This window comes from Larimichthys crocea, chromosome X (assembly GCF_000972845.2).
Source record: "Larimichthys crocea isolate SSNF chromosome X, L_crocea_2.0, whole genome shotgun sequence".
Lineage (NCBI taxonomy): Eukaryota > Metazoa > Chordata > Actinopteri > Sciaenidae > Larimichthys > Larimichthys crocea.
In genome coordinates, this window is record NC_040020.1 from 14,623,537 (window position 1) to 14,750,629 (window position 127,093).

General features: G+C 41.3%; 2 protein-coding genes across 9 annotated transcripts in view; both read left to right on the plus strand.

The window, feature by feature from the left end:
- The window catches only part of cdh24b (cadherin 24, type 2b), a 143,810-nt gene extending 128,767 nt beyond the window's left edge, over positions 1 to 15,043 (plus strand). The window contains exons 10-14 of the mRNA XM_027283347.1: positions 2,898 to 3,015; positions 6,300 to 6,629; positions 9,715 to 9,922; positions 11,317 to 11,806; positions 13,062 to 15,043. Coding sequence (XP_027139148.1) covers positions 2,898 to 3,015; positions 6,300 to 6,629; positions 9,715 to 9,922; positions 11,317 to 11,806; positions 13,062 to 14,057 — 2,142 coding nt within the window. The 3' untranslated portion in view covers positions 14,058 to 15,043. The remainder of the gene's footprint in view (positions 1 to 2,897; positions 3,016 to 6,299; positions 6,630 to 9,714; positions 9,923 to 11,316; positions 11,807 to 13,061) is intronic.
- Positions 15,044 to 45,461: 30,418 nt separating this feature from the next.
- carmil3 (capping protein regulator and myosin 1 linker 3) lies at positions 45,462 to 121,528 on the plus strand. Of its 8 annotated transcripts, none has more exons than XM_027283182.1 (42): positions 45,462 to 45,583; positions 46,855 to 47,113; positions 50,528 to 50,622; positions 60,995 to 61,045; positions 62,331 to 62,390; positions 62,478 to 62,599; positions 65,582 to 65,676; positions 66,066 to 66,136; positions 66,315 to 66,388; positions 71,260 to 71,335; positions 72,761 to 72,849; positions 74,509 to 74,603; positions 76,460 to 76,546; positions 79,229 to 79,338; positions 81,400 to 81,477; positions 86,089 to 86,165; positions 89,802 to 89,906; positions 94,446 to 94,515; positions 94,630 to 94,711; positions 96,455 to 96,551; positions 96,641 to 96,695; positions 97,938 to 98,110; positions 99,131 to 99,199; positions 99,612 to 99,705; positions 102,283 to 102,381; positions 102,495 to 102,614; positions 104,474 to 104,587; positions 105,278 to 105,453; positions 105,543 to 105,636; positions 107,547 to 107,672; positions 108,426 to 108,492; positions 109,083 to 109,270; positions 109,565 to 109,615; positions 110,047 to 110,126; positions 113,133 to 113,252; positions 114,268 to 114,436; positions 115,073 to 115,439; positions 117,773 to 117,876; positions 117,966 to 118,179; positions 118,325 to 118,384; positions 118,730 to 118,849; positions 120,733 to 121,528. In XM_027283182.1, the coding sequence occupies exons 2-42, from the start codon at positions 47,053 to 47,055 to the stop codon at positions 120,771 to 120,773; spliced, it is 4,296 nt and encodes a 1,431-aa protein (XP_027138983.1). In that variant the 5' UTR covers positions 45,462 to 45,583; positions 46,855 to 47,052; the 3' UTR covers positions 120,774 to 121,528. The 8 variants fall into 8 exon arrangements, with proteins under 8 accessions (XP_027138983.1, XP_027138985.1, XP_027138986.1 ...); XM_027283184.1 differs by having other exon boundaries at positions 114,271 to 114,436; XM_027283185.1 differs by having other exon boundaries at positions 105,543 to 105,630.
- The last annotated feature ends 5,565 nt before the right edge of the window (positions 121,529 to 127,093 follow it).

The window sequence follows — 127,093 nt, forward strand, 5'->3', positions numbered from 1 at the left end:
TTTTGTTTGTATGACAATGGGACAATCCCAGTGAAAATTGGTGCAGTCTATTAGTCCTTTTCCACTGCAGGAACATAACAAAACAATTTGACGTATAGCTATTGTCACAGGTTCTGCTTTTGTTTCCACGCTTCCCCGCCCACCTTTGGGACAAATTCCTGGAACAAAATTCTGGCACTGCTTATGCGGTGATACTAAAGCAAGCTCCAAGTACTTTAAAGGGCTTTGGCAATGCAGAAAATTGTAATTTGTACTAAATCCTCATAAGATTAAGTAAGAAACTCATTGCCGGAGACCCAAGGTGAAGTCTGTCATGTTCCTGCAATAAACAAGTGCTGTTAGTTTTAGACCATTCATGTCTGTTTCCCCTGTCTGATCCAGAGGAGTAGGGTTGGGATCAAGGTGCACTGTTGTCCATCAGACAAGATGGTGTCAAGATGTCCATCAGATGGTGCCAAAGAAAGAAATGTCCAAGTCCTACAAATCATGGGTTTGAATACATTTTTAATTAGTTAGTTTAGTTTTAGTTAGGCTAGTGGTGAGAGTGGTGAAATGTCTGTTAGTCGGTTTACCACTTTCATCTATGAACAAGTGCCGGACAGATTGTCATCATATTTTGTACATTCATAGTCCTCAGAGAGTGAACCCTACTTTTTCTCCAGCACCACTGCAATAATGATATTTGTAGTTTTCAGTGAAAATACTCTTATTTATTTATTTATTGATGAAATTTGTTTTACACATTCATGTCTCCCTAATGATGAACTGTAATAACTTTGGTGCGCCCTTCACTTTTCACTTAGCATCATCTGTATTTTGTATTTTTCCAGACCAAATACCTGAAAAACTACTGATATTACTAAAAGCCTCACTCATACTTCTTATTAATAATGATAATGAAAAACAAAACCCAATGTGGTAAACATTAAACAAGCTTGCTGTGACATGTTAGCTTACTGATGTTAGCATTTAGCTCAAAGCCTTATTCCTGCTTATGGAGCAGCTAGCATAGTGTTGCAGCTAGCCCGTCCATCTTCATTTCAGCAACTTTTAATAAAAGAAAAACTGTCTACACAAGCAACACAAGCACACATTTTATATACAACAACGCACGTCACTCGTCCTCTTAGAGAGACAGTATTTTTTTTCTAAAGGATGAGTTCAAACATTTGAAACATTCAAAATATGCAGACATTCAGGTAAATAATATTTTAACCTTGAAACAATAAAAATAATATAAATTAACTGTAACACATGGAGTAAATTACTTCCACTGGACACTGATATTGTAACATTAACAAATATGAAATTACTGTTCCAGTGTGCCACAATAGCTACAGACACTTTCTCTTGTTAATAAGCACTTATGTTGCTATACCATGCTAAAGAATGTATTTACTTTCAATATAAACCTTAAACCTGTAAATATAAACCTGTTTTTGTACATCTTGTATCCTCAGTGTTGTCTCTTTTATAGATTGTGGATATATTCTTTTGCATGTGGCTTATTAGTGTCCTAAAATACACATACATTGTACTTCTTGTTCTTGTACAAATCATAACTACAGTCTGTAAACACATTATTTTAGCCGAGTTCACTGCTGTCTCTCTATAAAAAAAAATAATAAGAAAAATACTGTACCTCCAAAGCTATTTCCATTGAAGTAAAGAAGCATATTAAACAGAGCCATGCCTATACAGGAGCATATACAGTACAGGAGAAGTCAGCTATATCTGTTCAGATATGGCAGCATACAGCTACAGTGTACCCATTCACCATTGTGGCAGGTGAATCCTCCATGGCCCGTTATCAGAACACAGCAGCTATTCACATTGTAATTAAACAAGAGTCTTCTCTCACACTGTCTCCCTCCTTCCTGCCATCCGTCTAGCTTTATTTGTGTTCACGTCTATTTTTCTACATCATGCTCTTCTTACTTGATCCTATCTCAATTATAGAAATCATCTCCGTGCTCCTCAATCTCTCCCTGGAAACCATCCTTTTGTTCTCTTTTTTCCCCCACTCTCTTTTACATCCTCAGTATTCCATGCTGGCTCCATCCTCATAATTTGGTGCCTTGGCCCATCTGTTGTTTTTGCTGGTGTTTTCATTGCTCTGCTTGTGTCTTTGTTGTTTCGCCGCTAAATCTGTGATTCTATGGCAACGACGTTGATTTTTTGTTTTCGCCTGTGATGTCCATGTTTGTGCTTGAGTGTACTGTTGTGTGAGCGAGTGGGAGACGGTTCAAGGAAGGAAAGATTATGATATCTACGAATGTGTTTGCACGTCTCTGTATGACAAGTCTTTAGCCAAAACATGTTGGAACATTCACACACAGCCACTGATAACGTTACACAACTACGCACAGCAAATCTTCCCGAGGCCTGACTAACTCAGAGAGCGTGCGGCACCCTTCATCCCTACATTCACTAACTAGCACTCGAAAGCATTTCTGAAAGGACGTCTTGCATAATGATGAGTGGAGTTTTTCATTAAAAAGAAATTACCCATCAGCATAGGCTGCAGGATTTTTTTTTTTCCTCTTAGATTAATTTTGTTACGATTGCCGCTATAGACTTGCAGATGATATTACTAAACTGAAAGCCGTGCCGCACTGTATTTGTGAAAGGCGATTTATGTCAGACACAGTTATTTATTCGGTGTGAGTATCAGACACAGTTCGCTTGTGTCTCTATACTAATTGTTTGGCTTGTTTTGATTCCCGCTGACGTCGCCTAATGGTTTGTAGCTAAAAGCACTCTCTGTGTAAGTGTCTCTCCCATTACCTTCTTTTCTCTTCTCTATACTCTGTGTGCTTTCCTCCCTCTAACACGCACACACATTCATACCCTCCTCTCATCCAATCTCCTCTCCTCTCTCTATCTCTGTGTTTCAGGTGGTGCAGGTGTTGCGGGCGATTGATAGAGATGAGGGAGGGAATGACAGCACTGTGTATTTCAGCATCCCTCCGGAGTCCAACGCTGCCCTCAACTTCAGCGTCAGGGACAGTGGTGGTAGGCACTCAATCTTTCCTTCTCTCTGTATATCTCTTAATTCCCTTTTTTTTTTTGTTCCCTAGGCAGGCACGCACTGTTTTTTTCCCCCCCACTTCCTTAAGGCTCTTAATCCCGCATTTTCTTCCCGCCTTTCTCTTCCATCTTTCTCTTACCCTCCCCTCAAACTCTCTGCCTCTTCATCATCTCGTCTCTCTACCTCTTCCCTTCCATTCTTTCCTGTCTCTGCCTCTCTCTTCTGCCATCCATCTTCCAACTCTGGTGGCCACATTGTTTTGCTTTGTTATCCTCCTCTTTTATTCGTCCCTCTTGTTTGCCTTCCTATATCTACAACCTGCCCCCACAACCCCCCTCTCCCCAAAGGCAACTATGTATACTGACTGTTCCAATGAAAAGCTTTTGAAGAAATCGGAGCTGCTTCATTTAATTCACTTCAACTCAATTGAATTTAGCTGCTTAGTATTTGTTTCTGGTACATTGTCTGTCTGTGCTGCCCGTTTTCCCGCACAGATATGCACACATACAGCAAAGCAGTGGCTCTCAACCTGGAAGACAAAACCCACAAAGGGGTCAAAAGATTATTATTTCATAATATAAAATAACACTGTGGCAAGCAGTAGGTAAAGAGAGGACCTTTAATGACAATGAACACAGGGAACAAGAACTCATAAACATGATATATTATAGACAATGTACCTATCCCTACTTTTACCCTTTATACATACGTTAACAGGCCCAGTTAGTTCAGTAATATGAGTAATATAGTTCCGCCTGTTATTGTTCTTTTAGGCTTAAACAGACATGTCGAGTTACTTCAATAAATCTGAAAGAACAAATTAAAACCAAGATCCAATTAGTTGTTCTGTCTGTGGGCAAAGCAATGATCCTCCTGTGTGAGTTTGTTAGCTTTCAAGTGTTATATTACAGTAATCCCTGAACAGCCTCAAGAAGACGTCTTCCACACAAAGGAGTGATGTATTACTTCTTATTATAACACTGAGATCAAATCATCGGTATTAAGGGTTATTTGCACCGAATAAAACAAAATAATTGGTTCACAAATATATTTTTGCAACCGTGCATCACCTGTGGAATTTCCTTGTAAATAAACACAGTGATGTTCGCAGCCAGTGTTTCACGACAAAACGCATTGTTTGTATCCTCGAGGCCCGACAAACACACTGAATAAAACATAGAACATTTGCAAAGTTGTCCGGATATTTTGAAATCTGCACTATTTACGTTACGTTAGTACATCTCTGATTAACTCAGCAGCAGGCTTCTTATTTTTTCACTTTTTGCTGTTTTGCCACAGACTGTCAGTCAGTGGAGTAGTAAGAGGTCCACATTTGCACTGCAGCCCTCTGCGGCCGCAAGAAATACATATTAAAACGTTGTGCTAACAGTGGTCAGAAAATAACTTATTCATTAAGTGCAATATAGTTGAATTCATCTGTCATGTTGCTGTAGCAGAGCAGAGATGTCAGTTGTCTATCAAGCTGTGGGAAGTAGATTGTTTCCACATATATTCACTGCTTCCTAGAAACTGAAGCAGTATTTGATTTGGGTAGGCCAAATCACTGTGACACTGTATCTCCTTAGAAAATATGGGGGAGAGACATTATTTGTATTAATATTATTTATCTAAAGTCTTTCCACCCACCTGATGAATGTCTAGTATTCACCTTTTCGGTCTCCACAACTAGACAACGGGATTGTTTTTAGATTTTTCAGCAGCTAAATACTGCTCAGCAGCTCGTTCCTGACTGTCTGTCTGCTGTTTGGTGCAGAGGAGATAGAGTTTATCAGAGATTTTTCACTAAAAACGGCCGTGATGCAGTCGAAAACACGGTTGATGGTGGTGACAGTGAACCCAACAATAAAGTTGCGCGGCATAAAACCAAAACAGTTGAAATACACCAAAACAGAGCTGAGGATAACTTTAGAGCTGACATAGTTATTTGACTCATAGTTAAAAGTATACAAGTGTAGAGTCTGGGAATTTTTTTAATTAAAAAAAATTAATTAATTCAAAAAAAATTCTGAATGATGAACAATTATTCTTACCGGTTCACACACTGTTATTTAAGAAATAGCAACTGTAGATATTCTTTCCTCTGGTATCTCACATCTGTTAGTACTGTCATATTCAACAGCACTATTTGCAATTCCAGTAGCCGCTGGGCTGAGTACTGGTTGGCTATCATACGCGCCATTACCCTGCTAATTGTTCCTAAACTTGGCAGAATTATGAGGAGCGAAAAAACCTGCTCTGGTTGGACTGTGGATCAGGAGGATAAACTCACTGACACTGGAATCAAAAGCCTCTTTGATGCGACATCCAACAGAAGAACAGAGAGAGAGAAGAACATGTTCTGTTCTCGTATGGACAGCTTGTCTGACAGAGGCGCACTACATTCTTTGTTTTGTGAAAACAGATATTGATTTGATGTGTGATTTGGATCAGAGAAGATTGTTTCGAGTCCTGTTGGTATGACTTTGCAGTGCCTTTCATGCTAATTAAATATTCTCCGCTCAAGAGTTATGTCCCCTCTTATCTGTGGCCTTATTTTCTTGCGGCCTTGTGCATTTAATTTAAACTATAAATATCTCCCACACAGACAGCTCTTTTGCCCAAAAGTAAGAGTCAGACCAATAGAGGCCATTAGGTCTTTTGTCATTGCTGATCTTTGTCCTAAATTGTTTTATATGAGCCTCATTATTGAAAAAAATTCCAAGATATGTGGCCTTATGATGAGTTCATGGTGCTTCACTGCCCAAGCTCTGCTCTACTTATACTGTATTGGCACTGTCAATTAAGATACGTGTGAGCTGACAGGTGTCTTTATATTGGACAGTTTTTTTAGGCAGTTGAATATAATGGCAGCAATTTAAAATTTAAAGGATATCACACACACACAAGTTTTTGTAGCCAATTGGGAGGCATTAATCATGAAGTGCAGCTGCACTGGAGAGGATGATACTCTAATTGAGACCCAGCACAGTAGATTCATCCTGTTTGCCCAAATTACTATCATTGTTATTCTGATGTAAGACACTGCAGCCTCTGTGGTGAAAAATGTTCTTATATTAAAGGAAGTCTGAAAAAAACATAAGGAAGCTGGACTCAGCAAAGTTTCGTCTTTGCTTGCCTCATTGAAATCACACATTTACAAACACGCACACTGATGTTTGGGAAGATGATGATGATTCATGACTGTTACGTCCTGCTGCCATCCAGCACACACATAACTTATCCTTCCTCTCTGTTTATCTTCCTCCAGGCCCCACAGCCAGCCTGGTTCTGCTGTCCCAGCTCCAGCCGCTGTCCCGCTCTGCATCCTCCATGCTGACGCTCTTCGTGCCATTGGTCCTAAGGGACGGTACGTCAGGCCTCACCAGCACCGGGACGGTCACCGTGTCCGTCTGTCCCTGCCTGAGAGGAGGGGCACGGGCCGGGGAGAAAGAGAAGGACAAGGCGGGGACACAGGCTGAGGGCGAGTTGGACTGGGAAAGAGAGGCAGTGTGTCTCCCTCAGCAGTCCACACTACCTTCCCCTGGGCTCAGTACAGCTGCCTTGCTGGCTATCCTGGCTTGTGTTGCTACACTACTGGGTAAATACTTTAATTCATTTAATTTTTGAAGATATGATGATGAAATCACCATGATAAATTAAAAAAAAGTGTGATATGATTTTGACCTTTCTTATATAACCTCCATACAGTGCGTAGCATTATTTATATAGTAGAGTTATATCATAAATCTTCCTATCTTTTCTACCTATAAAAGAGGTCAACGCTAATCCACACACAAAAAAGAAGAGTAAATAGTGTTGAGGGCTGTTTACCCTCGACATCCCTGGGTGCTTAATCTGCATATGAAAATAATGGAGGCAGCAGCGTAAATATTTCTCTTAGTCACAGCCGCTCAAAAGTGGGGTTTACTTTTCCTCACAATTTCGGTCCAGTTATCTCCTTTGGCAAGGTCAGCACTAATCACTGCTAAAACAACAATTCTGAGTGATTATCTGGGCCCTCTGGTTTTTGATAGCGGCATAACAAAATGTCAGTGCCACCTTTGCAGAAACTCGAACGCTCAATTGGATAATGTCTAGGTGCTGAGAAGGCTTTGGCATGTGGCCAGCATCATTGTCATTTCTATTCAGTCTATTGGATCACTACTCATGCCTTGTTGATAGGGGCATTATCATTCTGGAAGAGACCAGTTCAATCAAGAAAGAAATGCAACATGGCGTGAAGGTGATCATGCAGAGTGGCTTCTGATGGAGTTTAGAATTTAGTTCTCTCGTCTCTGACAAGGGCATAAACTATGCCCACGAATACGCACAGTGTTACGGCATTCATTTTAAGTTTGTAGTTTTAAACTAGAGCTACAAAGTTTTGCTTCAGTACAAGTGTGTTTGCTAATCCCCGCACTGGATAACTGGGTCCTCTTCTTACAGAAGCTTTGACAACAGCTCCATCAGGATCCCATCCAGTTATTAAAAAGGGAGGTGGCATAAACAAAGGGGTTATCAAGCCATGTGGTTACCACCTCGTGGATGGAGGCTCTTGTGAATAGAGAAATACATGTTTATCATGGCTTGAAGGTGATCCCACAAATTGTTATGAAAGATTACAATTTTCCCACTCCATTCAGGGATCATTAGATTAGTTCCACGGAAATCAAATAATGCAACCTCGAACAATATTAAGGCTGTAGATTTACTTACTGCAGCAGATTAAACACCTTCGGTACATCCATATAGAGACACAAGCACATTGATTATGTATGCACATATACCAGGACGTTTATAATATATGTCTTTCAAAACAGAGTAATCAACTGTTCAGTACACCCTTCCCATAAACAGTGATTGTCCAATCATAGCTTAGCTACCATAAGTAACAACAGTTTTGTAAAGGCTGCATGTTTGAAGTGACCCACTCGTCACCATACCTAATAGTCTTGTTAACCAGAGAGAGAGTGAAAGAGATTGTGTGTCTTTATTGCAAGCATATGTTGTTTTTATTGGCTACATAAAAATGACAATGCGGTTTATTTGAATAAATGCTTCTGATTCTTCTGCGGCGTTTACACTGCAGTTTGTTTCGAGGATGATCCATGAGATGCTACTTTTGCTAAAAAGAAAGTTAGAAAAGAGGCTCCTTCATAAAAAAAAAAGATGTATATCAAGTTATAACCAACCAGTCTGATTGTTTACACTGTGTGGCTATACTGTGGCAGCCTGCTGTTGTTTTCAAATGATCTAATAAAGGCAAACACAGTGAACGAATGTGAATTATGGCACTGCACACTGCCGCACTACTCATCAGAGGCTGTGGATTTATCAACATTTAACCTTTATTAAATCGTTGTTGTGCATACCATTATATTATATGTGAACAATCTTTATTTAAATAAAGTGCTATCATCATTTTTATATGGCCTATAAAAAGCAACATATACTTGCAATAATGACACAGAGTGAACAATCTCTTCCTCTATCTCTGGATAAGTGCGGCGTTGCGTGTGAGGTCATCTACATATGTGGTTCTATATGTAACGGGAAACAATTTGTTTGGTGCTGTGTTAGACACTGTTTAATAATGCAGCACACCTGGCCATTTAAATTGACTCAACACACCTGCTCCTACACATGACCATGTTCAATCTCTCTGTATTTGTGGCAGATGTGTGCATACGCTGCAGGTGTGGCACAGGTGATCATGTTTACTTGTTAATGATACACCTAAATAAAACACACGTCACCTAGGCCACATGTGCGCCTGTGTAACCATTGTAAGTGGAAATTGTATGTAACCTCAGAGGTTGGTCAGATCCAAGAGGTCTTTTCAGGCACTAGTGAGGTGTTTGAGGTGCTGGTGTGCATTATTAAATGATATATTCCACCCCCCATAGTTTATGTGCTATAATGGACACCACAAACATATCACTAACTAGCTTACTACCTCGTAATGTAATGTTACTTCCAAAGGCAAGGGGCAAGTCATCAACTAACTACATCATTTCATGAGGTTATAGGTGGCTTTAGAAGAACTGAAACATCCACCCAGTCGGAACCAAAGTGCTAACATAGTCATATGTAATATGATGAGTAATGATAGCACTGTGTCTTTTTTTGGTTCTTTTGGATCAGGTGCCTTTTAAAACAAATTCATTCAAGTGATATTTGGGAAGGTTTTCATGGGTGAGTCTTCACGTGAACTATATGCAAATATCATACTTTATACATAATAAACCTACTGAGTTAAACAAATCGTGCAGGACTAAAGCAAACCAAATCCATCTTTCTGGGTAAACTTATGACAGGTAACCTTGTTGGATGGTCAAAAAGCCACTGTGGCTTGGTTCTTTGCCCACTGACCAGAGTCAAAGCTGTCTGCTTTGGGAATATGAAATAAGAATCATCAAGTCATGGGAGAGTAAAACGTCCATTAGTCTGGCTGGCGTTCAGTCAGTTACACAGTGGAGGCATGCAGGCTGCAAGGCTTCTTCTGTATTTGTTTTGCCTCTGTGTCTCACCTCTTTGTCTGCCTGAGATTTTCTGCCTTGCTCACTCTACCTCCTTCCCTTTATTTCCCCTGTGACCTCTGCCCCTTTCCCCCTTGTTCATTATTCTTCCAATTTCTCTCCTATGCCTCAATATCATTTTTTCCCGCTGTCATCTCTGTTCAGCGGTGAGTGCCCTGTCATTGTCGTTGCGGCGTCAGAAGCGCGACTCCCTGTCACCGCTGGAGGAGGATGACGTACGTGAGAACATCATAACGTATGATGACGAGGGCGGGGGTGAGGCCGACACTGCCGCCTTTGACATTGCCGCCCTTCAGAGTGCCCCACACAGCTCACGCTCACGTGGCTATCGCACACTGGACAGCAGGAATGTGTAAGTAGACAGCTGGAACATGTTTCTTTACATGTGGTGATGCATTAATAACACATGTGTAATTACAAACTTCATGGCTGACCTCTTATTACACCCTTAAAGGAAGTCAGGACAGAAACAGATTTACCCCTTCAGAATAAAAGGTTTGTCTCAGTCTAGGACCTAATTGATCAACCTAAGTAACTGATGAGGCCGTAACTCCCAGATCATAGTAAGTCACCGATCAAAATACTGAGACAGAAGCCTATCAAGCCCTGCAGTCCTCAGAGACCACTTTGTTGTACTCATTTTGTTAAAGCTCGTTTATGTTCTGCCACATCAGAGAGCTTTTTGCACCCACTTTGATGTTTCTGTGAAACATTGTTATTGCCTTTGGACTAATAATTAGCTCAGATGAATTCACGCAAGCCATATGGGGAGGCCATAAACAACTACAAAGGCGGCTTTTAGTTTATCGAAAAAATTGCTTCTCGCAGTTTATGGAGGTGGACACCACAACATGAAAAATGGAATAAATCTAATGCAATCCGTAGCAACATCCCTGCAATGCATACTACCTTTGTGAAGTTTTTTAATGTTAGGTGACATTATGCCACAATTGAAGCTGTAATTTATGGTTCTGTTGTATTGCATTGGTAAGATCTTAAAACGCTCCATCAAATGTGCACATGAATTTTTGTTCACTGGTCATGGTGTGAAGTAGCAGTTTTAGAAGGACCTCTGCAGCTTTCTTGAATCTGTGAATGTATCTCCTGATAGTTATCATGGATTGGGCTTGGACATGATCAATTCTTAACTGAAATTTTGCGATGCCAATGGTAAATAGACTGTACTTACAGAGCGCCTTTCCAGTCTTCCGACCACACAAGGTGCATTTGTACTACATATCTCATTCACCTTTTCACACACATGTTCATACGCTGATGGCACTGGCTTCCAAGGCCAACTGCCCATTAGTTTTGGGAGCTGACCATTCGAATCTGCAAATTTAGGGTTCAGTCTCCTGATCAAGCACATGCAAACTGGAGGAGGCGATTGGCCTCTGCTGCATCTGTTTTGACTTTTGTTTTTTAAATTCTGTGTGCCGAAATCCTGCAACTTTATGCACGTAAAAACTAACTTTCTGAAGTACCCTATTAATGTCATTTTGCCCACCTTGGTATTTTTTCCATAGGTTAGCAAATGAAAAGAAATACCCCACAATGTGGATATAATGCTATACGGTATAACATCTCAAACCATTGTCTCAAAAATACTGAGCAGGCATAGTGTGTCCTGGTGGGTCAGCAAGTTAAGACTCCCAGCAGAGACCTTTATTTACTGTCACTCTATTGTTTGCTGTCAAATAAAAAAGTAAAAAAATAACCTGACTTATTGGCGATTTTGTCTTACAGACGTTACGCCCATCGTAGCCAAGACAAAGCTCGCACCTACAGCTGGGCTCAGAATCCGGGTGTGGATCACAACTACACAGGACCAGCTGGACCTCTCTATGGTCGCCTCTGTTACAGCAGCCACACGTTACCTGTTCTCCGCCGCACCCCAGGCGGAACGTTTGAACCAGGCCTAGCAGAGCTCGGATATCGTTTTCCTGGAGGACAGCCAGACCACTCTTTGGTAATCCAGAACCAGGGGGCCATGGTCGGGCCGATGGAGTCCGGTGCAGTGTACATAGCTCCCACAGACCTCAGCACAGGAAGCCGAACGGGGAGTCGCACTGGAAGCCGTGACGGGACTGCACCCCAAAGTGGTGTAAGCACGTCGGATGGGGGAACGCCGAGGACCAGTGGCAGCCAGGAGAGAGGAGGAGGGACAGGAACTGCAAGCAACTGTACAGAAGGGAGCAGTGAGGACAAAATGAACCACAATCAAGATGTGGACTGGGTAAGGATTACAGTGACACCGCTTTCACACCAAACGTGCAATTTGGGATCATAGTACAGATGTGATTTAATCACAGATATAGTGACCTGCATGTCCAGCGGCATTCTGGCATTGAGAGGAGGCAGAAATTCTGATCTGATTTTGCTGTAGAGAGAAACAAACGTTTATTTAGTGCACTCTAAATTCAAGAAGTTATATAATGCTACTCATCAATCTGGTCTGCCTGGTCCTCAGAGAGATGATGGGGGTGAACACCGGGTTATACTATGTATATTGTTACTGTTTACATACCAGTGATGTCTGTAGCATTAAAGTGAGCTTCTTTACAAGATGTGCTCTGATGCTTTAGGTAATAACGTCCTCTGATGCAGAGTTGTGCATTTGGTGTTAAACTGGCTTTTAGATTCAGTACTGCCACACAGTTTAATACATGGATGGATGGATGGATGGATGGATGGATGGATGGATGGATGGATGGATGGATGGATGGATAGATGGATGGATGGATGGATGTTTCAGGAAGCAGAAAAAGTGATACGTTTCATTGAATAATGAATAAAACACTTGATTAATGATAAATGGCTGCAATGAATAGAGCCTTAAAGATGAATGAATGACTTAATTATTCAATTAAATAAGTAAACGAATAAGTAAGAAAGTAATTAACTGAATATACTGAATAATTATTAAGTTTGCATTCAACCTCATGTACCTTATTATTGCAGTGATTGCAACACCCTGATATTTTTAATATGTGTACGGTAGCAGAAATGTCACGGACAATGCTGGGGGAAAACCTTGATTCAGACGTATCAGCACATTTATATCCTGCTGTTCATTATCTTTTCTATGTTTTGTTTTATTTATTAGGCCATTGCGAGGCTCTCTGTCCCTTCCTTTATTTAATTTTCAAATATTTTATCTCTCGATCACTTCCCTCTTCATCTCCCTCTCACAGTGCAGTGTTAGCTCATTTTAGCGTTCAATTAATATCTATGGCTTCTTCCAACTCTGTTTTTCTTCCACTCTGTTCTGCTCAATCTCTGCCTCTCATTCGTCTCAATCACTTTTTATCGTCACCATCTCCCGCTTTTCTTACATTGTGATTTGTCACCTACCATCTTTCTGCTTTTATTATCCCTCTTATTAAATGATCCTTCATCCCATTTTGTGTTACTCTAACCAAACCTAACAGTACCACACGCTTCCCCGACCCCAAACTGAAACCACTCGTGCTCGCCTACGTTCCCTCCAGGTGCAGTCGGAGACGTTACCCAGGGAGCATACCCTCGTCATGACCCGATCTGGCTCCATGATGGGCCAGGGTCACGGCGCAGGAGGCTGGGTGTGCGATTCAGCAACCCTTCCCATGGCGGGACGCAGGGCCTCCCGAGCCGGCTTGTCCCCAAAACGCACAAGCTCCGGCCAGGCTGAATCTGACTCCAGTGGAGGAGGAGGCGGGGGAGGGGGAACTGGAGGTGGAAATGGAAGTGGGGGAACCTCCACGGATGGACAACAGCAACCTGCCTGTGGACGCAACTATGCCACTGTCCTGCAGGGGGAGGTATCTGGACAGAGGGACTATCCTGGCAGCTTGGGGAGAGGAGGACTGGAGATGGGGAGCAACTTTGTGGTGGCAAGGCCAGACAGGGAGGGCGGAGGGATATCATCTGTCTACCCAGAATCAGCTGGCCTTATTGGGGACTGGCGTGATCGAGTGGGTCTGGGGGGGTATGTTTTGGGTCGGAGGGATATAACCCCCCAGCTTTTTCCCTTCCCGGGGCAGCCTCGGGCAGGATACGGCGGAGTGATGGGCTTTGGGGCTGGCTGGGTTCCAGGAATGGATGCTGCGAGAGGAGCACAAGGGCCTGGTGGTCCCTCCTTGGCACTGAGGGTGGGTGAGTTCCTACGTCTGCGTCTTGCCCAAGTCACTTTTGACCCATCACAGCCACCGTACGACTCTGTGCAGGTGTACGGCCTGGAGGGTACCGGGTCCCGGGCTGGATCCCTCAGCTCCCTTGAGAGCGAAGGAGAGAAGGATGCAGAGAAGGAGGAGTGGGGGGCAGGGCTGGATGAGTGGGGTCCCCAGTTCCAGAAATTAGCTCAACTCTTTAAAGATAGGGAGAAAGAAAGGGAAGATAAGGATAAAGGTGAGGAGGGTGCCAAAAAGGAGAAGGAAAAGAAAGACGAGCTGGAGAGGAAAGAGAAAAAAGAGGGAGGAGAGGTGGCTGGAGAAGAGAGGAAAGACTGAGGAAGGATAAAAATGAAACAAATAGGGGCAAAGGGGTAAGAGAGGAGTGGAGGGAATAGGAGGATGATGAAAAGGCAACCAGAGCTAGAATAATGTGAAGAGAAGTTAAAGGGGAGAAAGATGAAGAGGCAAAGTAATAAAAAGAGACAGAGAAAAATGAGCCTAGGGAGGATGGAGAATGCGAGGGCAGGGGAGGGAGTGATTGATGTAATTTAAAGCAATAAGTGTTGAAACGCTGATATGGTTGAGCACAGATACTGAGACAATGCAGAGGCTGCTTCTGCTCGGGGCAGCAACAATTTGTTAAACGCTTTGGACAAAGAAAAACAACCCAAACATCCAAGACTCGATTTAATTCAACTCTCACGTATGGAATGAGAAACAGCAGGAAACAAGAAGGAAGACGTTTCTTGTTGCGAGTGTTGGTCTGTTCTTTCTGTCTGCATGTGTGTTTGTGCGTGAGGAAAGTCTGTGAGGGGATGTGTGAGCAAAAGTGTGTATGCGCACTCGTACGTGCACAAACTCAGCAAAGATGGAACATGGAGAAACAACGATACCCAGAGATAATTTAAAGATGAGCCTAATGACTGATGATACATACGCTGCAAGATTAGTTTTCGGGACAACGTGCGAGAGTAAACATTTAATAGGGAAGTTTAGAAACTAGGATAAGACACAAGGGATAAAATATATATTTGAACACAATGTAAAGGGGACGGGATGGATGTATAGAGGAATGGTCAGGTAAGTGAGATGATTGTACAGAATCTTTTTACTCCATCTGCAGTGGCAGAAAAGTGAATTATTCAGCTCACTACTTCATTCCAAATGAAAATGATGAATCATTTAAATCCTGCAAAAGATTCTCCCTCCTCTCAGCCCACAAGGAAAATAGACATTGTAAAAAATTTAAATGATTTAGGGATGTGATACCCCGACCTCTCTCATCCCCGCAGCTTTCTGTAGTTGAGTGTTGTTTTTTTTGTTTTTTTTTACAAAGATTCGCACACAAACACACAGAGACACAGAGGAACTGATGAACACCATAAGGCTTTGATTGTACTATAGTAAATTATAAAAGCTAATCCACATCCACAAGTGTTCCATCTACTACACGGAGTAATGATGACTCCTATTGATCTCCTAAATGTTTTTATGGAAGAAGTCTCCTATTTTTTATGCCCCCCCCCCCCATCTGTAGTCTCACTCAACATGTGACGAATTATGCATGAGTTTTGAAAACAACAAAAAATCCTTAAAAAGGCAATCAATTCCACTTTGAACACTCGTCTGCCCACTCAACTGCCCAAATCAAAATTTCCATAGATCTGTAATGAAATTATCGGGGAACAACACCACAGAGATTCCCATGACAGGCTTTTTGTTCTTGTAAAAGGTCAGGATACAAATGAGCTAGAGTTTTCAGCTGGAATGCACTTTTTTACTATGTGATGTTCAATAATAGATAATGAATAATGTCAAAGATTACAGTTGTTTTATAAGATGTCAATTAAAGCTAAAAGATACAATGTTTGACTGTATGTAAAAGCATTTCAGATGTAAATACCATTGAATATTATTGCTAAAAGAGAGTATATAAAATGAAAAATGAATTAAAAAAAATGTAAAACAGATCTTACATGTTCAAATGGATCAAATGTCAGGACTATCTGTATGTACTGTAGAATAGAAATGGATTAACTGAGCTGGATTTAACAGCTTCCTTGACTGAAAACAACATCATGTATTCAACATCTGTGTAGTCAATGAACAGGTTTTGTGGTAGCTCTCGTCTGAGATGGACAAGCCAAGGATTCAATTATACATGTGGCCTCTGGCAGAAGTTTGTTGTGCAAAACATTAGTTAGAGGAAGCCTCAAAACTTGCCTGTCCCAGTGAGGATCCAATTTGATGAAAATCCAATGGAGTGAAGAGAAATTCCCCTAACAGGCATACAACAAAAATTCTGCATTTTTTCCATAAAATCTGTTATTATTCTGCAAAAGTAGAATAATACAATAAAGTGGAATTTGTACTATGTTTCAAGGACGGCTCTTTCATTAGTGTTGCACTGCCTGAGAGATATGAAACAAAGTTTTTTAGATAATCACTTAATCTCTAGAAATATATTAGACTGTACATTTAAAAGTAAGATTTTTAATGCAAATACGAGAAAGTGACTGTCCATCAAATTTTATCTTTCATGCATTTCTGGCAATGCAGCTCAAAGACCGTATTAATATTCCATTGTGCTGTACCTTGACCACTACGTATTGTATATCTAAGTCAAGTCTAATTTTGTGGAATAAATCCTCACAGTTAAATCTGAATTCTTTGAGTCCAGAGGGGAATTTTCCCACATGCTCTAACCTGAATGTGGACATCTTTGGTGTGCCATCGCAGAAATGTCACCGTTTATCACTGGTTTCACTGTAAAGCCACCCACATAAGTCAAGCTGCCAGCTTTGCTACAGTAGTGTTCACCAGTTTGGTCCACCATAATCTTGTTGTCAAGGTCTGCTACTGTCAGCACTTACTTAACCAATCAGGAAGTCAGGCTTCACACTTGACAGAAGTGAAACCCATATACACCTCTGTACCCTTTACCTGAGCCACAGACTTGTCCATACAGTGCCACTGTGCAGACTGGATGGTGTCAGGACCAATGTAAAAATACTGCACAATAAATGGAGAAGAGTGGGGGGCACAGAACCTTGGTGGAAAGTTATAATTGATTCTGGCTGATCAACCATACCTCAACAACCTAAAGCTACGTAAGCCTTTCATCAGCTCTGTAATCCAAAGTGACAAAGCATATGGGTGATTAGACACTCCACAGGAATATACTGTGTGCCAACCTTAAAGCTTAATTCTTTTTTATTACAACTCTGGTCTTATTTTGAAAGTTTTTGCCATTATTTTTATCAGTTATAATGACATTGTACTCCGCAGTTTAATTTATTAGATATTGGACTAGGAAATTTTACTTTGAAGAAGTCCAGAGGGGCAACAGCCACAAGATTACAAGTCGTAAACATCCCCCAGGTTAGCCAAACCTATCTGGAAGAGAAAACAGAAGTAAGTGGTCAAATTATTATTACAAACTGTTGAAAAGTCAAAAAAACAAATTTACAGACCAACTTCTTGGTTCAAATTGAATCTATTGTGTTTGTGCGTGCACACAGTGTTGCTAAGGAATTAGGTATTATTTCATTCTGACTCCATTTACACAGTTATTGGATATGAAAAAAAAAAAGCCTTAGTGTAAATGCATCTGAGATGGCCTGATCAGATTACTCCACATTCTAGCAAGATGTCGAAAAGGTGCAATAGCATCTGCCTCTCTGACACGCATACTAGTGAATTTATACACTGGTGTTCCAAATTGGCCTTTGGAGGCTCTGTGCTGTGGTACTGATATTAGCTGTTGTTCTCCCTGTGTGTTTATCTGATCCCTGATGCGGCTGAGAGAAATGGGAGCAACATGAATGAGACTCCATGAGATTGTGTTAGACCATGGATAGTTGTTAGCAGGGCCGGTCCTAGCTATGGGCAATGTGGGCGGCCGCCCAGGGCGCATTCTCCGTGGGGGGCGCACGAATGCCCGAAAAAGCAAAAAACCTCGGTAATTTTCGATACCGCTCATTAAGTTAGCGGAGCGGGCGCCCCGGGAGCGGGGTGTTGACAAGGCAGAGGGGGGCGTCGGACAGACCGATGGGGGCGCACGCATCCCGGGGCGCACGGCGCATCCAGGGGCGCACGGGCGACCGTTAGGGCTGGTTGTTAGCTAGTTATCTATAATGGTAATGTTGTGACTGAGCTCAATGCACAGATATTTTTCCTGTGCACATTAAGGTGCATTAGCCTCTGGGTTGGAGTAGGACCTGTAGCCTGGGGAAACAATCTTTCTATCTTGAAAATTGTAAATTGAGCCTTTGCTGTGTTCTCATTTGCACATTAACTGGTTTAGATAACCTTGCTAAACTTTTGCAAAGTATCAGGTCCTCTTGTCTTCCTTGCCCTAGTTGGCTTGTGTGACATGTTTTCAGCAATTAGCCAGGTCTGCACAATGATATCATAATTGATAGAAATAAAAAAAAACTACAACAAGAAGATCAAGGTTATAATAAACCAGAATTATGTTTTAAACCTCATCACATTGGAGTAAAATGACAAATAATTCAGAATGGACAGAGTAAATTGATGTCCTGAATGATAATTTCAGTGGTACACCTAAAATGACTGCCAAAGAACATGGAACCATTTTGTTATGAGAAAAAGTATTGTTGTAGCACTAATGTGTTGCTTTGCCAATTCATCATCTGGACAATGTTTTTGACGTGGAATGTGCCAACTTTCTGAGTCTCTGTCTCTCAACACATGCAGACAAAAATTCTTCAAATTTTCATAACACTATTGCCAATTCTGGGGCAGTCATCGCAAAAGCAATTAGCGTGGTATATCAATAAGTGACCTTTCTTGCCATTCTAATTATATGGTGTATTCCAAAGTCTTGATTGGCTCCAGGTGTTTTGTCTCTGCTGATTGGTCTAATTCAAAGTTCTGCCTTGGCTGATTGGTCAAAATCAAAGCAATGATTCTCCTGATTTGTCTTATTTCAGAGTTCTGGAGTGCTGCGCCGACTAAACCACTTGACGGAGTTGATTATCCCACCTCCCGAGCCCGGCAAATTGGTTCAATCAAAAGCGTGATTAGATGAATCAGTTGTTTTAAATAGAATAAAGGCCTGCCACGTCTGCAGCACTCCACAGCTTTTTTCACCCACCCTGCAAGCTAGCTTAGATGCACCAACTCACGGTGAGAGACCAGAGTGATCCTGTCAGGCCATTTGTCAAGTGCTCTGTCAAAAAAACAAAACCACAGTGAAGATGAGGGCAGGTATCTTGGCATCTACGTCATTGATATGTAGCTCGACAGTTAAGGTCATGAGCTCTGGCCTCCTCTTGACCCCAAAAAGGTCGACCCCATTGGTTCTTTGCCCCCCAGTGACTTCATCACCTGCACGATGTTGATACAATACCACAATTGCGTGCTGAACAAAGTGTATTTATTTCTGTTGTACTTTTTCTTTTTGTAAATTTGAATAAAAAAGGAACTATTTCAAAGAGATGAGTCAGACCTGTGCTCTGTGCTCCTTTCTACACTCTCCTGAATTCAGGATAATCAGGAGTTCTGCTGCTTACGTGTGCTTTCTATTTGTGTGTTTGTGTGTGTGTGTGTGTGTGTGTGTGTGTGTGTGTGTGTGTGTGTGTGTGTCTATGTGCGAGAGAAAAAGACAGAGGGAGAGAGCAACTGAGAGATGTGCTCTGCAGTGCATACAAATGCGTCCGCACCTTGCGAGCATGTGTCTTGTTGTGAGTAGGTGGGTGTGCCTTGTCAAATTGGCCCCTTGAAATTTCCAGACCGCAAAATGTGTGTGTGTGTGTGTGTGTGTGTGTGTGTGTGTGTGTGTGTGTGTGTGTGTGTGTGTGTGTGTGTGTGTGTCCGTGCGTCTGACTGACTGCAGGATGAAGGAACACCTTGTCTGGTCTGATCCAGCCCGATGGGGGTATGTGAGGTCAGTAATAGAGGACAGACGGAGAGTTCTGCAGAGCAATCACGCTTTCAGACAGAGAGGGGAGAGTTTTCTGTTTGTTCCCTGGCAAAGAAAAAAAAAATAAAATAGAAAAAGGACATTTTGAACTCCAGAGCAGCAACAAATAGAGCAGACCTGACAGCTGTGACCAAATAATACAAGGCCCCCCCCTCACAAACCCTTGCAGCTCTCCTGTATTCCTCCTCCGTCCTGGCTGAGTGATGGATCGGGGAGATGTGCGCCATTGCAGTGTGACTGAATAGCTGGTTAAAAAGATTTATTACAATAATCAAATATGAAGGAGGGGATTATTTCTACATGATGGTTTAGAGAATGATCGTGTTAGCTGGGTCTCCGCTTGATTACAATGATAATACCCGCCTCAAGTCAGTAGAGGGAGAGGGAGAGGATAGAGAGAGAACCGTATTAGCAGTTAATATGCAAGTCTGTTGCATTACATAAAAGTGTATTTGTGATTGGGTTAGAGCTGATTCTGCAGAGTGCTGAAGAAGAAGGAGAAGGAGAAGCAGCCCTCGCCATCTCATGTGCCTTTGCAATCCCATAATTATGAGATGCAGAGGGCTGACTTGCCCCCTGCGGAGGCAACATCCTGTATCTTCAGAGGACGTGAAGTCAGTTCGAGGCAAAACATCTTTGACTTGCTTTAACCCCCACCTCCTCCGCCCCCGCGCCCCGCACCCAACCCCGTCCTCCGGCCACCAAGCTGATAAAACACACCGACTTGTAGCTGATACAACATGCTTATCGATTTACGACCCCTATATGTACGTTTATCAGTCTGCCTCAAGCATCAACACCGCAATGCAGCACTCTAGGTGAGATGCGCTGTCATGGCGCTGTCAATAATTACAGCATGCATAATTGATCATAGCATAATGGCAGAGCCGGAGATAAAATGGGCCTTATTAAAGCCATACACCTGGGAATAACTAACTATACAGCGAACTGGAGAGCTTCATACACATCCACTGTGCTGCAGGATTGCATCACAGGACATACAAGTTGATGTGCGTGAGTGTGTATGTGTGTGTGTGTGTGTGTGTGAGTGTGTGCGCAAGTGCATGTTTGTGAATTCAAGTATATGGAGATTCCTCATTCTGTTTGAACCTTACTGACACACAGAATCCCTCTGGCTATTCAGCACAGTGTGTGCACTTGTGCCAGTGCATCTTTGCATTTCAAGTACGTATAAGCTTTAAAGGCATCCTCCAAACACAAGGAAAGTGTAAGGAAATGAGGTGAATTTTAACTCAGGGCAAGTGCAACTTCTTGCCCCAACAGTTAAACGTCTGACAACCTCCTAAGTAACTTTTAACTCCACCTGTCCCCGTGGTTCTTACAACCTGCTCGTTCCTCTTCCTCGTCTCTCCTCCTTGTCTTCCTCCTTTCTTTCTTCTCTCTCTTTCTCGCTCATGCGTTTCACTCGGGACGCTCGCAGAGTTCACTGGCTCATTTGAAGTGGAAAATTAAATCTTCATTAACAATCTTAATTAGAGTTCGATCTCCCCCCGTAGCAAGTCGACAGGGAATCCATAGTGTAACGGGGGGAGACCTGAAGCAGGAGTTGGTTTTCGGCAAGGTGGGAGGAGGATTAGAGGGGGTAATTAGTGAATGGGAACTTCAGGGTAAATTACACAAGAGGTATTTACACTTGCAGAGACATGGGGATGGATGGAGCTGGTGGATAATTAAAGTGGCCTGCTGGTTGATGGCGGACGCTGGAATGGTGGTCCGACATGTGTGAGGTGCATGTTGGTGAGCGTGCAGTTCCTGTTTGTGCATTGTTGACAAACTGGGGCTCGGTGGGAGGGTGGAGGGAGGTTGAGGGGGACTTTATATGGCAGAAATCTTCACTGGAAATGCTTCTTGTCTTGCTTTTTGGTGACATGGTGTTACTTGAGGCGACATAATCCCTTATCATGCTTCCATAAGCATGGAGCATTTGCCTAATACCAGACAGTAATCATTCAAAGACACTGTTAAGCATGCAGCCCGATGCGCTTTCTCTCATCCACATTTACATACTACAGCACACCATTTAGCTGCTGCGTGCAGGGATTGGGTACTGAATAAAACAATTATGTTCCAGCACAATTAAAACGTGCATGCTGTTCTCCAACATGAAAGCAGGAAAAAAGTCACTTTCACGCAGCACTTCTTTTCAGCTCTTTCAGTGACTGATGTCTTTTCTCGCTGCAGCTCTATTGTAGTTAGCTCTCCTATCAGAAACCATCAAAATCCCTCTGCAGTTCTCTTTGTGGAGGCAATGAGCTGAGGACAAGAGATTTTTGCCTGAGGAAAACCAGGCAAGTTTGACCAGCTCCGAACGTTCTCCTGTGAGAGGAAACCCATAAAAGCAGCAACCTGGCCTAAGTGAGACTGCGTTTGCCCCTACAGAATAGATTATTTGTTTAGCTGTCTCTTTATTTGCAAAGACCACAGAGATACACGTGGCTGCGGAATAATTCTAAACGGCGAGGGCAAGAGATAATGTCTGGACCTTCGCTTTATTTATCTGTTCTGCACGGTTTCCTGGGAGCTGAGCTGGTCGACTGCTCCGAGCATGGTGATCATATCTGCGGTAATGTTGTTGTGGTGGCTCAAGACTCAGGAGAGAAGTCTCTGGGTGTGTGTGTGTTTGTGTGTGTGTGTGTGTGTGTGTGTGTGTGTGTGTGTGTGTGTGTGTGTGTGTGTGTGTGTGTGTGTGTGTTGAAAGGTGACAGACACTATTTACACAGCTGATCATTAGAGACAAAAAGAAAAAGAGAACATGATAACCAATTACAGACACACAAACACAGAGATAGAGACAGAGTGAGAGAGTGAAGTACGTTCATTAGCCCTTTGTGTCAGTTTGGTTAATTGTTCAATGAAGTGAGTGGAATAATAGGTTGAGGGGGATGTTATTGCCTTTAGTGAAATGTTCATGGGGATTTATTCTCATCAGCGGTGCCTCTTATTGTCTTACATACATCATGGAGGAAATCTAAACAGCTGAAAGCTGCAGAAAACAGTGTGTGGTCAACTGCCCACACACTAAATACCAACAGATACTCAAACAGTGTGTGTGGCTGAGAAGGACTTCTCTATCTATATATCTAACAGATTTTTTTCTTGCCACCAAATAAAACCACATCTGTCCTCCTGAGCAGTGTTTTAGGTGGAGATATGTCATCTTTATTTGAACATTAAGAATAAGAATAAGACACCCACACACTGAATTTTAATTATTTAGTGCAGGTACAGATATTTTAACATCACATCTTCAGCATGCAACCAAGCCCACTCAGATATGGACATCATATATAGATGGCCCTGGGCTGAATGGGGTTTAGTGTGAAAGCTACTTATTGTGCTTTTATGTCTACAGAATCCCATTTCTGTCTTAATATTTTATTATAAATAATAATACAATTAATTTATAGAGTGCTTCGAATGATACTCAAAGACAGGAGTTACCACCATCAAACAATGCAACGCACAACATTAATTACACATTAGGAGCACGTCTATAAAGCTGAGTAAATTGTCTGTAATTCTTTTTTCATTTCATCTTGACTCATTTATGCTCGGAGCTTTTAATAATGTAGGCTAGGAAATAGGTTCGCTTAGAGTTGTGACCTCTCTGCTGGTGATATAATATGCAGCCCACTATTTCACTCGTATTACTATTAATTCTCCATTATTGGCATTGTGTTTATTATAGGGTCTATTTTTATTTTCGCTGACTTGTTGGTTCCTTTTCTTTCCTCCGGGTCTCTTAGTCCATACCTCTCTGTGTATCATTACCCATTATGTTCCACCATCATTGATTACAAGACCACCATAATTCATCTTAAATATTTAACATTAATTATAATATAATAAGGTCTGGGATACAAACATCCATAAAACATTTAAGTGAAATATAATAAATCATCCTGCAAAGAAAAATAGATTTAGACACGTACTTCAATATTTTCTTCAAACAAGGCTGCTTGTTTTTAAAGTAGCTTTAAGATCAGCTGAGAATACAATCACAACACCACTCTTCATCAATAGAATTCAAAATAATAGTAATTCAAAATACACATCCAACCAAAAGTGCTCAATCACAATAAATCATCAGTGACATAGAAACAACTAAACTAAACAAAAAACAATTACATTAAATAGTTGCTTAAAAAACATGTGAAAAGACTTTTCAAGAGAAAACGATATATTACTGAAATGTGGAATTAGAGTTTAAAACAGTTTTCCACCAGTTTTCAGTCCAGGATTTTGTGGGCGGTCAGTTTTCCACCAGTTTTCAGTCCAGGATTTTGTGGGCGGTCCTTGAAAGGGTGGCTCGATGACACGCTGAGGCCATCCTGAGCATACTCCTGCACCCCTTGCAGAGAGCGAGATGGATTCATCGAGAAGTTTCAAAGTTGGTCATGTCATTTTCTGAACTCATCTCACACGTTTCAGTCGCTTCAAAATGGCTGCTTGACTGCTCCCATGAGTGGGCGTGGCTTCAGCACATTCAGCGGACATGCCCCCACAGTCCTGGAGCTGAGAATCATTTTACCAGATTTTGACACCTTTTTCATTTTATAAACTTGTCAATATATTTAATTTTCCAAATTTGGCTGTGTGGTTAATTATACTTTCATCTTTATTCTGACAAACTCTGAACACATATATGTAATATGTAATACATAGGATCTGTGGTATGTAGCAGTGTAGTTGCTGATCCCTCACCAGCCTCTGTCAGATTGTTCTGGGCTGCGAGGGATCCATGGCAACTGTAGATATGTAAGGCTCAAAAACATAACAATTCTAGCTTTCAGGTGAGTATACAGTAATGAAAACAAGCCATATTCTGTATGGCTGAAATTGTGCACATTGAACCTTTAAGGGCTCGTACACAATTAGAGAAACTTAAAGCCCCATGAAAACCTTGGTTTCACTGACTTCCTACCTTCCTGCAGTGATGTAGAAAAGTACTCTGGGCTGTGCCAGTACACCGTGACCTCACAGCTTGACGTGGTTTCATGTGCAACAGAGCACATTTATAGCCGCACCCATCGGTGATGTAGCGTGTGGAGTTGCGACAGACCCGAATCCTTGAAACGGGGTTGAAATCCCACCTTCCAGCCAGATATTACTGTAAGTGTGTTTGTATGCATAAAGGAGTAGATGCTCTTTCAGGCCTGCTAGGCATCACACTGTTCTGAAATTCATGACTATTTTAACAATGAGACCAAGTCTGATCTGTTGTGGAGTAAATGAGGGGCATCTCAGTAAAGCACCCACAGTTTTACTGAAACTGGAACCACAGCATGTGCACACACGCTTACATAAACAGACCTAGCAGGCTACATGTACATTGGTTTGTGTCTGCTGCCACCTGCTGGAAAGGTAAAACCTCTGACAGTGTTCAAGTGCTCTGCTTATATTCATTCAGAGGTTGCCTGGAGCCAGTCCCAGCATGCTCAGAGGGAACACCCTTCACAGATCATCTGTTCATTACCGAGCTAACTCACTTGTACAGACTATCATTCACATTCACACATTTGGTCAATTAAAATTCTCCAGTGTGCCCGGCCTGCTTGCCTTTGGAAGGTGGGGGAAGAAAATCGAATCACGCAGACTTCACAGAGAAAAGGCCAGGCTGAGGAATCAAACCTTCATGTTGGGAAATGAACACACCAGGGGTTTAAGCTGCAGGACACAGATGTAAAGAAGTTTCCATCAGGTGGTTAGAAAGGTTGAAAAGCTTCTTTAAATGATTTATTGAATGAGTTAAATCATATATGAGGGGAGGGATTATTTCTGCATGACACTTTATAGAAAGAACGTATTAGCTAGATCTTCTTTATATAAATATCATACCTTTAATGATGTTAGCTGATGAAAACAGTTGACAGTTGTAACACAATGAAATGGGGAAGCTGTAATCCTGCATGATGCCTGCGTGACAGCTCTAATAAGATTGGCTTTCTATTAAGTCTCTGATGAGCCTGCTGTTTGTCCAGAAAAGACTGGCTATTCAGTATGAGATCATTACTCCTGTAAAGAGAGACGGCTGATGATTATTTCTGCCCTGTGCTTTTTGTGGATCTGTTCATAGATGCAACAACCCTGATAATAGTTTATGACCAGTGAGCAGAATCACAGACTAAAATAAGTGGCAAGATGTAGCCATTACTTGCACGTCTATCTTGATTAACCCTGTCTCTTGTTGACATTTGCGTGCCTTCCCATAAGACCCTAACGTTGGATGTGTAATTCAATAATGACAATAATTGCAAAATAAACTAAACTGTAAATCCCCCCCTTTCCTCTGACTCTGTTGCAGTGCAACAAACTGCCATGGCACATTTGATCAAGGTGACAAAATATGGAAATCTGGCATATGAAGATATACAGTACAGTGTATCCCTTATTCACAGACAAAGAAGCTGTCAGTTGTAAGTGTTATAGTTACCATATGTTTGTTCAGACATCTTTCCCTGCACACCTCCTGCGCACAAAAAACTCCAATAACAGAACTCCTTATAGACTTATTTAGAATTTGGGAGGGGTACTGTCATGAATTGTAAAAATATTGATAAATACTAATCATATTTTAGACTTTGGAAACTCATTAAGTATGAAGCTGATAAATCTATGTTCTGTATGTTTAACAAACTGTTAAAGGGGGTCCACATGACCCAGAATGTAACAGGTCCAAGGCCCATCTTTTCTTGTCTTAATCTTTAACTTTTGGAATGAAAGTTTGAACAGCATCAGAAAACATCTCAAAGTTGTTTTTTTGTTTTTTGTTTTTTGTTTTTTTATCATATGCATCTAGTTCTAGTCTTCGTATTAGAAAACCAGTCAATCAGTCAGAGAGTGATAGCAGCTTTCAGTGCTGAGATCTGTTCTCATTTGGATCATGAGACTTTAAAGCTTTCAACACTTTGTTTGCTCTGTGACTAAATATGACTCAAGGGAAAAACTTTACATGAACTGCTGTAACACTAAACCGTTATGAGTTTGCAGAGCTAAATTTGATTTTCCAGACATAGTTACTCAGAAAAGTGACATTAAGTTAACAGCAACATTGCTACTAGTTCTATAGGCATATGTTTTGGGTATGTGTACTCCGCTTAAATAAGGTTGGATACAGATAAACATACTCTCATGTTCTCAACTACAGACTTGTTTCTTTCACCATGTTTTTGTTTTTTTCCCCCCTCAGCTGCCTCTCAGTCAGTGATCATTCTCTTTCATCTCACATTCATCAATCTGTTCTGTTCCAAACCCCCCTGTCTGCCTCCTACATTTTGCCCACTGGCTTTAACCATCAACACAAACAATCATATTCAAGATTTGGTCCCAAATAACATAAGGCATGCTGAGAGACTACTATCTGAAGTTTCCTCAGGCATTTTGCAGCATGATATGGGAAAAAATTCAGTGGGAAAAACTGAGAAAGAAAATAAATTTAGTCTGGACTGATTTTTTTGCTGACACCTACAGCAAATCAAGAAGGAAAAAAAAAGGTTTTGACTCTTTGATATAGAAAAGGTGCGTCTGTGAGAGGGAACAAATTTCTCCTCTGTATGCAAAATAGAATTTGCATTCGGCATCTTTTATCTTTTTCTATTAGCAGTTTGTATTCTACTCACTTGTCGCCACCTTCAAGCCACAGTAATTGCATTTTCCATCAGTTCCCTATTGAGCGACAGCTACAAGAGGTCAAGAGACACTCCTATGTGAGACTTCAGCACGAAAAGAACCAAAGATAATACCCAATTTGGTCTCAAGATAACAATTTAATATATTTTACAGACTTATGGGCCTTATAACCAAGCTGTCTGAAATCCTTTTCCTCTGATCGCTGTCATCAGTCCCCTGCTGATGCAGCAGTGGAAAATATAGATCACAGCTGCTTTTTTGATGGCTGCTGTGAAGGATGGGCAAACAGAGCTGTCAATAAAATTAAAGACAGAGGAGGAGGAAATCCTGAATGGGGACTGAGCGAGTTTAAATAAAGAAAATGGCACAGATTAATAAAAGTGGAGCAATTTTTCTATAATTAGGACCACAATAAATCTTTTGAAAGTGGATGCTCAGAAGTGTTTCCTCTAAAAACCTGGTGAAAAGGGAACGCTTAGGGATCCTTGGGTGAATTCCAGATGGTCCTCTGAAAAATGAGCAGGCATTCAGTTTTAATTCCCCAATTAGCACACATTTATTTATCTGTTTTTTTTTTTCTTACAACCATCATTTAATCACTGATTGACTGCATATCAACCACTCCAACCATAAACTACCATTCAAACAAAGTTAACCTGGACGTACTGTAACAGTCCAGCCTACAGTACGTTGGGGGTGGGCCATAGGGCAATTTTAAATAGAGATTGTGATCTCAGGTGTTCACCATCTACTTTTCAGATGAATTGTACAAATTGTGGTATGTAATGACCTCTCTCTTCTGTTTCCAAATATAATCTCAGTGACTAGCAGATCTGTGCTACATGTAAATGGACTGTACTTTTTTGTCTTCCGACCACTAAAGGTGCTTACTTCACATCACATTCAACCATTTATATGCTGATGGTATTGGAGGCCTGCAAAGAGCCAACTACATGTAGACTGGAGGAGCTGGGGATCAAACCACCGGTCTTCTGATTAGTGGGCGACTTGCTCTACCTCCTGAGCCAGATCCAATTGGATGCTATGCTAATTGGATGAATTACTTCACATAGTTGGGTGACATATTATAGACAATGCAACTAAGTACTTCAAAAGTGTGATGATGTTATCTTTTGGCTTTGGTTTACGGCTTCAGCTTGAGCTCAGGTTTTGAAGTATCTTTAATGCAGTGTTGCATTTTAATGGTGGAAATGGAGGATTTGATAGGCCATTTCAAATCTGGCTATAGTCTACAGGACATTTCAACATAACAGTTTAGATTGTTGTGGATTGTGTATGAATAGGTTGTGATATGATTTTCTGGCCCTAATCCCAAGAAAGTAGCAGCTGCTGTAGTATTAACACTTATGTTACTGCAGCAGCTGCTATTTTCTTCCCCATAGGACACTTAGTAGTCCACAGAAGATCTTCTCTCCTTATAGTAACACCGTTATGTTTAAATCTTTACGCCAACACTTCCATCCATGATAAAGTTTTGGGAAAAATAATAACAAACATTGTTATATTAAATTTGCTCCACATTTCATGGCCTTGGCTGGATTTTGGTCACATTTCTCAGTCAGTCAGTCAGTAAGTCAGTCATTAGCCTTCCAGCACTATCACATTGCAATTTTTCTTTCAAAAACATGAAAACTCAAAAAAGCAGTTGACACTGAAATTTGTTGAGTTGTACAAAAGAATTCACTGGGGAGCATGAATCTTCCAATTTTGGACACTCCATCAGCACTCGTCTTTCACCACCTTCAGGCAACAATGTCACCTTTCCACAGAAGACAGTGTGTCTCATAAAGTAAGAGACAGATTGCCAATTTATTTGCTGAACACAGAATTGCTCCCAGGAGGGACGGACATAAGTGTAAATATAGACAGTGCAGTCAGCACGGTTGTAGTGGGGCCTTCCAACAGTGTGTTGGGTGGAGAACAGACCTTCATGAATGATTCAGATTGCAGCCTCACAAATGCACATAAATGTGCCATTTGCTATATATGTTGTGGAAAATGAAAATCTCTACATGAAATTAAATTAAATATTCTTTTCTCTAATTTTCTTTAGTATTTTTGTCATATGCCGATATACAATGATGATTGTTGGGTAATATGTGTTGTGGAGAAATTGCTGAAGTCAAAGGTCAATGGTGAGGTCAGGAGGGAAGAAAGTGTTCAGGAGCCTCTGATGTCTTATGCTGTATTATTTACTTACGCTTGGCCAAGGAGAACTAGAGACACTCTCAAAGTTCATCAGAAGTGCCTGAGTCTGTCTCACATTCTGACGCACTTGTGATGGTGCATATACTTTAAACCCAAAGATAACCCCCCAAATACTATACGCCCCAGAATTAGTCAAAGAGAATGTTTTTACCCATAGAAGTGTTATTGTCAACACATTCTAGTCTGGGGACACAGATGTCCGTTTACGCAGATTGGAACGTCAATGTCAAGCTATCTATTATGACGAGGAAGGCAGCAATAGGTCTCTTCGACCCCGGCCACCACAGTGTTGAGATATGGAAGGCACCTAGTCAAAGACAAACAATTAATACTCCCAGAGGACCTCAAGGCCCACACGTGACCTTGTGCAACCTAAGGATAGAAAATTCCATAACAATATGTATGCTGATCTAATGTCAAGTCTGTGTATGATCATATGACAAAACAACATGGGTACAGTTAAATAGTCAAAAAATTACCTCTTGTCCTTTCCTAAGCACTTTTTCTCTTTCCTTGACCTCAATGTGAAACACCATGAGCTCAAGGAAAGATGTGAAGGAGATTCATAAGGACGTACAAGGAGAGAATCGAACTGCACATACACTACACGCTGTGTACAGTAATTTTGCAACGATGGATATCTCTGCTAAAACTACAAAGTTCAGAAGCTGGACTACAAAACGTGCATCTTAGATACTTCTCCCTGTATCTTATTATTGTGTGTGTTTCATGCAGGATTTATAACATGAAATATATGACTTTACATATATATATACATGAAAAATATGACTTTATTATCAAGGTCAGAATTGAAATAATAAATGAATTATGTCACAAATGTGAAATAAAGCGGTGAGATTGGTCACTCATGCTCACCCTTGTGTCCACTCAGATATCAACATATTAGCAAATTGTGTCAAAATATGAATGCATATTAAGCTCACAGTTAGAGAAGATCTAGACCATCATGTTTTGTCACTTCTAGTTATTAACAATATTTTACAACAACTTGATAAAATTTCTCACTACAGCAGACAGTTTAAGCACCTCTGTGTGTGAACGCAGCTCCACGGCCAACAACACAGTATGAATGCGTGCTCTCTCTCTCTATGTTTTTCACTTAACATTTAGAGAATTCAAAGAGCTCTTATCACGGCATCATACCTTGTTTTACTCAGTTAGAAATCTTCCTAAGCAAAAAAAAGATTGTTGATCCAGACCCTATGTATATATGGTAGCTAAAGCCCGTCATAATGACTTGCACTGGGGCCTGTTGTAACTACCTTACTCTCCTGGGCTTAGACCATTTTAACTGTAATGTTCGAATGACCTTTTCTGCAGTCACAACTTCAAGGCAAATTGTTTTGCATTATTACAGGTAAGGCACCTCATTCCGTTCAATATAATATGAAATTAGAGCATGCAATGAATATTTTAGCCCATTAGGTTTTAAACGTTTGACTACTCTCTGTCTTCCAATGCATATTTAGCATGTAGCTTGTGTGTTCTACATTCAGGTTTGAGTAAGGGATTACACACACACGCTCACACAAATCTGTGTGAGATATCTTGTCTGTTTTTATGTTTCATAATGGTTTCAAAGATAGAACTAATAATCATGGGTCATTTCATGTGGAAACAGGCTGACAAAGGGTGCAGAAATAATAATCACTGCAAGAAACGAGCGAGACCTTGAGTAAAAATAAAGAATGAATTTTTTAAAAGTTGGTTTTGTCTTTTGCTGTCATTGGAAGGACACATGAATGAATATTTGCCTCATATCTTCCCTCCTCCCTGCTAAAGTGAATGACTTAAAAGAAACAGAAAGCACATTTGTCACCCGTTCAAAGCCTAAGAGAACAATTCCTCCTCTGTTTGTTTTGTTGCCTGCTGGTTATCCAAAAAGCAATTTGATTTGGAGTCTGTGATCGATTGCTTACTTCGTGTTCAACCTGTGCTTCTACTGCAAAATATCAAAAGGTACAACTGTTTTGAAATGAACTCTGTGGCAGCATGTGTTGTTTGCTGTTTATGCTAGAAATCCAGAAAGAGTGGTAGTCATATTTTATCCAGCAAACGACCGATCCCTCTTCTGACATCTTTACTTTGATGCTCGAAAAAATTGCAAAGGCTGTGCTGCATATAAACCTTTACCTTAATAAATCATTAATCCTGCCTTAAGTCTGAAACACCATGTAAAGAAAATCTTGTGTGAAGTTACTTGAATGAGACAGATGGCTGTTTTGTTCAGGATTTTGTGATGAGCCCCATTTGAACTTTTGTCATTTGAGTGGCAGATCTCTGAACTTTCCTTTTAGTTTCCAACCAAATACGAGACAACATGATATAAACCACTGAGCAAAAGATATACAGTTCAAAGCATGACAGCTCTGTTGTACTCTGTAGCCTGTTCTCTTTCAGCTTGACCAGTCTGACTAACATCCTGAAGAAACCCACCATGTACTCACGCTCTCTCCGAGCAACAGACTAGCCTGAAGGGCAGATTGTGGCAGGGGTCTGCGGCATAAATATCCCCAGAAAAAACAAAAGTCTTTGATCATTTTCTCGACAACAACTCCTGCAGTTCATATTCCCACCTAGATTTCTATCACAGCCACTCGAGTGCATTAGAGCAAATCATGGTGCGGGGGATTAAATAAAGGTCATAATGATTCAGAACTTTTGAAATGATGTCCAGCTATAATGCTACAGCCTGTATGATTTGTATATCTTCTTTTGTGAGTTTGTGAATCTGTAGAAAAGAGTAGTAAGTAGTAGTAAGTAATGAAAATAATGTTGTACAACCTGTTTCAATAATAACGTGATACAAAAGTTTCTTGAATATCGGGAATGCATATTCAAAATGGAAAAGATCCAACCGTGTGTGGTTGTGGTATGTTTACGGCTCAGTCAGACAAGCCAATTACAGTAGATAGTTATTAATTATCCAACCAGGAAGTCAGTTGTATCATCCAATGGCATAAAATAGATGTCATATCAATAGTTTTAAAGACTCACAACTGTTTCTAGCACTGTTTCTCTCGACCTTCTGACTATGGCTGAACATGGTGCTCTAACAGCCTAAAAGACATTTACACCAGACGCTGCGAAAATAAAAGAAGAATTCTTAAACCAAACCATTTGAATATCGACTTTTTCACTCCCCGCTGCACTCAGGAAGAAGTTCCAGATACAACAGGCCAATACGGCATGGAGCTTCTACCCTGAAGCCACAAAGATCCTAAATGAGGACACTGTCTGAGACTAAGAATGCACCTTAATTAACCTTAAAAGTTTTATTTCTTGCATTTTCTACTCTTATTACAATCATTTTCTATTTACCTTTTAATTGAACAAATTGTAAGAACTTCTGTAAATACATTTCATTTCACTATGATTGCACCTGTATGCCTATATGTGACCATTAAACTGAATTGAATCAGGTGGTTCCCAATTCAGTGAGGACCATGAACCGTGTTCACCCTGCACTGCTATACCAAATATTGTTTACTATAGAGGGATGGGGTGTCAGAGCGCATCATCTTTACTGTTAAAGTGTGAGGTGAACTCCACACAACCCTGAATGATAGGAATGAGAGGTGTGTCAACTTTTGACCCACAGTGTTGTTTTATCCCTCTCTGTACAAAGAATTGTTTAAGCTATCTGGCTGTATCCCGTCACAATTGATGACGTGGTAGCAGCAAAAATTTACAAACCAAATTTTTTCTGTGAAAGAGTCACAGCTGTGCTCATGATGAGGGGCTCATCCTTCAGGGCATTTGCATATATGCAAAGCTTCATCAAATGCATTAAAGAGAACAAAGTTTGACACTGTTAATCCTCTTATTGTAGTAGCCTGCCTCTGAAACAAAATGATCAAACCAACCTGGCCAGGCTTTTCACAGAGAATCTTTCTCTCTCTGTTCAAGTGGATGAAGTGAAGTGAAATATAATTTAAAAAGATACCAGCTCCCTGCTACTGACCTTGGAGAGGCATTGTATTCACTGACACAAAGCTCCTGGTAAAAGACTCTACAAGTGAACTAGGTTGCTTAATAAAGTAAATTAATAACTAGTCTGTTGTAAAATACAGTTGGGGAATTTTGCCTCAACGTTTCTAAACGAGTCAAATGATTACATGCAGCCTTGTGTTAAGGATCTTGCATTGACGAATGCAGAGAAATAATGAAAAGACTGGAACACAGGAAATAATGGAAACACTGCTGATATTTATGTTTTATTTAATGCACAGTGGCTCATTGCATATATTGTTGGATAGAATTCAGGAAGTAATTGATGGAAGTTCATTTTATTTTGTAGTTTTAATTTTCAGCGGCCGCTGCATCGTGACCCTTATGCAAGATTCAAAATGTTGTAATGTGATTTATGCATGCAATACACTGGTAATTTAGCCAACAACCACAGCCACATTACAGTTGGAGATTACATTTGGTGCAAAAGACTTTCATTATGTCCTTGCAACAGGATAAATCACATCTTTACAGAACCATATGGCCTCACCCTCATTTAACTCTGTCTTGTCCCTCTCATTGGTTCACTCGTTGTGCCCTCTGTTTCGGTGTGTTTTGTTTGGGTGTGGCGCTCATCTCACTCCTGCAGTCAAATTACCTGCAGCATAACTACCTTGGTCTTCATCAGCTTGTTGAGTTTCAGTCTACATGGTTCTGACCCTACGGCCAAGTTTGTAATCTAATGTTATATCTTCTTGTATTTTCTGTAATTCAGCCTAACCTGTGTTTCACCTGTGTACGCTACTCATATGTGATCTCTGCCTGCCTGATTTACCAGTTCAATCTAAGTGCATTCTGATTGTCTGGGCACTGCAGTCTCCTCTTCCCTATGAATCCTACTCCACATCTTTGTTTGACCCTGTGACCTTGTCAAGGAAGTGTTTAGGAAAGGACAGAGTAGGTCTTTATTTTGACTATTTTACCACACCCTTCATTTCCTTGTTGTTTGTCCAGCTCAACCTACCATCCCTGCTCCACCATGAAACCATGACCCAGCACTTCAACCTCATCTCTTGGAAATAAATCCAATTTTAACAGTTGGAAAGGCTTTGCCTAACTCTTGCCTTTGGGCCCAGAAAAATCACACAGGCAGCTTAACAATAAGACGGCATTAAAACATCGTATTTGAGAAATGTAGTCTCTCATGACAAAAACCACATTTTGTGCGGCTAGCTGAAAGCTGTATTTGAGTCTGTATCCAGTCCAGACTTTCAGCCACAACAGACCAATAAGCCTACAGACAATTACTACAGGACTCTGTATGGAGGAGACCCGGGACAGGCCACTGGAGGAATTCCTGTTGCCACCGTGGGTTCCCCCAGTACAGGTAACCAGGCAGCTGTTTACAAATCACTTATTTATTGTACTGATTTACAGGACACACAATATTTGTATGACACACCTGCGTGCTGTCGGTCTCTCCATCTGCCACACTTTGCTGTCCTCAGTGTGTGTTATCCTAATTCCTCCAGCATCTCCTCCCAGGTCCAGCACACTGTGTTAAAAGGTAAGAGTCATTACACAACTGGATGCAGGGGTACCAATCACCCTGTCTTCACACCTCTCTCCTGCAGCTGATGCACCATGCCCCCTCCACAATTCCATCTCCCATCTGGCCTGGGGATCTCCCAAGAGAAGCTGAAAAGTGTTGCTGGGGAGGGAGAGACGTCTGGAATACCCTGCTTAACCTGCTGCCAGCGTGACTCATCCCTGGATAAGAAGAAGAATTGGATATATGGACTGTGGATAGTCCATCTATTCACGGTAGTGTACACTGCACACAATAATTAAAACAAAAGATGTTGCAGGGAAAGGTGGGGTGTATTGTGACAAGAACAAATAATTAATGTAATATATCACACCCACCTGAGTGGAGGGTTGCTGCAGCACCCTCAGCCTCTCTTGTTCCTACAGCTACGTCTGAGGAAGATGCGTCTGTGTTGAATCACACACAGTAGAGCATTTAGCAGCTAAACAACCAGATATTTCCCTCGGGAGTTGGTGAAGACCATAATAGAGCTAAAAGGAGAGTGAATATTTGAGAGAGACATGACACTAATGAAATAATACTGTCACTCTTTGTCATATGGATGTGTGTGAATGCAATGCACTGCAAACACCTTTATTAGGTGCGCATATGTCAGTGAGTTTTTATGTCACCTTGTCGACAAACATGTATGCAGCCTTAATTAAAAGACATCATTTTCAAACACAGCACCCCACAGTGCTGTAACCAGACTTGTGATTGTCCATTAATAACTTTGTGACAAAAAAAAGGGAGAGACTCCAACCCCAAGTGTAAAAGCAAAGGGTAAATTAATTATGAGATTGAATATAATAACAAAGCAGATTAGCAAATGCAGTTTTAATAAGTAGAATTTAGGCATTTAATATACATTTATGTAGGTAGTTTTCATATCCATGAAAAATTCATTTAGTCATATTTTAAAGACAGAATAATAATAAAAAATCATCATGAATTTGCGCACCATATTATACTTCTATAAATGTGTATACTTTAATTGATGCAAATTTAATTAATCACTTTAAAAATCATTTTTTAAGGCAATCATTGAGTTACTGATTGTGATTAACCACTGAATTATAATTAGCGAGTGAAATAGTTTGTAATTATTCAGCTGGTGTGATTCAGACTTCCTCATATTGTCGATTAATACTGGTGATTTTCTTTTAAAGAAGACAAAAGAAGAAGAAGAGAGGGAAGAGAGACTACACATGCAGCAGTCTGTGTGCAGAAACAGTAAGGCCAGAAAAAAGTTAATTAAATAAAGTTACTCCAGTACTGTAGCAGTGTTTCACTTCAGTATTTCTACTTTATAAGGCGCATAATTCATAATGCTGTAAAATCTTCATGCAGCTAATCATAAACATTTCTGTGAAAGCCTCATGACTACATCTGAGTCTTTCTGGTGTCAGGGGACACACTTATGCTGCTCTATTGAGTGGAATAGAGTAAATTGCTTTGGTTTGGCATTTGCACACTAAATTAAGTTTTCATTGATGTGTTAGTTAAATTTCAACTTCAGAATGCATATCCAGATCCACAGAGAATCAAAGCACATTAACTATGTGCCATTCAGCTTAAACAGATCAACACGTTTTTTCTCATGCAAACAAGGGATGTGATTAAGTACAAAAGACTTCACTCATCTCTGTTTCTTACACAGTATATTTTATTGAGTATTGCTCTTTTTTAAAACTGATATCATCATGCTTCCTTCCAAATGCATGCTGGGATGGGCTCCTGCCCCAGAGAAGGAACAGATGGGCAAAGAAAATTAATGAGTGAATGAACGAGGACCTGCACGTATGCTTGACTAGGTTGCTCACTAATCATGGATTCTTTATACTGAAAGAAAACAGCTTTTCGATATTTACATTTTTTTTATGGCTCTCAATGTGTTCACACAGGAATAGACATAACAGAAGGTAAATAATAAACACGACTATTATGTATGCAAGTATGTGAATGATATGTTATGTTATGTTATGTTATGTTATGTTATGTTATGTTATGTTATGTTATGTCATGTCATGTCATGTCATGTCATGTCATGTCATGTCATGTCATGTCATGTCATGTTCCACTTTTTCGATTTTTCACAAAATACTGCCAGACATATATATGTTGCAGTTTTTAAGGGACATGATGTTTTGCTGTTACATAAGGCAATGTATCTCTCCATCCATTAACTTTAACCCCTTATCCTTTGCAGGGCTTCGGGTCTGGAGCTGCTCCCAGGTGACACTGAGAGGTGGGGTACACCCTGGGCAGTTCACAGATCATCACAGGGCTGACACATAACCTGCACTTAACCTGCATGTCTTTGGACTGTGGGAGCACCTATAGAAAACACACACAGACACAGGGAGAACATGCAAACTCCACACAGAAAGGCTCAATCTGACTGGTGAGTTCAAACCCAAAAACCTTCTTGCTGTGAGGCGACATTGCAAACTACTGCACTCCACGACTCCACAACACCATGGTTACAATCTTTGATTAATGTCATGGAGGCTGGTATGCAGATGCAGTCAATTTTTATATCTGCAGCCTCTTATAATGTAGTCTGCTGCTGGTTGCAAATATCCGAATCCTCATAGGACTGTTACCCATAACACTGAAATGAATGATGAGCACTACATGCAGACTGAGAGAGACTTTTTAATAATGCAGGTGTTATAATAACAGTAAGGTAGATGTCCACTGCAGCAACCACTGATTACACACATTAGATCTGTCCTTAAATGCGTAAACACCACATAAACACCCACTATTCCACTTGAGCTGTTTCAAATCCATAATGCTAATTTAAATAAAGTGTGCTTACTGTAACTATGTCACTCTTAAATTCTTACCCTTCATTCACCTAATGCAAGCTGTGTAGCTATGAAAACTTGATGCCTGAATTCATTAATGGTCTTTTTAAGCCATTATAACCACTCTCTTATTTTATTCACTTTTTACCACATTTTCCATGAATCCATCAATTTAATTTTGCCCAAGGACTAAGAATAATTATTTTTCGCTGTAACTCAAAGCTTGTTCTTGAATGCCACAGAGTTTTTCAGGGTCCTCACTCCAGTATAGAAGTCTGTATCACGACCAGTTCAGTTTGCCATTGTTGTCAAGGCCAGCCGAGATGAACACAGTTAACAGACCTCCACTAAAGCATAATAACCCTCAGAATTAGCAACTACTTTCACAGTCAACACTGTACTGATATGTTAGTTATATAAGAGTAGCCAAAGTGTGGCCTGATGGTGGTGATTTCTGGTGGGAGTGTGAATGTACACAACAGATTTTATGCCAATTTGGCCATTAGCTTTCAAAATATGTTGAGTACACATAAAGAAAACAAACACAGATGGATGGAAGTGATCAGATAACTTTCTTGGTGGAATAAAATATCATAAAAGAGAATATATATTTATTGTTCCAAAGTCATACCCAGGGCTTATACTCACAAAAAAAAGACTGTGTATTGCTGCCTTATTCTATTATTCTGTTTGTATTTCAGCTCAGACACACATCTTTGGTAAGATCCACAGGACAAGTAGATCTGCAGGTTTGTCCCACGCTGTGGATACAAGTACATGTTTCAGTCTGGCTGCTGTGTGGTCATCTGAAGAAGCCTACAAGGAGGACTGTAAACAACCGAGCCATTTTATGGACTCTCTTAAAGGGAAAGCAGCAAATATTTTCACCCAAAACTGATAGATTTGTCACCAGGCTCCGATTTTTTTTCTGTAAAAGAAAAGTTGTCAAATCTAGTAACACAGGTACTAATTTGGCAACACTGGGATTGTTTTGAGTGCTCCCCAAATGCTGTTGCTGCCAGGTAAGCAGTACATCTGTAATGATGGTGCTGAGGGTGCCACATCAAATCACCTATTTTAGGAACCACTGGGTTGACAGCAGATAATCTTAACTCATTTACAAGCCATTCTGCTACAATTTTAACTGAATGTCACAGCTCAATTGTCATTAAGTGACCTGCAGATATCTCAATAACAACTGGGCAAACAAACTTCATGATTAAGACTTTGGCATGTGTCTGAAAGTATAATTTTAGTCTATAACTCAATGAAACCTGGAGGCTTTGTCAAGACTTACCACAACCTGCTATTTTTCTACCAATTACACTAAACAACCCATGTCGTTCCTTCCTCCTGCTTACTTTTCAGCACCAATCCTTGCTGCTACACCACCTACAATACCTCCACTTCCCCAGCCTCCTTCTGCATTAGCATTTAGATGTATGTGATTTCTGGATGTTTTTCTCAATTCAGGTTTGTGTTCATTCATATGCTCTGTATCTAAGGCTACCAGAGGGTCTTTGAGTGTAGAGTCAGCCTGTGTCAAGCCTTCTTAAATTGGTGTCTGGGGCATTTCAGGGACACAGCCACTCCACCAAACTCAAAATGATGCAATAAATGGTTAAAACCTTGATGTGAGCGCCTGGATTGAAACGTATTCAAGTGAAGGTCTCATCCCTCCTTCCATTCTGGCATGATGTCAAATTCTGCCTGTTATGAGACATCTAAGACCTGAAAGATGTCTGGAAAAGGACAGTAAAGCCCTTTAGGCATCATGTCCAATCAATACTCTTTTCAGCTTTTTGGTGTGTGACATTAACAGATCAGTGGAGCCATGAAATAGAAAGCCAGAGAGTTCAGCTCATGCTGTTATCCACTTTCCGGTCTTAAAAGTGATCTTCCATGTTACTTCCAATAAGTCCCTGACTCACTACATTTTTTTTTTCTTGAGGCGCCAATGCAGTAAAGAGAGGAATCAGACAAAATAAAGTCTTGTAACAGCAGGGACCCTGACAAAGCATAGTGTGTAGCCTCTGGTGGAGTGCAGCACATGCAGGCAGTCAAGCTGTCTCCGTGTAGCCAGCTGTTTCACACTCGCTCTTAATCTATATTCAGGCTCATTTAGCAACTGGCTGCTGTGGATTCTGTTGTCTCAGGCAGAGTCATTGCTGTGAAGGTCAACTAAAATGCATGTTTCTGGGAAGCCTCTAAAATAGATTGGAGTCTAAACCAGTGCGTTTGTATAAATGCTAGTGGGGAGCTGTGTCGCTTAGTAACAAAGCACATTTATTTAAGTTCTGTATTTTGAGATACTTCACAACTTTATCCTGAGCAAATGTTTTACTCCCCTATATTTGTTTGGCTGATATAGGTTGCAGGTTACTTTTAAGGTTTATACATGATTAAAGATTCATTTCTGATTCTCCCCTTCAGAAAATTACAGAAACTGTCAGATGCAGCCTCCCATTATCTGACATCAGAAAGGTGTGTGAGGGCTGTTTTTGAGATCAAAGCAAAATATATAAATACTGTATAGTATTACCAAACTTTATTTATTCATCCTGCAGCCCCACAGATTTACCTTGTTACCTTTGTTGTTACCCAACTATTTATATGATCAGGAAGATAAAAATGATTTGGGGTGTCTTTAGGTCATTAGGTACTACTTTGTGTACCATTTGGCTGGTTCCCAAATGAAAAACTATGTTTTGTTCCACCCCTCTACTCAAATTAGTCTATACTCATTATTGAGATTTACAAAGCACTGAGTTTAATAGGTGAGTGATATGACAGACAAAACTATTCAGTCCCTTTCCACTGGACTAAGCCCTTTTTCCCTTTACGTAGCCTTGTAAAAGCTAATTTTCTACATAATAAAGTTAGAATGGAAATTAAAGCTGCAAGCAACGATGGTTGGGCCCTCGCACATGTGCGCACGTCAAAATGTGCGCACGTCGAAATGTGCATAACATCGGTCTGAATCACAAGCCATCAGCATATGCTTCCTGCCGATTTCTTCTTTGAATCTTTTTATGGATGGCCACGCCCACACTGTTTCCTCAAAATTCATAATTTTGATACCTCTCACTCAGGAAGTCTATATGAACACACCTACCAAGTTTGAAGTGAATTGGATAAAATCCCTAGGAGTAGTTCGTTGAAATATGACCCCTTGTCAACCAGCCGAAACTTGTGATTTTCATTCTTAAATATCTCGCTTCGTGTTCATCGTAGCCCATTGCTGCAAGAGACTTTTTTGTAGGTCTTGCCATGTTCTACAATTTGGCTTCATAACTCTGTGACCAAAACTGTGGCGGGGCTGCCTCAAAGAAAAGTTCAAGGGGGCGCTATGGAGCGTTTTTGCCATGCCCACCAAATGATATTATGCAGCCGAATTGTGCATAATATTGGTCTTAACAACCACAAGAAGTTTCAGACAGCTCTGAGAAACTATATGATAGCCCAACACTTGCCTGAAATCAGCCAAAAAGTCAATGGAGTCTCATGTTTTTTCGAAAAAATCAGCACCGTTGACTTTGATGCCCCATCACGGCCACGCCCTCTGATGAAAACTCATGAAAATTCTCAAATGTCAACACCAAGGCCTTGAGAACATCCACACCGAGTTTGAGGTGGATATACTCAAAAACTTTGGAGAAAGCTAGCGTCAAGTAAATATGACACTTATTGTCGCCAACAGGTGACGCTGTGAAAATCACCAAATTTTGTTATGGAAATGTAGGCCAGACTGCCATTATATATCAGAGGTTTGGGGAAGATTGGAGTATTTTTCGCAAAGTTATAGCATGTCGAAATTTCACGAAAACACAGCGAATTTTGTGGCCCCGCCCCTCCAACACAGAAAAGCAAACACCTACGATTTTGATAACTTTTCATTGTCGAGGCCTTAAGAACACACACGGCAAGTTTCAAGCACATCGGATGAAATCCCTAGGAGGAGTTCATTCAAATGCGCCCCTGGAAATGACCCCAAAAACACGAAAAGTACAACTTTGACAAAAATTGGACGCTGTACGCTTCACTGTAGCCCAGGTCACCAAGAGACTTTTTTGTGTGCCTCAGCAGGGCCGGTTTTAGCTATGGGCAATATGGGCGACCACCCAGGGCGCAGTCTCCATGGAGGTATTGTTCGCCCAGGGCGCAAATGTAGCCAGAACCGGCGCTGCGTCTCGTCATGTTACATACTTCCTCCAAATTTCGTACACGAAACTATGGCGAGGGGCACCTCCGAAAACGCACACCTAGGTGGCGCCGTAGAGCCATATGCGTACGTCCATGTGTGAGACCCACAAAATGCGTAATTTTACACCCGACATTGGAGGGGTGAAATTTTCATAATTTTTCGAGGGGATATGGGCCGTCGGAAATGCGATTTACTTTTAAACGTCGTTCAGCATGCGAAATCCAATAGGGCCTCGCCCCAGCGTGCCATGCTCGGGCCCTAACGAGAGATCTTAAACTAACAATAGAAGCAGACAAGTAGAAACAAACGAGTTCATCTATATATAAACATTAGATTGTCAACTCACATCTGAGTCAATAATAGAAACATTTTAAACATACTGAGTGCTGTGTATTTCCTTTTTTCCATACCTATTGCTGCTCTCACAGATCATAATTAATCATTTATGATAACTGAGTGGGTTTGCGGCATAAATTTGGGCTACTTGGTGTTAAATCAGTTAAATCTCGCAATACTGGCCTTAGTTGGGAAACCAATGGAATAAACTATATTAAGGCCCAGTGAGTGCACAATGACAACAGTAAAATATTATGCATAATGGACTTCTCCTTATACTTTTACTAATAATGGTGTATTTTTTTACATTGCTGAACTGCTGAATTTACTTAAATAAAGGATCTAAGGATCTCCTCCACCACTGTGGTATAGTGATCAAGCATCTATTTAAGTATTAAACAGTAACAGAGTCACTGCCATCCAGACTGATCTATGCTACCTTGCAGGATATGTGTGCAATTTACATAAATTATCAACTTTTATCTGTGGGATAGATGTTTGCTTGGTTCAGCCAGATGAGGGCAGTGTATCACAGCTCTGCTGCACAGCCTGGAAGCTGTGTGTTACTCTAGCATTTTCTATACTGAGGAGGACCCAGGCTGTGGTGAATATTGGGAACGGATCGAAAGCCGGCTTTAAAGCATCATGTTGAGTTATTACTCACATCAGGAAGGTGCTAACACTTTTATATCTAGTGACTCTTATAGACTGGATGTGGTTGCCAGTATGTATTATATACTGTTAACCTCTCTTCATCCTCTTCTTCTTCTTCTTCTTGTTCTTCTTCTCTCTCCCTCACTGCCTCTCTAAGTGACTCTGTGTTATGTGGATTGACTCACTTCTTCAATGCACAGATGTTTTGTTGTCTCATGTACTTACTGCTTGCCAAAAGACTTCCACGTGTCTGCAGAAATAGGAGCACAGAACAGATCCTCCACAAATTAGTGTCTCTTTTATTCGTACATGAGTTTTGTCTGCTTAAACACATTTGCTACCTGAGGAGCAGCTCCTTTGAAAAAGTCTTTCCTTCCTGCATTGTTTTATGTACGCTGATTCATGCAAATACAAGACCTAGGCAGACGAGTAATTGAGGGCATATTGAGCATCTAGACTTTTGTCTTTGAGATGCTGCATTGATGAATAAATAATGGAACGTCTTTTCAAGTGCATCTTTGAACCGTGCTGAAGTTTTTAACCCAATCAAACCTGGAGGCAGCTACAGTCCCCCAGACTATAAGCCTCTCCTTCTTGCTGTCTTGGCCCTCTGCCTTTCACCTTCAATGTCCCCACCCCCTTCTCTCTCAGGCATGTGCCCCCCACTGGGTCTTCTTTCATCAGTGAGACGCAGACACAAAGGTCTCTTGCACACATGCGCAAACATACATGGGGGCATGCATGCATGCATATAATGTAGCAGACACTGCACTTTTGTTGTACGGCTCTGAGGGCCAATTTTAGGAAATTGACACCAGCTGTACCCTCAACAACCCCATTCATTTGTGTCTTCATGAGCACATTTGTCATATTAGGAAGTGATATATGGGGCTGAAAGGGTTAAAAATTCTGGTCTAATTTTGGCTGCATCTATGAAAAACAGCTGAACTGTGTTGCATAAGAGATGACATTGACAAGTAGCAGCCATTCAGATGATTGGGTGAATCATATATCATTGTTATTTACAGCTTGAGCTTCAACCTGGCCTCCCAATTCTCCATCCCAAATCCTATCACAGCCATGAGCTGTGATGTCACAATTCCGAGGAGAAAGCCACCGAATGAAACTGCTTGATGTATGACTCTATTCCCTCAATGTCCTCACATCATTACCAAAATATTGCAATGAAAACACATTTATCAACAATATCAAATCAGCTTCCTGCTCTGACATAATAAAACCACGACTTTTCTATGAGGAACTATGGTTAAAACGCCCCTTAAGTAAATAATTATTTATTTCCTGACACTGAAATACAAGAATCAAGGTGACTGCTTTGACACATATCTTTTCTAATGATCTAATTCTGGATATTTTTGATGATAATTTTCCATTTTTGGATTCTTCCCTTACACATGATACACGTGTACTGTGCCTTTCTGTTCATCTGGCAGAAGGATTTGGGGCCAGATTGTCATCAGTAGTCCAGAGGGAAATGAAAACGTCAGGTAGTCTGACCTCCATTTGGTGATCAGACTTATAGCTCCATTACAGAACTAGGTAAAAGAGCTTTATATGCTCCTGCTGCATGGAGCCTTCTGCGATTGGATTTAAAATAGCAAAATGCGGTCTTTTTCAGAAAATGTGGTCTTCTGACTGCTGAGGCCTTGTGGTATTTTTGAATCTTGATGTGTCACTCTGATTTGAATTTCGTTTCATGTTCCATCCATTCTATTATTTTTATGTTTTTAGATGGTATTTTAAGGAGCAATTCAGTTTGATTGTAGTGAAAATTGTATTAATTATATTGAAACCACGTTTACGTTTGTTTATGATTTTGTTGCATATAGCGTTTACTGTTTTATGTTTTTATTGTCTGAACCTTATGGTTAATGCTGTTTATTGGTCACAACACTATATATCTCAATCAGGATTTCCAAATTTCCAAACAAAATAATAATTAAAAAACAACAACCATATGGAGCCCTTACATATTCAATATCACATAAATAAGTAAAGAAATAAATGATCATATGAATACATAAAGTAGAATATGATAAAACCAATAAATTATGAACAACTTTAATCAAATGTAAAAAAAATTATTATATAATCTTATTTTAGAATTTTTTTTCACATCAACAGCATCATTGAAGTTTACTTTGATCTCTAAATGAATAAATAAATAAATAAATAAATAAATATTACATTGTTTATTTTTCTTCTCATGACACTGAAGTTGTCACTGGTCACCGCCCCCTCTCACTTTTCAGCCAATCACAGCTGCCCTCAGCAAACCGCCGGGAAACTAGCTAGTTTAGCTACAACCATAGACATGGCTACAACCACCAAAGAGTAGACTTAAAAGTAATTTTTATCTTTGTAACAGTGAAGGAGTGAACGGAGACGCAATGTTGGGAGGCCCCTGTGTGTTTTTCTCTGAGAACGTCTTGAGAAGCAGTCGAGGTAGCTTATCTCTAAATGAACCAGAGCGCCTCAGCTGCTAACACTGCCTCTTCAGTTTAATGCTAATGCCGCCAAATCCATGTTGACAGCCAGTTAGCTGCAGAGTTAGCTCCGTGTGTTGCCTTGTTAAACTCCATAACAGGAGATGTTAGCCACGACCCGAGGTTGGTTCATTTAATTAAAATTTTCAGTGTATTATTTGTCACATAAAATTTGTTTCATTCACATGGATTCAGACAGATGCATTTCAAGTTTTTGTCCTCCAGACAGAATGTACAACCGGATATTACCTGGACAATGTGAAACTATGATCACCATAGCAACGTGTCATCGTTTATGTAGTTATGCCATTTGTTTGTTTGTTTTTCCTTTTTTTTTCTCCTAGCTAGCTGACAGAGTTTTTTTAATGTTATTGAAAGGTGACATGTAAGCTTCAGTGAAAAATGGCATTATGAATTTTATGAAAAAAATAAAAATAACATTTCATAACAAGGGTTTTAGAAAGTCATTAAAATATTTCACAACTAACAGATTTTTTAAAATTAATATGAAATACTGAGCATTTAATTTTGAACATTTGGGGGTTTCATAAAAGTAGAATAAAAAACAAACCTTTAAGTTTTCAAAGGGATAGATTTACTCAGCTTCTTGTTAGATATATATTATACATCTCCTAATATTTATTGCAACTAACCACCTCTTGCACCCAAGTGATGATTTATTGATTAATTAGACTTCCTTGTGGTGGATTCACTGACTGACTAATAATGTTTCTGATGATAATGTTGTTTTATTGTTTATCAATCTGAGATCCTCTTTAGCTGTTACCAGCCACTCACCCTGGGCTGTTAAAGAGATTTAAACACTGACCCGTACCTCATGTCTTATTATGTATAATTGAAATATTTTAAATCATTTCTCCCTGGGATTATGAAACTATTTCTGATTCTGATTCTGATTCATGCTGAGTCAAAGTGAATGAAGAGTGAGATCTGGACCTTCTTTATCTCTTTCCAGTCAGTTACATGACCTGTTTGTATGCTCTTACCTGAAGTGACCCCTCTCTGAATGTTGCCATGAGAACACAGTTTCCATGCAAATATGATAAGATTCAGCCATAATATCTGATGAAAATACAGTGACACCCTCTAACCCCTCCACCGCTCATCCCCACACCCCTCCCCTCCTCTCTCTCTCTCTCTCTCTCTCTCATGTGCTTGAGTATTGAAGTCGCTCCTCGGGGTTTTTTTTTCTTTTTTTTTCTTCATCAGTTTTGTTGCCAGTGCGCACCACGGCGTCGCTCCACATCGCACTGTGCGGACTGTTGCAGCGGCCGGAGCACCTGCAGGCGCGGAGAGAGCTCAAAAAGAAGAAGCGAAGAAAAGAAGAAGGAGAAGAAGAAGTGCGAGGAGAGGACGGTAGAGAGCCGGAGGAAAGAGAAGGAGTCGGACCAGCTGGAGGAGCGCACCATGGCCTCCTCAAAGGAAACCACGGCGGCGGGCTTCGTTAACGTCAGCAGGGAAATCACAGGTGAGCGCGGACATGGAGTTTTTAGTGTGTGTGTGTGTGTGTGTGTTTTAGCGTCAAACTGGAGGAGCTGCTTCAGGAGCGCGTTAGTTTGTCTTCACTCTGACTTAAATCTCCGCTCCTCCATCTGAAATGAGTTATCACCGCAGGCGAGCGGCGGAAATGTCTCCCAAGGCAAAATCACACTTAATGGCTGTTGAAGCTCGTGAAGATTGTAAATCCCATCGATCTGCGCGCGGGTGCCTTCACTTTCACATTGATTTTGGCATAAAGATGTGCCGCGAAATTTCTCGCGCACAAGAGTCCTGTAACGCTGCCAGTGTTGTGTTTATGTGTATATATATACATACATATGAATATGTTTTTTCATCGTGGCTTTGAGGTGCATTCATTATGACTTTCATGTCTCTCTCTGCGTGTGCACGCGTGGGAGTCATTGTGGGACTGGGAGCGCTTTGCAGGCAGCATGAGGTTCAGCTGCACGCAGGCTGAGCCTCTCTCTCTCACACACACACACACACACACACACACACCAACATGTTGGATGATCAGGTGTTAAAGAAGGGCTGCCTCTCACTCCAAATGATCCTGACACAGTCACTTAAATCTCACTGTTTGTTTTAGCTCAACCTGGTCAAGCCCCCGTCTGTCTGACCCCCAGCGATAAGAGCCGGGGTGGCATTAGGCCATCAACGCACCTGCTGGGTTAGGACAAGATGGAGGAGGAGGAGGGGTCATCATGAGAAGGGGGAGATCCATCAAAGTGTCAAAAGGGCAGAGCGCTGATATGAGAAGGAATGGAAGGGGAGGACTGTCCCACCCTGCCCTTTTTCACCCCCTCTGGGAGCAGATGTCGAGGTCACACCATCATGCCTTATGGAGTGGGGGGGGTCACAGTGTCCTAAAAGGTTTAAGCGATTGGGTCTTACCCAGCTTAATGTCAGTAACTCTCTGTTTGTCTTCGGCTCAGCCTTCCTTCGATCTGCCGATGTGATTCCCACCCTCATCCTTCCCGCATCTGCTGCCGCTCACCCAAGCGTGAGAGCCAACTTCATGGTTGTTGCCGAGGATGTAGAAAGTGAGAATTTTTGCGTGTGCGGTAGTGAGAGAGATGGTGACACAGTGGAGCATCGTGACACAGCGTGTTGTGCTGTGTCTCCATCTGGTGGGCTCATATTTAGCATGGGTAGCCCCGCTTGAAATGTGAATATCGCACAGCTCGCAGGCATTATAAGCATGTTTGTCAAGTCTGAGGATATAGGTTGACATTGTGTTTGTGAAGAACAGCTTGTATTGTGCTGGTCGGTTGTGGAGGAGATGTAAATGGTGGAGGCCTCCGGTGCCGGTTCAGTGAGCTTCAGCAGGTTCGTGTGGGGTGATGTAATGGAGGCGAGAGGCCCCTAAAGATTGCAGGTCTGGATCTCATGGTCGATTCCATTGAGATGAGCTGGGCTGCTTCTTTCTTTCTCTGAGGCTAAAAATAGCCCAGTTATGAGTCCCCTTCAGCAAGTGTGTGTGTGTGTGTGTGTGTGTGTGTGTGCACCTATCCTCGTGTTTGTGTCTTTGTAGCTGTCTACTTGTCTCTGTGACTGCTAAGTCCTGTGAGACTGTCTCCACCAGTCTACCCCTAAGCTGGAAATCAAAGACAAAACACTGACAGCATTATTGGTATCAACATGGTGATTTTACTCGGATATAGACACATTTTAGTGAGCCACAGCTTTATTTAGCACCAAGTTAGTGCACTGTAGAATCATTTTGATGGAAGATAAAAAAAAAAAGAAAAAGCAAAGTAACAGATAAATTTTCATATAGCAATGTTCAAAAAGTGTCACCCGCTGGTTCCAAATACTCTGATGTCCAGTTGACTTTACTATCAGTACAATAGCACAATGAACAGGTGGCTGACGAATGAAAAGGAAACCCAACACAGAGTGTTGTGTCTTTGTTGTTGAGCTTTCTGGCTATCAGAATCCTCCAGAACACTGGTCCTTGGCATAGCTTGCTCCACTGGATTAGAGTTGTGGGTCTCACAAAGGGCAGAAAAAAAAGAATAAAAATCATGTAGCACAACTAAAGATGTGATCTCTTTTACTCCCCTTTGCATTCTTCTTCCTTTCCAAAACGTGATGCCCACATTACTCCCAGTGCAACTTTACCATTTAGGAGCAGCCTACAGAGGTCTGAGAAGCGAGCTTCTTTTTAATTCCAAACACCCATTTGCCTCTGTTGGGTACAACAGTGGGTTGTACTTGAGGCAATTTATCAGCTCCCTCTGAGCCACAAAAAGGATTTTTATAACTTTATTTATTTGCAGTAGTAGAAGTAGAATTTTTTTGCAACATTTTCTGTCATTAAAAGGGTTTCGACCAGAAGGATAAACAGTGCCCTTGGTTGTTTAAAAAAAAAAAAAAAAAAAAAATCTCAACTCAAGGGCCACTTACTTGCTTTTTGGTACACCTGCACCTACTCCTCATTTTTATAATTTCATTATTCTCTTGATTATTTTTCCGATGAATTGCCTGGCTTATAAAATGATTGGAAATAGTGAAAAAAGTTCTAGATTCCTAAATGATTTATCCGATTTATTGTCGATGTTGTCTTCAGTATCAAACTTGACAGTTCATTCTTGACTTTGAGCAAATTCTATCTACTGGTGAGATTCTCAGTGTTCGATAATGGTGAGGAGCACTGTCTGACACAATCTTCCAGAGGTGTTAAGTACACAGGTGTTGCGTACATCTCCGACACGATCGATACTTGCACCAATACTTACTGACCAATATAAAGAGGATCTGTCCGGTCCACATTTAAAACCAGATTTTTAATCACTGCCGTTAAAAAAATGCTTGTACACTCTCCTACTGGGCTGTTGACACCACAGCAACCCCTTGTTCATAATATTGTCGTGCATATCAATATTTGCTAACAGTTTGTTCACTCCTGTCACTTAGATGACATTGTCACAGCAGGAGCTCCATTGTTTTCTCGTCGTAGCGATTGTCACTACATGAATAGTGGCTTCTAGCTTACTGTTACGGTTAAGCAGTGATGCGTAGTTATATCCTTAAGTTACCTTCCTTGCATTGAGGAATCACCCAATCAGATCCACACAGCGAGGTACAAAGGGAAGAAAAAGAGCCCGTCTGTATCACATAACAGTTAAGGTATCAGAGTTGGTACTGGGAGACTAAATCTGTGCATCCCTAATGTCTCTCTGCTCATTTATTCAGGGGTTTCCTGTTATTTATTACCCAGCTCTATATTTGAATTTATTGATTTCCACCATAAAAGCTTTTTACAGTGTTTCGGAGTGCATCTCAGGGCAGTGCTTTTCATTCTGTTATGTGTTTACATTATGCAATTAGCTCTCCTGTTTTACTCTTTTTCCTTTTTTCTCTCTGCTCTTTTCTCCAGAGAGCATCAGGAAGGTCCTGGACAAGCAGGCTATTAAGTTTGTACGAGCTATCAAGCAGGACACCAGAAGCGGCAAATCAGAGGACAGGATTCTGGTAAGAGACACCAACACCCTCACACACCCACACCCCCCACTGTCCGCTATCACACCAGGTCACCTGAAAGACATAGTCGTCGTTAAAGTGAAAGCGTCTTTACACGCGAGCTGTTGAATATTGAAACAGAGTGGCGCTGGCTCCTGATGGACAAAATGGAAATCGATGGAAGTTAATGGCGGCAAATTGAAAGAGCCATAAGAAGTCAACAGATTATGCATCCCGAGACACGCGGCAGACATGTCGAAAATCAGGCTTAAGACAGATGCTGCCTAAGCAGAGCAGAGTGGACACCATGCCACGGCCTACTGAGTCCATCCTCAGAGTTTATTAGATGTGGCAGGATGGCCTTAATGCCATGGGGCAGAGTTGGTGTGTGCATGTGTGTGTGTGTGTGTGTGTACGTCTGTGTTAGCCTGACATACAGGGGCATCATTTGTTGTTGTTTTTTTTCCTCTTTCTCTCTGAAGAAGAACCCTGTGTGAGTCTACGCCAGAGGGTGTGTGGGCAGCCTGTGACATGTTCAAGGAGCGTGTGCAAGCCAAGGCCACCTCTTTTTATTGAGAAATTGTCAACCAGTCAGCTACGTTAGTGACTGATCAGTTACTCACACACAGTTGCTATGCGCGGTAGCGAGCTCATTTCCTCCCCTGCGGACGGCAAACAAGACAAGCCGATAAGCGAATCAGAACTATTAATCCGTACTTCTCTCAGTTCACGCTCTCCCCTGTTACCCCCTCCTCTCCCTCAGCCTCTCCGTTATTACCCCCTCTACTCTATTTTTGTCATCTCCTCTCTTTGTTTCATCTCCTCCCCTCCCTCCTTATCTGTCCATCTCAATTATTCTCCTCCTCGTCATCACCCCCCTCCTCTTCCTCCCTTCCTACCACCCCGCCGGTCGCCTCTCACTTTCTTTCTGTCTCTCCCCCCTATGCCCTTCCCGCTTCCCTCCATCTTTACTCAAACCTGTAAAAGGGTATTGAGCTCCTCTTTCCATCAGAAGCAATTCAATTAGGTCTCTGCCTTATGAGAGGTTTTTTTTTTTTTTTTTTTTTTTTACTATCCAAATGGGCCTTGGCTGCTGCTGCTGCTGCCACTGCTCCAAATTCTTTCAAGGGAAGGGAGGCGAGGAGGGACGAGGCAGGGGTGGGGGGCCGGTGGATATAAGCGTTCATTCTAGCTCGTTGTCAGGGTCTACCCCTCTAAAAGGCAATCTTTTCACGCTAATGGATAAATTTGTTTGGATGTATGAAGGGTGAATAGATGAGGGAGTTTGTAAATAGAGTTAGTTTCAGTCTCGTTGGGTATTGTGCATAGAATATTCACTCATGCTTGAAAATGTCATACATGGTAGTTAGGGAAAGTGGAATATTTTCGGGCTCCTTCCTCGTATGGATATGAGCTTTAGTCTTGGTAATCATTTTTCGAAGCCTGGAGGCTCAGACGAGGCCTTCTTTATCTCTACCTTTATCCTCTCTTTTCACGTGGATCCTCCTTCATGGCTGAAGATTTAAATCTGAACACGATGGTAGCTTTCATCTCGATTCCTCTAGTTTGTTTGTTTAAGTTTTTATGATGTTATCCATCAAGTTTATATTGACTCTATTAAAGTCTTTGTTCTACGACTTGCTCCCTTTTTTTCCCACCCATTCCCTCCGGAGATTGCTGGTATCCAGCTGTCTGTGTGTGTTGACTGTACCCAGCCATCATGCTGCGACACACACACACACACACACACACACACACACACACACATACACACATACACACACACACACGCACAGGGTCGACTCACCCCACCCATCTCAGACAGATACAGGGAAGGGCTTACCAAGACATTCAAATGGCTCCTAGGGCAAGGCACTGGGCAGCATCAACATTCATGTTTCCATTATGGGGCGTGCACGCACTTAGACACACTCACACTCACAGTTTGACATATGCAGGAGGCATCTATGCGCGTGTGCACACACACACACACACACACACACACACACATACACACACACACACACGGTTCAGTGCATCAAAACTTGCCAGCATATACAGTCTTAGGGCCATTATTAGATCACCCTACTTGAAGATGCAACTCAGAAAACAAAGCATCTTCAAAGGCAGAGAGTTAGGACAAGGAGGTTGGGGAGGGGGCGGTGGGTGAGTGCAATGGAGGAGGGGAGGGCACCCCCACAAGAGGGAAGGCACTGGAGGAAGAGAGAGCGAGGGGGGGGGGGTGACGAATCTCTGATGTGTTGTGATGCCCCAGTTGCCGATTTGGTTCTTCCGCCACTTATTTATCCTGATCAGTCACTGTGTGTTATCCTCTGTTGACTCTGTGGTTCCCTCGCTCCTACCTAATAATGGGTCCATTACCGGCTGAGACTGTTTGACAGTCCTGTGCACACTCGGGTGCTCAGGATGCTTATTTCCACTTAGGTTCTGCGGCTACGCGGAGGTCCCGATCACAGGACTCCAGTAGGACTGAGGTTTGAGGTTGAGTTAGCGGTGCAGCATTCAAAGATTTGATTGTGGTGGCGTCACTTGGCGTATTCATTTGGGGACCTTTACAGCAGCGCTGTTATTTAAAAGATTGGTGGAAGTAACACATGATTTATGGTCAGCAATCACTTTTAACATTGATTTTATTTTGCACAAACTAACCATAATTTAATTATGTTAAAAGTTTTTTCTCTCCTTCATTTCTCCATCCAAGTGAAATAAAAAAAAAAAATTTCAGTTACACATCTCATAGAGCAATTTATGGACACAAGAAATAAAATCTTTAATACAGCAATTGTGTTAAAATTCACATTTTGGGTTTTCACAAATCACAACTTGTTTTCCTCTGTATTCCATTTGCTAAGTATTTGTCAAACACTAGACTACCTAGAATACATCTTAGGAAACGAGGAGTGAGGTTTGCCAATACCAATTTGTATTGATTGATAGAACGTGTACAGTGTTAAAGTTACTATGAAGTCATCAAGACAATTAATTCAGTGAAGTTTCTGTTTAGCCTCTGTAACTGAAGCTAAAGGATCAGGGTGTAGATTTAGTATTGTTTAGCAGTGTAGTCACGGATAGCAACCCTCGACCACTTGCCCTTCTCTTCTAACTGTGAAGGAGAAACTATGGCGGCTGCTGAAAACGTGGAAGGTCTTATCTAGATCCAGTGTTCAGTTTGTCCGTTCTGGGCTAAGTAGAAACATGGTGCTTCAACATTGAGGGCTCCATACTAGAGAATGTGAAGTGTCTGCAGACATAAAAGGCTCAATCTAAGGTAATAAAAACACAACAGTTCTTATTTTCAAGTGATGAAACACTAACAAACACATAATTATGCATCATATTTAACATCTGATATAAACCAGTGTTGAAAGTACGTAGGTAAACGCTGACTATGTAGCAGTTGGCAGTTAATACCATTTCCAAATGTAGTGGCACTGGATGAGTTTGTGAATAAATAGAAGTAAATAAAAGTAGTATAAAACTCATTGGTTTTAAGAGCTGCCTCGTGTGTTAATTCTTTCTTTTCTCGTTTTCCTTAACTGACTTGTCTTTGCTCGTTAGTGTCATTTTCTTGCCGTTAGTTTTTTTTCTCCTCTGCCTCGATTGTTTCGAAGCTTCTATGTTTCTTTTACTCCTCTGGGTTTTGAAACCTCATCTGAACGAATTAGCGTTTTCAATCTTCTTGTTCTGCATCTTCTTAATTATTGAATTTTAATGCTCTTTGGAATCGTTAAATTGCTTTTGTTCCTCAGCGTTCTGTCCAGTTTGAACTTACATCATTGACTTGTGCTTAACTGATTTTGTCCGGACCCTGAGGTAATTCAGTGGTGTAAAGTTCACTTACTCATAATGAAGACTGCTACTCAGCCTGTAAAATCACTTAAACGGTGTCTGATGTGGCTCTGGAAGGAACTCCACAGTTTGAAGAAATAACTGTGATTATGTCTTGATGGTTATCTCAGCTTGGAGACTGCACATTTTTAATGGAAAGCTGCTTTTCAAACGATCAGTTAGAAAGACAGGTGTACTTACCATGCAGAGACGTTCTAATGAGGACACACTATTGGTTGGATTTTAGAGGGTAACTCATATTTTTAAATGGACACTTTCCATCGCCTGACTTGTAGACGTTTCGGTGTATAATCAGGGTTGTGCCAGTATCAAATTCTCAATTGTGACTAAAACTATCGTCAGTAAACTGTATTATCACAATGTAAAACTTTCCCGAAATACTCTATTAGTGCTGAAATCTAGTAAATTTACTTCACACCATAAGGTATTATCTAGCAAACGGATCAACATCAGACGCCATAAACAAAAGCAGATGTGGTGTTACAGCTGTTTTTAGGTTATCACAGATTGTTTGTTTGATTCCTTTTCGGCTTTTAAAAGTTGTAGAAACAACAACAAACAACAAATTAATGAGTTTTATCTGAGAACCGAAACACAAGTGAGCCACAATTTTCAGGATTCTTTGGTACTTTCACAGTCACAGTTTATGATCTGACACAGCTGTTCGAGATGCAAACTTTCTGGGTGATGATAGCTACAGTTACTTTTAAAAAGTTTGTAAACCGACACCGAATATATTCCCAATGGATCCTGGCACAGTTTGGTGTCTTACACGCAGCCTGCTCCCTTGCACACTCAACACACCACGGGCAGAGCTGGAGCTGACCCTTACAGAAGAAACTAATCAGAGCTATCTCGAAGCAGTGACTTTTTAATATGTCAGTCTTGTAAATTGCCTGTTCTCTCTCACTGAACATTACGACTGAGCACCACAGTCACAACCTGTGAGACGATAAGGCAGAAAAACTGCAGGGAAGAAGCATTAATGGGACATGAATTTGTACATTATGAAGAAGAGAAGAGCTCACTGCAACTGGGAGCTTGTTCCACAGGAGAGCAGCTTGATAGCTGAAGGCTCTGCCTGCCATTCTACTTTTGCAGACTTTAGGGACCACAAGAAACCCTGCAATCTGAAAGTGCAGTCTTTTAGTGGGGCAATGGGGCACTCTGACCTCGTAAAGATATGATTGTGCCGACCATGAAGAGCTTCATAGGTAAGGAAAACTTTAGAATTTTAAATTCTATTCAGGATTTTACAGGCAGCCAGTGCAGAGAAGCAAAAATGAGAGAAATATGATAGTACAACCTCCGCATCTCTACACATTTATATCAGTCCTAATAAACTTGTGATCACTGGCATTTGAAGTGTTGTAATATACTCTCTCAATGAATTCCTTTTCCGGGATCTTGCCTCACGTTATGGATTTGCTACATTTGACTTACATTTTAGCCAGCTCTTAGAGAATGCGACGGAACATCTTCCCATAAACTTGTGGGTGCAGAGAGAAATATAACACACTGCCAAGCAACAAAACGGCTCCAAATAGTGCGGACAATTTCCAAAGACTTTTTTTTTTTTTTGGCCATTTCTGATTTCAACAAGATATGACCAGACGGAGGAGATTTGGAGAGGGAGGGAGATTGATGTTTTTGACTTTCAAGGTCCCAGTGCAGATACACACCCAGCAATTTTGTACTCCACATTGTTTTAGACAATTGAGCGTACAGAACGGTGAATCATCACTTGGACTAAAACTAAGCCTGTGGTTTTTTTTTTTGTTGTTGTTGTTTTTTTATTTTTTTTTTGAACTACTTCAAAACAAAAAACCTGCATGGTGGTAAGCAAAGTCAAAAGCATGACACAGTTCCTAAATTGCATAATCAACTGTTTTCTTGAAAACGGGCCTTGCTTGCAGCTAAGATAACGCTTCTTGGCAGAGGGGCTCCAACTGTGCATTGGACTATGAAAGAAAGCCAACTACAAAGCAGTAAAGCCGAGGCAGCCTGTGCTAGAAGAAGAATCTCATTCTTTCAGCCCCCCCCCCCTTTTTTTTTTTTTAATAATGTGCTTGTGAAATGGTGAACATTGCCGCTGCATCATCCACGGTTTTCTTTTCATGGCTTTTCGCTGCGAGATTCTCAGCGTGGAGTCATTTTCTCTGCGAGCGTCTGGGATTCACCATCTGACGGTGCGTGGCGAGCGCCCTGTGCTGTAATTAGGACTGTGCTTTCTTTTGATTATCATAACACATGTTGGTAGCCTATGGCAGCGAGGCTATGAAGTGCGACTGCTGACCTTCTCTCTTTTCCCCCGCGAGAAAGCGAGAAAGTGTGTGTATTGTCAGGGCTGAGAGGCAGCTCAAATGATCTCTGCCTCTATTTTATCTCTCCATCCTATTCAGGTTTCTCTCTCTCCTTTAGCTCCCTCGCTCTCATTGTCCTGATGCCCCTCTCCCTTCTCTCTCTCTCTCTCTCTTCTTTGCTCCATCCATTTGGCCTCTCCCACACTCGCTGCTCGTCTCCATCTCATCCCACATTCACACATTTGCTCATGTTTTGTTATTTTCTCCTCTTTTTTTTCTCTTCTCTCCCCTCAGCCCTTACAACAAATGGCAAATAGCACCTATTTCTCCTCTTATACACTCTATCCCATCTCCTACTCCCATCTGTGGAACAACCCTGCAACCCCTTCCCATTATGTCTCTCTGTCTGTCTTCTTTTTAGAGCTCTTTCGGGTTTCATGGCTCTCTCTTTGCCATCTCTTTGAGATACACTGGACTCAGTTTTTATGAGCGAATCTGGAACAAGATGTGTTTTTGAGCTTTGCGTTTCATCCCTCTCATTTGGCTCCCTCTCTCTCTCCCTCTTCCTCTTTCCCTTGCTCTCTCTTTTAGCCACTCTAAAGTCCACTTATAAAGCTGGACCTGGGGCATCTGTGCTTTCAAACCCCCGTCACTTAGACGCACGCACACGCACGCACATAAGCTGACAGATTGACTGATTGCAGGGTTGTGTTTTTGTGACGCTGAGTTCACTTGAGTGATGTTAGGTGTGTGTGTGTGTGTGTGTGTGTGTGTGTGTGAGTGAGTGTGAGAGTGAGAGAGAGACAGGCGAGTGTAGTCCAAAGCCAGCTTAGCTTAGCTATTGTGCATCATTATATGTGCATGAATGTCCAAACTAAGTGTGTGCTCTTCTAGCATGTCAGACTTATGCAAATGTCTGTATTGGAATGTTTCTGATTTTGCACTATGCGTATGTTTGTGTGTGTGTTTTAAAATGCCCTTGTGGCCGAGCCAGAAATACCGCAGGCCGCCAAATCTGGCACTGATCCTTAGCTTGTTCCCTCAGAGGCAGCACTGCAACACACACGCGCACACACACACACACACACACACACACACACACACACACACACACACACACACACACACACACACACACACGACCCAGAGACACACTTTGATTTGCACCATCTCGTTTGAAGTGCAAGACCCAGAGCCTGACGGCTTATGATTAATATAAGCCTCCGCCCTCTGCCCTCTCAGCTGCATGCGCATGCAAACGCACACACGCGGAAAGAGATACATTTGTTGTTCCCCGTGCACGTACTGTACATGTACACCCTCTGTATGACACACACTGTATGACACACACTCCCACCATGCCCTCACAGTCTGCTTCAGGGGGCTGGCCTGCTGGCTGGCTCTTTGAACTACTACCATCACAGCAAGGGCACCTCTGTAACCCCCCCACACCCCCCCCCCCCCATACACACACACACACACACACACACACACACACACACACACACACACACCCACACCCACACCCCATCCTGCCATCTTAGCCAACCAGACCTTCTCTCTCTCTCTCGCACCTCTTGAGAGTGTCCCCTGCCATGTACTTGGTTGACCTGGTCACAAAAGTCGAACATCTCATCCCGGAGGATTTCCAAAGCTGAAGAGGAATCTTTGTGCAGCTTTTAGGATTTCTGATAGATCTGTTGAGGAGAAGGTTGCCAAAAAGCCTCACGAGGAGAAAACCTCCTGGTTGTGGGACTTGACTTTAGGTCTGCCAATTAATATTAACAGCTGGATAATTTATACTTATCAACCCTGTTTCAGACAGCTCGTTTATCTTCAGAGCATGAGGCGGGATTGTCAAACGGGCCCTGTAGTACTTTTCAAAGGGGTTTCAGCTAGAGGTGAGCTGTATGCCAAACTTGTAGGATGCCATCATTGTTGTATAGTATAGCTCTGGGTTTGGGTTGGTTCAGGTGACATCAGGGTAAGCCATTTATAGTAGGGCTGGTCATAACTTCATCCTGGGGAGGGGAAAAAGGTGAATGGGACACTGCACAGACTCACAACTCTTACTAACTTTTTAAATATTACAAAAATAGAGTGGCATTTAACCTCCCCAAAACACATAAAGTGTGTATAAATGTAGAGCATAGTCACTGACTTGTAATGCATGTTCACCAGATAACAGTTCATTCTGTAGTTTGGCTAACGTTCGGAAAAAATTAATGATGACACAGCTTCTAAAACCTGACACTGTGTCTACGCAGCACAGGTAGCGACAGCAGCAGCAGGTTCCGTCCACCATCTGTGTCTACGCGGGACGCGTTCAAGCACAGCGCTCATTGTAGGCCACCAGCATTTTTGACAACACTCGATGCTAAAAATAGAAGCGTATTGGTTGCGTCAGACGTGCGTTAGAAGGACGACACTGACCTGCACTTGTGAAGGTAAAAATGAAAAGCCATGCGCAACAGCACAGATCCTGCCCTTGATATTACCGGAGACAAACGGACGCACAGAGGTTGTAGGGACATTTTAAAGTATGAATGGAGTATGACTTGATCCTTTTTATTTTTCCATCACTGCTGCACGTGCCCTGTCCAAGTAGACAAAAACTGAGTATTGATTGTCTCTAATGATACTTCAATGGGCTGTAAATGATATATCAAGGAGAGGAGAAACCGTACGCTACAGGCCTTGTTCAGCATCTGAGGATCAAATCGGCAGCCGTCAAAGAGCCTGCATTATTGATGGCTGTGTTTACATGATGAGACCTTTTGTTAGCCTGCAAGGCTTTTGAAGGGAGAAGATGCTTCTGTCTTTCATTTTTTCACTATATATATACCCCCCCCCCCTTTTCTGTGTGCCTCAAGGTCTCATCACGCCTCCCCACGCTCCTTTCTGGATTCATGTAACAGTTTTCAAACTTGTCAGTGAACTGTGATTGGACTACACAATCCTCTGTAAAGACCCCTCCACCAGCTTAGTGCGAAATGTTTTTTATCTCTCTGTCTCCTCCTCTTTTAGTCTCTTGTTTTAATTCCTTCTCTTACGTCTGTTCAGTCTGTTATAGATGTCTATATAGTTAAGACAAAGGGCTGATCTGTGGACAGGAGTTTTTGTATCGAAGACTTTATTATCAGAAGGGCAATCTGGTGTCTCTGTCCTTCTATACCCTCCTTCTCTCTCACTCTCTCTTTGTATGTTTCGTTTTTCTTTCTTCCTCTCACCGCCACTCAGCGGGGCGCCATTAGCCATTCAGCGGAGAGAGGCCTTGAGGAATCGAAAGCGACAGAGCAGAAAAAGAATAGAAAAACTGAAACGGGAAGCGAGACAGGGGAGTTGAGAAGGAGGAGGAGGAAGGAGGTGGGTGGTGGGTGGTGAGGGCAGGAGGGGATGGAGTGAGGTGTTAAGGCGGGAGTGAACCAGACAGGGCACTGTGGCACGCAGGGAGGTGGAGGGATTAGGGATTAAGAAAGAAGATGGTGGAGGGACAACAAACAGATTTCCATGGAGATGAAGAGAGAAATCAGAGGAATGACAGGATGCGAGGGAGAGACAAGACAAGAAGAGAGTTAGAGCTAGCTGAAAAAGAGCAAAACCAAAGGATGGCCAAGAATTGGAGAGGAGTCAGGGAGGGTTTGAGATGCACAGTGCATGCATGGGGGTATGCTAATTATAGATTTTGAATTATGAATGAGATTAATTACATAGGCAGATTTTGAATTTATTCACATTTTGCTTCTCTTACTTTGCCCCAGACACTTTTAAATGGTAATGCCTTTCTTTTGGCAAAAAGCACACCTCTCTCTCTCTTTCTGCTTACTCCTCTCGTCTTCTTTGTCCTCTTTCTCTCCTCTCCCTCTCTCTCTCTCTCTTTTTATCTCACCATCGTTTCCCACCCCGACGCAATGAAGCATCTGTTGAATATGTGCTACTTAGTTCCATCAACACAACTTAGCACGATGAATCGGACCGTCATCTGACTCTCAATCTCAGCATAATATTTCTTCCTCACGCACGCTCCCTCGCGCTATCATCATTAGGTTGCTAATGTCTTGAGTGCTTAGCATGACTTACGAGCCATTCGGATGAGCCGCAGAGATGATTTGCTCTCTTTATGGGGTGTTTGTGCTGTGCTATTTTTTGCTGCGATTAGCATTTTGCATTTCCTGCTCTGTGACAGAAAAATGAATGTGTTCTCCCCTCAGGTCCTGGCAACATGGAGGCTGTATCTCTTTGCTGTCAAAGTGCCCACCAAGGTAAATGTTCCCCCGCTTTCAGTGGAATTTTATGGCTTTCACTTGCGAGCCTTGATCTCATGGTAATTCACAAGAGATGTGACAAAAAAAGTGTCTGACTTTGAGAGCAGGAGAGAGGAGATAACGATGATGACTGTGGTGATGATGTTTTAGAACGATGGGAGTCATGACAACGCTTACAGTAAAGATGATGAGGTGGCAGGTGGCATCAAGTAAGTGGTTTAAAGCTAGAGTTTGACATTTTGGAAAATATATGCTTATTCTCTCTAGGTCATGTTTAGAAGCTGCACCCTCAGTCTTTGTGCTAAGCTATGCTAACTGGCTTACTGTACAGATATGAGTAGTAACAATCGTCTCACCCACTTTCGGCATATTTCCCAGAATGTTGAACTACTTGTTAAAGGATAATATATGTTTATGTATAGGAATGATAACACTGTACACACCAGAATATCTTCTGAGATCTGGAACAGTGGCAGTATCACTACAATAAAGCCCAAAACTGAAAGAAGCTAAAGTGATAAAATAATCAAGACTGGCTGTAAATAATTCAACAGTTCAATTCCCTCGTATTCTTTGTTTTAGAGTGTCACGTGGATTTCCGGGTTGATCTATCGTGGCGTGGCAGACAGAGCATTTGCTCGAAAGTTTGAGAACAATTTCTCTCTTCCAGGCCCGGCAGTATTCTCTTTTGTTAGCAAGATTCAAGCAGGTCCCTCAGCGTCTGGAGGAATGCGCAGCATTAATGTGGTTAGAATAAAACTGTTGTACATGCTCAGTTTGACTCTTTTTATTGTTGTGTTTGTCCTCTACACAAGGCTTTGGTCACAAGTGACCTAAAGCACAAAGTTGTGATAGATGGATCTGAATTTTATCAAAGCTTTTTTTCAAAGCTTCAGAAGTCTCCTGAGTTTTTGCCTACTTTGTGAACAGTAGACACTGAACGCATCCAAAATGTTCAAAATCCCTCTTTGCTCAGTTTCGTGCTCAACTGCAGTGAGTACGGTAGGTCAGAGTTAAACCACAAATTGGTTTTTACCCTGTGATTGATTGAACTGGGTTAATTAGCTGTTACTCCTTGTTTCTCTAAATTTATCCAACATCTTTTAAGTAATTTGTCTCTGTTTCCCAATCTCAGCTACACTTTGATGAGTACAATAATATCTTTTTCAAAAGAAATGAAGTCCAAAAACCAAGAAAATAAGTGAATTATTCTATAAGGTTGATGTACACTGGGTATTTTGTGTCAGTGTCCAAAGTGTTGATGTTTTTCTGCTGTTTTCAGATGGAAGTCACCTTCAACTTCCTGGAAATCCGAGCAATGAACACCTATCCAGAACACCAGGTGACACACTGAAGTTCAATATTTTTCCTGCTGTTTGCACCTACATAGCAGTATTGAGTATCACTGTTAAAAATGTCCATTATGCAGGTTGTCATCGATACAGACAAGACCACCTACTCGCTGAGACTACAGACCCAGGACCAGCTGGATCACATGGTCAGCCACATCAACTACGCCCTCTCCAGAGTTTTCAATAACTCTATTTATGCGTGAGTATCTCCCAGCATCCCCACTTCGACTTCGAACAAAAAAAAAACAAAAAAAAACTCGACTTTCTGTTGTTGTGTTGTGTTTTGTTGTGTTGTGTGTGTGTGCTGAAGAGCGAAGACAAGTTAACAGCACTCGACAGCGTCTTGGCAAGTTGGCAGCTTCACTTTCGGGCAGCTTTCCTCTTCAGCAGCCAAATGCATTCTTGTATTGCTCTAGTTTGCATCCAACCTGTGTGTCTGTGTCATGGTAGACTATAGCAGCCAGCAATCACTGGGATTAAATCAGCCAGCTGACACTGAGTAGGTTGTTACCTGAAGGCATTGTGTTGGCTCCTTTTTTCTTTTTAAAGCAGCTTATTTAGTGTAAGCAGTGAGGAGCAGAACACACAGTCACTGATAGAGCAACAGAGCTAGGCCTCAAGTCAAAAAGTCTTTCTTACATAGTTCTATGTCCTCTGCCCCTTTCAGAAGAGGGAAGCTGGCACACGCTGAAAAAAGCTGGAAGGTGTTTAGTTCAAGTGGTAAAATCTCTTGTCCCATGGTCATGTGAATGTATGGGTGAGCAGGCAAGCAAGGCAGAGTGTATTCCCTTCTCTCATGGGTCTCATCTACAATTTCTAAGAGCAGTGGGATTGACTGTGCACCGACTATTGACCTGCACAAGGCTATCTCTGCACTCTATCATCTTTTAGAATGGCTCTTTTCCATTAGGGCCTCGCCAGACAATTGCTTCCAGTGAGAACATTTAAAGAAGAATAAAGAGAGAGGGGAGGACAGAGGGAGGGGAAGTTGTTGTGGGTTTGATTGCGCAGCCTTGTAACTGATTGGTGCCGCCGCATTGAAGTACAATAATGCAGATAGCATCAAGATAACGGGCACGTACGCGCAAGCTCGAGAGGGGGGGTGATGATAGTCGAGATAAGGTGGGGATTAAGGTCACGGATGTGGTTAGGTGTTGTGTGTGATTTGTTGACAAATGGGATTAAGGGACGGTGTGTGTTGAATGCAACAGTATAGTGGTGTAATCCTATCAAAAAGCCAAAGCAGGTACAGCACAGCATTATGTACGAAGACAGTATTTACTCTGTGATCCCGCTCCGTACTCTTTTCTGCTTACTGGATGCTTTTTTGTGTTGTATTATTATTATTGAAGTAACATTTGCAAGGAAACAAAAAAGTAAGCTGAGGAATCTGCTTCTTTTTATATAATTGCAGCTGTAGCTGCAGACACTAGTACAGGGATCTAATTTTATAGTTCACATGTTTTATTTATTCACTACCAAAGCAATGTCATAAGCATTTTTTTTTTTTCGACAATGAAGACATTTACTTTCCAACTTAATTTGGACCGGAGCAGCTATAATCAATAAAAAACAGAGCCTGCTGCAAATTAGCATCTTGCCAATGCAAATAAGACTATTATCATTTTGAAAATATTATGCAGCAGCATTTCTCTTAATAGGCACATGCTAAATTTGGTTCTGAGTCTTTGTAAGTCCAAATATGCTTTTGCCAGCCTTATTTACTAACTTGTCTGAGAGTTTATATTTATGTATGGTGTCTTCTACCAGTGTAATGTCTCTTGGGCACTCAGTGTCTTGCTTAAGGGCACTTCAGCAGGAGTAGCTAATAATTAAGGTGGAAGCATAATATTTGCCATCCAGTTTTTCCCCAACCTGTAATTGGCACCAGATGCTGCTTTCTCATCACAACATTGCCTCTTTCTAACAATCAAGGATAATGCCTAGATAGTGATGATAAACTTAGCTCTGTTGGTGCCATTGTCAGGCTGTCCACCACTTTGCCTCTGACTGAAACATCTAAATAGTTATGATAGGTTTCCCTGATTTCAATTTATACAGACTTTCGTGGCTCCCTGAGAAATTTCTGATGACTGTGGTGATCCTGTGATTTTGCTTCTAGCACAGAGGTTTTCAAAATCTGTCGCTGTGGGCAACCCCTCAGACAAAACTGAAATGTCTGCACTGCCTTTGCAGTGTGCAGCTTGTTATGAGACCTCGGTTACCTTCAGGTTCATGTTGCTAAACGCCTCCACCGCTCTTTCCTCTCTCAGTTTATGCTGCGGGTTGCATGCTATCATTAGCTTGCACTTCTCTGAAAATCACAGGTCATGGTGAGTCACTCGAGCCATTTCAAGTAAACCCAGCTGGAGGTATTTTCATCACATCTGACGTTTTTTGGTTTTTGGCTCCTGCGGGTTCAGAATGCAGTGCCCTCAGTATCAAAAATTGCTAGTCATTTCCTAACACGCGTACTGCCTGCATGATCTGTGTCTCAGCTGCTGCCACAATGGCTGATTGTGTGTGTGTTTTTTTTTGTGTGTTTTTTTTATGTGGGCCCAATCAGCTGGACAAACTACAAAAACTTCCAGCTGTTTGCAAAATATCACTTCTCTTCCTTAAACTCTCCTGTGCCCCCCACACAGTAAAAATGGTACACAGGTTCATGTTTCCCATAGGATGAAATGATGCGATCAAATATCTGTAAAACCACCTACTGTACCTGTCATTGGTTTCTGTTGCATGTTGATCACTGTTTCCAAGTTGATATCTTCAAGTGTCTTGTTTTGTCTGCAACTCAACGATATTCAGTTCACGGTCATGGCGGACTGAAGAATTCAGAAAGTATTCACACATGAGAAGCTGAAAACAGATCTCCCTTTCTCCAAAAAAGTTGGTCATTATTTTAATAGTTGACAACGTAATCGAAGAATCGACTGACTCATTCAGTTCTAGTCTCTGTGTTGTGCTTTGTGTTAGCAAATTAGCAATAGTAGCATGCTAACATGCTAAGCTAAAGTGCTAAACATTGCCACACATTGGCAGTGAGTGTGAGCAGGTTAGCATGTTGGTGAGCATTTCGCTGACAGCACTGCTACTGTATGTCCTGCGTTCAGCTTTGTGGAAGACACCAGCATGGCTCGTCTCGTTTGAACCGCTTAACTCCGTCTTTGTCTTTCAGTCCTCCTATTTGTCGAGCAGAGGGAGACCTGACCGATGGAAGCTGCAAGTTTTCCCCAAACTCCGAATCATCGTTAGAGCCCCATAAAACCTGCGGTGAGCCACACACACATTACACTTACAGATAGATACACGGCTGCATTTCAGTCCATCCACACACTGACTCGCACCAAATCATGTTGGAGGCTCATCCTTAAGTGGGTCAGAAGCCCAAAGTTGTGCTGGATGCACTTCCCTTCTGTTGGTAATCCTATTAATCTACAAGAAGAGCTCTTTCATGGTGCAATACTTTCATCTCACCTCAATATTTACAGCCAATCTGCTGACTATCTCTGTCTCACTCTTTCTGACTCTTTGATCTCTGCCCCTGCACTCTTTTCATTCCTTCATACGTCCTCTACCTATCTTTATTATATCCTTGTCATGTCTTATCTGCTGTAGCCTGCTTTGGATTGATCTGTTGTCTTCTCCTCTCCATGTTGCAGGAGGTTTTTCTGAGACATACGCAGCTCTTTGTGACTACAATGGAATTGGCTGCAAAGAAGAAGTGCAGTGGGTGAGGACGATGTACAAAAACACTTCTGTTTGTTTTTCTAATGTACTCCTGTTTTTTTCCCTTTGTACAAGGAAAAAAAACCCTGGTATTTTTTATATAACTGTCCCATATCTCTCTTCTTTTCTGTTACTGCTCGTTTCTTTTTGTCTGATCTGTTTGCACTCTTCCTCTGTTCCAGGATGTCGACACCATCTACCACTCGCAGGACAACAGGGAGTTCAACTTAATGGATTTCAGCCATCTTGACAGCAGGTAACATAGTTTACTGCCATCTTAACCACACCCGGGCTGACTATAGTACGCTAGCATGCATTGATTGGAAATACACAATTAACTTGTATGTCAAACTTAGCGAGCAGCAGTAAACCGTGCAGTCAGTGTGAGTGTATACTGGCTCTGTACTCCAGCGCATTGGATTTGAGATGAAGCCATGAAAATGGGGCTAAAGTGCTGACTTTCAGCATTAATTTTTGAGTGTTTAAGTCCGCATCAGGGGGCATTCAGGGGACAGAAAGCAATTGGACAAGTTAACAAAAAGTCATTATATTTGTTCTGTTGCACTCGGTGCCTGGCTGTAACCCACAGACATCAGCAGACATTTGGCATACTTGTTTGTGATGTTTTGCCAGGAACGCACTGCAGCCATCTTAAATGTTTTTCTTGTTTTTAAGGACTTTTTCTTCTCCCTTCAGTCTGGTCTTCAGAAAGTAAAACACCTACATAGCTGCAATGACAGTCAAGAACATTTTACTGGATGGCTCAATAACAAGTCCAAGTTTTCGCATAATATTTTTGTCAAATGCAAATTGGAGCCTTCCAAACTAGCTGTGAAAATCCTGCTGGTCCATATGCATCTTATAACTCAGATTTAAGTTGCACTCAGAGAAACTTTTCCATTTCCAAAACTACATGATTATAGTTTGCCCTTTTTAAACGAAAACTATTCTATTAAGTACTTTTCCACACAGGTTCTTTTGTGGAAAAAGAAGTCGGTCCTCAGAATCTCCACTGTGCTTTTACAAATGTAATGTCTCCAGCAGTAGAAAATAGACTGTGCCCTCTACTTGCTGCAAGATTAGTTCTCAAACATATTCTTCTCTAATGTGTGAATGCAACGCACATTACTTAAGCTACACTTTCCCGTCAGCCAACAGAGTATGTAGAACCATAGAGAGTTTATTTCTGCTATGAAGTTGGACATTTTAACATGGGGACTTATGGAGATTCACTGGTTCTGTAACCAGCCTCAAGTGGCCGTTCAAGGAACTGCAGTTTTGTATGCAAGTATGCAATATTATTGCATTTCTAACAGAATAGTAGCTGTGTAAGCTGTGTTTGCTGCCCGAAGTGGGCAATGCACATCTCCTGGGACATGATACAAACGTTTAAAATGTTGTTTCAAATCCACTGTGCTAGAAAACTGACCCAAAACAATTTAAAAAACATCATTGTCTTAATACGTTCTACTTCCTCCTCACTCTGCATCATGACGTTTTAAAAATATGTTTCCAGACCACGATCTGTCAGCCCTCGTCTGTCAGATAGATGTTACAGTGCCTGTTTGTACAACAAGACCCTCCCTGGGTAAAATGTTGAGTGCATTAGTCTTTTATTCACAGGCTGACTGGCTGTCCTGTGTATCCGTTCAATTTTGTTAGAGGTTTGGGAAGATCATAGAGAGGGGGGAATGATATGAGAATCCAGGGCTCAGAACCAGCTGCAAGATGCCATATGTCTTCTCCTCTGCCTCCCCGCTGGTATCTTTTTTTTTTTTTCCCCAAGTCCCCACCAGACATGTGCTGCCGATCATAAAAGATTTGACAGCTGACTTACAAATGGAGAATTCGAGCTAGCTTACTTGTCTTTTGTTTGAGGAATGTTTTATCTTAAGAAAACCCAGAGGCCTGTGGAATTTCTTCCTACTTTCCTGTGTAAAAACAACAAATCCCGACCGGAGAGGATGCATTCACACTTAAAAATGCATATCACATCTTAGGAGCGAAGCCTTGCTATGCTGGTAAATCAAAAAGCCATTCATAGAAGCATGATTGCAGCAGCAACTCATGAATATATTAATGTATTTCATATTGCAAGCCAAAATCACTGCATCGCTGTTGTTTTTCCTCCTATATTTTATATAGTGTGTGTGATAAAGAGAGCCGTTTCGAGAGAAGCTGCCTGCCCATGCTGTTTTTTAAGATCTTCTTTTAACACATTGTTCCCTTGAGCCCTCAATCCAATGCTAACGGCTCTCTCCCTGCTCTTGTGGAAAGGTTGTATCAAACTGAAACTGACTGAGGATCCCAAAAAACAATGCACGGAAACAATCGAGAAAGGGTGCAGAGGCAGGATCTAGGAATCAGTATTTCCAAGATCATGGAGGCTATTTGTGGTGCAGTGCTCCCGTCCTGCTCCCCTCGTCCTTCCACATTTCCATCTCCTCGATCTCCCCCGATTGTGTCCATCTATTGTTACCGAGCGACGGGGCAATGCTTTTTCTGCTGACTGCTGCCTGTTCCAACACAGTCTCCACTCAGTCCTCTTGACTGAAAGCAGACACCTTTTTTTTATCTGGGCTGGTCTCCTCCTCCTCCCGTTATCCACTTCCTGTATTTTCTACCCATTCATTTTCCTCTGCTCTCTTGTTGCATCTCTCTTTCTCCTCACACACACTCTGCCTGCCTCTGTGGGTTCTGTCACACTGACACTGCAGGTTGACACCATTTTGCAGAAAGTGTGTGTGTGTGTGTGTGTGTGTGTGTGTGTGTGTGTGTGCACGTGCATGCATGGGAACTACAGTCAAGAGATTTTGTGCTTGCATACGTTTTTGTTGGCTTGCTTTCTGTGTGTGTGTGTGTTTTAGAGAGACAAATTAGTTATGCCTTACTGCCCCAAGAACTACTTAGGGCACCTCTTGGCTAGACAGTCCCTCAAATGTGCACACACCTATACACACATACTCACTAATAAACAGAAGTCTAGATGGAGTGTCTAACTTTTCTCCGACTTCCTGTCTGTTTTAGTTGTTTCTGTTACTGGAGCAGGACAGCACCTCCACAGTCCACTGCTACCATCTGCCTCTCCTGTCACTGTTACAGGACCTGAGCATGGTCTGTATGGGGTTAGACTGTTGATTTATTACAATTCAGCAACACATCCCCAAGAGGATGATTCCAGATTTTAGTGGTGAGTGTCGCGCCTTTCCATGGCTAAGACAAGTGCTATAAATATTCATTGTCCCCACAGGGTGGGTGTTTTTAATGACCCCCGCTGACCTGTTGTCTATCACTACAATAAGAGCAATGTTTCACTTGCACGCATCAAACATGAAAATGTAACGGGCAGATAGCCAGGAAATTTGCTGAGCATATTCATGCTCCCCAGAGGATGACGCCTGTTTATTGTGGACACTTCATGACCTTTTCTCAACTTTACTCTTAAGCTATTTAATAATTTAATGGACGTATTGCCTTGAAATGTTCTGAGTGCACTGTTACTCCCAGCGAGTCTTTTGATTTGAACGACCCCCCTGACCTTTTCTCCACTAGCACTTCAGGGCAAACTCCATCTTGATTTTGATATTGTTGGATCTTACCAGAACTGGGTCTAGGTTGTGCATATTGTGAGCTGTAACACATGTTGGAGCCTTTTGGGTTTGCTAGAAGGTCTTATCCAGGTCATGATAAAGTTTTATTATGCATGATTGTTGAAAGACTACTCCAAATGATGATACACGCTTTTCTTTTTTTGTTCCATTGCTCAGGTGGAGGTGGTCACACACGTGCAGACAGAGGATACAGTGTGTGTTGCAGATGTCTGCACGGGCAGGTGACAAAATTTGGGCCACGCTGAACCTTTAGTGCTTATAAAGCTGCAAGTATAATTTGAGCTTCAAGAATTAGGTCGACACTTTGGATATAAGTGTATTTTTGAAGTCTTCTTTCGTGCCAAGAGTTAGATGAAGATGATTGTAACACTCTCATATCTGTACAATAAATATGAAGCTACTGCCAGTGAGCTTAGCCTAAAGACTGAAACAGGGCGAAGCAGCCACCCTGACACTGTCCAATCTGATGAAATCCACCTAGCAGCACCCCCTAAAGCTCAATAATTACTCCCCGGAGTGTTTTCGTCACCTGAATTGATCCTGCGTGAAGATTTAAACAGCGACAGATTGACCTGCTGCGCCAACATGTCCTCACATACGAGTACAAGTCGACACATAAACACCAACACACCGTGGGACTGAGTGACACATCATAGAGGTCAATTACATGTCCTGCTGCCAAAACATGAATCAACAGACAGTGCTGATGAATCTTGACATGTGCATCATCTGCGCACGCACACACACACACACACACACACACACACACACACACAGACTCAGCTGCGTTAGTCAGAATGGACTGGTTTGATGGCTGGCATGGTAATGAAAAGGGAACACAGCCTGTAGCCATTTTACTCCTCTGAGATATACTGTAATGTCCTGCCCACTGCAGTTACTGGCAACAGGACCCTCCCTGGTTAGATTACACTCTTTCTTCCTCTCCCTCTCTTTTTGTATTTTCCCTCCGTCTCGCCATCCTCCTTTCTTCCTCTCTCTGGGCTTATTCTCTTTCTCTGTGTTGCTGCTTGTTTGTCAGATGATGTATAGCAGGTGTAGCAGCGGTGTGGCTTTAGTTGGACCTTGGAGGATTCTAAAACTCTCTCTCTCTCTCCTCCCTCTTTCTCACTCCGTCACAAACCCACAAAAGGATGGTCTGTGGGCTCCGGGTGTGTTTGTGTAGCAGTGGATGTAGCAGTGTTTGAGGTCTGTAGCTGGGATCAAACTGTGGCTTTATTGAATAATCCACTGACTCAGCCATCGATCTTTACGTCTCTCTCTTTTTTTCTTTTCTTTTTTCTGCTTCTCCTCAGCAGTATCAGTCATCTTTTAGAAAGCGGCCCTGCCCCTACCTGTCATAATGATAAACTGCTTTTTACCAAACAGGGAGCAAAGAAAAAGTTTGGCCAATGATGATGTGAAATTATGGATCAATGGCATCAAATGGCAGCAGATGGAGTTAGCTAATTCAACGTTTTAAATCTCTTGTGTGTGTGTGTGTGTGTGTTCGTTCCAGGGACTTGGCGGTGATCGTGGCATCCATTGCGTACAACACCTGGTTCACCAAGCTGTACTGCAAAGACATGCGCATCGTAACTACCTCTTTTTGTCTTCCTCACTTCTAAACTTTCTTGCCAGATGCAGACTACCAATAAGTTTTCTTTTTTAGTATTCTTCTCTCAAGTGTCCTCTGCTAACTTGTCTGTTATCAGTTTGCATTTATTTTACTGGATGAGCTCTTTATCTGCTTGTTTGGCAGACAGCGGTCCAAATGTATACAAAGAAAATCTGTCAAAAGATGGTTCTGGGATCGGTTAGCGTTTTCTAAGTCAACTTGAATTAATTTGCTATTGATTTGGACCAATGCATTATGTACATGAAGCCACACAGAATTGTCATTTAATCTCCTGGGATTATGTACTACATGAAAATCAAGCGAAGAAAGCAAGAATGAAAGAGGATACTGAGTCAAGTTACCCTCAGTATAGTTTTATGTATCCATTTAAAATGATGTCAATCTTTATAAAATATTCACGACATGCATTAGAGTAAGTGGTATCCGTCTGAGGTGAACCGCATGAAAATCGCCTGTTCAAAAAGTTAAACAAATAAATATTTGAAAAGTATTAAACATATTGAGTGTATTAATGGATTAAAGCCGCTCATAACTTGGTTTCAGATTTTAAAGATGTCCTGTGGAATGTTCTTGTAAACAATCAAAGGTTAAGTTTACGTTCAGCGTTTCTCACTGAAAACTCTGAGGTCAAACAAAAACAGGTCGAATGCATTTCCTGCCTCATTAAACATTTTCTTAAAGAATATTGTTGTGCAGGTATTGTTTACATCCATATTTACTTGCTAGCAGATTTTTAAGAGTTTAGCACTGAAAAAACACGACTGCCATCAGATTTTCTATCAGATCTTATTCAAATCTATTTTTTTCTTAGTCCCAGGTGTTTTCGCACTTGGTAGAGTTCGGTAGCTGGTGGAACCTTTCTCCAACTTTCTCCTTTCCCTGTACTTATATATGCTATGTGCTACATTTGTTTATGTTGAAAAGATCACCAAATTTGTAGTTGGTTAAAAGTTCAAATGAACATATAGTCACATCCTAAATTGGCTAATATTAGCAAAACACTAGCCAACTAGCTAACTAATAATTGATGTAAATTAGCCAGGTAGTTTAGCAAGTTGCTAACATTAGCCATCAACTGTGACTAGCCAGCTAATGACTGATAAAGATTAGCTTACATTAGCTAACTTACTGTAATGTGTCTGACTGACTAAATGTCTGTCTGTACCAAGTAATGGAAAGGAAAAAGGTGACCAAGGTTCTGAACAAATCAAAAATGTCCCTTTTTTGTGTGTGTGATGATAGTATAAAATCTGCAATTCACCATTTGGAACTTACAGATGCTAAAACATATCATGATCTTCACTGTCCTGCCTAGATTCTTCTTCTCTTTAAGATTGAGCCCTCTGGTTACAAGCTATTATATTTTTTTATTTGTCTCCAGGGGTCAGAGGTGGTGGACCAGGTTCTGCACACAGTCAGCAAGTCAAACAGTCTGGAGGAGCTCACTCTGGAAAATGCAGGACTCAAATCGTAGGTTTCCTCTACCCTGACATTACTGTCAACCCTGCCACCTCTTGTGGTTTAATCTACTTTCCTCTCCTGTTCTTCTCCTCACACCCTCACCTCTCAGACACTCCTCCCACTCTCCTCTTTTGTTTCCTCAACACGCTCTTCTTTTCTCTGCCCTCTCCCTTTCTCCTCTTGTATCCTCTTTTCTCACTTCGATCTCACCTCATCACCTTAGCTCATCTCACCTATCCACTGCTCCTCACCCTCCCCTCCCTCCGCTGTCTTGACCTTTCCAATTCTGCCTCTCCTCCCTTTTCTCCCCCTCGCACCTCTCTTAACCTCTGTTCTTTCATCCAATAAAGTTCTTCGCGTCAATAAAGCTCCCTCCTGTTTTGCCTGTGGTGGAGTGTATTATTTCAGTGGAGAAACATTAGAGACATTTTGGGCTTCACCTGGCAAGACGTTTCACCTTCTATGCATGGCTAGTGTCATTCAGCAAAGCAGTTTCCTTATTTAGTATTAATTGAGATATAGTGGCTGCCTCAGGGCCAGATGATTTGCTGCAGCATAATGATGAAGTTAGTAGGTTTTTATACTTTGCCTGTGTTAAATTACTTCCAAAATAGAATGAAGTTTCTGTGAGAGACTCTCTGCAAACACTGCACCAAACCCCGACAGATACAGGAAAATATGGAAATGTCTGACACTAAGTAAGCAAGTAAAGACACTCAATCTGCACAGTGCATGACTCCCACTGAAATACTCTTTCTGATGTGTGATTTACTGTAAGAGCGATTTGCAGGCAGAAATATGTGTGCCATTAAATTCATAAGCATTACATGCTCCTGTTTTTGAGGTTTTTGTGAAGTGAAAAGGGATTCCCACCAAATAAATCATTGAACTGCAGGAAATTGTGTTTTGAATGTGACTTAGCTGGCTTACTTAAAGCGACTTATGTAAGGATCTGTGTTTATTGTGATTTGGCACCCAGAATTTCAGTGTGCAATGTTTCTGTTGTAAATATGGAAAGCTGCACACACACATTTGTCTGGCGGCTTCCTGCTTAGTCACTGTGTTTTTGTTTTTTTTTTGTTTTTTTGCCTCTTCTTAACTTCTTTTTCTCATCCAAAGGACAAAAGCAGAAAAGCAGAAAACATTTTATCCATAAAATATGATCCAGATTCACCAAAATCGTTGAGTGTTGTGTGACTTGGTATTGTAAAATGTTACACACATCTTATGGGAGATCATACCTGCAGCCCAAAGTTACACAGTGCAAGAATAGGCATATGTTATGCAGAATGGAAATGACACTTTAAATTTGTTATTTCATGGTAGAATAATTACAAAACGTTGCTATAATCGATGTTTTTTTGGACCACACTGGGGAAGAAGAACAATCTGTAAACATAAAAATTCTGTACAGTATTTTTATAAAGTTGATCTGGCTAACAATTACACATCCAGCAGACACACAGTAACATTAGCATTGTGTCTCTGTCCACCTATAAAGTATGTCCTAGTCCAATTTCAGTAAGTTGGACTGGAGTGTGATTTTCAGCTCTCTTCCATCTTTACATTATGGAAATATCTCCAGAAGATTTCTTCATTTTATGACCAGCATTGAATTGGCAATTCTTACAGCAAAATTAATTTTCCTTTTTTACGCTTTGTCTCCAGGGATTTTCCACAGAAGATGGCGTCGGCTCTGTCAGAGAACCCAGCCTCTGTGATTCACTCTCTCAACCTGGCTCATAACACTCTAGACAACCAAGGTAGCCGCCTGGACTCTGTGAACCCTCTCTCCCGCATACTGCTGTGTCTCTCAGGACACGTCGGATTGTTTTTTTCGCTTTTACTTTGCCGCTGCTTTCGTTTGCTCTCAAAGAATTCAAAATCAATCTCTGTCCACACAGAAGCCTTATTTTCTGTTTCTCTTTGTATCTTTGTATTTCTCTTTTCTCTCTCATCTATCTTTCATGCTATGTCTACTCCCCCCACATGCTTATAAACTCTTTGGCTTCTCTATACACACACACACACACACACGTACATTTTAATTGTGTCTGAATGTGTGTGAGTGTGTTAGAGGCACGGGAAGAGAGTGCGTGTACATGTGTTTATATGACCGGGTCAGGCTTTGCATGCATGCCAACATCACTCATTAGCTAATTTAGCCGTCCTTCTGTCTGACACATGTCACTACCACTCGCTTCAATAAATTCTCTCGGCTCACACTTCCACTCCTCTGTTTGTGTGTGCACCGTACTCAGAGTGCGCAGAAACGCTCTGTCACAAATGAGCTGCAGCCTTAGCCACCATCACAATAATGCCCATAATCACGGTAAAGAATGACCTTCAGTGCTGTGCCTGTTTGAAAGGCATAAAAAACACATTGTGACCACTGTACACTGTATGTGCATGTACACACTTGTACTGTACATGCACATTATTAAAAACTGAGAAAGCCAGGAAGATGCAGGAAACAAGCTGGCACTACAGTTGAATTCTGTTTTTTAATAAAGCAGAACGTTTCATTATTATTATCATCATGGTTGTAATGTGTTTAATCAAATTTCAGAGCTGAAATTAGTTATGTAACCCATTTTGGCATATGGTATTCATAATAGTTTATCTCTGCACTGGCTATGTGGGAGAAAGAGAGACTGAAGTACGTTGCTGTGATGTTTTTTTTAGCTGGAGTATACTTGTGGGTATGCATGTGTGTATGTGTATTTTTAGCTTGATGTTAAGAGGCAAAGCTTTGTGTGGAATCATGACTCTTCAAGAGTTGGCGCTACTGTAAGTGACGATTATATCCTTAAAGCAGTATTGCATAGAAATCGGTCTTTGTGTGATTTAGCACCTGCGGATTTAGAGTGTAAGTATGGGCAGTACACGTGTTATTTGTTATGACTCAATTATTTACGATCAAAAACTAACGAGTCAACAACTCTGTTGTACCAACACAAGACATAGCAGCCAGCTAATATTAGTTACTAGTCCAACAGCAGTCAGCCCAGCTCGGCGTCTGTCTTTCAGCCTTTTATTTCACCAAGCTCTCACCAACCACTAAAAGTCATCCCCAGATTTACTCTTGTCCAGCGGCATCTTGCTCGTTCACTCACTTCTTTGCTTCCTCTGTCAGTGTCCTCTTGGATCTCTTCGCCTCTGCCATTATGTCCATAGACGCTGATAAACCTGGTTACATTTCTCGCATGGCCAGCTCCAGTTCTGGCATGACATAGCTCTATATCACAATTCCCTATAAACTCTTTTTTTCCCCCCGTGGTACACGCCGTTTCACCTCTGGTACAAACACAAACACTCCCTTGGTGTTCACAGTGCAGGCAACTCTGCCAACAAACTGAGCTGACCGTAGCTAACAGCACCTATAGTTCACAGCAATTTACTTTACTGTCCACCAGGAAGCTCTGTAAGTACGTGATGCACAGCAGCCAGAAGACATCCAAAGAAAACCAGTAAATATACCCTTGCAGGTGCAAGAACAGGCATACAGGGCACAGAGGGACCATTCACCTGATTACAAAAAAAGTTACATGAGGTCGCTTTTTTGTAATCAAATAAGACTTTTATGTTCCCTCTTCTCTTTACCTCCTCCTCATACCAGGAGTCTCCAACCTGATTCAACAAGTGTGTCGCCTCAACAAGGGACTGCGCCTCCTCAATCTCTCCAAGACCTCCCTCTCCTCAAAGGGTAAGAGTGCTCCTCTGAGATACAGCAGCCTCTAGTGGTTGACCCTGCGCAAACACACATTGTTTACTATAATTAAAAGTAAATAAATGTCTGGAGCTGGTGTTTCTTAAAGAAACTGAGAAAGACAGAGTGGAAAAACTGTGTCTTGAATCGCAATGCTTCCCTGCAGTCCCAAATGCATGCACTTATTTGGGCTTACCCAGACAGATAAACAGACGCAGGCATGTACAGTATGATCCTGCTACCAAATAATAATCAGGTCAGAATCATAAGTAGTTGATCTGTTTTGTTTTTTTTCACCCCCTAAAATCCTGCGTAGGAATTAGTGCAGTGTCCCAGTTCTATTGCTTCTATCCCAGACAACACAACCATCCACTAGTATCATTCAAAAGAATCATTTTGATACAGATGTAAATCTATCCATTATTAGCCTCATCTCGATAGCACGTTTCTCATTTTAGCATATTTTGTTGCATGTTTAATCACATTTCTGGGCAGAGATAAGATAAATAAATATGATAGTTCTTACTATTTCAGTAGTATGCCCTCTCTAAGAAGACCAATCACAGTAATTAGATTCATATATTATTTATTTATATTATATTATATATTTGTTCGAAGCTGTGTTCAGAACCCAGTCTGACTTTGTAATGTTTTACCAATAAAATTATTTCCTTTTGCCAGTGGATGATTAGCAGAGGTAAGCCTTGTCAGGCGAAGATATTTCTGGGAGAGATTTCTGCCTTCACACTGCGCGGGAGGTGAAGATCTGTGCACACATTTCTACACTAGAAAGCATTCCCATGAAAATTGTAGCTAATTCTTCTGGACGATCTGTTCACCTACATTGTGTCGTGCAGCGATTCTGGCAAGAGATGTTGAATCGAGCAAACATTAAAAAAAAAAAACCCTGCTGCAGATTGGCAGCTAGTTAAAGAAGTGAAGAAAGAGAGCAGTGCTGAGTGAAGTGTGGCCATGACTAGCACTTTCCAAGTTAAAAATACATTCAGTTTATTTTTTTCCCCCTCGCTGTGATGTGCAATTGAAAAATCTTTCTGATGCACTGACATCTGGTAACATATCTTAATGAGTGGAGTGGAGTGGAGCTATCTGCTGTAGTAGAGGAGTAAGCCCCATTTGACTGAATGGAATACACATCATTTGATGTGGTTAGAGCATGTTTTAGATTACATATTTAAAAGCATGGCCAAGAAAAGCAGCACATCCAGCCAGATGTAGGTTCTATTTTGAGGGCTTGAATAACCAGCTCGATCTCACATAACGTGAAGATGTTCTAACCTTTCTGTCTGTCACACGGTTAAGCTAAACCCTCCTCTTCCAGCTTCTCCAGCTCTGTAGTTAACTGCTCTCTGCCTAATGAGCAGCATGGATATATAAATATACCAACACCGACCTTGATACCCTGTTAGTCTATGTTTATGAATGGGAATATCACCCTAGGTGTGATTTTTAAAAAGGCAGTGGGTTGACACAGTGATTCAGGGGGAATGCAGCGATGGTGCTGACCTTGAATGGAGGGTGTTAGTATGACTTTGCAGGGGCTGAGCATTTTTTGTTGAATATTTATAGATCTCTCTCTCTCTCTCTCTCTCTCTCTCTCTCTCTCTCTTTCTCCTTTCTCTCTTTCTCTTTCTTTCCCCCCTTCCTTCTGTCTGTCTCTGAAAACACCCACACATACGCCGTCACAGGCACGCACGCTCGTGCCTCGAGCACACCCGTGCATATGCCATCACTTAGATTTGATCAGACATGCAAATAGGTAGATATGCCACCACGCACACTTTAACATTGTCACACCGACCGGATGGCTTCGAAAAGTCTCCGTTCCTAGCAGAATCAAGCAGCTGATAGATGGATGGAGGGGGGGGGGGTGGATTAGACACCCTGTCCCCTCTTCCCCTCATTTCCCTCCTAATCGCTACAAATTAGGGATGAAGAGCTTAACGCCTCACCAGTATCAGAGTGTGGCTTCTTCCACACACACACACACACACACACACACACACACACACACACACACACCATGCTAGAGAACAGGAGAAATACACTTCCTGTAACTGCTGGCTATAATCGATGATATATTTCAAGTGAACAGCACACAGAGAAACCATGTTTTAGTCTTTTACTGTATATGTTGCTCCTGCTAGATATTTCTCCCGTGTTTGTTATTGTGTCTATATTTAATCGTCAACTTGCCATGGCAAGCTGCGCTTTGCGTCAGTGTTGCAGGGTGAAGATTTTAATGAGGGATTCCATCGGGCCTGTGGGTGTAATTGTGTAGTGATCTGATTTTCTTTTGTTTTGGCTATCAGGGTACACTTGGATACTGGGATAGAAGGGGGATGAAACGTGGTGGGCTTCTTCCAAAAGTTCTTTTCATACTAGCCTGCCATATAAGCTCACTAATCTGTGCTCAGTTATTTATTTATTTCTTTTTTTACAACTGAGCTTGCTCACCCTTCCGTTATGTAGTTTTGTATTCATTAGATACAAATAAGTCACGTCCAGAGCATTAAATTGGCCCATTGAGGGGGGAAAAAAAAAAGATGATTATAAGATGATTAAATGACTCATGATTGCCAATGACTTGTTTATCCAAACTCCCCATCTCCCCGTCTCATCCATTTCTAACTCTATACCCATCTCTTCTCCCCCCATCAGGTGTGGTTTCTCTGTCCCAGGCGTTGTGTTCAAGTGATGACTACTCCAATTCTCTGCTGCACCTGGACCTCAGCAAAAACCCTGGGGTTCTGTCTGGAGAGGACGCCACGGTGAGAGAGAGAGACACATATACGAACATACGTATCCAATGCTTATAAAAAGTATTCAACACCCCCACCCCATTCAGTTTCAAATTCTACCTGGTTTTATACACATATTCATCTGAGTGTGGGGCCTCTGGCCATCACCATCTTGGCAGTCCTGCCTCCATCCTGGCTTATTAAAAAAATCGGCCAAGCTGCGGAGCGTGGGTTGAGCTGAGGCGGGCAGAGTGAAGCCCGGTAGCTCAGCCACCTGCAACCTGTCAATCAAAGCTGCCACGCTCTTAATTATGTGGAACTTTTGGTCTTAATATAATTTTGAACGGGGCTGTAAACAGCGTTTATTTCTGCTGTGAAGTCGAGCGTTTTAATATTGGGGCCTTTATGGAGATTGACTCGTTCTGCAGCCGGTCTCAAAGTGGCTGTTCGAGAATGTGCAGTTTTTTGGCATTTCGCCGACGTAGAGGTTGCCACTTGGCTAAAATGCAAAAAAATGTGTTCATGCTCAGCTCAGGTGGAAAATTTGATGTGATATATAAAAAAAACAAGTGCAATGGGAACAGACTTAGCAAATGAATCATTACAGTATGTATTATAAAGTATCTGTCTTAAACTGACTGAAGAGAAAAATTGCACCAGAGGAAAACATCGGATCTGTATGGAGTAATGAGGAGACTGTAAGCCTCTTCCTCTGCAGTGCTTTAATGGCACTTGAATTTGCACCACCAGCTGTTAATGAATCAATTCTTAATATTTGCTTGTGTGTAGTGGATCGAAACACAGATTTTATTTTGGTGATTTTCTTGGAAATATCGCTAAAAGTTATGCAACATTTGGATGAAAACCTGGCCTGTGTTACTTATTTGTCTACAGTGTGAATAATAGTGACATTTGGAGGGAAGAAAGTACAATTTAAGATTTATTATTAAAAGCTCAAGTGACAAAGGGGCATAACTCCATGCAGGAGGAACAAACAGGGCTTCATATTTAGTCAAGGAGAGTTTGTGTTGAATTGGGAAGAACTGTTCCTTTTTTAATAGTGAAGCAGACAGGTCATGTATTCAAGAGTAAGACACTCCATGATTATCTAGTTTGCTTCAGCGGGATGTTTGTTTTGCAATGATTTAATCAGAGGGAATTTAATGTGCCGTTAGAAAAAGACTCTTTAATGTCAAAGTGAAAACGGTGATTTAAATGAATTACAAACAGAAAATACACGGTCTCTTAAGTGCCGACCCTGTTGTTTTTGCATGGGGATTGAGTGAACAGATTATTTAAAATTCAGCCACAAGTTCTGGTTTGGATTGAGATGTAGATTGACTCCGGGGCATTAGCATTGTGCTTTTTTAAATTTTTTTATCTGTGAACCTTCTCCACAGTCTGTCTGCATTAATTTCACCTTTAAAAATCTTCCCACTGCGGAGAAGTCCCCCCACAGTATGATGCTGACACCATCATGATTCAGACTGGGGGTGCCGCAGTGTGTTTATGATGGATAAAAATCCAGATTTTCCTCTCAGACTACAGAATCTTCTTACAGACTTCACGTGCCTTCTGGCAAACTGTCATGTCATGTGTGAGTTTTTTTTTTTTCTACAGTAGCTTTCTCTGTGTCACTCTCACATAAAGCCGTGACAAGTGAAGCACCTGGAACAACTACTGTCTCTCCAATCTGAGGCTCTGAATCTAAGATCTGAGCTCTCCCTGTGGTCTCCTCCTTGCACACTCATTCAGGCATATTTACAGCTGTGCCATATTCTTCGCATTTGTTCATGATTGATTCAGCTGTATTACAAGGGAGGTTCAGTGACTTGCATCCATCCCCTGACCTGTGCTTTTCAATCATCTTTTATGGCGTTGCTTGGATTGTTTCTTTGTCTTCATGGTCGGGTCTTTTTCTGTTGAACCTTGTCCAAAAAGCCACATTAAATCTCTTTGGATTCAGTGTCGTAAAAACAATGAGGCCTTCTAAAGGGCGTGAATACCTTTTTAAAAGTACTGTACTCTTTTGTTTCTATATTGTATGTTTTCATATTCTCTAAAACACACTCTCTTCTTCTTCCCATGTAGAACCTGTACCTGTTCCTGGCCCAACCCAATTGTCTGGTTCATTTGGACCTGTCTGGGACAGACTGTACTGTGGACTCGGTTTGTACTCACCATCTCTGTTTCAGTCACTAATCCTACCCATCGTTGTCCCATCTCATCTCTAGGATGGGATTCAGGCCAAGAAATAAAAAGAGGTAGCGTCCTGAATACGAATCGTCCACAACACAAAGACAACGTTGGCTCAGTTGGCTCGCAGTCTTTCTCCGAGCTCTTCTGTGCATAATGCTTCGACTGATGGTAAAAGCACCTCGAAAGGCACCACAATAGAAATGTATAGCCACTTATGAATTATCCAAATGATACATTGTATGAGTAGCATAGAGGAGCCTTTTGTTACATGCATTTGTTCACATCTTTGCCACTGTGTCTAATTTTGGCATGTCTGCCAGGGTAACAAAACGGTGTCTTGCCACATTAGCAGCTAACCGGTAACAGCTGAAGGGGTGACGGAGCCTTCTTTCTGCAGGAGTTCAGTGACCATGCTTGAATGCGTCTGCCCCTGCTGGCTACTGCTTAGATGGCAGTTCTTCCTGGTTCACTGTGAATATACAAGGCTCAGTGGAGAAACGATGAAAGTTATAACTGCACTCACGATGTTTTTATTGTCTGTCTCCCTCTGGAAGACGTAGAGGTTTGTGAGAAGTGCTGGCTGAAGGGGAGGTCACATTTATTGTTTAAGTCTAGCCGCTTTGTCAGTGCTGTGTTCCTGCTGACGAGATATCGTGCAATTGGGAGCGTGCAAGGTTGCAAAGAACAGTCATAAATGCTCTGCTGCTGGCAGGTCAGAGGTCAGAGTCGGCTAGAGATCTACTCTGGGCTCTGCTCTTGCTCTGATGCCGCAGCAGAGCTCTGCTGTCATGAAGGCTGCTGTCTGAACTCCCAGTACTGTCTTTATGCCTCGTCATATTACAGATATTTTTTCACCTGCAGGTCTTAGCCCAACACTTTCATCTGCTTTAATTCATTACATTTTATCCCATTGAATCCTGTGCTCCTCCGAGTGATGAAATGTAGTCTAATTTAAGAACATTTAGTCAAGTAAAGTACTGTATCTAGCACTTACTAATTAGTTTGCATAATTTGGAGATTGTTTTTTATCCAAAACATAATCATATTCTACAATATGATGCATTGTCCAGTGGAAATAAATCTACTTGTATTAAATCAGTTAACTTAAATCAATTAATTCTGGCATTGAGTCAGATTGAAGATTTAAGTTTATTTCCTTTTTCTTTTTTTTAGCTTTTTCTAAGAAGTGTTTCAACCTGCCTTTCTTTCTTGTTTCAAGCTGGAATTTCTGAAAGAAAATACCTTAAATGACTTATGACTAATGATTTAATGATGCCACCCTGTGTTTTGAGAGTTGCTGTCATCTAGCAGCAACTGGGAATGTTCATTTTAACAGTAGTAATTAAATCCATCTCTAAAACAGTGAAACAGTAAGGCTGAAGCCAGTGAGATTAGGTTACAAACCGTGGAGCTAGATTACATACATGTACATGCAATCTTTTCCTGTGACTCTCTTTTTGTTCGTGTGAGGGCAATTTTAGTCCAACTCTCCATCTCCACCGCTAACAATGAAAACTACCATATAAAGAGGTAATCATAGAATGACTCTACACTAAATGGATATTTCTGAAAAATGCCAACCATTAAGAGTATTAAAAAAAGTTTAATTTAACGAAAATCTTAAAAATTATAACTTTAAATTTCATAATCCAGCTCCACCTCGACCAAAAAACAAGCACACTGACAGAACTTGTACTTGTATTGGATTGTTTTTGTTGTATTGCTTACACTTGTACTTAAGTAAAAATCACACCCCTGGCTTTTACTTACCACAGTGCCTGGCACTTTACTGTGCCTGTGTTTGCTTTCCTTCCCTGCTGTACTTCAGTCGAGCGGTTTTAAACCCCGAGGAGCAGGCAGCATGTCAAGCAGGTATCTGTTTCAGGAAGTAATAGTCCCACCCCGTGAAACTAAACCTCCTCCCTCCCCGTAAATGTGGGCCATGAATTTTGGATTGAATTATGTGCATGAATGGAAGTCATTGCTTCTGTTCTGCTTTATTTGCAAGTTCTAAAACTTAGTCTCCCCCTATTTCTCTTTAAAACTGCCCCTGAGACTAAAAGAGTGCTCTCTCTCTCTGATGGCTGCTTCATGTCCTGTTTTGCTAATTGTCATTTATCCTTTAGAGAGGAAGTGTCTGAAGGAGAATTTGTCTTTTTTAGCGTTGGCCTGTTGGATTGAATTATTAATAAGTTCCTGTTTTAAACTGTGTTGATGTACCGACAACGGTCGATTAGTCAGTTTGTGTGATGGATCACACTGCCAGGGAGAAATAGATTTGTCCGATAGTTTAACCTCTCGCAGGCGATGAGGTGCTATTTTAAAGCCTTAGGGTAAAAATCGAGGCAATATGATCAGCATCAAAAGCGCATTTCTTCTGTGTAACAAACACACATGGATCATCTTTATTTCAAGATTTAATTAGGTCACAGATTCCTGCATGTTCATGATGGTACTTCCCAGAGTAGTTTGAAAGTGAGCCATGTCCTCACAAGATGAGAGCGCGATTGGATATGCACTTTGATGGATGGTAGATGAACGTCTTTATTGCTGCTTGATGTTACGTTGATCATATGAGCAGAGAAACTGTACAGTGAGTAACACAGCATATTTAATTTCCTACCAAAGTTTTGAGTTGCTTTTTTTCCCATATTTAATGTGAAACATCACATTTGATGGATATTCGATAGAACAAATTGAAGAATGTAAGTAATTAATTTCTTCCCTGCTTTGGTTTCAGCTTGACTTTGATTCAGTGTAATACAATTACACTTCTTATTGCCCATTTGGTCCTGCTATCGGGAATTAGTAGACATTCTCTGACAGATGAGCACTTTCCGTACACACTTTGAAAGATTGGTAGAGGCACAGTGTCTGCTATATTTCATTCAGCTGCTGAAGCTCAGGGGCATTAACCATGAAATGAACAAGAACACAAAGAATTTAAGTCACGATTCTTTTGAAACTTTCAGGATCTAAATAACTCTTTTATCTTTATTAAAACATGAATATGAATATGAATCCTATCTTATTATATAATAATTATATATATTTTTTTTAAATGTCTGTCTGTGTTTAACTGTAAATGTAACCATGAGGTTGACATTTGTGGTTTTCAATGAAAAATATCAACAGCTATTGACTATATTTCCATAAAATGTGGCTCACACATTAATGTTTCCATCAGGATGAACAGTAATTACTTTAGTGATTCATCCAATACATTGATTTATGATCAAATGCAAAACTAACGACATAGCCATCAGCCTCGTTACACAATCATGGTGACCACATTACAACTGCTTAGCATCAGCATGTTAACATTGCGGTCATTGCTGTATAGCCTCAGAAAATTCCCTGTCTCTCTTCCAGTCTAAGTCAGCATGTCACTGTAAAGAAAGCAGCTCTGAGCATTTTGTCCAGTGACAAATATGAAGCCTAACTTTGCATTTACTTATATACTATATGAACATCTGGTCATTAAAACACAGGCTGCATTAACTGCATACTAACTAAACACTGCTTAATCTTCAACAATGCATTGTAATTTATAGGCTTAACATCTGTCGTTTTATGTTGAATGAGATTCTTAAAAGTAACTACAGCTGTCATATAAATATGGAGTAAAAAGTGCAATTGTTTGCCCTCCGAAACGTAGAGGAGTAGAAGTATAAAGTAACATGGAAATACCTCCAAAATACTGCTCAAGTACATATAGTACATAAGTATTCCAGAGTGTGGGCACTGTCAATAGCTGTGTTGCCAAAAATTTGTTTTGATGCACATTTTGAAGCATCGCATGAGAAAATTTTAGAAATTGCAAAATTCAGATTCAACAAGAGTAATCTGCTGAGTTCTCACAGACCAAACATTTAACACAACACAATCATAAACCAACTCCCAATATTCGCATAATGACAGTGGATGGAAACATTCATTTACATCGTCTTTTGCCATTTTACTTGAAATATGCAATATCTTATGGGTGGTAACACGGCTGCTGACTGTCAGTGTTCCCACTGGAAATGAGACGTGACAATTTAGGCTCTCAGATGACATTTTAGGGTAAACTGTCTGGCTCACACAGTAATAATCCAGCATCTTAGTATTTCAGAGAGTACACGACTTTCACCTCAGATGATCCATGTCTCTTGGCAGCCACATATTGTAGATGTTATCTTGTACAAATCCCAAGCATATGGCACAAAAAGGATCAAATAAATCCAAAAATAAAATGCTTAGACTGTTCTGACTGCCCTGATTTGACCAGCAGTAACATGTCATTTTTGTTCTGCTCCATTTTCACACACACACACCGATCTGCAGAGTCTGGCCTCTCTGAAATTCCATTCTCCTATGCCATCTATATTACTAGCATGATACATTTATAGACACGTTTATAGGAGCGACTTTGGCCAAAAAAGAATATAGATATATACATTTTTTTTAGTGTCAGCTTTAATCTGTGTTATAACCATTCGTGCAGTGTTCAAGAGCCAAAAGAACTGTTACACAATACAATCCCATTTCACTGCAGTGATCTTAACACAACCTCTTCGTGTCTCTTTGTTTCTCTGCCAGTTGTTTGGGGCCTTGCTGCGAGGCTGCTGCGCTGACCTCTCCTACCTGAACCTGTCCAAGAACTCCTTCTCTCACAGGTGGGCATTCACATCAAGTAATTCAAATCCCTGTTAGGTTTTTTTTTTTTTTTTCCCAAGAAGGGGAAGAAAAAAAACCCCCAATAAAAACATTTGTTTTCTTCTTCTGACTCAGCCAAACGGCTCTGGAGGAATTCCAGTCAAGAGGAGCAGAGCGAGCATCATCATTTATTTTCTGCTGTAGATTAGTGTTTAGCCCTGGACCTCACTGACGGAATTAGCGTTTGCACCCCGCCCCAACCCCCGCGCATTTGTTCTGGTCTGCCGCGTCTGCGTGTGTGCGTAGTCTTTCTTTAATGTACATATGTCTCTGTTTGCTAACAAGTTTCCCATCTGTCAAGCACTTGTTTGCATTCCCACAAGTCTTTTGCATTTTACGGTACGCGTGCGCGTGGGTGTGGGTGTGTGGGGGTATGCATGCGTCTGTGTTTACCTAGCTAGCAGGCAGAAGCAGCTCCGACTCTCATCATGTCGTGTCCCCAAGGAGCCCAGGAGCTTCGCTGCTCAGCATATTACATTACTGAATTACAGAGGAAGAAGTTGGTGAAAAATGAGACTAATTTTAGATGGGAATTATTGTTCCAATCCCCAGGCTCCCATGCCTGCATCTTTTCCTCCTCGCGCTCTTGTCTGTTTCTATCTATCCGCTGTATCTCTCAATCCATCTTTTACTCTTTGCGCCTGTCAGGCTGAACCTCTTGTTCACCTTTCTTCCTTTGTACTTTAGTTTTTTTACGATGGGAATTCTTGTTCTTGCAGGAGTTCTTGAACACACAGCTCTCTAATTTCTAATGCTCCATCCATCTCCTCTGTCTGGCTTTTATTTCTTTCTCCTCCTTTATCCCTCTCTTCTTGCTTACTGCCTCCTTCGCTCTATCATCCTCTCTATCATCCCCTCCTCCTCATTCGCTGCTTATATTCCCTTTGCCTCTCTCCTTATCACTCCTTTCCCTCTCTCCTCATACACCCGTCTTCTTTTCCCCTCTGTTCATAGTTCACCCCACCCTCCCGCCGGTCGTGGGTCTTCTGGTATTAAATGCACGCTGGCTTGGTGCTGCTGGTCAGGCGTCGGTGGTGTTGTGGTGACAACACAGAGCCACTAAGCTGAACCGAGCTGATAAAACCTCCCGGCTGCCGCTCATGAATATGGAACAGACTGCCTTAGACACCGCTTTCACCCATCACGCACACACCAGAGTTACACACACACACTGGGCCTTTCAAGAAACAATGAGCGGCCCGTGTAGATACTGTTACACACACACACATGTGTGGTAAGAAGCTGCTGATACAGCTCTCTAGAGAGTGTTTTGCGAGAGAGACAGTGACACAGTATCTGCTTATGCGACAGAAGCCATTCTGTATCCGCGGAGTCCTGACAGACTGTATGCTAATCATTACAAATGGGTCAAAGAAGAGCCGGTGTTCCACACACTGAGAGGTTATCACACTGGCAATGACAGGAGCTTGTAATACAGCTGGCTGGTTTATCCTCACGTCTTCATCTTGGTGTTTTTTTTTTTTCTCCTTCATTTTCTTTTTCTGCCTCCCACCATAGCTCACTCCCTCATGACCTTTTCTATTTTGAACCCTCATAACTTAATTTTCTCATACTTTCCCTCCTTCTGTATCTCACATTTTCTTTCATTCATTTCCTCTCACTTCATGCGGTTTTGTCTTTGTACTGAGTTAACATGGTTTTATCTGTGTCTGGTGAGTGTTCTAGTCTGTGCGCGCATATGCAGGGGTCCAAATGAACACCCGGCAAAACCTAATTGTGGCTTGCATTATTGCCAAGTTACAAGCCAACTCTGCGAGTCTTAAATCAAACCCTGGTGGTCTTATTTTAACAGTGCAATCGTAACAATCAGTGTAAAGCACCGAGTCATATGCACAAGGACAATAAGGGCTTAACTCCCACTGCAATATGAACAAAGGAATTTGGTGAAGCAGAAAACTGAAATTGGAGGGGTGTAGTGATTATTCATTACATACTCAGCCAGTCACATTACAGTTCTCATACCTATTAAACAGCTGTGCCAAACACATGGGCACATGACAAAGTTGACTCCGTAATCACAGAGGAGAGTGCGGAGCGGCTTCTCACATATGATGTCCTAGAGGTGCAGACGTGATACAGATATGCTGCTAAAAGAAGGTGATATGATGTGTGTTGAATTTAGAGACAGGTGTGGTGTTAACTTCAAAAAATAAATAACACACAACCTTATCTGAAAAGAGCGTTCTGTAGCCAAGAAAAAAAATGACGGTGTGATGAAAATGAAACTAAAAGGCTACATTTTCTTTATTTTTGTGATTATCTACAGTGTAAATGAAGTCCTAATAAGCTAAGTGATCCCATTCATCTTCCTCTAGTGCCACCATGAGGTTAACAAGTTTCAGGTTCACTTTTTCTGTCCTCTGTGTTTTATATGAGGAAAATGATTCACACTCCGGTGTTAACAAAGGAAAGTAATAAAAATCAAAGTAGACAAAAAGAAAACACATTTTGACGTGTGATAGCTGGAAACCCACAGCTATAATTCATAACATTAATGACTGGCTCCCTTTTTATAGAGCTGAGCGCTCATTAACAAAATTGGTTACACCGGTGCTTCTGCTCTGATGAGTCAAAATGTCTGCCATGATAAAGAACTACATGAAAAGGTAATGCCGTAACATAATTCTTTGAAATACGACACAAGCACGTCATGGTTCTCCCTCTCTTTCGCCGCTCACAGATTTATGAGCGACTTTTGCGTTGTAGTTTATGAAGAGCTGAAATGATGAATGTCACATTAACTACGCTCCTTAAAGTGCTTGTTTTTCATTAAGATTAGGGTGAAAAATAGAACGGTAAAAAAAAAAAAGGCTTCAATGCTGCATGAGTAAACACATCAGCTGCCTGAAGAGAAGTATCAGGTAATCTTTTCCTGGAAAACAAACCTCTGGAAGATGAATTTATCCTCCCTCTGTCTCTCTTTACCCCCCTACCTCACTTTTCCCTGCTGTCTCCAGACCCCCTCCTCTTCCTCCCCCATGGTGAATTATTTGTGCAGTCGCGGCTGCAATGGCAGATTGGCTGCTTTGACGACTCCTAAACACCAACGTGAACCAGTGTACTACATCCTGTAAATGCAGAGGATGGTCCCCTCATGTATTATGACTCAGAGGGACGGTGTACACAGACATACTCTCTGTCCTTCCTCTGATGACAGACTACTGTGCTGTATATGCCAAACAGATGGCTGGATAATTGGTCAGTGTTACCTTTTTAACTGTTGGCAGTAATTAATGCCAACTTCACCTTTTCACAGTGTCTGGTTGATATAATACTGACCTAAATGTCACAGCCAGCATCTGTCTGATTTAGTGCTCTTTCTTTCTCGCTCCTGTTGTTTCATTTATCTCTTGTCACATTCTGTCAGCGTATCAAGTCTTTCTGTCATCCTCTGTCTTGTCTCCATCAGTCTTTTGCATGTTATCATCCTTCCCTCCCACCTCCTTTCATTTTCTGTCTGTCTGACTGCCTGATTGGGATCCATCTTTAATGCTCACCCTCTGTCCCGCTATTATCTCCGATTCCAACGCGCTTTACACTTTACAGTCTGTCTTTTCTTTGCTGTTCTTTTCCAGGAAAGCGAGAGATTCCCTGCCAACTTTCCGCCAGTTCTTCAGCTCGGCATTCAGCCTGACCCATGTCAGCCTGTCCTCTATGAAAGTCCCTCCAGATTCGCTGAGGTGAGTCGCTGTCACACGCACCGGTTTAAAGGGACCTTTTGAAACTAAGCAGCTAAGACACAAATCGTGTAAAATCTGACCTGCAAACAAATTAACAAATCTTACTTCATTCAGTCTGACTCATTTTGTGCATCTAGCCTGATCAGATTTTAATTGGATACAGCAAAAAAAGGATACGATTATTATCTAAATGCTCAGATGCTGTAACAAAAATGTGAACTCCCAAACAACCTTTGCACGGTGATAACGGGGTACATATGGCAATGCTACTTACAACACCCATCTGTTTAACCCAGAGATACAGTTCTGCTGATAAGTACATACCCTGGCAGATGTAAGATGAGTTCATCCTTTAAAGAAAACATAAGCGATCATGCAAAACATCTTTAAGCTTTGAGTTTCAAAATAAACCATAAGGCATCACGGAACGGCGCAATCATTAATAAAACATAGCAATAAAGAAAATATTGAGATGATCCCTGTTGAAAACTTTGCACACTCTTAGATTTTACTGCTTAGTTTTGCCCCCTGTAGCACCAAGGACGACTTGCAGTCTTTTGTCATAGTTGTGGATGAGGCCCTTCATTTTCTCAGGTGGTAAAGCTGCCCATTCTTCTTGGCAAAAAGCCTCTGGGTCCTGTAAATTCTTGGGTTGTCTTGGCTAAACTGCACGTTTGAGATCTCCCCAAAGTGGCTCAATGATATTTAGGTCAGGAGAATGTGATGGCCACTGCAGAACCTTCACTTAAAGCACTGAAGGGTTGACTTGGCCTTGCGTTTTGGATCGTTGTCATGCTGGAATGTCCACGTCCCATACGCAGCTTTCAGGCTGATACGTGTAAATTGTTCTTCAGTATTTGCATTAATAGGCTGAATTCATCTCGCCATAAATCTTGACTAAAGCCCTTGTGCTGCTGGAGCTCACGACACCCACAAAAGATCCACGTCCATGTTATTTAGTAGCGATGCAGTAGCGATTTTTGTTGCAGGCCTTGTTGACCCCTCTCCAAACATATTGTTATGGTTGTGACCATGAAGTTTAATTTTGATCTCATCACTTCAGATGAGGCTGAAGTTTTGAGGAATGTGGAGATGCTGTTCAGCATACTCTTAGATTTATGCTGTTCAGCATCTCCACCGTGAAGCCTATTTTTGTTCAAGTACCTCCTTATTGTGAACCTTGAAACAGCCAGACCACTTTTTTACAGAGAAGCTTGTATTTCAGCTAAAGTTGCTTGTGAGTATTTCTTTGCATCCTGACAGATTTATTTTTTGGCAGCTCTGGCTAAAATGTTTGGTCTCCTGCACCGTGTCTTGACATCAACAGAACCCTAATTATTCTTTGGATATCTTCATGTACCTTTTCTCACAGATCTTTTGACAGTTGTTTTACTTTCCCCGTGGCTTTTCCTCCTTATTTTGCACCTTAAAGTAGCCACACCACTCTGCAGAGAGGCCAAGCCTGTATTTCAGCTGAAGTTGCTTGTGAGTTTTTCTTTGCATCCTGACAGATTTTCTTGGCAATCAATCGTAGGTCCTTTGGCAGTTCTTTTGCTTTCCCCATGACTCAGTATCGAGAAAAATAAGCGCAGCCTTGAATGAAATGTCTCCTTTAAGAGCCTGGAAACCTTGACTATTTATACATAAACTATTTATATATGTGTGACTTTTTTGTTGCAATCAAGCAAGTCAACAGTGTGAAAACTTCCCTTAAATAGCCATTTAAACCTGTGTGTGTCCGACAGTGTGTATATTATCAGGCCAAGCATTCAAGGATATATGAACTTTTGATCAGAGTATCTAAATTTTGACAGTGATTTCAGTTATCATTATGATACACAATTATGTGACAATAAACTAGTTTCACATGACCACTGTCCTTTAATAAATTAAAGGTTTTCTCAATATTTAATATTTGTCAAAAGATGGCTAATATTTTTTCAAATTCTGCCAGAGGTACGTTAATTTCTAAGCATGATTGTAAGTCAAAAAAATGCAAAATAAACAAACCAATCCAAGAATTCAACTTGGCGATGCACAAACTTTAGTTTTTTTTTCAAATTTGTGTGCATAACATTAAATACAGTTGTTTTTTTTTTGTCATTTTAAAACATCAGTCCAATCAATGATTCCACACGGTGAGGTTTACAGATTTAACATTTGGAAAAACAGAGCACTGGTATCAGATAGTACTCAGTAGTCTGTATTGGAGGACAAAAAGTTGGATTGCTACAATCCTACTGTCGATGTTAAACTAGTAAAATACCAGTACTTACAAACAGAAGACTTGGTAAATAGATGAGTATCTACTGCTGCATTACTTGTGTTGTTCCTGATGCAATTATGAATATTTCGCTGACAGTGATCAGCCTTGACTAGTGCATCAACACCTGTGACAGCCAACTGGCAAACCTTCACTTCCCCTTCATTCAGAGAGCCTCTGGACAGGAAGCACACACTGAGTTGGCAAAATAAACAGCAATAAAAGCCAAGAGGTTGTTCTAATGTACACAACAAACAGTCCTGTAATATTCTACTGATATTATGTGAGAAAGAGGCCATAAATTCACTATTAAAGAAGCCAGAACAGAAAGTAAGTTACTATATAAGATAAATGAATACAAACTGTTGGAGTTGTCAGCATAATAATTGTCAAATAAAGTTCTAATTGGAATATTATGGGGCTATTATACAAGGCTTTAAATCATTTAAACAAGTGAATGTGTTGCTTCTAAAATATTTTTATTGAGTTGTTACTATAGATCTCCCAGCATTTCTATAATTTATTTCACATAGAGTATGAATAAATGAAATCCATAAAGTAATCCAATAAAGTAATCAAATACTGTATATGAGCCAGTGTGGAGGTGTACAGTAAGAGACATGTTTCCTTATTTATACTAGAGCCAGTGTTTGTTCACAGATTACTGTCCAGCAGCTGTACGCTCACATAAATGTGGACATTGATGGTGGACTGAAACAGTTTTGTGATGGAAGTAGCTTCCATTGAATGCCTCATGTAGTCTTTATATCTAACACAGTGTGTTACCAGCAGGTCGTACCAATGCCGCCTCTCTGTGTCAACACCCATTTGTGCTGCTGACAATGTTTAGTCGAACCTAAAGCCTAAGAGTGGTTTAAAAAAAGGATTCCCAGTGAGGCCACTCGTGCTCAAAATGTGTCCACTCATGACGCTTTAAGGTGCTTTAGTTTAAAGCGCTGTTTAAATGACACACGAGGCCTTTTTAAATTTTATATTCAACCTTTTGACCAAACAGCTAAAGAAGATACTCTTTAAATATAAATATAAAATTAAATATCCAGCGTTTCCTGGCCTGTAGTCCTTGACGCATAACTGATGAACAGAAAGGATAAGTGTATATTCCACTATCAGTACAAGCACAGGCACTCAGCATACATAGATGTTATGTCTTTTTATTGTGTCAGGCTTAAATACCAAAATAGCTTGTACCATACGGAGTGCTGTCTGCATCCAAACCATGAGTGAGATTTAATCGTCAAGGCTTGCATTAGGTTTCAAACATTTTTCCTCGACAGTGGAGCCATTTTCTGTTATGTTAGTAGACTGGCCTTCAATCAGAGGACAGAGATAGATTGAAGCCCCCGTACTGGCCGGCATCCAACGTGCTGACGTGTCTTTGTGCAAGACTCTGTATCCTTACCAGCTTTAGGAGATCTGTAGCTAAAGCTGCTCAAAGAGCAGCCGAGCAAAAAAGCAAGTTTCCCTACTGGGATGAGTGGAATAATGCTATATTACAGTTTCTCTGTTAGGTGGGTAGCCTGCTGTTTAGCGTCTCATAGCCAAAAACATAATCAATAGCAGAGTAAACAAAGCAAACTGCCAACAATTGAGATGGTTGTGTGCTGCTGCATGATGGAGCCGAGCCAAAATGGACAGAGCGGACTCCCCACTTAGCACTTCTCCTCATTACCTTCTCATGGTGCATAACTCTTAAATGAGTCTTCAGTGCACACGAACAACCTCCAGCAGTGCCTTGATGTGCAAATGCAGTTTTCGTTCTGCATCCAGCTGGGCTCCTGTGTACGTGTGCGCATCAGCAACAATTGGCCACCTCTCTCTGAATGAATATATATATATGAAAAAAAAAAAAGGCGAACATGAAAAGAGAGGTTTTTAAAGTGATTTCTGGTGCGGTGTTAGTGAACTATGAATCTTCTTTTTAAGCTACTTTTCTCTAAATCCTTTTAAGATGGCTCTAAAACTTAAAGGTGTGCAGAAGGGAGGGGTCGGATTATGTGTTCAGGTTGTTAAGGGAGGAAAAGAAGCAATTGGATTTATATGGGACTGATCTTCCTTTGTTTCTGTCTTCTTTCATCATTTCATTTTCACCTTGCCTTTGTCCATTAATTTCCCTTTGTCTCTCCTCTATTTCTCCTTATCTACCTCTCATTCTCTTCACTCTTCTCTCTCCTCACCTGCTTTCCCACTAATATCTCTCTCTCTCTCTCTCTCTCTCTCTCTCTCTCTCTCTCTCCCATGCCTGTGTTTTCCTTCAGGGCTCTGTTCCTAGGTCTGTCCAATAACCCTCATATCACTGATTTACACCTGGACATCAGCAGCTGTGAGGTACGCTCTGCAAGCCCGTGCTTCCTCTAGGCATATTCACTCATCTCCTTTTGGTAGATTAACGCTTGCGGCCATCCCATCATGCCCCACTCCTCCTCTGTCTTCCTCCCACAGTTGAGGTCAGCAGGTGCTGGGGTGATTCAGGAGCTGTTTCCTCGAGTTTCATGCGTGGGGACTTTAGACATCTCTGATAATGGTAAGAGACATGCTTTCACACTCACCCACAAGGGATAGGCTGAGCACTTTCGGAGCCTCACTAGAGACTAGAGAGTACAAGTCAAGATATCTCGGCCTCTGCTGCACACATTTTGAACATCCTTTTTTCAACTGTTTGAGTAAGTGTAAAACTACATAGTATCCCTTTAAAGGTCCAGTGTGTAGAATTCATCACATCACCCTCACCTTCCTAGTGTAAAGAGAAACACTTGAAAGGCCGTGTCTAGAGTCAGTATTTAGTTTGTCTGTTCTGGGCTACTGTAGAAACACAGTGTTTTAACATGGCGGCCTCCGTGGAACAGGACCTGCTCCCACTGTGTATTCTTATTTTCAGGTGATTATAGATGCAGTTATGAATATTATATTCCATGTAGCCTTGCCTACTGAAAATAAAGGCCCCAAATGAAAACACTGGACCTTTTTAAAGGGATAAAATAATATGCCAGTCCCTCTAGGTGTTCTTTAAAAACAAGCTGTAACAAATGTTTTTACAAAAAGAAACGCTCATATATCTCAACAAAGTGATAAGTGCAGTTAGATTTGTCAGAGGAGGCTGTGTTCTTTGAGGAAGCTCAGAAGAACTTGAGCAGCAACAACTAGAGCAAACCCAACCTCACATTAAAGCTTGGTTGAATCAACAATATCAAAAGCTGATCACATAAGGAGGTTGGGATACTTTGAGGCAGCTACACCAGCAAACCGTGTTAACACTACCGTTCAGAGAGGACTAATGAAGAACTGTCCTGTCATATTTCTGCTGTACAACTGCATGAAAAGCTGGTGGCCAAGCAGCAGATTAACGAACCAGTGGTCACTTAATGTGAGTGCGACATGACGTGGATGATTTTGAAAGACAGATTTTCATTCAGTAGAAGCTCTCTTTACCTTGGAAGTTTTTGTTTCCTAACATTCATTGTATGGTTCTCCCTGAAATCATTCTCTAACACTGCAAATAATCAAACCAAAGGCATATCTTGGTATGTATTCCTGCAGAGATCTGTTCTTACCATTTTAGGTTCCAACCACCACCCCCCACTTATTGCCGAATACACAGCAAATTGGGTGACCTCTGCCTTAATTCCTAAGCAGCCATGAAGCAATTTATTAGGTCAATAGAACCGTTTGTATCAGAAGATATTAAAAGTGTGTCCCCAACAAACCCCCACCTCCCGCTGTGTTGTGTCGTTTCCTGTCATTGAGACAAGAATAAACTCACTCAGGCATGTAAGCTTATTTAATCACAGATATTTTCGCTTCTCTGAATGAGGCATTTAAGTCTTTGTTGCTGAGATATCTTGCCATGGTAACTACTTCCTCTTTGCAGAACGCTCTATCCTTGAGCTTTTGAAAGTGTGAGTAGGGGAGGGGGGATTATTGGGAGTATTTTGGAATTTCAGTGGGAAGTGATATTTTGTTCCAAAAAGAGACCATGAAACAAAAACAGAGCTTTGAAAGCCAGAAATATTAGTACCTGGCAGCATAAATGATGAGTCACTGGTATAACAGCCCAGAAAATTATAATTTTTGGTTGTAAAAATCATTTAATAATAATTTATCAGCTAATATCTTTTTTAGATTAACTCAAACTTAAAGTTTGCGATCGTTTCTTGGTGGATGTAATTAAACAGCTACTTGGAAGTAGGTTTTCACAAAGGCTCTGTAGAGCGTGATATTGCTGGCGTTGCACTTGTACTCCAGTGATGTGTGTGTGTGTTGTCTGCAGGTCTGGATGCTGACTTGCTGGCTGTCATCCCAGCATTCTCCAGGCACCCCTCCCTTAAACACCTGATGCTGGGGAAGAACTTCAACATCAAGGGCAGGTACGGACCACGCGGGGAGCCAGCTGTACAGATGGTTGGTGAAGATGATACTAATGATGAATGTTTTCCCCTTCTCTCTGCCCCCTCAGGGTGCTGGATGAAATTCTGCAGAAACTGGTTCATTTGGTGCAAGAGGAAGAGTGTGTGAGTTGGGTTACATAACATATTGTGCACACACGCACACAAATCCTCCGTGGTGTTTCGCACAGATGCGCCTACACACGCATCATACATTTGTAGACACACATACACACACACACTCACTCATGTGCATTTAAGGTTTCCCACCTGCCACACACACACATGAGGTGCAAACACGTACACAAGTGATGTGGTCTGTGGGCTCGACGGATGATTCATTTGGTCTCAGTTTATTTGGAGGCTCCCAGGGCTCTCTCTGCTCCGCGCTGTGCAAATCCAGCATGACAAGTAGCTTACTCAATTATTTACCACTGTTGATGGTGATAGCTCACAACTATGTGCTCTCACTGAGTATGAACTGATGCGTGTGTGCGAGCCGGCTGACGGAGGCACAGATGGGTGTAAATATGCAAGTTCAAAGGAAGTACACCGAGTTTCACAGACTGGCCTGTTACTCAACTCACACAGCAAGCCATGACAACACCAACCATCTGAATCATCTGTGTGTGTGTCCCCATGCACAGCTTTTGTCCAGTGCCCCATGCTAAGGGAACAATGGGAGACTATGTATGGCTGAAAATCACTCGGTTGAATATGTTGATTCTCAAATAAAATATGTGATGTAGGTGTTAGTCACATGCTCAAGAGTTGGAATATGTTCTGTTGCATCATCCCACAGTTTATAGAGGCCGAGAAGAACGCAAAAGCACTGCTCAGAAAGTTCTGATAAAAGAAAATGCAAATAAGGAGTTGTTTATTATGCAGTGGGTTTCTCTAAGATAAAAAAAGCAATAGCTGCGGAGGGTTTGAGCTGAAAATGTCTTTTTTAAATTAGATTTTCATCTGGGTTCATGGTAAGTGGATTTATAAAGCGCTTTTCTGGTCTACCAACCACTCATTGTGCTTTTACAACAATTGTCACATTCACCCATTCACACACACACAGTCACACACCAATGGCACAACCATCCGGAGCAATTTCGGGTTCCGTGTCTTGCCCAAGGACACTTCGATTGGTCTGGGAGAGCTGAGAGTCAACCACCTGATCCTCAGCTATATTTTATTGTGATAAACCCCAACTATAATCCTGGAATATGTTTATGATTCTGTTTGACTGTTTTCATCACTTAATGACAAGTCCATGTCACCTAAAACCTTCTATTGCTTTACAAATTTTCATTTACATCCATTTTCAAATCCTCTTCTGTCGTTTTCCTCCACGCTCTCTCCTCCTGCCTCGTCCAGGCTCTTCAATCCCTCTCCCTGGCTGACTCGAGGCTTCGCCAGCGGGGCACAGTGCTGGTCAACGCTCTGGGCTCCAACACCTGCCTACGGAAGGTAGATCTGAGTGGCAACTTACTGGAGGACTCTGGGGCCAAGATGCTCAGCAAAGCCCTGCAGATCAACACAACACTCAGGTATATGTGTGTGTGTATCTGTGTTTCTCTTGAAAATCGGCACTGTGATGGGTACAAAGGAGGATTTTCCTCACAGATCAGAGCACTTTGTTCCAGAGGAGGATAGGCGGAGTGAGACAGGAGGAAAAAAGCAGTGTTATAGAGGATATGTAAGACAGGTGAAAGAATAAGGTCAGAGACAAAATTAATATGTTTGGCATGAGTTGAGGAGAGGATATGCTGAGGTTGCTGAGAGGCAGAACAGTGAGTTCAATGCAGGACTTCAAAGTAAACCACGCAGGAGATAAGGAGGTAAGACTGAGGGGTCGGAGGGATACCGAAGAGAACGGGTGGAGGGGAGAGAGAATGGCCTTCAGGCATGCAGTGTAAGATAACAGAAGAGGCTGAGTTAAGACGCATGTGTTTGCGTGTTGTGGAGGATTAGGAGGAGTGGATGCAAACTTTGGAGATGCGCAGAATGAGTGAGGGACAGGAGACCGATACAAGCATCAGGATGGGGAAATCGTTAGGTGTGTACAAGAGCGGAAGAAAGTTACGAAGGGATGGGAGAAGGAGACCACCTAAGGAGTGAGATCTGGGTTTAGTTCATTGAATTCCATTGCAGAGCGAGACGGGGGAAAGAGAGGTGGAGGAGTAGAGGGAGTATAGATGAAAGGAGAAAGGAGCATGTCTAATATATTAAAAAACGTGTGGAGTGTAGGTGGAGAACTTGCACTGTGAAATAACAGAAAGTCGTTAGTTGCATTGCGGTCCAGGAGGCATTCTGAATGTGGATATGGACTCGCTCTATAGCAACAACAAAAAAAGTCCTGACAAATGTCTTGTTAATCCTTCTGTGATGTGTTTGTGCAGCTGCATAGTTAGATAAGTACTGTGACTATGATATTATGCCCTGTGTGTGTGTGTGTGTGTGTGTGTGTGTGTGTGTGTGTGTCCCTTTTTAAAGAAAGCAACTGATCTTCTTCCTCTTCCTCCCTGTGCCTGTCTTCCCCTATTTCCTGCTGGTGTGATCCCTCTCAGGAGCGTGACGTGGGATCGCAACAACACCACAGCGACAGGCTTCCAAGACGTGGCAAGAGCACTGGAGCAGTAAGACGAACACAACACAACACACTCACACACACACACACACACAGCAGGAAAAAAAGGGGGGAAAAAAACGTTTGAAGAAGGGGATACACAAAGACGAATTAGTCACACACACACCCATACGGAAGGCAGATAATCATCTCTGTACCATGTTTACTATTACACTGTGTTTCATCAGACGTCTGATGTGCATGCCAGTGAAAGTTTGTGTGTGAGTGTGAAGTTTGTGTGCGCGCGTGTGTGCATACACAAGGATATGTGGGCGCATTTGCGTATTTGAGAATTGGAGACAACTGTTCTAAGCGCTTCGGGTGTTCCCTGTTTGTTCTTGTTAACATCATAATTCTTCCAGTTTATTATTGCCGGGGTAATATTATCTCACTTTCTTTTTTTTCTTCTCCCTCTACAAAAGCAACTTCACCCTTCAGTACATGCCCGTCCCCCTCAGTGATGTCACTCAGGCATACCGCAGCGCCCCAGAGAAGACAGACCAGGCACTGACTAAGGTGAGACGCTTTGTGATGTCTACATTTTGTGCATCGTGTTCTAAGTACAGATGAATTACAGCATTACCTGACAATTAGGGTCGGACTAATTCACATGTTTGATTAATGGCTTTCATTTATTGTTTATTTTTTACAGGGACAGAGCACAATTAAAACTAATTGCACCAAAGTTATCTAACAGCTAATTTGCATCAGTCCCTAGGCAGGTAGACAAAAAAACAGTCACAGTGCAAAAAATACTCCATAAAACAGCACAATACATAAAAATCCATCAATGTAAGATAAGAAAATCAGTCAGTATCAGTAGAATCAGTCTTATAAATGCAAGACAATTCTTGGTGTGCTGACTTTAATTTGAGCTTGAGGCTGGTTTTAAACATTGCCAAGCTTCTTGAGTCTGTAACGTTGTGGTGTGGGTATGGAATTCCAAATTCCACTACTTTAAGAAAACAAACTGGCCAAAGGCAGTCTTCCTAAAATGTAATGCCCAGTCACCCCTGATAGATGCTCATAATTTTTAAACAGGCATACATTTAAAAAAAAAAAAAGAAGTAATCAAAAGTGAGGAAGTAAAATTTAGTCAGATTTAACAAATTTAACTATGACCTGTTACCAGTACAACAGAGAAGAGACAACACATGTCTGTTTATAAACTGGACCTCTAAACTCTGCTCATAGTCAGTCTTCAGTATTAAATCCCCTTTAATTCAGTCTCAGGCAGAGGAAGGGCTACTTTCAATTAAAGTGGAATTGAAATTCAGCGTATTCCTTTGTAACCCACTTAATTACAGGACAAATGCCATGACCTGAAGTTTAGGTATGCCATAGTTATTGACCGGCAATTTATGTAACGCACTTAGAGCTGAAACAATGAGTAGACTGGGAAAACATTCATCTTGGACCTTGGGGTTAATTAATTAATCACGAAATGATATCAATAATCAGCTGATTAATCTGCAATGTTGTAGCCATGTTCACTACCTGCTTGTGTGTCAGGCTTTGACACCATGGTGCTGCAGGTTTTGTGTAAGGTTGCGGTTGCCATGTTGGAAACTTAGCTTAGCCATACAGTAGGTCCTGGAAATTATGATTTTATTACCTTCTATTATTCATTATTCATTCATTATTAGTTATTTAGAATGATTAAATTCTCAGTGAAGTTTACTGTCTCAGTGCTGATGTCATATATGCATGCAATATATTTCTAGTATTGTTCGGATTTAGCAGTCTTGGGTCCATTAATGCTGTATATTAGTCAGTGGACAGTAACAGGTGTTTGGTGTGTCACAGTTTTCCAGTGTTTCATGTTGTCAAGAGGTTCATCGATCTATTTATTCTTTTTTTCTATCCAAAGCCTCTTTGATTCAGATGTCGGCTATTCAGCCTCTTTGTAATTTGTTGTGCATCCTGTCTCTTTAACAGCTAACATGCTGCTTTTTGCTCCTGATTTGTGTGGCTGCTTTTCACAGAAGACACCAGAGTTTGAATTGCATTATTTCTTTTTGGCCTAGAAAATGATGTTTTTTTATGTTTTTTTTATTTATTTCTTTATTTTTGATCACAGTGATGAGCCTGTCTGTTCGTATCTGTGTCAATGTGCTTCTATCTGGCTGTGTAATTGGAGGTGCTCTTTTCAAATAGACAATGAAAACATTTCCTTTCAAGCCATATTTGCATTAAGCCGTAACCTTCTCATATAGGCCTGACGGTGACATTTACTGACAGCCAGACAGCAGCCTCCATGAACACAGAAAAGAGGCAAAGACCGTGTGCAAACATTAGGCTTTTGGACGTATTGTCTTTTTGTCTGCAGACATATCTCATCTCATCTTGCACCTTGGCGAGTTCAAATCCACAAACACAAATCTCCATAAAGTAAAAGTAGGCTGAGTAGATGGCTATAGCTAAATGTAAAGATCTGCCCTTTTAGATCCTGAATGGTGTGGTCATTTTTCCTCAGTACTACTGCTCAGTCGAAGCTGTCTGTCACATGGCTTGTAAGCTGCAGTTAAAAGTGCAAGTGTGTTTGCTCTGCATGTCAAACTCCATTTCCCTGGCGGCTAAGCTGTCAGTCAATCACGCTTAACATCTCGCCTCCCCAGAGGCATGGAGGCTAAAGGAGCTTTTCTCATACATCTCTAGAAGCAGTATCAACATTATATTTGTTCATTTTAACATGTAGGTTCTTTCTAACGCTAGAAATGGATCTGCTGTGGAAATGAGCCTGATGCATATATTTCTGCTTCTTTTTTAAGAGTGCGCGTGAAGCCATAATTCAGTTTGGGGGTTCTTGTTTGTCTGCGCATTGTCTGTGAAGCTCCTGTCCTTCAGGAACCCATCATTCCACCTTTTCTTTATATAAGATGATTAAGCAGTGAACACTCCCATCTGCTGAGTCATGAAAATAAATCAAAGGCGTTCCGTTTGTTTCTGGGAATCAAAACTCTCTCCAGTCTCCTTATTACCATGCAAATGGACTCGTCTCCTGTCTCATGCGCACTGCGCTTTGTAAACACCTGTCATCTTCACTCCTCTCTCCTCCTTGTTTGTTTTTCTGTGTGTGTGTGTGTGTGACAGATCCAACGTGCCCTGCTTAGGAACAACCAGACTCAGCGTTTCTCTCAGAAACAGGCTCTCAGGCTGCACCAAGGCCTTGTCACCAGCACAGCCGAACAGGTGTGTGTCTGTGTTTGCGCACATGATGGCGAACAAGACAAAGTTTTACTGACGTTTTTTGTACATGATAACATGCATTCATGTATTGGCTTCGAATGTGTCTGTGTGTGGAGGTGATGGAGCGTCTGTGTGTGCGGGTGCAGCAGCAGGTGTGTGTCCTGAAAGGATGTGAGGAAGGAGAGGAGGTCCAGACAGCCAGACAGATCCTCAAAGAAGCCAGAGACTCAAGAGCTGTGAGTAGACTGCAGCTTTATTTGTATTCTGTGGGTGAAATATTTAAACTGTTATGAGTCACAATATCATAGGATATGTGGTACAGGCACTCAAAACAAAGTATGTATTATGTCTAGTGGCTTGTCTTTTCTTGTTTTTCTAGCCAGTAGTAGACAAAAAGTAAGTGACTTAAAGGGGCTATCATGAATATTTTTAGATAAACAATAGATTACATGACCAAGAAAAGACACTCATGATGAATTTGCAGGTATTTATCACCTGACTCTCCAGTTTCTCTCAGCTCCACAGAGGTTTGCAGCATCGTTTTGGTTTTCCAGCTCACTGCCTTACTGCTTTGGTTCACAAGCACAGTTCTCGTGAGGTTTTCAGTCAAAGCAGACAGCTGTTTTGTTTTTGTCAGCAAAAAAGCCACTGGATGCCGAGCAACGAATGACAGATAATGTTAGCAACTAGCAGGACAACATAATGGAGCATTTAATACCTAAAAAAATTTTTTTACATTTTTTTTTTTATTTACATTAGATTGAATTTGGATGAATGTGTAAAAAAAAGGGAAAGTTTTCTAAAGAGTTCACTGTATTAGCTTATTATGTGATAATGTGTGTGTTGTTGTTGCCCCCAAGTGGCAAAAAATTTTTTGGCAACTTGGGGGCCAAAAAATTTTTTTAAGTTTTTTTTTTTTGTTTGTTTTGTTTTTTTTCCCAGTTTCAGTGCTTTATTAATAATTTACTAATGCCTAAGTTATCAGATCAGTTATAAGCGATTTATTCGAGCAACTGCTAATGTAGGTTGGCAGTTTCAAAAAACATCACACAGCAACTAAAAATCACCAGGTTATGTATAGAAGTCAGGGCGGTGTGAGCCTTTCGGTTAAATGTAAATAAAATCAACTATAATCTAGGTACAGTTACAAAGAAGTCTCATAAACAACCAGAGCTCAAAACACTATGCTGCAGCTTCACCAAGTTTAACTCAGCAAGGAACCAAATAAAAAGTTTGTTTTCTGCAGAATACTGAGATAGTACTAATACACCTGAGTATCAGGATATAGATCAACTCTACCAGAGAGAAACAAGTTAACAAACTTCTCATGAGCTAAAGTCATATTGATCAAGCTCCTTGCTAGTTTTATGGTGAAAAATCCTCCAAATGTTTCCCCTTTCAGGACTTTTGGAAAAATCCTCCAAATGTCCTGAGCTGTCTAACACTTCACAAAAGTAGTGAAGCCACCTCCGGTCAACTCTTATTTAACTAATAATTGTCAATTACTCATCAAAGTAGGATCCCAGGTGGAGCAGTGTTATTTGGACCAGTTTTTTCTTTCTGAGAATGCCAAACACGTCCTCCTGTGATGATAAACCCAGCGTCTGAACCAGGACATGAGGATAATAACATTTAGGTAAATAAACAACAAACGGTAGAACAAATGGTGACATTTCTAGGTCCTGATGGCAAGACAACATGCATCATTATCACCTAATAAGACTCTAATTCAAGATTTAGAGTTTCCAGTGCAGTGAATAAACACTAAAGGTCACAGGGTTCTCTCTTTCTAATAAACCAGCAGCAATAACATAACAACCCAAATTGTGTGTTTTTGTTTCCTTCTTTTTTTAATTGGCTTTTAAATAAAAATAATAAATAATAAAAAATGAGAATAAATAGTTCGAAAATTGCACCAATTTGCTACATGAAACCACTGAAAATATGATTTAGTTTTATCGATTAAACCAACCAGCAGTGCTCCTACTGCTGCTAATAATGATATATATGTATTCATAATATGTTATAACCTTCTGAAAAGGGACAGTGATTTCACCTCTTCATGTCCCTGTCCTGCTGTGTGTCTGTGCATTAGCTGTATCCCTCTCTGTGTGAGTTGGCCCATGTGTTGTCAGTGGACGGCCCCGTCAAACAGCGTCTGGACACGCTGGCTGGAGAACTCGCCAAGGCTGCCGACAAAGAACTGCAGGTAGGCCGGAGGTGGAACTGTGGCCATAATTGCAGAAGCGGCCATTCCCTGATGCATCCGTATTTTAAACAGTAGTGTTCTGGACCGGTTGCATTTAAATTGCCTATTAATCGTGTGTAGCTGTGTGTGTGGCACAGGTATGCTGACTTCAAAAGAAATGTAGCATTTGAATTCACAGAGAAGGAAGAGTTTAACATTTTTTTCAGTTCCATTCTGTTCCTTTTGGGATTTGGTAGCACAGTGCAGTGAAATGATAAAAAAGCTGCACACCCTGAGGACGAATCTGAGATACTTCGTATTGAGTTTCAACTTCAGTAGTTCAACTACTTGAGCATATTTTACATTTCTGTTTGTGCCTTCCAATTTTGTTGTTATGCACAAGGCTACCTGTCTAATTTGCAAAGGTCAAGATCAATTAAACTGCAATAATATCATCTGGGAGATTTTCATGTCCAACTGTGTGAACTGCTTAGTTTCTGGAAGAGGGTGTGATCAGATGGTATGATATGTCACTCGGTGACTCGATTTCAGCCATGCGCATAAATAAAAGATGACAACAAGTCAGAGTAGAGGCTGAAGATCTAAGCGAGCAGATAAAAAAATGCTGTGCATAAATAATTGATGCTTTGGAAACATAAGTGTGTGTGAATACGCGTGTGGCGACGCGTATCTTGTGTCGTTTGTGTCCAGGTGGTTGTGGACTCCATGGTGTCCCTGTGCCGTGAGTTGTGTCCGATGTCCTGCTCAGCTGCTGAGAGACTCAGCCCGCCTCTCTCGTCCATCTCTGAGCAAGTCTCCATCCCTCGCTCCGCCATCCGCAACGCCCTCATGGAGAGAGCAGCTGAGGATATTAACAGAGCCCTGGAGTAAGACAGAGAGCTGGTAAACAGTGAAGTCAACAACTTCAGCCAATAAACTAATTCAATCGTTATTCTTCCTCTCTCCTCTTTTTCAGGGAGGTGAAGTTGTCTGTGGTCTCCTATCTGACCAACTCCATAGTGGATCAGATTCTACAGGAGTTGTATACAACTCATAAAACCCTGGTACTGGTAATATCACTTTACTGCATGACTTCTCTGTAGTGGTGTAGAAAACGTGTCTCATTGTTTAAAGCTGAAACTTCTGTAACTTCATAGCAAACATGATGGAGTATCCAAAGTCGTGGAATATTATCAAATATCAGATTAATGTGAGCACAGATGTATTACTTACATTTACCACACTTCACTGTAATGCTGTTTTATAACAATATATAACTCCATATTACAGATTTCAGCTTTAAATCCATGTTTTTAAAATGATTATTTTAAAGGAATAGTTCAAATTTGTGTAGCTGATCCAGGAGACATTAACTTAACAAGCAATTAAAGACTGGAAGCAGATTCAATTGCGAGTTTGGCTCTGTCCAGAGGTTAGAAAATCAAGTCACCTACACCCGCCAAGCTCCCTAATTAACAAAACCAAAAGTTTCCAAATGACAAGTTTTACTTTTAAGTGCTGTTTTATTTCATTGTGGTGAGAAACGCCCTCCTGGAGACTTTACTGGTTACCTAGCAACCTCACAGCGATGACCAGACTCTCAAAATGTTGACAATATAATGATAATCAGACTATTCCTTTAAGTCTGTTTGACATAAATCTGCAATCTCAAAGTATTTGTGGACACACTTCCACCCCCAGAGTTGGATTAGAAGTGATTGACATGCAGACACACCCTCTACCTCAAACCTCTTCTCATTGGTTGGATTGTTTCCATGGTTTAAAAAAAGCCTATCATGAGCGTTTCCAAGTCTAATATATTTCCTTGCTGCTCACCAAAAACTATTTATTTTTATTACTTCTATAAATAGTAGTAATCCATGAGTAACCCACTACAGCCGCATTCAATACCGTGCACATTCACTGATTTGTGCAGTGTGTTTGTGTGTAATATGATTTCAGTTTGTGAGTCAGTATTTTTTATAGTAAGATGAGTCACTGGGATTCATCATCATGTTGTTGTCCCCCAGTCAAACTGTGGAATACATCAGTGTACTAAAAAGTCTGTTTATCACAGATCACATACGTCATTGATTAAATGTTGCTAAATAAAGGCACTCTGCCTCCAGACACATCAATGTGCAGAGCAGCCATAGTGCTGTGGAGGCAGCCCACAAGTGCTTCCAGATTCCAACAAAAGTCAACACTCCGCTTATTAAATCAAATCTGAAAGGGAATATTATCATTTGGTAAGAAACAGCAGTAGTGCAATTGAATTCAAGTGCAGAAGCTCATTATTAATACTCTAAGGCCTCTTAAGACTCTCAGGAGCATGGAGGACCTTTTAAAATCTCATTTGCGTGGGGGAAAAACGCCAATAAGGTTGTGTGTCTTTAATTTGTAGTATCTTGAAGTGATTGAAGGAAGCACCGTCTTTGAGGCGCCGCGTGTCATTACCGCACCGGGATGAAGGCTTCTAAGTGTGGAGCAGCTTTTTGGACTTTTTGGGCGAATATTGCACTTACAAACAACATAATAAGTCGATATGAGTCAGTTAAGGCTGTGATTAGACCCTGCAGGTTCTCCTCTCCATAAAACGAAATTGTTTAAAATGAAGCCAGTGGAAAAGGAGACAAAAATAGACCTCTGGCAATAATACCGCCCGCCCTGCTCTGTTTTGCATTCCATTCACTGCCTCTACTGTTACATCTCATTTTCCTTTCTCTGTTTTACTGCAGTGTCGGTTTGTCCTCTATCATGCCTCCTTCCACTTTGATAATGAAGATACTGTATTTTATTCAGAGTCTTTACAGGCTTTGCAAACTGCAGCAGAGTTCCCTTTGCTTTGTTTGTGAGCTTCTTGGGTACAAGGAGGGAACACACTTCTCCTCTGAGATTGTGTTGAAGGAGCTTGTTCCAGGTGTCATCAGTGTGTGTGTGTGTGTGTGTGTGTGTGTGTTTGATGTGTGTGTTGCATCAGCTGCGGCAGGTGTCTCAGGCGAAGCGCTGGGATGATGTTGGGACGGGCAGACGCACCATCAGACAGTCCAGAATAATCGAGTCTCTGGAATTTCCTGATGAGGACTTTGGGGTCAACCTGGGAATAGTAAGTATCTGAGGACATACTGATGATATGTGAACAAAGACAGTGAATTTTTATACCAAGGTACACGTGTTTTTATTGAACTAGAATATAGCACTGATTAAATCGACTGGTTTGCACCAAATGAATAACAATTCTGATAATCGACTGATATTTCAGGTCATTTCTTAAACAAAAATGAAAATAAAAAAAAATAATTTCAGCTTTGCAAATGTGAGAATTTTCTCCTTTTCCGCTGCAGCAAGTCGATATATTTTGTGATGGGATTTTGTGCTGTTGAAGGGACAAAAAAGTCATTTTTCAATTTCTCATTGGCCTTTCAGAACTTTATATGAACGATCTTATCAATTAAAAAAATATATGTTAATATTGTAATTGTATGCTCTAATAATTGTAAAAAGAGACTGTGGTCAAAAAAATGACCCATCCTCTGTCCCACAATGCGTGGAGGTTTAGTGTTTTAAGATGCTCCCCCCTCTATGCTACATGTACATTGTATTTCTTCTTTACTGAAGAGGGTGAACATGTTGAAAGTCACCAGCTTTTCGTTCTCTCCACTTTGTCCCAAATCTTTGAAAGCTTTTCCTCCACTCTCTTCATTTGTGCTGTTAAACAACCAAACTGACTCCTTGTAACATAAAGGACACAGAATCGTATCAGTTTGGGTCGTTAAAGACATTTTATGCTAATGCTTTAAAACGTACTGGAGGTTACAAGTCACTGCTCATTATGCATTTTTATCTCCTTGACAAAAAGGACACAATGGCTATTAAGAAGAGGAGCTCCAGAACTAGAAGAATCCGTCCCGTCTCCACCAGACTGAGTGAGTTTTTGTGCCTCTGTTCGCTGCTAATTGCCCTGAAGTGCTCATATAGCATGATGTATTTGCAGTGACAGCAGGGTCAGTCTCAATTGACTTTCTATTTGTGATAAATGAGTAATAAATGTCGTTCTTCAGCCACACAAGGATGAAAAGACCCATCGTGTCTTTCAATATTAAAGCTTTAACTAAAGCTTCAACTATGCTAATGCTAATAGCAACTGTGTATTTATTTTAGTGTGTTGTATCTTTAAAATGAAAGGACTGATCCTCTTTGGGTAATAGCATGGCCTTTTCTCTGTTGCTGCCCTTCGGCCAAATTAAATTTTTTCCCCATTAGTGGTAATTGTCTAAGAATAGCAGGGTTGCTTCTCCACTTGCAGCAATTTTCTGCCTCACAGGGCAGCAGCAGTGGCTATGATCTTTTGATCCTTGTGTACACAAAATAATTTCAAAGATAAATGTCATTTAAGGTTCTCATATTTGAGTTAAGAATATATAGAGTATGAACTCTTTTATAAGTGACTATTTGGTTGCAACTTTATTCTGTTTCATGGAAAATAAGTCACAATCCTTTCTCTATCTCATTACAGGTCTAGGTGATGAGCCCAGTCCCTCCCCTACTCCCTCTGCTCCACCACACTCAGCCCCCCTTGCCCACTCAGCATCATGGGAGTGTTTGTCCACCCTCCCCACCAACGGCTCACCCTTGCGCCACGTGACCCACGTCAGGCCTCGGCCACCGCGGAGACACCGAGCAGGCCACCTTCCCCCAGAATCTGTAAGTTCATCGCAAACGGCACGACGGACGGTGACGTGTGACCTCATTATGAGCCTCGGTAGGCAGGAATCACCTTCTTCCCTCGAGCTTCTTTGTGATGGAAAACTCTGCCGGCGCATTTTCGCCAGCATAAACAAATGGATAGGAATTGTCTGCTGATTCTAACGCAGCCAGCACTTTTAAAATAGTATCTGGGCGTTTTTTTTATGGTACCTAGAAGGTAAAGGAGCTTTTATTGTGCCAGTGACACCATTGTATATGTTTAACTGCCCCATTTTTGATCTCATACTACAGCGTGAAGCTCAATCCACACGTTTCCACAAAAGAGCTCAGAAGGGTGTAGAGGTGAGAAAGTAAACACAACATGTATAGTTTGAGAGCCTTTGTTATCTTTTGACTGCCGGTGGCACTTTCTAAAAATAAGCTCCTTTTTAAAGTAGGAAGCTGCCGCATGTGTCTCTGTGACTCAGATGTTAATCATGCACAACCATCTCCCAGGGGCCACGGGGCAGAACTCTAACTTAGCAGCTTGTTTGTTTTGAGACTTTGTGAAAGCTTTTTTCTAAATCGGTACAAACTCAGTTAGGACAGCGTGATGAGGAGTTGTTTTACAAACAGACTTCTGTTGGCAGTGGAGTCAGTTTTGCCAGCCAGCCAGCCATTTGAAATGATAATACCTTTTGTCAGCCTTTCAGCTCTTTGTCGACATGGTGGATTGATCATTGTTATCCTGCTATTCTATCTGCTTCCTGTTGTGTGTGTGTGTATGAGCGCAGCATTGCTCTGAGAACGGAGGAGTCAATATGATGGAGGATGGACTGCCTGATTTTTACAGCAAGAGAGTTCTACCCGACAGGTAACTCACAATCAGTTTTATTTTTGTGCAGTCGTTAAAAATTGCAGGAGACATGTCATTATTACAGCGGCTCCTGAGGACGACACACATACGAGAGTGAACACACAAACATTGAAGAGACAGCACTCCAAATCCAGATCAGTAATATCTAACAGGAGCATATCTAAGCAGACATGTAAGAACTTTATCTTGTAATATGTGAGACAATTCTCATTAGAGGAGATAAGAGAGGACATAATTATCTCCTAACGATGAGGAAATTGTATTGTTACCATTCAAAACAATGTGATTGATGATTGGGGTTTGGGAGCGGTAGATTACCAGAGCAACCTTATCCCTAAATCCCACCGGGCACGACTGCGATGTCCACTGCGATGTCCACTGTGTTCTGTGGAGAATCTGGTCAATTTTCAAAATAAAACACCCTGCGCAGACTTCTGATTGGCAAGACAGACTAAAAGGAAGGAATTTAACTATGTAGCCTACTTACTTGTAGAAGCACATAAACGAGGAAAAATGACAAAACCACAGACAAAACTGCATTGTAGCCACAATGCTAGAACCATGCCCAGTGGAATCCAGGCGTTAAACCAGCTAGGATCAATATTTTTACATGAATGATGGATCAAATGACATCCGTCATTAGAAGGGGTGTGAGTGTAATAGTGAACCCACAATGAATCATCACAACTGCTTTTCCCCTCAGCTCTATGGAGCATTTTAGTGTCTTTCATCTTGTTTTGTTTTTACAACCCACAGCGTGGTTCAATCTCAGCACTCTGATCAGTGTTGTTTCCAGCAAGAGCAGGCAGTTGTTAATTAGTGAAATGTGAAATCTCACCCATACCCTGTGGAGATTTTAACCACTAATAGTTCTATGTAGTAATGTTTGTATTAGAGGCTCTCTATTTTGTTTGTTATTGTGCACATACACAAGGACACGTGCACATGAGTTGTGCAATACACATTGCAGCCAATGGTTCATACTTCTCTACTGATCTACAGGTGACTGTAACACGCAAGAAAGCAGCGTCAAAGACAAAGAAAGCAGAAACACAAACTCAGTGACTCGTTTCTGGACATAGTAGAAACTAAAAACAGAGCAGGCACAAACACAACTCTCACAAACGCTGCTCAGTATCAATGTATAAATAACCAACTGTGTGATAATAACACCCCCACCACTGCACCAACGCTAGGAAATCATTTAATACAGGTTTGAGTAAATCATAACCATTACAAGCCCAATAACTAAAGATTTGTGGGTAATGTGGACATACAGTATGAATATTGCCATTAGGGAAGATTAGTGTCTCCAGAAGCCTGAAACCAAGAAGGAAATAATAGCAAAACGGTGTGTCATCACATTGTCTTCTCAAATGTTGCCTGCTCTTTATCATAATTATGGGATAGTTTCTCATAATTATCACAAGATTCACTCATTATTCTGAAAAAATGTCTACATAATTACAAGTTGCAAAGTTCTAATCATGACATACTGAGTCATAATTATGAGAAATAGAATTTATTACCGAGAAAATAATTTTTTTATTCATTTTTTGTTCCCTTATGGAGAACGTGATGTGCTTCAGTACTATATCAGTGTAATTAAAACAGAAATGCTATCAACGTTCAATCATGTTCTCCTGAACTAAACATTTCATCCAGATAGGGCTGAAGTAAATGATATAAATACTGTGGTTGCATCTAGATGCATCAAGTTAATTGTGTATGAAGGGCAAAATAAAACAGAAGTATTCCTCTTGTATGCCACATGCATTAAAAACAGCATTAGATTAGAAGCCTCAATTATAGGCCATTTGTTCAATAACGAGAACATATTCCATTATATAAAACAATCTCGCTGTACAGCGGTCACACAATAGTTCTTCTGTATTACAGACAGTACTGACTGTCCACACACACAGATCTCTGTAAAGCAAATCTATATTAAAGAAAAAACAACTACCGGTACTCGCTTTCAGTAAAACAACAAATTTAAGCCAGACTTTAATGTTCGCTGTTGGTGGCACATGATGTGAAAGCAAACATAATCGATACACCTGTGTGTATCATCACTGTTTCTGTACAAACAAATGGGTCACATGTTCTACACCACTTGTAGTATGTGAAAAAGAACACTTGGAGTGATTAACCCACACATAATTAGCAATTTCTTTTTGCTCATTGTCTTGTTTGTCAGGCCCGCAGCAGGTGGCTACTTTCACTGACTAAGCTGTAAAAACACACAGTACACTGCGGCACTAAACTGACAGACAGCTGTGATTATACTGGAGTATAAAACTCGCTTAAATGTCAGATATTCCCTCGGGAGTTTGTGGAAACCAACAAAAACTAAAAGCTAGATTTGGACAAAGTACTGATGATGATGATGATGATAAAATGAATGATAGAGCATGATTCATTTTATATTCTAAGTAGTTTAGCAGTTCAGGTTAAGACTTTTAAGATGGTATAATGAAGATATTGACACACCCACACAGCAGCACTACCCAAACCACACGGAAATAGTAGTTTCCAAACATGTATACGGCTACATGACAGTGTGTGCTTAATGCTCACCAGTAGCGCATGAAAAAGATTGATTGAGGGAGCATAAACTATGCCTTCTGTCAAATATATTAAACCATCTGCACAGGCGCAGCTTGAATGAAGCCTGTTATTGTCCAATGGTTCATTAGCATAACAAGCAGGAGCAAGAATTTCATTGCCAACGACTGTTTCACTGTAATTGTTGCGTATATGACAAGTAAAGAACTTAAACGTTAACACAAGTAACACATAATGTAGTCGGCTGTCAGCACTGTGATCTGCTAGCCAGTGATTACTGATAGACTGTAGAATGCAGGCTAACAATGGTGGATGGCTAAGCATTAATACTACATCCTCACCAGTATGACATATCATTACATCCATCCATTTTTTTTTTTTACTCTGTATTAATACCCTCTCTCATTTCTTCTCTCCGCTTTCTCCCTGCTGCAGTCAGTTGTCCTCCCTCCATCAGGCCCAGTCGCTGAGGAGAAAGAAGAGACGCAGCGTGTTGTCCATTTTCTCCGGCTTCCGCAAGAACCGCAACTCCACCATCTCTAATCAGGACTCAGAGTGAGTACGCGGCACGGAGGCTGAGTGGAAGGACGAGATGAAAATAACATTTTAAGTGCACAGAACCAGAGAATGAGATGGCTGGTAAATTAATCCCGCGCAGGGCATTAACGTCACTTCATAGCTTCATAAATATTTGAATGGAAGAAAATATTTCACCGTCTTCAACTGTTTTCCTTTGCTTCAAATTTATGCCATTTCCTACGTTTGAGCTGCTGTTACATAACAGCACCTTTAGTTTAAAAAGTAGACAAAGTAGTAGTGACAAACTTCTTTTCAAAAATGAATTACACAGATTTATGGAATGAGAATGGAGAGAGTAGCACTCAGTTGGCACTCTTTGTAAACTTCCCCATTAAAAGGAGTTACACAAAATGGTGGAGAGAAGGCACTCAGCGAGAGCTACAGCATGTTTCAGCTGAGCGAGGTGCTTAAAAATTCAACTTAAAGGAATTGTGGGTTGAATAAAAAACGGGTGACGCAATCTGCTCGGCTGGGTAACAACCGTGCAGCCGTGCAGGAGTTTCACTCTTACACAGAGTGAAGTTTTACAGCAGCCTACAGCTGACCGACAGCAAACAAAAAAGAACAGATGAGTCATCTTTAAAGCCAGCTATAGATAGAAATGGCTTCTTTAAAACTGTTTACCACATTTTATAGTGTTTTACCCGCAGATTGTTGCTAAGCAATCAAAAAGATAGCTGGAGTGTTCAGTGTGTGTGGGAAGTGGAACAGCATCTGGGCCAAAGATGTGTTCATTAACTGCAACATTTTCTAATTGGTGACAAAAGACATTGGCACAGCACTTTGTATCTCTATTTATTAGTAATAAATACAGATTGTTAATGTAGAATATGGTAATAATGTAGTGAGTAAGTCAATTTAAGATCCATTTTGACATCGCTCAGCACTTGCCTCTCCTCCTGTGCCGTACAGGTCAAACCTTGACCCATAAATGTATGTAAATATGACACTAATCCAAATTTGATTGTGTATTTCCATCCGTCTGTTTCAGCAGCGCCTTAGAGAACGTCTACTCGATGATTCAGCACCCTAAGGACGCCGGGAGACCAGAGAGCACTGTGCCCGGAGCAAACGGGACCATGTCTTCACCTCGACCCACGCATGGTGTACCTGGGCATGGGATGAGGGCTGCCAGCCCGCCCTGCCTCATCCAAAGACAGGTGTTTTGTCCACTGCTCCAAACATTTAAACTCTGACAGTGAATCAACCAGTTCCAATAATGACCTTTGACCTTTGCAGTCATAGTGACACCCCTGAAGTGTATTTAACTTATCTACAGCCAAATATTGTGTCCCACATTGAGTTATTCCCTGTCTGCTTCCTTTTCTAATTCATAAACGTGGATCCAAAATGTGAGAGTCCGGCTCCCAGTTCATTTAGCTTAACATGGCACAGGACTGTGCATGCTGTGCCCACCAGCTGCTATTCCCAGCCCTTTTCTCTGTCGCGCTTGTGTAGCTCATCAGAGGTGTGGAGGACTCCATGGCCTCTGTCCAAACACACACACTTGTGAGCGTGCACACTCACTTACAGAGTCATCCAAATCCCTTTACTTCTCAAAGAAGAGTCCAGGGATCCTCACTGATCCATGAGGGGATTTGAGGACATCCCCGGCAAAGTGAGGGATCGTTTAATTTTGGTTTAATTGAATTAGCTAGAATTAGAAATTTTAATCTTAGCTGCCGCTTTCTCCACTATTACCAGACTAGACTAGTTAAATGATTCAGTGCTCAAATGTTTGACTTTATTAAGGTTTGAGGACTCATTTATCCCTGTGTTTTTTTGTCCTTGTCCAGTCCACAGACCTGGTCAGCATGGTGTACAGCTGCATCGGGGCAGAAATCGAGGACTCTGATGGGAGCAGCACCTGTGACATCAAAGTGACAGACGACACTGACAGAGCAACCGCCATCTCGGATGCCCCCGCAGATACTCGGAATAACGGCCACGTTTTGTCCTCCAAACAACAGACGGACAGACAGATGGAGACAGGCAGGCAGGAGAGGATTGTACCCCTGACAGACTCGCAGACTGAGATGGAGGACAACAGACAGAGCGGCGGTGGAAACGTTGCCCCTTGTGGGACGAGGCCAGAGCCACCTCCACAGAGCACCAAGCCCAGTCTGTCTGCCATGAGGCAGAGACATCTGCAGGAGAGTTTAGGTACTGCGACTTAGACAGCAAACAACATTTCTACAGTGTTTTCTGATCACTTTAGTTTGTTTGTGCAAGACTCGACAAACTGATTCTCTAAATTCTTAATTTTAAACACGAAAATGCAAAAGACCAAATCACATGCTCAGTCCTCAGAATACAGACACCTCATGTTAGTTTTAATTCTTATTATAGAGCATACAGATCACTGAATAAGATGCAGGTATGTGTATGTATTTTAACAGCAGGTTAGCAGCATCACTGCCATACAAGACATCACGTCTCTTTCAAGTGTTAATCAAGTGTTGCAATGCACTGAGCCTCAGTAGAGTAAACTGTGGTTTCCAGCATTACACTATTTTTCAGTAGTTCATGAAACGTCTGAGTGAATTCAATTTATTCAGTTGGAAGAACAGAAACCGTAAACTGATGCAGTGACTGTGCATTTATGTAGTGTAAAGTCAGACTCCTGACTTCATTTACCATATCACAGCATATTTAATGCTCAAACTTTATTTATTTATACAGCACCTTTCATGCAAACATGCAGCCCAAAGCGCTTCACAGAGCAGAACAAAACCAGAAATAGACAGCAATGAATTTAAGGAGGACCGTTTCATTTTAAAACGTTATTTTTCAAAATAAAATAAAATAAAGAATTTTGCTTTTATCCCATCCACACACGGGAACCCCACACACACACACACACACACACACACATAGTAACAGATGCCATATACACACACACTGGAGCAGTGGTGCTATGGTGCCTTATAGCAGCGACAGCGGGAATCGAACCACCAACCTTCGGATTATTATTATTATTATTTCAGCAAAACATAAAAACACTAAAATGTTGAAAGTAAATTAAAACCCATTAGGTGGATAAACACAGAGGATAAAAAGGTGTGATTAAGGATGATCAAGACTTACAAGCTAGTGTGTAATGAGGCACCAGGCTGAAAAGATCAGGTACTTTTAAAGATGTCTACAGAGGTGCAGTCCCAGAGTCGGGGCCTACACTGACTAAAGGCAGACTCCCTGTGTGTTTTTGTGGAGCTCCTCGGCACAATCAGGAGTCCAGCTGCCAAGAATCTGAGGGACCTGCTCGGTGCATACCTGATGTAGCATGTCTGAAAAGATAGGTGGTGTGAGGCCATTCAGTGACGTAAAAACCAATAAGAGAATCTAATAATCAGTTCTAAAACTAATTGGCAATTAGTTTAGTTAGTTAGTTATGTGATGTGCATGGAACTTTGCATGAACATTTCTTTCTTTCCATCATTTCAGATACTGACGTCTGCAGAAATAGTTTTTAATGCCGTTAGTTTAATTGATGAAAAACCATTAACAGCATTATTTAATAAACTCCATTCCTTTTAGAAATAATTTCAATTTATAGTACCACAACATTATTATTAACATAAAGTGATGCAATGACATGTGATGTGCATATAGCACATCAGTATACTGTATATTGTAGCAGATGCGTACTGTGATAATTACTGTACATAAATGATGGAGAAAGCTGGCTGGCTCTAATTATACACTTGATTAAAAATACATTTGCTGGTGTTAAAATCCAGCATGTGGTGCTTTTTTTTTTTTTTTTTTTTGATCACGTTCCCTCAATTCATAATAACTACCAGTGATGTTACATCAATGATGCTTCACCCGAACAGCTGGGAAAAGCAAGAAAAACTACAAAAACATCAAAAAATGTTGAAAAATGAGATGAGCATCATTAAAAAAACATTTGGTCAAAACAAGTGCTGAACAAGTGAGTTCAGTGAGGGATCCAGTAGCGGACAGAGATTTAATTGGCTGAGTCACAAAGGTACGCTGTTCCCAACTATAGGGGCCTTTACAGAGAGAAGGCCATTTTTAAAGGCTATTGTTAGTTTCAAGTCTAGACTTTGTAATGAGCCAAACCACCTTGAGCAGCTACGGACTGCACTCCAGCTCAAAGGGAATTAAAAGGTCAGTACGATAGCCAGAGGCCGGAACGGTCAAACCATAAAATAAAAATAAAAATGTGAAGATTGACATTAAAAAGAGGGAAAAGTACATCTTTATCCTCTGATCCAAAGTCTGGCTGCGGTGTGTACTGCAACAAATGACTGAGAGACTGGTTAGCATGTAAACACATGGTCAGCATAATATGCATAATTCTCTTGAAGTTGTAGCAAGCACTTCACACGCTTAGCTATGACTTTCTATTATTTCTAACTACAGGATGTGTGTGAATTGTGTGTTACTGCTACTTGTTCATTCATTCACAGAATGCTTTGTTTCATTTTTTCGAACAACGCTTTCACTGTGTTGTCTTTTTGTCTCACCAGAAGAGGCAGGAAGGCTCATGGGCGAAGAGCACAGTGAAACGAAGCACGAGGACAAGCAGAGGCCGCGAGGTCCGGAGGGACAGCGTCCTCTTCTACTCACTAAAGTATGTGTACAGCATGTGAGACGAGAAAGACGACACATTTTGTAGAAGACTCTCACACGTAACAACCAAATCCTGTTTTCCGCTCTCAGCCGAGTCTCGACCTCTCGAGAGCCAAGACCACTCCAGAGAAGGCCGTGACCTCTCCCAAAACCTCACCCCTCAGTCCACGTGAAGAACCAAGCGTGGACCAGAGGGGCTTGCCTGCTGCTCAACCAATCATTCAAGAAGAGGGGAGTGCTGAGAGGAGAAGCCCACCAGCGTCTGCCCAGCATGGGGTGGAAACAGCAGATCCTGCCAGTCAAGGTACTGTAAAACATTATGATCTGGCAGACGGCTCATAACGAACAGTCTGGTCAGTACAGAGACAGAATACAGTCAGTGCATATATACAGAATCCGATGGCGCAGATGATGATAATGATGATGCTCATGTTTGTTCCACCAACCAGGCGAGGAGAAAGGTCGTAATGGAGTTCCACACACCAGGAAGTCCAACTCATTTGACATAGGTACTGTATGTGTGACACTGGTAACAGCACTCCTGCTGCTGTGCACATGACATGCACAATATGCATGCTGTTCAGTTCTCCACACGGCTGTCTTGAGTCAAGCACACATCTCGCTGTTTTTCCTTCATAATTCATAACAATGGTGCGATGCCTTTGTTATTTTTTATCAAATGAAAACAGCATGAGGTCTCTTTATTTGATGTGCTCCCGAGCCTGTAGAGTCCGCCGCCTGTATGTTCTGCGTCACTGCTTTTTTTTGTTTTTTTGTAATATACTGCAACCCCTGTTTCAGTTCCCACACCCCACTCTATGTGTGTGTGTCTGTCTCATGCCGTTTCCCCTCAGGCATGGAACGGGACAGCCCCTACGATCTGGAGAGGTCTTCAGATCGCAGATTCCCCGTGAAAAAGCCCTGTTTCCCCCAGTACAGAAACAGATCTCTGGACTGCCCTGCTGGGACCAGGTGTATGTATCTGTTTCACCTCCTGCAGACGTGTGGTATGACGTGCATGGAGCAGTGAAAAGTTTGCAACTTTGAAACCATACTGGCGAAAAAATTTTACAAAATTCAGTGAATGCATGAGAAGCAAAAGAAAACTCTGCTCGACTTTTGCCAAATCTCATCTGTGCAGACTTTTCACAGCGCTGCACATGGATGAATCATACCTCACACATTGAAAGCATGCTGTTTCCGGTGTCTTATTCTGGCTGACCAAAGAGAGGGATCATAAAACTTATTTTCAAGACGTAATTTGGCTGTTTTCCAGAACCCTCTCACTGCAGCTGGCAGCTGGATCTGACACTTCCTGGATAAGTGTGCTGTTAGACGAGAACTTCACCATTTCTCAAATAAGGACCTTTTATCATCCTTTGGCATTCATTGGAGCTGATCCTGCTATGTGCCATTATTGAGATAATTGGCAGCCGTGGATAGATTCATCATCACTTTCTGCATGGAGCTGTTTGGCATTGATGATAAAAAAAAAAAAAAAACCCTAAGGCTTTGGAATTCAAGGGCCACTAATGACATGGCAAAAAACCCGCTGCCAATTACCTCTGTAATACAGAGTATATGAAAAACATGCTGCAGGGGACTCCATTAGTATCACTGCGAGAATGATAAAAGGGTCCACATGTCACAAATGACGGCATAAAAGCCGCTTATATAGAATGTGTGAGATCTAAGTGCCCCTCTGTGCCCTGTCTGAGACTTCATAATCTGGATAATAGGCACATGGTCACATGTTTCCTGTACACACTGAGTGTAAGGTCTGTGTTTAAAGGGATTCATTCGCTTGTGGCAAATCAGTTTGCTCCCAATTCCAAGACGGACACTTAAAGTCGCATCAGTCGGTTGTTAAAAAACACACGTGACGAACAGTCAGGCGTACAACGTGTCACTTTTTGGTGAGATTTGCTAACTCACACTTCCATGAAGACGCTAAGTGCGAACATATTGTGGATGCACATGCAACACTTCACATGCTGTGAGCGGCGGTTTGGAAAAACACAAACAAAGAGAGGACAGCTTAGGAAACATTACGTAAGATGTCCACCTGAGTGGATCTGATGTGGAGAAGGTTCAGTGGTCCTATTTTCTTCTTCACATTTCAATAAATAAATTAATATGTACTAGTCCTGTCATATACACTTTATTTTTCTTACTTACACCTCAGGGGAGAACAGGTTAAGATGAATACTTTCTACAGTTTAAATAGTCCTGACCAGATAAAAAAACAACAACATTATTTTAATCTACTGTATTAAATTGATACTTAATTACTTCATTCTGTGAGCTTGTGACCAGCTCCAGAAAGTTCCCTGGAAAGTCTGTTTTTCTTTTCCGCTCACGCATCCTCCTCACCTTTTTCCACCCCTGACCAATTTGCATGTCTGAGATCACCTCCTAAAATTAATATGGCAAATGTGTTAGCAAATTGTTTACACAGCCGGCACACAGAGACAACATTAGCATTCGTTTGGAGCCGGGTTCTTTCTTCCGCCTGATGAATGTAAATCCAATCTTCAGTCTCCTTTTAAAGCCGAATGCTGTATGTCGTCTAACTTTGACTTTCTGCTGTTTGGTACTGAGCAGCCAGAAGTCCAAAAGCAATGATCTGAAATAGACTAAAGAGCAAGAGCTGAGGAAAACAGCACTGTCTGGTGATTTAATTTCTGGCGGGTTGATGCTACGTGTGACCGTTTTCATATTGCACATAGTCATTTGTTCCATAAAATATGAAGTAGTGCAGCTTTAACCTGTAAGAACTGATTTTTTTTTTTGCCCACTTTGTGTCAACAGAAGTAACTTTTAAAGTCATGTTTTGACACTGCATTTGCTTCTCTAGGTTATGAAAGCCCCCAGCTCGATAACAGAGACGTGTTATGACAATACCAGAGGACCAGAAGAAGTTTGCTGGGAAAAGAAGACTTGAACAAAGAGGACTGGAGGGAGACAAGCTTTTAAATCTTTGTGGACTTGTCTGACAAAGATCCAAACAGCAGCTGTTTTGTTTTTTTCTTTTTATTCCATTGAAACATTTGTCGCTGAAGATGCATGTAGTGTATGCTTTGTTTTTAACTGGTTGCACTTGCTATGGTTTTTCTCAGGCATAAGGGAAGCTCTGACCTGCAGTACATAAAGTACCTTTCACACAAGCACACACGGTAGTTTAAATGTCTCTCCAGTATTGCTCATCACGAGCTGTTGTTTTATGCATTTGTGCAAAACCATTTATTAATGAAAATGCTGTCGTCTCATGCCCTCCCTGTCTTTTACTGACAATCTGTGATAACTAAAAGTGAGTTTGTACTGTATTTATTCAAATGAAGATGTAAATAGTGAATATAAAACTGCACTAACCATTGTGGTACTCCTACCAGTTAACAATCATGTTTTTATTTGTGATAATCTATCATTTGATAACTGTGTTTCTAAGTATGCTTTTGGTGTATGCTGACTACGTTGATGATTGAGAAATGTGTTTTCATGCACTTAGCACTCCATCTCTTCAAGAGTATTTAAGTCAGTCAGTGGATCACTTGCAGGTTTAATCTGATTTTGCAGGCCTGAAAATGAGTATATTTTCTAAAAAAAAAAATGCTTCTATGAATCAGAATAAATAAAATTGACTTTACACATGAGATGATGGTTGAAAGTCGTGTTTATGGTGCATTTTTCTGGGTATAAAATGTTCCACTAATTCCACCACATTCACATATAGAAGTCAGTTTATTAGTCATGGGGTTAACAACCTGAGTCAAGATCATCAGGATTCACTTGGCTTGGCCTTGGTAGCGTTATATTTTTAAGGGAGTAGTTTTGACATTTTGAACACTCAGTTGAATTCTTTGCCGAGAGTTTCTCAAGTATGGCACTTGAGCCATCAGGTGGTTAATTCCCCCTTTTTATGGATTACACAAAAGAGAGTTAACATGTTTAGTGACTTATAGAGGTGGAAATATGGATATGGAAATATGGTAATGTCAATTTTATTTATAGAGCCCATTTAATTACATGGAAACTTTGTGCTTTAAGGAAATATAAAAACACATATACATGGGAAAATCAGTCAAATAATTCGACAAATGTATAAATATGCTTATCATGTTCTTACTGAGAGTAAAATGACAAGATTGACACCATACTTGAGTCTGTACAGATAAACATGCAGGCAAGGGTCTAAAGAGAAGGTGCCATTGGTTGCATTATGGGAGTTGCTGCATCTACAGCTTTGGAGCTTGACGTATGACTCAAGCTACAAGTCAGGATTTCTCAACCTTTTGTTGCTCCGATTTTGACCTTTCTTTTTATAAATCTGTCTTGTGTGCTTCACCAAACTTTACTGAGGGGTGATATTAAATTGGTGGAGCTCTCCTTTAAATCTGAGTCATTACTCACACACATATAATTAGAAGGCTACAGCACCATAATAATATCCCTGTCATTCAAAACTGTGTCTAAAAATAAGACAACAGGTGACTCACGGGTGACTCATTGTTATCTCTTTGGTGAAAGCCTGTCACACGGTGGATCAGGGGTCGTCTCGTGACTGTTCCTGAGCAGCAGATGGCAGCAGAGACGGCACTTCTCTCCTTGCCTGAACCTGCCTGCTCACTGTACCGCCAAGTCATGATGCGTTGTGTGATTACCATAATCATGGTTCTTAGCATGCAGTCATGTGGCTGCATTAATAGAGGCAGAATATGCATGACGATACAGCTGTTTGTGATACTGATTCTGGCAGATGAGATCATTCGTATGTGTTGAGGAGGCTTGTTAATGAGCGAGATCAGCACTTAATTAACAGTATAAACATGCTCATTATTTACTCCAGCAGCACATCAGGCCTGTACAGCATGTTCTCACTCTTTGTTGCGTGCTCTGCCATCTCTGCCATGCGCATATCTCAAAACGCGCAGGTGAAATTAAAGCCTGCACGGGTCGTCGGCTTTTGGGAACAATGATGAGCCTGTTTGTCTTGTGAAAATGAGAAGCTTTTAATTCCCTCCATCCAGTCATCTGATCTCCCACACTGCCAGGACGGATCACAGACAGGGATGTTGCATTCACATTCACTGGGTCACCGGATAAGCTCGGTTAATTCTCTCTCTCAGCCTTTCCATCCACACACAAGTCCCACACACCATATGCTCATCTGGATGTTTCATTGGAGTATGTGTAAACCTACACAGTTCACACACGCATAAGCACAATGTTCCAATGACTGTATTATCCCAGGGCATTCCAGCTCATTCATCTTCATGCATATCAGATGGTGAGAGGTGTGCACTCACTTATCTGCGTGTTTTCATGCTTGCTCATTCATCAAAGTCTGCAGTGTTTGTTACTTTGCACGTGTGTGTTGTGTGTGTGAGTATTCGGCACCAGCTGATGGGTCAGTGGCGAGCTGTTTCACTCACTGTGTCAACACTGGAGGGCTGGTAATGAGTTTATATGAGCCAGTGTGCTCCACCATGCACCTGCTGAGCAGCACAAAACCAGGTGACAAAGCCTGACACATGGAAGAAGAGTTTCACTGTATGTGTGAAGAGGCGTCTGTGTTTGGTAAAATAATAACGCCAGGAAATAGAAAGGATTTCAGTGCCTGCATACAAGCAGTAGTAGTTGCTTAACTTTTTGGAGACAGAATGGAAACAAATGTGTTGTGTTTGCTCAGAAAGACTCTAATCAGACACATGGGGAGCTTTGATTTTTAATTTTCTTGTAGCATTTGGTGCTGGAAAAGAAAATGGATCGAGGTGGAGGAGAAGAGTCTGACAACAGCTTGATTGCTTGAAGGTTTCGGGAAGGAGACAAGACTCAGTGTAGTGGAAGGTTGTCATTTTAAAGGCAAACTAAGTATGTTTTTCTTCATTCATTCAGAGGTGCAGGGTCTAGTCATGTTACATGACTTGATGTGCAGATCCACAGACAGTTAACAGATGACACCTGATTGTAACATTTGGATGTGAGGACTGTGTTGTGGTCAACAACAAACAGGTTTATTTTTACAGTTATTTAAAGCAACATTGTGCAAAATTTGGTATTTTTGCGATTTAGTGTACCCAGTTTCAAAGTACAGTACCGGTGTCATAGATATGGACAGCTTTACCTTTGCCTTTTATTTCACAAAGCTCTCTGCGATGATGAAAAATCAGTCCCAGACTAGCTCTTGTCTGGCTGCTTCTTGCATGGTCACTTTCTCATTTTTAGCTACTTCCATCAATATCCTCTTTACTCTACTATGTCTCACTATGTTTATAGAGGCTGTTAACCGGGGTTGCATTGCTCGCTTGCCCAGCTTCAGAAGCCACGATGCCGACTGGCCTGAAAACCTCCTCTTCTTCCAGGTGGTCCAAAACGCCTCTGGTACAAACAGTAACCCTCCCCTGGTGCTCTGAGCTCTCAGAGCCAAACAAACTAACAAACTGAGCTAATGTCAACTAACAGCAGCTACAGTTTGCGGGAGATAACTTCACTGTCCATCAGGAAACTCTGTAAATCACAGAGAATCCAGTTTCACTAAAATCTGTGAAATAATTGAAGCTGTGTGCCGTAAAGAATAACAGAGACACCATTCACCTGAGTACATGTGAGTGTAGCATGATTTAAAATCTTTTATTATAGTGTATATGGTAGAGAAGCTACACAATGGGCTTTAAAATGCCACTTAGTAGCATTTGTCAGCAGAAGAACTCTAGAGGTACTTTGATATGTGGACTAAGTGGTAGTATACAGTATAAAACAGCAGATTAAATAGCAATAACAATAAGAAAGAATGCCAAATATATAACAAAAATGATTTAAGACCAACAACACGGTAAAAGTGAGTCTGACACTGACTTCCCTACTCTGCTTTAAATCAACTAACAGCCAACAGAGTTTCAGCTGAACCAGTAAACCCATAAACTTTACTGCCACAGCCGAGGTTAACACCTTTATTCCCTCTTTAAAAGGATGAACATGACGCCACACACTTGACACCGTCACAGTCAGATTCCTCGGGCTCCATCCTGAAGTCCTCAGACACAGCTGTTGCTGTGTTTCTCCTCTCAGGTTCATAAAAGACCTCTGTTCAGTTTCATCTCTTACCTTCTGAGGAGGCGGTGTTTGACACGCAGGCCTCAGTGTAAGAAGTCGCTCATCCTCCCTCCTTCCTTCCTTGTCTCCGCATCTTGCCTTATTCTTAGTGCTTTCTCAACCCTTTCCTCCCCCTCTCTCTCTCTCTCCCTCTCTCTCTCTCTCTCCCTCTCGTATATACCTGTTTGTTTTCCCTGAAAACAAGTGAATCTCATAATACCCATGGCTAGCAATTAGAGGAGATTAAAGCCATGTGCGTGTGTCTAGGTGTTTTGGCACTTGCGTAGGTGTTTCATTGTGTTTGTGTGATACTTGTGTGAGTGCAAAAGAAAGTGATGGTGAAGTGAGGTCAGCGTTGGAGGAGCTGAGACGGTGTCAGGTTTAATGGAAGTGAGATATTTCTCAGACAACAAACACCTGAAGGAAGAGGCCACAGAGGAGGTGATGTCTTAAACCTAACATTCACACGTTTTGCTGACAATGAGTCTCAGCCACTCTGGTCATCTAATGACTTTTCCTCTAGTTTTCCCTCAGTGAAATATCTTAGCATCTACCACATGTATTGGCAGCAACCTTTCGACAGCTCCCCGAGAGAATTAGTGAAGTCTGGCGCTGATGTTGATTAAGACCTGCCTCTCAGTCGACACTCCAGTTAATCCCAAATGTGTTCAATATGGTTGCAGACCAGTCAAATTATTTCACACCAAACACTGACTTGAAAACCATTTCCTCATGGATCTTTATATAACAACATACACCCCCCCTCCTTTGTAAGCACAGAATTGTCTAAAATACCATTGCCTTAAGATTTGGGCAGCAGTGGCTCAGGAGTTAGATTGAGTGGTCCACTAACCAGAAGATTGGTGGTTCCCGGTCTCTCCATTTTGCATGTTAAAGTGTCCTCGGGCATGATACCGAATCCCAAATTGCTCCCAAGGTATGTGTGCCATTGGTGTGTGAATGATAAGCTTCCAAGCTGATTAGCTGTTGGCACCTTGCATGATAGCCAGTGCCATCAGTGTATGAATGTGTGCATGGAGTGGTCAGCTGGCCAAAGCATGCCGTAAGCACACAGAGAATGTGTCCACATACTTTTGGCAGTATGATCTATAGAGGTGAAACCGGATTTGTTCATCACCTCAGTGAGCTGCTCACTGGGTTGGCATCCTTTCTCATTATCCTGTAACTGTGACAGTAGAGGAAAAAGGTCTCCCTTACTTTTACTGTAGGTGTGTGTGTGCGTGTGTGTGTGTGTGTGCATGGGAAATCATAAAGAGGAGGGGATAGAGGGAGGAAGACAGGTGTGTGCCCTCTCTTTCTCCTCTTTATACAGCACATCAGCTGGTGGTGAGTGGAGCTCGTCACTCTTCACAGTAAGTGCACACACTTTTAAACTCATAAACTTCTATTTCCCTGCGGCTTTGAATGATTTCAAACCTTTGCATTTACTTTGAACTTCTGCATTTGGACCACACCTTGAGGTCTGACTTTAACACTTTTTCTTTTGTTGTGTTTTGATTTTGTATTTGTGTTCTGTGACATTTTCAGTGGATTCTCTTGTGACCTGCTGTTTAAGTGATTGCGTAACACGTCTCTGAGTTCAACTTATCCATATTCATGTGTTATATTATTCAAATCTTGATATGGATGCTCTTGTACATATGAATGTGATTAAGTGATTATGATGTGACTAGGCATCTTGTTATATAATTCTGCCCCTAACTTTCCTTGCCAATGACTGCATTGTCCAGTGTATGACCCAACAGTTTGACTATTTAGCTTTAGAAAATAAAAAATAAAAATAAAGAAATGGTATATGTGAATGCCATGAATGGTTTAACCTTTGATTTTAAATAAACATGAAGAAAACATTTATTGTGTAAAGGCTAATATGACATTGACTGCTCCATAACAAACAAAAATCAAATCTTGTGCCTCTTAATCCAATCGATGATTGTAAAGATTAGTGACAAATAAAAGGAGCAACAAGACTAAAAGTCTACAGCTGTGATCACTGTAGTATGATCCCACAGTGATCATACTAACGTTCTGATGTTTAACCATCAGGTTAGCATGTCAACATGCTGACATTTGAGGACAGGTGACAGGAGAACAGGTGAGGCTGA

What these genes read in the sequence shown, in the direction of transcription:
- carmil3 (XM_027283182.1), top strand. Translation starts at nt 47,053, where the DNA reads ATGGCCTCCTCAAAGGAAACCACGGCGGCGGGCTTCGTTAACGTCAGC. An exon ending in GATATTAACAGAGCCCTGGA is followed by an intron (nt 105,454 to 105,542) that starts GTAAGACAGAGA and finishes CCTCTTTTTCAG; the next exon opens with GGAGGTGAAGTTGTCTGTGG. An exon ending in TCCCGTCTCCACCAGACTGA is followed by an intron (nt 108,493 to 109,082) that starts GTGAGTTTTTGT and finishes ATCTCATTACAG; the next exon opens with GTCTAGGTGATGAGCCCAGT.